This window comes from Nelumbo lutea, chromosome 1, assembly GCF_056320005.1.
Source record: "Nelumbo lutea isolate HS-2025 chromosome 1, American lotus-T2T, whole genome shotgun sequence".
NCBI lineage: Eukaryota > Viridiplantae > Streptophyta > Magnoliopsida > Proteales > Nelumbonaceae > Nelumbo > Nelumbo lutea.
In genome coordinates this window covers 160,776,339-160,895,578 of record NC_142684.1, presented here as the reverse complement: position 1 = coordinate 160,895,578, position 119,240 = coordinate 160,776,339, and the positions used below count along the sequence as shown (strand labels likewise).

The following is a 119,240-nucleotide window of genomic DNA, read 5'->3' as shown; positions in this document are numbered from 1 at the left end:
CAGCTAAATATTGTATAGGTCAAGCACAGGGCCCAGTGATGATATCATATGTTCTCTTACAATCTGAAACTTGAAAAGACAAAGCTGAGTGTTAATACTATTTTGAGTGTTGTGTTTTTTTGTTGAGGTTTTGGCATTGGTGTTGGAGGTAGGTTTGCCGATAGACCCACCAAAAAAGGTTTCAAATAGTTCTATGTGTTGGGTCAGTGGTGTGTCCCCATCTGTGATTAACAACACCACCACTGAAAATTACTAGATGGTCATTGCCTTTGCTTTATATTATTAGTCCTAAAAGACTGTTCATTTCAAATATGTTCCTCATTTAAAGATGTGGTCTCTCTCTCTCTCTCTCTCTCTTTCTCTCTCTCTCTCTCTCTCTTGATACACACGAAATGGCCACTCAGATTCAAACCACACTTGTCAGCGTGATAAGAGCCTTCATTCACCAGAAGTGAGGGCCAAATCCTCATTCTCCATCTGGTCCAGTCACCCCGTACCTTATATCTCTCTGATTTTTATTGAGCACGGTCTTTATATCTGGATGTTGACATTGAGTCTCCAAGGTATTGCCTGTTAAATGGCCTTCAGGCACTAGAAAACAGTTAGAAGAAAATTGGGTATTCGTGATTTGACCCAGTAATATACTAGTATCAGATGCTTTGGTAGTCTTTGTGCTGGATGTTGACACTGGGTCACTGTGGATGGTGCCTGCAAGAACTTTTGACTCGTCGAAATATTCTAAGGAACACATACTTGCGCATCTAAATTATGGTTGTAAATGAATGAAGTGTCAAGGTTGCATGGGTTCCAGACAAGGATTAGGTTGAGCAAAAATTGCTTCTGAGATACTCAGAACTTGACTAAATGATGGAACTATACAATAAGTCTGCTTATGAAATGGATCAGAGATCCCAATGGGGAGAATTCTGAGGAACATTATCAATGTCTGCTGAAGATAAGACTAGGACTTTTTCAAATGGGCCAGGCGGCTTAGCTCATCAAACTTGTTATTTTCTTTCCATACAGTATTTGAGGACACTCATTGTAATAGTAGCCCATGTCCAATGTGCCCATCAAGCACCATTGAAGGAAGGAGAATTTCAGGCAAATTTAATATGTAAGTGGCTTGTCTTCTTATGCAAGGGTGTGGGGGAAGGGGGGCCTTGGTGCTTCTTGAGCTCAGAGAACTGATAGAGCAGTGTAGAGAGTCTAGAAACTAGACATACTGATGCGTCCCTTTTTTTTTGGTAAGAAAAAGATGTTTAAAAGGTTTCTGGGTTTTTGTTAAGATGTTTGTTTATGTTTGATTTCCTCCCAATAACAGGTTGTGAAGGAAAATGAAAAGGGGAAAAAAGAAAGAATAGGGAGCAACAGTGATTCAAATATCAATTCTTCTCCTTGCATTTCCATGAATTCTCCTCCACAAGATGTTGCTTTAATAAATCAGACAATTTTAATGTGATAACCAGTGGTCTCTGTGGAGTTTCTGATGTATGAGAGTACATAGGTTTTTGGATTTTGGGTTTGGTATATACATATTACATAGCACACCAAAAAAAATACTTTGTAGAAATTAGGTAGTACTATAGCAGTTTTTTTTTTTCTGCTTGTTATGAAAGTACTGTAGCAGTACTTTATAGAAGTACTTTTGTGTTATTTTCCCCATTGTGATATTCAAATGATCATTTAGTCCTAAACCCTTGTCCTCAACAACCACTTTTGCAGAAGAAATCACTCTCATATATCAGAGTGCTGTTCAATTAACCTAATAGTTCTGGAACCATGAGGCAATTCACTAGTAAAATTGCTGGGTTTGGGATTCAAATGACCTCCTTACCTTCAGAATATCTACATCTACTAGTCTTAAGTCCTGCAGAGCCTTCGGATATCAAGGAGCTTAAAACCCATACCTGAGTTTGTATTGGCATGAACCACTTGGAAAATGCGTAGAACTGCATGAAAGTGTCTTTTTCCATGTACAGAACTTTGGACATGCTATCCATGAATATGTTTTCATCATACAAAACATTTTTAAGAGGGCCTGTTCATTGTTAGTGAATTTCAGAAAATTCTCATTATGTTTCAGCGAAATTGTGAACTATGCCTGTCACTAGGTTTTGATGGTAGCCCCAGGCTTAAAAAGGAAAAAAAAAGAAAAAAATTATATATATAATATATTTCCACATATATAATTATATTATATATATAAAATAATAATTTTTGTTATTAGACTCAAATTCTAATCCAATCAGATGGGGTTTAAATTCGCATCCCATCTAATTATCAATCGGAGGCGATTTTTAACATCCAAATTCAGGATCAGGTTCAGAGTCAAATTGGATATTGAACTTTGGGACTCTTATTGACAGACCTCTAGAATTCTATCTAATTTATACTTGGTTTGGTTTATTAATGAAGCAAGATATAGAGGGGATCGTTAACATGCAACTTGAAGAACTTTGAAGTCAGTTTAAGCGACTACTCAACAGCAAGGTTTCTCTCTGCGTGAGGGTTTCTCTTGGCGGGAGGGTTTCTCTCTCACATTTATGTAGACCTAGCAATTGGGTTGGGTGGATCAGGTTCGGGTTGGGTCAAGACACTTCTGGTTGATTTCGGGTTGGGTTGTCATCCCAAAAAATAACTGAAATTTAAAAAATAAAGAAAAATTACATGAAATTTCCAAAATTAAAGGAATTAACCTTAAAATAAAAAAACTTGAACATTTAATAATTTAAAGAGTAAAGACTAAATAGAAAAAATTAAAGAGTGGAAACTTCTAGCAGTGTATAAATAGTCCCAATTAGACTTGACAATCGGGTCAATGGGTTGACCCATGACCCAACCCAGTTTTTTCTGGATTGGGTTGGGTCGGGTCATTCACACATTCAAATAGCTAAATATGAGACCCTAACCTTGTTTTTCTGGGTTGGGTTGAGTAGGGTTCGCGAGTTGGGTCAACTTTTTGGCAGGTCTACAACTATGGATGTGAGTTTTCATTTATTTCTCTTCATATCGGTGTTTGTTGGAGAGGTTCTTTGGACAGATTTGAGAGACGATGATTTTGATCTAGGCCTATGGAGCAAACTTGGGATCTTTGGTTCTATTTATTCTAATCTTTGTTTTTCCTCTGCTCTTTTTCTTATTTTTGTTAGACCTTGGTCGAATTTGTGTGTGGTTTGCCATTGGGGTCTACCATGGGTATCCATTTGTTTTGTAATGATGTTATCGTTCCTAGCAAGCCTTTTTCCGACAATCTCTAGCGACGTTCATGCTTCAATTGTTTTGGTTTCTATAAATGACATGGATGGGTGGTTTTTTGCACATTTTACATCCCTATAATTACAAGTTACAACTTCTTTTTGTGCAATTTTGGCTTTCTGTCGGGCCCATTCCTTGAATGTTTGGATGGTGGAGCATTAGGGAGAGTTCTGTAACAGGAGGCGATCTTGGGCCTCTCCTGTTTTCACATTTTCAATATTGCCATGGATTGGGTGCCATGGTACATGTTTTCTTTATATCCCTTGAGGGTTTTGCATAGTTGATTCTGACTCATTTGATAGGGAGACACACTTGTTTAGTCGAAGGCATTTAACCGATCTTTTTGGCATTTCTTAAATTTGTGTCAATTGCAGAGATTTCTCAAATTAGTTTTTTTCGATGCTCATGTTTTTTTAGTTGCATTTTTCGTTACTGTTATTTTTTCTACTTTATAACCCGAGCATTTATGAATGAGCTTATCTTTAAGCATTAAAAAAAAAATCATTCTTGCAGATCTACTTGAAGATGGTTATTGGGTTTGATACCTTCAAGGATTTACGTTGGTAACCTTATCTTTTTATGGTTTTTTATGGGTACGTTGGGAACTTAATTTGAAAAAGATGGAAAGTCTGGAATCTGAATATAAACTGATGTATTTTCTTCCTTTCTAGTGGATGCTTATGTGTAACCTCAATAACCCCCCACTACTTGAAATTGGCCTTGGGTAGCAAACTTTCTATACTCTCTCTCCACATCCATTCAGATGTTAATGGATCACAGCTTGGCTTGATGGTCTCAATTTTAACTAACCATGGTTCCAAATACTTATCCAACTCAACTTTATTTCCTTGTTTTCATTTTCAACTTTATGATCATTCAACCTGAGTGGTACAACGTTGTGTCCATATAAATGTTAAACAAACAATTCTTTCTCTTTCTACACTCTATGTCACAGATATTGGAATTTGAACGGTATTGATTCTGTGGGAAACGCAATCTATTATGCCTACCTAATTACGTAAATCAATGATTTAAACCAGATTCTGAGTAAATTTCTTAAAAAGAAGTCAAAGGAAACCCTTTAGAAATCATGTCAACGCGTGAAAAAAAAGAATAAAAAGCAGCACCCATCTGGCTTTTGAGCGAAAAATCTGCAGAACTAACTATCGCATGATAAACGTCTATATAAACGCATTTGAATCCAAAGCTTTTTCTACTAAATAAAAGTGATAGACAAAAGCCAAAAAGCACAACCCAAACGGCGCCCTGATAATAGCAAGAATATGTTATATGTGAGAGAAAAGATGGATTGAGCACCAAATTATTATATTAACGGCTTGCTAGCTTGCTTTTCATGTTTCCAATACGTAACGTCTGGTGATTTGTTGACATTCAGGTTCAGGCATTATTGTGGCGAAAGAAGTTCTCCACTAAGTTCTAAGATCTAGCTAGTCTGTGAGAGCCCATTTACTTCCATCTAATTAAATTTAGTTATCTTGTTTTTATATTTATAACCGCTTGCTCATGCATTTGCTTTCATGCTTTGGGTTTCAAATGTGCCTCTGCCTGCCCCTCAGCCCCATGTGTCAATGGATCAGTTTTGGATTGGACTCACGGATTGGATGGACCAACAAGGGACCTATCTGGTCCAAAATATTTATTAGATTGAATTGGACATGGTCAGTTCATAACAAATTTATATTGGATTGGATTGGATTAAGTTAATATATATCTAATTCATTGATATAAGATAAGAATATATGTGTCAATGGATCGGATTTGGGTTAACTAATCTAAATCAAAATGAATTTGAACAGATTGGATGGTCCGGACATTGAATTAAACTGGTCCAAAACATTCATTGGATTGGATTGGACCTGGTCCATTGATAATGGACCCACATTGCACTGGACCGGATTCGACCAAATCCAGTCCAATTGGCACCCCTACATGCATGCACCTTTCTCCTTCGACTAGAAGTGGAATGGGTTGGACCGGACGGTCTAGTATAAGCCCAACCTGAACCCAAACAGAGGTGCTGATGATGGGTAGCCAGCTCGACCAGCCAGCCAGACTGACCCATTCCACTTGAATGGACCAATCAGGTAATCGGTACCGGGGGAGTCAAAACTGAACCTGTAAAAGGGGCTAGGGGGTGTCAATGGGTTTGGTTTGGTTCAGGGATCGGTTCCAGGGGTCTTATTGAGTTGGGGACCGGGTATGGTAGGTCGTCCAGACATGGGCATAATTCTTATGGGGTCTTAAATATGTGAACCCAAAATGAACCTATTTATGGTGGGTCCAAGGTTTGTGGACCCAGACACTGCTAATCAAGAGGCAAGTATATGGACACCCGGATATGTGATAGGCACCCATTGCCACCCTTACAGGGTCATTTTATATTTGATCAGCACCCTTACTGATGTATCCGGGGCCAGGTTGATGGGTCTATTGAGGATATGTGTTGTGGATTAATTGGCAATATTTTGGAAAGAAAATCAACTAGAACCTGGTCCAAAGTTCAAACGGGGTTTGAGGTTTGCCAACCCAAACCTGGCTCAGAGCGATGGCCGGTTGAGTCAAGAATGGCTGCTCAGTGCTCACCTACCTCCCAACCAAAGTGCATGTTGATAACATTGTTTATCTTGAGTTTCAACATGGGTCTTCTCTCTTCTGGGCATCAAATAAGACATTAAGGTCCAGAATGAGTTGCTGGCGAATTGACCCATTTTTTGAGTTGTTTAAACAGGTGTAATTTGCTTGAATTAGAACAATCCATCGATCCCTTAAGGGATTAACTCTTCACCCTCTCAAGGGATTGTGGGTTGTTGGTTGTTTCATCAGAAAGCAGGTTCTTCTAGTTCTGGTGGAGACTGTCCTGTCTCCTGATTGGGCTTGGCATGTGCATTATGCAATCGTTAGTGCATGCCTACGAGAGTCTTGATCATTTGATGCACTAAAGAATCAATGGAAGCCCATCAGCACAAAGAAGCCCATACTCGATAATATTCAGGTGGGTTAATTAATTAAGTAAAAAATCAGTAAGAACACCTCAAAGAGAGCTGTAAAGTAGAAATCCAAAGCATAACTGGTTTCATTTTTGGCAGATGAGATTACATGTATATACTCCTTAATTGTCGTGTTTAAGTTAAATACTATCATTACATTCAGAATACAGTCATTTGGATAAAAGGGATTATAAGACTTTTGATCCATTGAAACCCCAAGAAATGAACCAAGAACTTTTTTTATGTTTATTTTGTTTTATTTTCTCTGTTAAGTTATTAACAAAGTGGCCTTTTGTATCTGAGAAATATCTCCAAGTGAAACAATTAATTGACCACCTATGGTCTTATCTCGTGCCTTCCGACGTCACGTGCAGGATGTCTCTGATCAATCAGTGTGTATGAGTATGAGTATGAGAGAGAGAGAGAAAAAGGGGAAACTGATGAAATCCACTATAATCCAATATCCAATGCCATTGCAGTACTTAAAAGGATCCAACAACAATGGACTACTTACCACTAACTCATATTTTTTTATTTCTGAAAGAATCAAACACTGAGGACTAAAATAAACCCTAAAAAAGTAAGTTGGGAGAGAACAAAAATACTACTACTTCCCTCCAATTTGACAAAAAAAAAGTTTCAGTGGAACATGCATTAAACCCTTTATTTGTTTAAAAGGCAGATAATTAAATGGAGGGTGACCTAAAAAGGCTTCCATTGTTAGACAAACAGGTTTTATTTTAAATCCCCACTCTTTATGTATATAAAGTGGGCATTGTTAGGTCATTACTTAATTCATAGTGACCTACAACTTTGGTGGGGAGGGTCATAGACCAAGTTCAGATCCAGAGAAGGGCACCCTCATGCCCTAATAAGCTATATCCCTTAAACATGGTGCCCAAAAAGAGTCCTATTAGAGTTCAATTATATTTTTGTGTTGTGGGTTCTTTAGTGGAGGCACACCAGTAAGAGGGTGATGCAGACATCACACAAACACCCAAGAAATGGGCTACTAGCTTCCAGAGCCACCATCAGCAGATCCCACTAAGACCAGGTATTTTTGTCCTATCCACTGTTTGCACCAACCACCCAACAGTTGTAGATCCTCCAATCCCCATTTCCTCCTAGTTGACAATTCTATTCATAGTTAGCCAAGGACTCCATCCATGTGTCTGTCCCACCGAAAGTACTACACCACTCCTCATCAATGGCGATTTGGATGTAACATCAGCCACCAACTTGTAAATAAATGCTGTGGTGGAAATGGGTCGTCGGGTCGGATTGAGCCGGGTCCATTTTTGCCTCTTAGCATGCCAAATACAAAACATCGATGTTTTTTTTCTCTTTCTTTTTTTTTTTTCTTTGCCTCAATACATGAAAAAAAAAAAAAAAAACAGTTGAAACTTTGAACCATGGGCATAACTCGGATGAGAACCGGGCAAATGGGTCGCTCAGGGCAAAGATCTATGCCCTAATGAGGATAGAATTGACAAGAATGGGCCATACCTATATTTCAATTAAAATAGGCCATGGTCGACTCAGAATTGGAGTGTGCACGACGAGGGGGGATGGTGTCTTCAGACTTCAGCATAATAAACTGTGAATAAAGTATCAATATAGAAAATATTCCCAATAAAGATAATGTGTGATAATACAAAAACTTTGTGGTGGGACTTATTGCAAGAACACATATTATGATAATTTAAGATCAAATTAAACGTCATATTTTCTTCATTCTCCAGTCTTCAATATTATATACCTCCATCATTCACACGCCATAGTAGGCCATGGTATGCTTCATTGGATCTTTGAATTCTCAGTGAAAAGAGAATATTAATTAAGATACACAGAGAGAGCAAAGAGGTTGACGTAAGCTATGTAAGGTGTCATGTTGGTGATCTTGTGCATGCACATTCAATGGTCCTGCAACGGCAATGAAATCTCCTACAACCAAAAACTCTGCACACACTTTGAAGCATGGGCATTTAATCGCACATTGAGAACATCTCCTTCTAAATTTAATATATATACTAGCGGGGGGCCTACATTCAAGGGGCTTGTTCATAAACTATCAGGTTTGAGCTCGATTCAAATTAAAGACTTGAGCTCGAGCTCGATTCGAGTCAAAAGCTTGGATATTCGAGCTTGGCTACCTTTGATTGCAGGTTTCTCAAGTAGCCAAGGTTCCGATCCGAGGTCTCCCTCAATTTTTGAGGTACCAAACCAAGGTCTCCCTCAGTTGTTGAAATGTCGAGCTGAGGTTTCCCTACTAGGCGAGGTGTCGAGCTAAGGTCTCCCTTAGTTGACAAGGTGTCGAGCTAAGGTCTCCCTCAATTGTCGAAGTGTCAAGCCGAGATCTCTCTCAGTGATCGAAGTGTCAAGCCGAGGTCTCCCTCAGTGGTTGAGGTGTCATCTAGCTCGAGCTCGATTCGAATTAGAGACTTGAACTTGAGCTCAGAAATTCGAGCTCGGCTCGAACTCAACTACCTTTGATTGCAGGTCCCCTAGCAGTTGAGATGCCGAGCTAAGGTCTCCCTTAGTTAGAGAGAGAGTGGCATTCTTGTAATTTGTAAGAAAGAGAGAGAGAGAGAGAGAGAGGCATTCTTGTAATTTGTAAGAAAAAAAAAAGCAAGAGAGAGTTGGTATGAGAATGGCATTCTTGTAATTTGAAAATAAAAAAGCAAAAAAGAGAGAATTGATAGGGAGCGGCATTCTTGTAATTTCTATGAAAAAACAATGCACATTTCAGCTTAATATATTTATATAGATATGGAAGATATTCCCAATATAAAATTGGATACTATGTATACATCCATTGTATACAGCAGGAGTGCAATGCCCGAAGACAATCCCATTCCACTGTCTTGGTAATAAGTCAGATACTAATAGTGATCGTCTGATAGAGTTCAAAAAATCAGGAACAATCAACCATGCATGTGGTCTGCTAATAGAACTAAAGAAACTAGACCAACCCAAACCCAACCAGGAAAAATTGGATTTGGTTCAAGGACGGGCTGGATTAGGACTAGGATTAGGGTTGGGGTTCAATGCATCAGGTCACCGGGTGACCTAGGAGAGGATTCTCTCTCTCTCTCTCTCTCTCTCTCTCTCTCTCTCTCTCTCTCTCTCTCTATCTCTATCTATCTATCTATCTATCTATCTATCTATCTATCTCTCTATCTATCTATCTATCTCTATCTCTATCTCTATCTATCTATCTATCTATCTATCTTACTCTTATGTGCATGAACATCAATTAATAATGGTTTATATGGTGATTGATGACCTCAAAAACAGTTAATTAAATGGGTCTTAAAACGTGTTTTTGATTGGATCGAGCAGAATGTGAGACCAAAAATTAAACAGCACTGAAGTTGTGTTGCAATTCTTTAATTTCATGCTTATGTGCGTGGGTGTAAATAGATAATTTTGAGACAAAATGCCTATAAACAGATCAATTTGTTCCAGTAAGTCAAGAATGATATTCTTTCTTTCTGGTATCTTAGTCTTGTTCATATAGGTTAAAGTCTTCCAAAAGGCTGCAGGCCTTATTTCTCAATATCAAGTTCATGTAATATTTCTACTCAAAAAATCATTTCATACATGTTAATAAAATGTATTATTCATGATAAGTCTCAATCACCATTATGGAGGGAGAAAATTAATTGATCATGTAACACTCATTCTGGACCCCACTATATATTATTTTCAAATGGCATGCGAAATCTCCATCTCTCTACTTAGGTTGTGTTTAGTAATATTGTCACTTCTATTTGTAACATTTTAGGTTATTCAATATAAATTCTTGAGAAATTATCTTGTCACACCACACTATATAACCACTTCCATTATAAAAAAAGTAGCACACTAGATAATCACTTCCATTAAAAAAAATAGAAGGTATTGGACTGGGTATTGGTATTTATAGTAGAAAATTTAAATTTGACGTAAACAACAATTGTAAGAAATGTTATATTGATAACTCAAAGTATTTGTGGTAGAGAAAATATATTATCATAAAAAAATTGTATTAACCGACTGAAAATATTATAAATAGAAGTGGCAATGGTACCAAATACAACGTTAGTCTTAATAATAATTGATGAGGACAGGTTTGGCCCTTTGCTGACCAAGTGACACATGGAAATCCACCTTTGTCGCTTGACATCTCAGTGTCGCGCGGATAAACGTGTATGTTTCCCAGCGAAGGGAATGCACCCTGAAATCAGTCCAAGGCACCTCAAGCACCTTAGCATGGCGGCTAGCAACACCTCGTCCAGGGCCAACCTATAGTACCTCATCGTTATCCATCCAAGGGACCTCGACATGAGGAGAGACCTCCTCAAGGACTTGCCAACCTGTGGTACCTAGTTGGTACCGGTCGAAGTGACCTTGGTGTGGGCGGCGGCCTCCTCAAGGACTTTCTGACCTGACCAATGTCCAAGTGGTGACCTACAAGATGTGCTCGTCGACCTCTTCCTTAAGAAGGTTATTATTTTTGAATTCTTCGGGATCACGATGCTCAACCGTTACACCTGTCTTTCCATATTGTTCACATCGGAGTTGATTGAACAGACTTTATTCCTCTCCTCTAAACATGGCAAGTGCGGTTTCCTAGGAATCTGGACACGTTATAGAAAGCTCCCAGTTTCTTATGCCTATATAAATGCATCCTCTCCCTTAGAGAAGGTATGCATGATTCAACTTCACTCTTTAGCTCTCTAAAATCTCTAGCTCGCTGACTTAAGCATCGAGCGCCCACCCCGGGTAAAGCAGCCTAAGCACTCTGACACTTTATTTCTATAGGTCGATCCGACCAACTAGCCATCTCGGCATCCGAGTTGTCTTCCAGCAGGAAGCAACCAGATTGTGCATCATCAATTGGCGTTGTCTGTGGGAACCACTACTTAAAATCTAGGTTCTCAACTCATTTTAAATTCGCACTCAACTATTATCAGCCCGGGTGAGCCTCATCAGCTCTGTTCGCAAGGTCGCCTCTACAAATCAATCCCTTCGCAGCTCCCATGGGAGTCGGCGGTCAATGGACCGTGTAGTCGCCCTTGCGGGTCGAGCCTTTCAAGGCTCCCGTGCGAGTTGGCGACCTGTGGTTAGTAGAGCCGCCCCTATAGGTTGAGCTCCTTGTGGCTTATCAGAGAAGTAAACAATCTGTGTTTCTAAGGGTTGATGTAGTGTGGTTGCAGCACCAACCTGCTGTTCAAATGCAAACAGCAACGCACGTATCAATGATGCTATCACAAGGGGGGTAGAAACTAAATGTCTAGCCCGGGCAAGCTTCAACGGTCTGATCCAGATTATCTCCCATCCCAACTACAAAGCCTCACTACTGATCGAATCCTCCATGGCTCCCGTGAGAGTTGGCAGCTAGCTGAAGGTGGAGCCGGCCTCACATGTCGAACCTTTCATGGTTCCTGTGAGAATAGACGATCCACAAATAGTAGAGCCACCCCCTCAAGGTGAGCCCCCCATGGCTCTAGTAGGAGCGACAACCAACAGTTCCAGGAGCATGTGCAATACATGTGTGGCATTGACCTACGAACGCAGACCCAAGAGATTCAATCTCACATGATGGCATAGATGCAGCCGCATTTAAAGATACTACATAATGACCATCTGCTTTGACAACCTAGTCAAACCGAATTCTAAGAGAAAGCCAAACCGCTTTTAACTAAGGTCCCTACGCTGACCTTGGGATACATCAACTGTTCGATAGCTTGGCATCGTTTGGACATTGAGGCCCCCTAAGCCAACCTCGAAACGCATTGGCAATAGGTGCAGGTTGGTCCCCATCTATCTAGCTTAGAAGCATTTTGACTTTGCCACTACTACACTTAAATCGATCTCAAAGGACGTCAGTATCTCATCGACCCAATAAGAAAAAAAGAGAAACAAAGGAAAGGAAGACTTTTAAAATCCTATTCAAGAGAGTATTTCATACAACCAGTGAAATAGAGAATAGGTCGCAATAAATTCAAGTTTTATCGAGCTTGCAAGCGAAATTTTGTAGGACGCATGCACCATTTAAAAGTGTGCTCTGTTTCAAATTTTGAACAATGGCACTCAATTTCAAGTGCATGCCTTCATGCCAACAAATAGCCCAACAAGTTGGCCAACTAGTGCAGATTGACTTGACCGACGTCCAAAATAGGTCACCTCGTGCCTCATCTTTAGACAAGCTACACCTTTTGCTAAACTAGCCTCGGCTCGAGTATGGGGGGCAATTGATAAGAGCATATTTGGCCCTCTGTTGACCTAGTGACACATTACATCCACCTTCACCGCTTGACACCTTAGCGCAACGCGGATAGATGCGTATCTCACCCAGTCAAAGGAACGCACCCCAAAATTAGTCCAGGGCACCTCGGTAGAGTGGCCAGCAGCACCTTGTCCAGGGCCGACTTGTAGTACCTTGTCGTTACCAGTCCAAGTGACCTCAGCATGAAGAGCGGCCTCCTTAAGGACTTGCCAACCTGACTGAGGTCCAGGTGGCGACTTGTGAGACGTGCTCGCTGACCTCTTCCTTAAGCAAGTTATTATTTCTGACTTCTCCAGGATCACAATGCTCGACCGTTACACTCGTCTTTCCATATTGTCCGCATCGGAGTTGGTTGAACAAATTCTATCCCTCTCCTCCTAATATGGCGGGTGCAGTTTCCTAGGAATTTTGGATGCATTACAGGAAGCTCCCAATTTCTTACGCCTATATAAAGGCATCCTCTGTCTCAAAGAAAGTATGTGTGATTCAACTCTCGCTCTTTAGCTCTCCAAAATCTCTAACTCGTTGACATAAGCACCGAAGTGCCCACCCCGGGTAAAACAACCTGGGCACTCTAACATTGTATTTCTACAGGTCGACTTGAACAACTAGCCAACTCGACATTCGAGTTGTTCTCCGGTAGGGAATAGCTAGATCATGCAATAAAATTAAAATTGTAGGGCATAACATATGATAAGTCTTTTTTTGATTTTTTTAAATGTTTGGTCTCAATATATTTCTCTTTCTTCCTTTCTAAGAACACATCATTTGAATTAGGTGTAGGGGCAATTGCTTGGTCTAATGCTAATAAACATGAGAGCAATGGTTCCTGTGAGAACAGCCACTTTGTGTAAAAAAATGCCAAATGTTAGGTCCATATACACTCTACATAGTCTATTTTTCCCAAGACCCCAGATATCTAGGCCTAATATTGGATAAATGCCTTTTGTTTGGTATGAATCAAATGTAACTAGAATATAATATACTTATTAAATATGAGTTTTTCTTATAACATAAAATTATAATTAAAATGGAAATTAATTAATTAATTAATTATATTCCTCTAATATTATCTCCAAAGCGGTCAAATTTCCAAAAATTAAAAAAAATGAAAGAAACTATCTAGATATTTGATCCTTTATGAAGATGTCAGCCACTTGATCAACACTAAGAATATATAATCTTTAGTACCACATTTTCATGAACAAAGTGATAATAGATTGGTGGATACAATCTATTATCAAAGGTATTAGTGGTAATATTCTTAAACCTGATAATTAATAGAAAGTTACCCCCCTCCCCAAGGCCCAATTCTTACAACATTCGCATGAATAAATAATAGGCCCAGTTTTCTAGACTATATTGCAAGACAATGCAAGATTTTTCTCATAAAGCATGATTTAAAAATATGGGCAAACTGAAAACGATTTAAGCATGGAAAACTTTGACATGTTCTAACAAAAAACGATTTAAGCATGAATAACTGAAAATTTTGGCAAAACATTTGCATTGATACATATTTTAAAAAATATGGGTCAAAATAATGAAAATTTTTGTTTCTAATATATATCTTTCAAATTATAAATATATTCAAAATATTTTTAAAATATCAATTACAATAAAAAAAAAATTAAACAGTAAACCATATCTATAGCTAATTTGTTCCATATGGCATTCATTTATGAGGCAAATATGTACGGAATGTTTAATTAAACATAAGAGAAGACAATAAGTTCAATGGTGCGAAAGACTTAATTACTTGAAGTGAATGACATTGAAATGTAATAACTTCAATGCTGTGAAAGATTCACTTGAATACAACTACTTGATTGTTTTGTGACTCCTACATATTGTGGGGGTCACCACCATGACCATGGATAGGGAACCAAGTACAGACCCCTTTTCTTTTAGTTGGGGGAGGGGAGGGAGACAAACCTGGTGGCATGAGTGTTTGGATCACTGAAAAAGAGATTCATGGATCACTTGGTTTGAGTTAGGATAATGGTGAAAGGTGCAACCAGTGATCATGAGATGCCGCCCTTTAAATGGTGGTCAATTGCAAATTCATTCTTCAATAGCATTATCAATTGCATCTACTTGGCACATTGTATTGATACAGCTGAACTAAAAAGAGATTAAGGGGGGTGTTCTTTTTTTGATCCTTGAGAGGGGGGAAAGTTGGTCAATGGGATTTTGGTTTCCATTGGTCAAGAATCCCATGTTCATTTTTCTGATTAATGTGGGGACCAGGGAAAGTTTAATTTCCTGGGAAAGTGATATCTAGGTGGGTAAATAACTTTCCCATTTAGGAAGAGTTACTAACACTTGAATGAGACAAAAATACCCCTTTTAATAATGGATTTTTATGACTAAATTTGTCATTACCTTACAAACGTCCCCTTGTTGGTTCCTAAGTAACCATTATAAGTTCCTGATTTACTAGTGCGAATACTTGGGAAGAAATCCATGCCGTTATAAGTTCCTAAATAACCGAACCGAAGGGCATTAACAGTAAAACTTGCTTTACATAGGCCATCAACTATAGTGTTATATGTAGTTGGAGAGGGAGAAACATTGCTTAGGATCATATCGCAGAAGATTTTGTTAGCTTCTACCGATTGTCCAGATTCCCCGATAGTTTCTACATGACTTTTTTTTTTCATTTGTTTTCCTCATAGCTTTTTTCTAAGATCATATTTGGCCATGTCAACAAATGTGATGTTACCTCCGTAATTCCATTTTTGAAATGAAAGTTGGTTTAAGACTTTAGGTACTATAAGACTTGTTACTTTCGTAGTCATTCTTGTAGAAATAGAGGAAATATGGTATCGCCATGGAGGCTTCTCACCTATGGAGTGGGGTGAGTGTGTGAGACCACTTTTTCCTTGTGTGTAAAAGAGTCAAAATCACTTATCAGGTTTACTATGAACAAATCAGTGATACAACAATATAATATGATGGTATCTTTAATGATGTCATAGTATCTAATGCATGATAAGTATATTTTTAAAATGTGAATTAATAAAAAGTAAGTAGACCATATAATATGCTTAAATTTTGGTGTCACATGCAAATAAACATTTTCAAATACACTTTTAGTTGGATTGTGTAGTTTAGGGAGTTAAATGATATCCCTCAAACCAAGAGTTTACATCACCTTTAAAATCTATTTATTTTACTTTAATTTCCCAAGTCTCTATGCCCATCATCATAAACTTCCTATTTTAATTAGGCCTTATGCATTTGTTGGTATTTAGCAAGGGGTAAGTTGGTTAAATAGGCAATTGACCGCACATCTCTACATTCACATGTTACTATAGATAACGACCTATTACCTCAACAACTAATACCCTCTTGGAGGGTGGGTAAGCAACTTACTCGTGGGCTGATAATGCTCCTCCCACCTACCTCTCTTTTTACTTGAGTAAGTAGCTTATATCACACAAGAACATTGGAATTGAACTTACCCAGACAAGTTTTACTTAGGAAACATTCTCCTAAATAAACCCATTTACCTAAGTAAGTGAAAAGAAACGGAGTCAACTTGAGGTAAAAGACTTAAATATCCCTTGGCTTTTTCTCCAAAATATTAAAACTTCCACTCTCTTCTCAAATTGAACTAAGACCTCCCCTATCATATGACATTATTTGATAAAGCCCTCCCCTCCATTAACAATCCATCAACATATGACTAAATTTTGTTGATTTTTTTTTCAAAAATCCAATATTTTGCCTCTTTTCACACAATTATATGAAGGAATCCTTGAACTGTGATTTCTCCCATTTCAAAGGTTGAAAAAATGAGTAGGATGTAATCTCATGAACTACAAGAGGACACAACACTGTTCATCTAGTTACATGTGACCCTCTTCTACCCAACTGCATGACATCCAGTTAGGCTTCCTTCATTCTTGGAATTGAGATGTAGAAGCATGGCCTTGGATTTATTAATCTGTCCCCACCATGATGTCACCTTATCTCATTCAAGGTGGGGTTGTATTACGTTAATTGTGCAGATGTGTTCAGCCCCCCTCTCTTTTGACATGGTGCTTTCTATCGAGGGGTGGTTCTGCACTGTGTCGTTTGGTGAATTTTGTTTGCCAAAAGACAGCTACTGATTGGCATTTGAATTTCCAACCCCCCTGTTATCGATGTGATAGTCTTTGTCCGGCCAGTATGTAGCAATTTAATCTGAAAAATAGATGTAGTGAGGGAGGGAGAGGGACAGGCCCAAAGCATGGGCCATGGCATGTTAAATGTTAAAATTACCCAACAGAGTAAGATGAAGATGCACCATCACTACTTGTATGTCTTCAATTACATGTGGATTAAGATAAAATAAGAAAGAGTTGGTTTTGATAATCAAGTCAAGTCATTGGCAAATCACTACTCCCATTGACTTGGCTCCTTGTAAACGTTGTTTTAAGGCATCTAATTGTAAAAAATTCATATAAAATTTGAATGCAAGCATCCTTAATTAGTAAAAGAAACGATGCATATAGACAAGTAAGTTTGGCGTTTCCGTCAATGGGATGAAGCGAGACAAATCAAAAACTAGGGACAGTTACCTCTTTTCCTTGAAATCATCTAGATGGTTCTCGTCTTTGTCAGGACCTATGTTGGAGCCGGCCTGAGGTAGTCTTTTGTCACCATTGACCAGGTCAATTATGTCTTCTACTGAGCTGGTATTTACTAGAACTGAGCTCATGAGATATAAGTGTGGGGATAGCAAAACTTAATACTCTATCAACCTCAAGGACCATTAATTAATGCCAACATTAATTGTTAGAGAATTCCTTCATGCATGTATGGTTGTTTATTGCTTGAGGGTGGCTTCATTCACATCACTAACCCCAATTGATACATCAACAACTTATGTGGTTCAGATTTTCCATCAGTAACATCCTAAAATATCTCCTCTAGGCAAATAGAAATGTATTATCTTACCTCACTCCTCAATCAATTTCTAGAACCTTCTCTTTTCACAAAAAGAATACCTCCTAACACCTATATGTAGAATATCCAACCACTGAAACCTATAATTAAAATCATAATACCACTGCAACTCCCATATAATCCAAAGACGTGATATGTCAGCCATCTCCTAATTCTTTGACCACAATGCCCATACAAAATTCAGTGATTTGAACACCAGTTATGAAAAACTCTGAATCATGGTTTTTAAAAGCCAACTGGTGATTGAATTGGTTAGGGGTTCGATTATCGATTCGAATGGTCTGACCTTTCGACTCAAATGGTCGGTCTGTTCTAATAAAAAAAATAAAAAATTTTAAAAATTGGAAAACAGTCAAAACCATTCGAACCATTCGAATGGTTAACCGGCTGGTTCAGCGGTTTGCTGACCACAATCAACTGTTTTTGGGGAAAAAGCAGTTTTGGAGGAAAATGGAACCGGTCAGGTGATTGGTTCCCGGTTTTTCCAGTCCTACTGTCCGATCTAATCTGGTTTTGAAAACCATGCTCTAAATACAAAATTCAAAGGCCCACAACTTAGTTTTTTTTTTTTTTTTTTTTTTTGCTTGTAAATTATTTCTTTAGAACAACTCTTAAATTAAAGATGCACGTATGAACTAGTAAATTCCTGTTTAAGCTTTCCTGTTGCCAAAAGAAAATCCAGCATTTATTCAATGCTTAGATGAAGTAACCCAATAATTGGTGCTTTTGAGCACCGGTTATAATTCTCCAATCCATCTAAAAAGAATATTTTTTTCCAAAAAAAAAAAACAGAGAGAGAGGAATTAGATATCATAGCTCAAAGCATTTAATACATTTCGGCTGCCACCATCTGCCATCTACTAATATATATTACATGTTTTATATGCTAGTTCATGGGCAGCGGAGTTTAAATTTGTACGTGCATATTTGATAGATATCGATTCAAAATTAGGGATATAATTGGATTGAATTAGATCGGGTTCATCAAAATCTGAATTTGATTTGATTAATAAAATTATGTATTAGAATCCGATCTAATATCTGATCAGAATTTAAGACCTTGGATTCAATGGGAGGTGGTTCTATTGCCCATCTACTGCCCCCCCCCCCCCCCCTCCCCTTGGGACCACTTCTCGGAAATGGTAGAATCAATTGAAGGCCGCCCCAGGCAAGAAGATAACAAAAAATAAAGTACCAATAATTTTGTCATCATTACCAAAAACTATCTAAAAAATTACCAAAAATGCATTAACATGATTATCAATAAATATGATAAATGATCAAAAATTAAAAAATATAACAAAAACTGAATCCTTTTTCGGTTATCATATTAAAATATCAGCTTTTATCGCTGCGCTCGTACAGGCTAGAGCTATCTGGCTGTTCAAATCAACATAATCAAGCCATTAGCCATACTACCAGCCTCAACCACTAAGCATTAATAGGATCGACTTTTGCACGGAAAGATTTAAAAATAATAGAAAAAAAATAAAATACCCCCCCCCCCATTGACTTGGACTTGGAAATATTACATTAATGAAAAAGCAGTACAGGAAAAAACATGATAGCTAACAGACAAATCCATTTCTCACGTTTTGAAATAAAATGACAAATATGTCCGAATCCACGAATTAATTTCCACGTTCCAATGCCTTCAAAAGGCTAGGCAAGCCGTGTACCATGTGGTAACCATGCATGATAATTGATAGTCATAGCACCCATCCTTGCAAGCTCGCACAAGTCAATTGTATATGATAAACGAATTAATACAAGTATGTTTTGAAAATAATGTTATTATGGAATGATCCATGATTATCATATTTGATTTGTAATATTAATTTATATTTGTCCCCATGGTAGAAGAAAATTTATTTCATGTCATATTTTATTTGCAATATTAATTTTAAATATTTTAAAGGGTAAATTACAGATAATATATATATATATATATATATATATATATATATATATATAAGTCTTTCATTGTGAAAAAAATCATAGATCAAGAGAAAGTATTTGATAGTTTTGTTTATTGTAAAATGACGTGTGGAAAAAGACAGGATCTAAGCCTTCAATTGTGGGTCTCACCTGCAACCATGATGAAGATTTTGTCCCTTGTCGCCATATGCTAAACCTAAACCTATAAATTGCTAACCCTATTCTTCAATTAAATCATCCTGCTTGGTTGATGTTTTTATAAGTGTTTTTTTTTTTTCTTTTATGTGTTAAATCCATGAATAGTTATAAGTTATAAGCACGATGAAAAAAAAAACAATGTCTTAGGTTCTGAAGAGTCGTACATATACATCCTTAATCCTTGAAACACGCAAGCCGTTTGTCATACATATCCATCCTTAATCCTTGAAAAAAACAACGTCGTCATCATCCTATTCCCATTCAGGGTGAAAGTTCAACAATATCGGGAAAATTTATAATTTTTCTTTTTATTTTTCTCTTAAATTTTTTTATAAGATACAAAAGAAAAACAATGGAGTATAAAAATATAATGGAAAAGTATAGACAGGCATAATGTAGGTTTTTGAACTCCCATTTTATACACCAATGTTCGCCGGTGAATTGGCATCAATTCTGACCTGCCAACTTTTCCAACTGTACTTTGGGCCTAAAAATTTTGACCTGGGTTGAACTATTATTCTCTCAAAATATAATAAGTAGAAGCATATCAAAAGGCATAATGCACAATTTTTAGGTTTTCGGCCCTTGCCCAATTTCTGCTTCCAATGGGAGTGCTGAATTGAGCCTTCTTTATAGGGTGTTGGGACTTGGGAGCGGGCCCTCGACCCAAGTTCAATCTTTAGTATCAGCCAATTCAATATGGGAAACTAAAAAGAGAATTGGGCCCCTAAGGCCCATTGAACATTGCTATATAATTTAAAGGGTAAATTGTTGAAATTTCCCTTGAAGCTTTTTGATTGTTGTTGAACCTTCTTCTAAAGTTTGGTAATTGCAATCACGTTTGCTCAAATCTAGAATCTTCTAAAAAGAAGCATGAAAATGTCCAAGGTATCTATTTAATTACTTTTGGCCAAAATGTCCAGGTAATTGCATTTACCTGGGGTAAATAACTTAACAAAAAGCGAACGGAGCCCATAAAGAAAAAAGAAAAAAAAAGGTTGCATGCTGAAATAGGGGGAAAGGCAAGAAGAGGAGATAGTTGCTCCTCCTACAATTGAGATTTAAAGAGTGACTAATCAAACAGAATGATATAATTAATTCTCATTTCCTTTTTGGTGCTTTTCAAGTAGGTGTTTGGCATCAGTGCTAGGAACACAGCATCATGTTGGGATGCCTGGGTTGTAAAAGGGTGCTTATTTTTTGTTTGGAAGTGGTGCTATCACATAGATTGTTTTTTGGGAAAACAGCATTGGTTTTGCTTGGCACCAGTGCTAAAGAATCGTTTTCAGCATTGGTCATATTATCCAACATCCAAGATGATACCATATCATTGCACTGCTGGCAACAACGGATTGTTTTCTGAGAAAACATTGAATTTTCTATATTAGAAAATTTGTTTTTATTTTGAAAACCACTATTTTATTGGTTTCAAAAACATGTATTATTTTTTAAAACAAAACCAACTTGTTTTTTTACTTTGAAAACAATAACAGAATTTATGAACATAGTTTTTTTTTATTTTTTTATGATATGGCGATTCCAAAAACAAAACATTCATATTGTAGAACTCCTCGTAAGTTTTAAAACCTTCAAATTCTTTAAATTCTAAGAATTAGGAACTTCTATCGAGTTTAAATAGTAGTAGCAGGTGTGAAATAATGGTGAACAGATGGTGATCATCACCTGTAAGTGTTAATGCTTTTAATACTCTGAACCTCGGTATAAAGTAGTTCAGATTGTTAGCCATTGGGGTCAGAAAACCTGCTTTGTTGGATCCAAATATAAATATGCATGGATAGGTATTTCCTAGGGGTGCAATCCGGGTTGACCCGAATAAGCATTTTACAATTTACACTGATAAGCTCATTCAAATTGTGACAAAAAAAGCCCAACCCAATCCTGCTCAAGTTGCTCTCCCAGCATAGTTCTAAAAATCGGACTAGACATGAAACTATTTTGGACCAATTCTTGGATTGACCGGTCCGAAACGGAGAGTCCATTCTGATTTAAAAAGTAAAAATAATTAAAATAAAAAAAGCGGTCAAAAAAACATTGTTCAAGTCGATAGGGTGACGATTAAACCACTTGGATCAGCGAATTGACCGATTCTCGAGTCAACCGGTCCAGTTTTCAAAACCATACTCCCTAGTACATCCGTAATGGATTCAGGTTATGAACATGCATTATACGGGTCGAACCCGACCCGGATTGGTTTGACCTGAGTCCATCTTCATGGTAGAACCGTAGAATCCACAGTGGTCCATGTAATGTGCTTTCGCGGTGGACTTAATCATGTGCACCACAACAATGCCTCCACAAATGATGGGTTCAGATGGTCTCATTCAATGTAACCAATTCTTCTTCCTCTTTGGTCCCTTTTGAGTTTTAAACTGGACATATTATCACGTTAACAACGACAAAGATTGTGTACCTACCAGTATTTATCACAATCATTGATGGCTTTCGTGTCCAATAAAACAGTGTAGGCACCATTCTTCAATTGTTTTTTTCTTTTTGGCTTCTTAGGTAAATATCCATGAATCCAAGACTACAGCAATTTCATGTTTCCGTCTACATCATCCTTCCCTTTTCTCCATATATGGCATACACGTCCCCCCCACATGCTCACACATTGTGTCACGCGAGTTCATTACACGCGCTTACTTCTCATACTCAGTAATCTCTCCATGAACCGAAAGATAAAAATTTAAAAAGAATAAAGAAAAATAATTTTATCAGAAAAAAAACATTGAGAGAGAAATCTCTCTCTTCTCTGTCTTTTCTCTCTTCAATGTTCTATATATAAACCTCGTTAAACCCTCCAAGCTTCAATGCCCTTCTTCTCGTTTTTCTTCAGAAGAAACATAAAATGGTGAAGTTCTCCAAGGAGCTTGAAGCTCAGCTGATTCCCGAATGGAAGGATGCCTTTGTGAATTACTGGCAACTGAAGAAAAACGTGAAGAAGATTAAGCTTAAGCTTTCCAGAAAAGCAGAGGAAATCCAAGAGAAACATGAGTATGGGTTCTCCGTCTTGGATCCCATTCGCAGCATTGCGAAGAAAATCTCTACAAGATTTCCTAGCAGCGGTGTCCAAACCGAGATCATTCAGGTAGAAAACTACGTAAATATAGTACTAGACAGATGGATCTTGGATTTTACAAGGAGCTTTTCTATTCGTATTTCAGTTTTCGATATTTTTCTCCTTTAATTACATCTCACGGATATTTCGTCAGATTCCTTTTAGTGCTTTGTTCGGCTTCCAATAACGTGTTTTAAGTAATTTCCCTGAAGGGTCGATAGGTTTCATCAGATTTCAGTGTGTTTCGACTGTTTTGTTGGTTTTCTTGTAATGGTGTCAGGTTTTCCGGCAAGTTGAAAACAGAGAAATATCTGAAGCTTTCGGGCTTAATTAGATTTTCATTTGTCTGTTTTCTTCTTCCTTTCCAGCTTTTCCGTAAGAAAAAAGCAACCACATATATCATGTTGAGAGACAAATCGTAGCTCCCCTTCGTTCGTCCTCTTTTCCATATTTTCCACGTTTGAGTTACGTTTTTCGCTTTCTCCTTTCTGTCTGGTTTTTCTCTTCTGTTTCGATTATCTCGCTTTATCTTACTCGTGGGACATGCTTAGAGCCCAGAACGTTTGTCACTTCACCGATTACATATAACGATTCTTCCGGTCCTTTTCGCCGGAAAAGGAGAATCTCCGGTCACTTTCGGCGAGATTCATTAGTTTAGAATCTACTCCCAAAATGTTCAAGCCCAAAAGTCGCCCGGAAAGTCATAAACGTCGTCGAGCCCCGGCAAAGTTGTCACTTTTCAGCCTTGTTCTCTCTCTCTCTCTCTCTCTCTCTCTCTCTCTCTCTCTCTCTCTCTCTCTGCGTCAAAACGGACATGCATAGGAAAACCGTTGATAATCACGAAATCATCGTGAGTGAGAAGAAGAAATGAGACCCATTTAAAATCAAGTTTTTCACAAATATTAGGGAACTAATAAACTAATTAAAACATGGTAGTTTTTTAATTCTTCTATTTTTTTACTATAGGTGAGAAATAAAAATAGAGGAGGAGATGAAGAGGATATCTACCAAACGGAACTTGTTCAGTTATTCTCAGAGGAAGATGAGGTAAACTCTTTGCTTTATTGAAATTTGTATGATTTCTCGAGCTTTGCATTTGAATTTAAGCAAACCCATAAAATAGTTCTCAATGGAAATAAATGGTTTTATCTGGATTTATCTTCTGGCTATCTGAGTGTTTGTTTTTGTTTTCTCTTATGGGGTTGAATAGGTGAAGGAGTTCTTTAGCTGTTTGGATGAAGAACTCAACAAAGTGAACCAGTTCTACAGAACCAAAGAAAGTGAATTCATAGAGAGAGGAGAACTCCTCAACAAACAGCTACGTATTCTCCTTGAACTGAAGCAAATTCTTCATGACCGTCGCCGGAAGAATCTTCAGTCGAGATTGGAAGGCGGAACGCTTCCTCGCTCCAACTCCTCATCGGTTCGGAGCTCCAACCATTCAGGTCAATTTTCTTTTCTTTCTCTTCACGTTTTAAATCTAGTTTTCAAGAGCTAACCCGAGGAAAGAGAATGATACTGAATCCTTCTTACGCAGAGTTCTATACTGAATCCGATGAGACGCCGCCGGAGACCCCTGCACCGGACGAGATAATTGCGGCACTGGAGAGGAACGGCATTAACTTTATAGGGTCGCCGGCTAGAACAAAGACAAAGAAAGGGAAATCGAAGATGTCAATGAGGATCGATATTCCAGCAACAACTCCAACACGCGCAATCACATCAGTTACGTCGATGATTTGGGAGGATCTAGTGAACAATCCTAAGAAAGAAAGCGTAGGAGACTTCTTTAACAGAAAGAAGATCCAGTGTGCAGAAAAGATGATCAGAGGAGCATTTGTGGAGCTCTACAGAGGGCTGGGTCTACTGAAAACTTACAGGTGAAGACCACTCTGACCTCTGTGGGTAATAACTGATAATTTGGCACCATGAGAGCTGGTGAAGTTTCACGTTAAGGGTAAAATGGTCAATAAAAATCATGGCTGTTTCACGTAACCACGTAAAGCTCTCCATTCTTACTAATTGTCTAAATGGGTGAACGGAAGTTTTCCAGCTGACACAGAGTCACGGGTCTATTAGAAGGTTAAATCTGTCATTTTGCAATTCTCATCTGGTAAATGACTTTCTTGCCCGTGAAATAGGGTCATTATCAGGGAAGTTGGCCTTCGTTACAAGTTCCCATCACGCATTGGTTAAACGAGTTGTAAGACGGAAATTTTTGGGAATTAGTTGAAGTTTTTAATTAAGTTGTGTTTGTGACTTCGTGTGCACTTTTTTTGATATTCCATCTAAATTAATCAGAGACTGACTTATTACACTTTTGCTGTATTTGGCAGCTCACTGAATATGGTGGCTTTCACAAAGATACTTAAGAAGTTCGACAAGGTAAGGTCATCCACTAACACCCAACCAAACACAAATTAAATCAAGAATATCAAAGGGCAGTTTGGTCATTGAAAGGATGATATGATCTTATTTATACTGCCCAATTTCAAAAATAATAACAACAATAATAATAATAATATGATTTGCATATTACCATAAGTTGTAAAAATTTAAACCAGACCAAATTCGACTGATTGACCCAGGATCACAGATGAAAACCGGCTTTAGAAAAGATGAACCGGTTGGTTGAACTGGTTAAACCAAAAAAGGGATTAGGACTACTACGATTTGGGGTCAGTTACTTTTCTGGTTTTCTTTTCATCTAGAAGAATAATTAAGCCGGGAAAATCTATTGATTTCTGTGAGTCTGAAAAACTAAAGAACTAATATTAAGGAAAATAAGGAAAATATCTATAAGCTTTCACATGAAGAGTATGAAATTCTAACAAGCATCACTATCTATATATAGTTTGATGCAGAAGTAATTAAGGAAGAGTTTCGTTTCTTTCAGAAATGAATTAGTTGATGAATTGAGAAAGACAATTTTGTAACGGAATTACTTTTAACAGGTGGCCAACCAACAAGCTTCAGGGAGCTATTTGAGAGCAGTGAAGAGATCACATTTCATCAGCTCCGACAAGGTATGGTGTAGCATTAGATGCCTTCATCTCATACGCATATTCTAACGTACGCGTGGTGAGTAGACACGCACCACATGCCACATGTCTCCGACTTCCTTCACAGGAATTTGGAATTCATTTCACGAGCTCCAACTCAGACCAGTGCTTCCAAAAAGCAAATAAAGATGCGCATTGTACACCATACCAAAATACATAAATAAATAAATAAATATATCCCCATAAGCAAGGAGAAGGAATGAAGGACGGATTATAATCGTAATCTGTGTCCTTGTCATCGGCATAGATTCGACGACAATGCCCATCAATCTGAACCATCCATTAATTAATTCTGGATCATCCAATCATCCCCATCAATCTTAATAACCATCTTATGCCCTGGGGGTGCTTCTTCCAACTTTTATTATTTATATATATTATGTTATCTTTTTGTCATTGACAGAAAAAGAAAAATTAAAAGGTAAACATACTTTGAGCTAAAATTTATCATGTAAATAATATTTCTAATATTCTGAAAGTATCCTATATATCTATCTACTTCTTTTATCTTCCCTGTTTATATTCTTTTAGATAAGATAGTCATGATCCCTGTCATGTCTGTATATATAAAAGCACTCATCTTCTATTCCATGCAAAATTATATTTTCTTTTTTAAAAATTTTTACACCGATGTCACAGGCACATCTCATCATCATGGGAACATCTTCCATAAATAAATGTACAAATATGAGAGATGTTTCTAATGTACAGTAAGATGTATCTGTAAAGTCAATGTGAAGTGACTTATTTAAAGAGCTAACAGATTCCAAATCATACATTAGATTTGGAATCTGTTAGGGTACATGTGCTGCACCTGCAGCCTGCAGGCCCATTGACACTCACTAAACGAAGAACATGCACTTTAAAGGGTTTAAATCCATGCACGTTTTCATGAAAGGAGCCTTGCTAAGTGACTAATTGAACTATTGGGTCACCCGCAGTCAACTGGAAGCCCAATTCTCAAATTTATGACCAACTCATGGCAACTTGGTTGATAAGACCTCTCGCTGGTTGTAGAGGAGACTTGGGTATAGGTATGGGGTGGGTAGTAGGCCACGTCCATTTTATACACTTGAATTTATAATAAATGTGGATAATAATAATTTAATTTATAGGATAATTAGTCTTATTCTGACTGAATTATATATTGATGTGTATGGGTGAAGGTGGTAAGACTGGCGGATGAAGTGGAGTCCATATTCACAAAGCACTTCGCCAACAACGACAGGAAAAAAGCAATGAAGTTTCTGAGGCCCCAACAGCAGAAAGAATCTCACATGATTACCTTTTTTGTCGGTAACTCCCACTATTTTAACTAGCTACTCTCTCTCTGCACTAAACAAACAAACAACTTCAATATTCCGAATTAGATCCTTCCAACGCTTATTCACTGCAACTGCCCTCACTCGCATACTCTCTTCCATTCATTTTGTCTCGGTGAAGCCGATGATGATGCCCCTTTTAGGTATCGAGCTATGGGTAGATACCCAGACCCGAATAAGCGCACAACCAGGCGGGTTATTGGGTTCATATTTGCTTTTCACCAATCGCCATCACAGAGTGGAAATGGGCTTGGTGAGTTGGCAGTTGGGAAATCACTTACTGCTTTAGGAATTATGACCATAGGTCATAGTCCGCGTCAGCTTGATTAAAAGGGCTCACATCCACTCTGATCATGCGGGCCTAGTCACCCCTGACTATGACGGTATGGGAATCCATTATCCGTACATGCACTAACTGAATCCTTGCCATTCAATTTCAGTGGGCCACTACTGGGTATAGGATTGCCATTTGCTTAATAGGAGGGTGAATTTCTGTCGTCACTTTGGGATTTGGGAATTGATTCCTACCTACCTCGCAATTGGGTTGAGTTAGGTTTAGGTGAAGACTGAATACACTTAGGGTTGATTTCGGGTTGGGTCGGCAAATACTAAACTCCAACTCTAAATGTTTGGGTTAAGATTGACCCACGGGCCAATTTGGATCATTCAAAAAAAAAAAGTGAAATTTTAAAAAATAAAGAAAAAAATATATAATAAAATGCTAAAATTAAAAGAATTAATCTTAAAAAACCAAAAATAAAATATAAAACTTGAATATTTAATAATTCAAAAAATAAACAATAAAGAATAAATGATAAATAATAATAATTAAAGAATGAAATTTTCTAATAATATATAAAATCTCAATTAGACCTAACAATCGGGTTAGCAGATTGACCCATGACCCAATCCAATTTAACCCAGTTTTTTCCCGGACTGGGTCAGATCGGGTCATTCTTAAATTCAGATAGTTAAATATGAAACCCTAACCTATTTTTTCGGATTGGGTTGGATCAACTTTTTGCCAGGTCTATTCCTACCTGACACCAATCCACTAGTTAAATGCTGCCGTTCATCTGAGGGGCCCTTCCTTACCAATTAGAGAAATCCAAATCTATGATCCAGTGGTCAACATGTGAAATGGTTTTGATGCATGGATGAGTATCTGGGTGGGGGCCCAACGAAAATCAAGTAAGAAAAGAATGAGGGAATTCATGCTGATTGCTGATGCTTCTTATCTGCACCGTTGGTTGCAGGGCTGTTTACGGGTTGTTTTGTAACGCTGTTCGGTGTGTATGCAATCCTGGCTCACTTGTCTGGTATGTTCTCTGCTACATCGGAAGTTGGATATATAGAAACCGTCTACCCCGTTTTCAGGTATCGGGATTGATTCCAAATCTTCTATTTATACTTTTGTTTTATTATAATTTCACAAATATCATCCTTTTTTTTTACCTAACATGATCGTAGGGTTTATCGAACAATCCAAACCCGGCTGGCTCAGCCTAAATTGGGCTTGGATTTTTGCTGGGCCGGGCCTGGGCCTAAATCCCTGGGCTTTTTGCTTTTCAGGCTGTGCCCAGGCCTGGTCCTTAGATAGTCCGAGGCCAAACCGTCTTTAACCCAATTACTGCTTGTGCTAATAAATAATAAATAGGTTTAGGACATTGGGCGTTTATTTATTGTCGCACGAACCCAAGAGTGCAAAATTTTACTCTGGGCAGGGCCTAGGTTGGACACAAATCGGGCTTGACATCAAGCTCAGTCCGGGCTTAAGCTTTAGGCCCATGACTGATGGTTGGGATCAGTCCGACCTGAAGCCACTCCAACCCAAATGGGCCAAACATGGGATAGCAAACTGACCCACCCCATTGTGTGAGGGCCCACTTGGACTCTCACAGTGTTCCTGTTGTATATTGTTGATACAGAGAAGTTATTTTTTGTGCAGCATGATTGCTTTGCTCAGCTTGCACCTGTTCATGTATGGGTGCAACCTTTTCATGTGGAAGAGCACCCGGATCAACTACAACTTCATATTTGAATTCAATCCAAGCACAGCTCTCAAGTATAGAGATGCCTTCTTGATCTGCACCTCCTTTATGACAACGGTGGTGGGGGCCATGGTCATCCACCTCCTCTTAAGATCCAACGGTTTCTCACCAAGCCAAGTGGATACCATCCCTGGGGTTCTCCTTCTGGTGAGATGTTACTACTCCACTTTTATTAATGCTTGCTTTGGTTTTCACCATCAAGTGTTGGTTCTCCAGATACTTTGATTGTCATAGATTACAGACAGACTTTGAATCACAGAAGAAATTTCACTTAATTTGGTAGAGAAGAAAAGTCTGCAACTAAATTGTAGCTAGCCAGAGGATTTGTTTTGGTATGTGATGTCCCAACCCAAGAAACTCAGTTCTCTTTTGTTGCAAACTTTGAAGCCACAAGGTGAAATTTGAGGTTGCATTCTTTTTCTGAACACTGGAAAAGTTGTCTCTTTACTGACCCAATCATATCTTCCCCCAGTCATTTCTTTTTGGTGCCACCCCATTAAGACACGGTTGAAATCGGTATACTCTAGCCCAACAACCAGTTTCACTGAGAAAACAGAGTTCTCTAGACACCCTTCTTACTTGCTTTAATGCAGAACTTTTTGATTGTATGTTAAATTAATGCAGTAAGATATTTAAGGAGACATGGACTCATGACCTGGGACACATTGGATACAGAGATACCTATTAAAAACTACATCTTTTGTAATGCATTGGTGTATTAATCAGTGTTTGAACTTGTGGCTAACTCTTCAGTGTTCTATTTTCAGCTTTATACAGGCTTGCTTATATGCCCATTCAATATTTTCTACCGCTCAACTCGTTACAGTTTTCTTCGAGTTATGCGGAACATTATATTTTCTCCATTTTATAAGGTATGCTGCTTCTATTTTTCAAAAATTTTCATTGTTTATCATGGCCTGGTATCTGCATAAATGCTCAAATATGGTACTGAAAGAATCTTGTGATCTGGCATGTGACAATTTTCAGGTTTTGATGGTAGATTTCTTCATGGCTGACCAATTAACTAGCCAGGTAATGTCCCTCTACTATAAGCTCAGCTAATTTGAACATGCATATTTATCACTTATTTAGCCTAACAAATCAAAAATTTAGGACAGTATCAACAGAAATTATAATCATCACCTTCACCTAAGCCATTCCATTCTGCCCAGTGCCATATCTAGTGCTTCTCTAACAGTAAATGCTTCTTCAATTTTCATTCTCAGATTCCATTGCTAAGGCACATGGAGTCTACAGCCTGCTACATTATTGCCGGAAGCTTCAAAACTCACCAATATGAGACCTGCAATTCTAGCAAGCTATACAAGGAGCTTGCTTATGTTATCTCATTTTCACCATACTATTGGCGTGCCATGCAGGTATATGATCCAAGTTCTTTATGAAAGGTTCAATAAATGTCTGAAAATTTGCAATCTTGTTCTTCCACCAAAGAGAAATCTTGGCTCTAAATTCTATTGGAACTTTATGATTACTGAAATGTTGGCTAACATTTTGGTACACTGTTGTAACTTGTAAATACAAGTGTGCAAGAAGATGGTTTGATGAAGGTGATGTCAACCATTTGGCTAACTTGGGGAAGTACGTTTCTGCCATGCTGGCAGCTGGTGCCAGGCTAACATTTGCAATGCAGCCTACTCAACTATGGCTGGTCATGGTCATAATCACATCTTCCATAGCAACTGTTTATCAACTGTATTGGGATTTTGTTAAGGACTGGGGGCTTCTCAACCCAAAATCCAAAAATCCATGGCTTAGGGATGACCTGATCTTAAAGAAGAAGTGCATCTACTATGTCTCAATTGTGAGTTTTTCTTCATACATTGATGCTTTATTTTCTGTCTTCCCAAATTGCAAATATACAATTTCTGAACAGAGCAATTTCTCTTCAACTGTAGGCCATAAATTTGGTGCTAAGACTTGTCTGGGTGGAGACTGTAATGCGCTTCAACTTGAAGACAGTTGAGTCTCGACTGCTAGACTTTTTCTTGGCTTCCCTAGAAGTAATTCGACGTGGACACTGGAATTATTACAGGTACTTTAACTCACTCCTTTTGACTGTTGATAAGAAGAGAAGATATGGGAAACATCATTTCCACCGTTAGCATTTTCTTTTGGAATATATAGCATAAACTGTGTTTGAATGACTGACAATTGAATCAAATCAAATACATTCAAAAACATAAGGTTTACAAGTTTGGTTATCATTTCACCCTTTAAGGAAAAATAGCCTATCTAATACATCAATTTACTTGGACTAAACAGGCTGGAGAATGAGCACTTGAACAATGCTGGCAAATTCAGGGCAGTGAAGGCAGTACCATTACCATTTTGCGAGATGGACACAGATTGCTGAAATTGTTTCTGGGGGAACTTGTACAGTAAATCTGGGACAAGAAGCAATTAACTATGGTGGATATTACTAATTGGAGTGCATGTTTTGCTCCAAAACTGCATGAGTTCTGACTCATCTTTATCTAGAGACTAACTTAGTCTGAAATGCAAGGTTTCTTAATGCAGTGAAGAAGGGACAATCCAGATGAAGTTGTATCTCTTTTGTACATTTCGTTATTTGGGATTTGGTGCCAAATTGGATTTAGTGAGTGTATTATTTGTGTTCAGAAAAGTTTGATGGAAGTGTTTTACATAAAAGAACAGCAGAGCTTCCAAGGTACGAATTCAAAACTGAATATCCTCAAGGAAAAGGTAAAAAAAGAAGTAAGCGAATCTATGGGAAGTATCCTTATTAGGAATCAGTGAACCTAATAATGCCATTACTGATGAACAAGTAGAAAAGCTTAAGGAATTGATCTATAATAAATATTCATAGGTAAAAAGAAAAAATAAATAAAATATGAAAGCTGGTTAGGTCCTATACAAGGCTCAATTAAGAATATGTTATGACAGTAATATTGTTTTAGTGTTTCTATTTAGATATTAAGGGGGGCGTTCTACAACATGAATGTTTTTGTTTTCACTTGTTTTTGGAATCGCTACATCAGCAAAAAAACAAACAAACAAACAAACAAAAACAAAAGCATGTTCTTGAATTCTGTTGTTGTTTTCAAAGGGAAAAACAAGTTGGTTTTGTTTTAAAAATAAATACATATGTTTTTAGAACCAACAAAGTATTGGTTTTTAAAACAAAAACAAAACTTTTAGTATAGAAATTATATGATTTATGGAACATGATGTTGAATAATCAAACGAAAACATGATTTTGAAATCAGATTCTAGAACACGTTTTTGGTTTCAGTTTTGAAAACAAAAAATGCATAAACAACCAAGTTTCTGAGAATAAGTTATTGCCATGTTAGCAGAGCGAGGACCCATAACATCATAAGTAAATATAATTGGGTTTCCTATAAGGAAGAAAACATTGAGGTTATATAACATCATCTTCCCAATTCTACACACAAGTCAACAAGAACAAAAAGGCTAAAAATGACCAAAAAAAATCATATTTTTTACTCTCTTCTTCAACCTGGTTATAATGTGTCCATGAAGTTTATTTAATGGACCTCGCTAACCTGTTTCTTTGGTGCAATAGTATTGAACAGACCTTGAGGCCCCATTCGCTTTTCGGTAATTTACTTTGCACTTACTTGGGGTAAGTGTTTACTTACCCAGGTAAGTGCATTTACCCATGTTCTTTTATTTCCCAGGTAAATAAGGCAATGACCATTTTAGCCATACAAACTCATTATCAAAAGAGGCATTTTTGTTCCCATTCAAGGGCTAATGACTTTCCCCCAGGTGGGAAAGTTATTTATCCACCTAGGAGATGGGTATCACTTATCCAGGAAAATAAACTTTCCCTAGTCGCCACATAAAACTGGAAAAAGAACATGGGTTTCTTGGTCAGTGGGAATCAAAATCCCATTGACCAACTTTCCCCCTCTCAAACTCTAAAAAAAGAATGCCCCCTTAATGGTTCAACCCCATCATTCAATGCATTCAATTGTTATTTCTCTATCATACTTTTATCATCTCTCATACTATAAGATCCATTTCCAACTTTGAGGTGGAAATAATTATTTCTTATTTTTCTTTTGGTGGAACAAAAGCAACAATTCTAATGCATGCAATAAATAGAGAACCATAAAAACACAGGCAATTTATTGTTAAGTAGCTCTCAAGTCCAAACGACTGAACACTATTTGCAATAGAGATGTCAACTTTTGGAGCTTCCTTTAGCCACATTAAAGTATTGGTTTAATGTTTCACCATTTTGTAGCTTTTATTAGATGCTCCTAGATCATCAGAATTATGATTCATCAAAGCATGGTTTGTATCTTCTTTTATATGCTCTTGTGCCAACATCTATGTAGCTCAACCTGCTGATAACTAAGAAGGTAGGAAGGAGAACATTGTGCATACTTACCCCTTCCCATGGCCATTGACTTCTTATTCTTGGTGGCTTGGTTGTGACAAGAAAATGAACTGAGTTATCAACAAATTCATACAGGCATGGCATTTATGGTAGTCTACAATTGGAAGGGTTATTTTGTCATGATACAAGCAATTTAAGCTCAGTTAACACCTTTAGAATATCATGTCATATCCTTCAATAGTTCCTTCTTGTCCATAGGCCCAATAGTTCATTCATCTTAAGACAGTTAATGTAGGTGTTATCCAGCCAGGCCCCACTAATTGGCTTCTGTATTTTTGACTACTTCACCTGCACTAGGACAGGGGGAAAGCCCTCTCACAAAATGTGAGTAGAAAGAATAGTCTATTACTTCAAGTTCATAAAATCAAGAAATATTGTCATAGAATGGAAGATCAGGAGCTATCAAAATGGTAATACAAAGTAGATGCTAAATCAAACTCAATAATAAACCCCAATAAAAAGGTTAAAAATCAAACATCAAAGATAATAATCTATCTTGAAATTCCTAGACGGGTCTTTCATTGATTATTTGGTGTCAAGTGAGAATCAACTCCTAAATTTTGTTAACCAAGATCTCCTTCAACCTTAGGCCACACAATCTGGATAGCCAAGCTGCTCATGCCACATTACGCTTGAACAAGAGGTGGATACTATATTCATTATCCAAACCACAAACTGGACATATAGGAGTAGAGAGGATACACCCTAAATAATGAATGTCTATTTCCTAGCATTAGTTTTTAGTTTCACATACACCTTCCAAAGAATTTTATCCTAGGTAGTACCTTAGGGGTTGTTTGGTACAGTGGCATTGCACTGCCGTTGCATTTTGGGTTGATTAACACGAATTAGTGAGAAATATGTGTGGCCGAATCAAATGTGTCATTTCAACCAGAAAATGCATGTGCCTGAGAAACATTAAATTTGACATTTTAGGTAAAAATAATATTTTGTATTAATCAACTCAAAATGTTTTAGAAAAAAACAAAAAAAAAAATCTCTCTCACACAAATTTGTATTGATCAACCCAAAATGAAATGGCAACACAATGCCACTGTACCAAACACCTCCCTAGTTACCAATTGATCTTCCATAAATTTGGGTTGCTCTAGTTCTATTTCCCTTTGCTTCATTTGTTTCCTCTGGTTAGCCAAGTGTCAACACCAGATTTTTGCTCAGCCCGCCGCATGAACCCCCCCCCCCCAATTCACCCTAAATTCTCATCAGACCCTTCCAATCCTTTCAAAATACCTAAAAACCCAAGAAACCCGAATTTTACCCTAAGAGCCCTTAAATCCATTGTTAAATCTTCTCGTCACCAATCCAATGGCCCTGATCATCCCCAATCCGCACCTCAATCCTCAGACTAGACACTACCATTAAACCCTAGACAACCTATAATACCTAGCTAGCAAATTTGAATTCAAAATCCCTTCGCTTACCCTCTCATCAAATGAAGATTCCATTTCAACCCCCCTCGTTAAGCCTAGAACACCCACAACCCAGATTCCCTCAATTTTAACACATCCAAACCATTCTTACCACACCATTAAACTCTGAACATACCAAAACACATGCCTATAAAGTTTTAACCCAAGATTCCCCCATTCACCCTTTCATTAAACCAAGATTCCATTTCGAATCTTTTTGTTGACCTAAATTCCTATGATCTTGACCCTCCAAAACTAATATGACATAACCATCAGATCCGAGACACCTCCAAATATACACCTGTAAAATTTCAGCTCAAAACACCCTTCTTTTCCCCTTAACCACACATAGATTATGTTTCAAGACTCTATATTAACCAAATCGAGTCATTTCCAAATCTGCCCCATCCGGGCCCAGTTGGGCTAATTCAACCTTACCAATCAACTCAAAATGTCTAGAAAAACCGCCCTGTGAAATTTCAGTAAAAAATATCCCCGTTTACCCACCCATCTGGAAAAATTCCTTTTCAACCAATCTCATTGGCTCGCATACACAAAACCTTTCTTTGCACCTAAACCCATCTTAACCCTCCATTTTTTTACCTAAAAATCCCCACCTTTGAACTAGAACCCTTGGTTTAACCTCATGGACCAGTTTTGACCAATGTTTACAAAATTCTAAAAAATGTCCTTAAATTTCGTAAAACTTTACAAAAATACCCCTGGTGCTCTTTGAAAGGGGTTGGTTGATTCATTTCGCCCTAAGCTCAAGAGATCATTGTTAAGGAAATCTACTATTCATCTTCGTTTTCCTTAGACACATAATACAGGCGTCGGCGTTTTCTTCTCCTTCCTCTCTCTGGTTACTTCTCTGATTTCCCTACTTTATCCCTACCTGTGAGACCGAGATACAATGACAATGACGTGCAACTCCACCATTGATTCTAGTTTAAGCGTGACATCCCTTCTCAATGAAACCAAAGCTAGGGAGATTGTTTTATTCCAGAAAATCCTCTTAGACAAGATTCATCTCGTCATTTTTGTATGAAGAATATTGTTAGTTGAAACTGTAACAAGTTTGGACTCCCTTTGCATGTCGATTGAGTTTAGGCCATGACATAGAAGGTATAACCCTCACACAACTCTTTGTTAATTTGCTTTTCCTTTCTTTCGTTATTGTTTGGTTTATCGATTTATTTTCATTTTGTTATTGTGAAACAACTAAGATCTAAAAGGAAGGGTGAAGTTATCGAAGTTGGTGATGAAGCTCATGTCAAACCAGCTCTAATAGAGTAACTAGCAATAGCTCAACTCTATTACCCCCATCTGTTCATCACATCCTTATCGTTGTGAACCTTGAATCGATCATTTCTTGGCTTTTCGATTTGCTTTGTTTTTAGAAACAAATGATAATGATGATAAGTGTGTTGGTTCTCGTCCATATCTGCTTTGTTTTCTTTCCTTTCTTTTTTATTAAAGTCTAAGAATATTTTAGATGAAATGGTTAATTGCTTTTTGGCTTTGAATCTCGGTATATGTTCCAATGCTCTGTACCCATTATCAACTGGTTGTGCATTACTTTTTTGTCTCACTTAGTGGTTGTATGAGCACAATATACCCTATGTTTGTGTTCGTTTTGATTATATTGCTATTTTTCTAGGTAATGGATTTAATAACCACCGACTGTAACTCCTATTGAGACTGATTCGAGAATTGAGATGGTTTGCAGTTTAGCAACAATGACATATAGCTGGAGAAAGACGTTGATGAGAGCCTCTTATTGCAGGATCTCATTTTGTCATCAACAAAATGCCTATATGTAAAATGGAATCAATAGAAATCGGGGGGAAGGGAGGAGATGGCAGAAGAAGGGTGTTTTATCGGTCTGTAAGTTAGGATAAGTGCTAGCCAAAGGGAGCGGGGCAGAATGAAAGCAAAAGGATTAAATAAATAAGTAAATAAAATAATAGTAATAAAGATAATTGAAAAAAAAAAGAAAATAGGAAAGTATATGTGAATAACAGTGAGTTTGGTCCATAAATTTGTGAGGTTAGCTCAAGAAGTAGGATGTATTGGTTAGATAGGGAATGAAGGAAGAAAATAAGCCACCGAGAAGAAATAGTAACAAAAATGAAACACACACACACATACACACACACACACACACACACACACACACACACACACACACACACACACACACACACATATATATATATATATATATATATATATATATATATACCGAGAAGAAATAGTAACAAAAATGAAACACACACACACACACATATATATATATATATATATATAACAAAATAAAAAAATACAAAAAGATAAACATAAAAAAGTAAAAGATTCAAAAAGTTAGAAAATAGGAAATGGGGTTCCATGAGGAAACAACGGAAATAATTGATAAAACTACATAAAAAAACAAAAATAAAAAATGCATAAAATATTAATAAAATAAAATTAATAATAAAAATAATTTTGGGAATTATCTCATGTTGATATTCTTTCCATTTGTCTGCTACATTGAGTATGCTCTTAGTTAGTTGGAGATTATTTTATTTGTGTATTGCACTCATTGGAATCCCATGTAGGCCCCACCTATAGGACCCAAGAGAGGGGTGTCTAACCCCTTCCCTCTTCTATCCCAGTTTTACCTAGACTGGTTTAGTTGGTGCCTTGGGCTCTGGAGTCACTATTGAACAAAAATGAGTTTTGATGCAATTCTTGGAGGTCCCATCACTTCCATTTCCTTAACTAATGAGTGGCGATTCTATTTCTAGGCCGAGTGAGTCATTTTTTCAATGCTTACAGACTAGCGACTCCATTGGAAAGTTATTGGACCATAAGGTGGGGCCCACATGGGGTGCCCATGTTGTTTATTTCTTTTTGAATAAAATTATCCTTGTTTTGCTAGTACTTTGTTTGGATATTGCATTCCGATTGCTTTTATTTTTGTCTAGTTGAGAATAAGGTAGCTTTTTTATTGCTTTTTCTCTATTTTGCTAGTATGCCTGGCTTTTGATTAGGTCTTTTGGGTTGCTATTTAGTTTAGAAAATTTGCTTGCCTTTTTTTTCAATTTGAGCATGTTGTTTCTTCATTTGCATCCAATGGTTTGTTTAGAGTTGTGGGTTTTTAAGAGTATTGCTATAATGTATTTATGTTTATTTCTTTTATTCAATAGTTGTTATTTTAGTTTCTTTTCCTTTCTCCTTTGCCAATAAGATGTATTTGCCTCTTTATTTCTAATAATGGTTTCTTGGAGGGGATCTTAGTAGAATAAGTTGTAAGATCAAAATAAAGGATTGACACATTTCTAATTCAAGCATTTCTGTTATGGATATTCTTGGAGTTCATTATGTAATGCTTGTTGGGACTATCAAAGAGGTACATTTCTTCATCACATTTCGTTTCTTTGAATGCTACAAAATGATAACATGTCGAGATTCTCCCAAATTTTGATTTGGCATGAGTTGGTGTAAGATTTTGGGTGAATTCACATTCTTGAAGGCATGACATGATGGAATGATAATGGGGTACTTGTTTACATGCTTAAATTTCAAGTTGTTTATTGTTTTTGAATCTAATATTGAATGAGTTTGAATGGTTATATAACATGATTCATGCTGAAATTCACTTGTTTTATGTGGTTGTCAACTCAACGTGATGAATTTGATATTTTTTGTAAGAACATTGCTGAAATTTTTGAATTTAGATTTTCTTTGGTCCTCAATATGTGAAAAAGGTCGATTATAAAAGCATTCTTATTGCTGAAATTCTTAGGTTTTGGGATTTCTTTAGTCCTTAACATGTGAAAAATGTTGATTCCAAAAACATTCTTAGGGGGCATTCTTTTTTTGGGTTTTGAGAGGGGGAAAGTTGGTCAATAGGATTTTGGTTCCCATTGACCAAGAATCCCATGTTCTTTTTTTAGATTTATGTGGGGACCAGAGAAAGTTTATTTTCTTGAGTATCACTTACCACCCACCTCCTAGGTGGGTAAATAACTTTCCCACCTAGGGGGAAAGTTGTCAATACTTGAATGGGACAAAAATGTCCTTTTTAATAATGGATTTTTATGGCCAAAATGGTGATTGCCTTATTTACATGAGAAATAAAAGAACATGGATAAATGCACTTACCCGGGTAAGTGTTTCCCAAGAAGAACTTACCCAGGTAACTACTGCTTTTACCCGGGTAAATAACTTACCGAAAAGTGAACAGGGCCTTAGTTCTAAAATTCTTAGGTTTTGGGATTTCTTTGGTCCTTAACATGTGAAAAATGTTGTCTTTTGAAGCATTCTCATTGCTGAATTTGGGACTTCTTTGGTCCCCAACATGTGAAAAATGTTGATTTTAAAAGCTTTCCTATTGCTGAAATTTCTAGGTTTTGGGTCCTCTTTGACCCCAATGTGTGAAAAATGCAAGTTTTGTGATTATGTTCATTGATAAAAGTTTTGGGTTTTAGTTTCTTTTTGTTCCAAGAGTGTGAAGGGTGATGATTTTAAAAACCTTTTATTAGTGAAATTTCTGGGTTCTTTTTTATCCAAATGTGTGAAGGAGGTTTGATTTAAAAACATGTTCATTGCTGAAATTTCTAGGTTGGGAGTCCTCTTTGACTAGTATTTGAAAGATACAAGTTTTTGGAAACATATCTATGCTGGAGTAGGAAAGTTCTATGTGGCTTTTCTTGAATTCATTTGTGATAAATATTTTGTGGTCTAAAGACTTGTTCTAAATGTGCTGCTGAAATGTTGTATGCTTTATGTGGAACTTTAGAAGATTGATGTTATGATAAACATGATGGTTTTTTATTAAACGCTTGCAATGAAATATTAATGTTCATGATGATAAATGACAGAAGATTTGTCTTATGAATTTCAATTATGCTGAAATGCGGATTCTCATATGCTCTTTTGGAATTAATGCTTCAATGAAATAGGTCTTTGGGATGGGGTTTAAAGATGAAATAAACTATACATGCTTTGTCCAAGAATAACACAATCAAAGAGGTTAAGTGTTTGAATTGAAATAAAAGAGCCATGTTGATCATTTAGGCTAATAGGAAACATGTCACATAGTGGAAAAATCCAAGATTTAAATATTGAAACTCAAATAAAGTATGTAAATTAGGGGGATGGTGAGAGCTTTGAAATATTTTGGTTCTAGGTTAGTGGGTAAATGATGTAATTGGTTGTTTCTAGGATAAGCATGAATAAAATGCAAGCAAATTGGGTATCATGTGTGGTGAGGTAGAATAAATTAGCTTTAGGATTCATAGTTTAATTCTTGTTTTTTCATTTGTGGGCAATAAAATAAAGACTTAGTCTAATTTTAGTTTTAGTGAATGGTTTCATTAAAATCCTTGATTCTTGAACTCATCTATTCTGGAGACATTGGAAGAGGTTTCGGCATTATTCTTTTAATTTGATGTTTATTGACTTGGAATGCTGAAATGAGAGTGAGTTTCTAGCTTCTTGGGTAGGTTTGCTTCTCTTGATCTTGATTGAATTATTGATCTTCTTATTGTGGAGATGTTTGGGAGAATTTACAACATTAGTCTTTGAGGATAAACATGATCAAATGCTGAAAATAGAGAGAGTCTTTAAAATCATTCACGAAAAGTAATCTTACAAACCCTGAAGAAGCCTTGGAAGTTCACTTAGATTAAATAATTTAGGCCTTGTTGGAAGTTGAATAAAAGGTTTCCTAAGCTTAAATGTGTTCAAAATTCAAGACAAAGGACCAAAAAAAAATTAAAATAAAACAAAAAATAAATAAATATAAATAAAATGAAGAAAGAACAAATGCTAATATTTATGGTAGTAAAGAAGAAAGGGGGCTGCATTTAATAATTTCACATTCCAAATAAGTATACTCTCCTAGATTGAAAGTTAAGTGTATGTGAATTTTTCTCTTATGTAACTTGTTTTTAGTAAGTATGTTCTTTTACTTGATGTTTGGTTTTGTTAATCATGTTATTTACATTGTATATGGTGATGCTATTCAGCTATGATTTTATCCGCTTTACTTTTTAGCATGTTTGATGTCACTAACTATTTGGTGCATTGGGCTCTGGAGTCACTATTAAACAAAAAAGAGTTTTGATGCAATTCTCGAAAATCCCATCACTTCCATTTCCTTAACTGGTGGGTGGTCAACTCAAGTGAGTTGTTTTTTCGATGCTCACACCAAGCAAAGTGATAATTGGACTTTGTGAATTTTATGTAAATTGTAGAATTTCAAACATACAACTACCTTTCATTCTAACTGTGATTGACTAGAGACAAAATCATGCATAGCCAATTGGGCAATTTAACACAGAGTGAACAATGCCAAATGTTTCCTCCATATAATGGCTAGGTCCCATGTAAGCCCCATGTATATGCAACCTTTGAATTCACATTTGTGTTCCACAACACATCCCAACCGTGTATTGGGAATATCTCCCATACTTATCACTGGGGGATATTTCTAATGCACACCGAGATATGCATGTGGGGCGTTTATGGGGCACAGGTGTGAACTTCAACCTTTCATTCTCCCTTTTCAATGATGGCTAATCTTAGGTTGTCATTTTTAAAGGGTAAATTACTTAAACCTCTCTTGCATGTTTTGAAAATAAAGCTTTAACCTCTCCAAAGTCCTCTATTGACATTTTAGATAAATTATAAAAACAAACCCTTTCTAGTTTGATGTTAAAAAACCTGATTATCGTGCTTTTAAACACTGAGAGGTACAAAGAGTTAAAATGTTCATGTTTAGGGGGCCCGGCCCATGAACAGGTAGGCGCTACAGTTAGTCAACAACTGTTAACCGTGCAAGTGGTTGAATCTGCCATAGACCAACAACCAGACAATATGCCAATGAAAATTACAACATTGGCAAGATAACCATGAAAAGCTTGACCCATTTAACTCGATCAACAACTTTTGCAATATGACCTTGAAAGCTTGGGCACTGATTAAGGTGGTGTTTGGTGCATCATTTAAGTGTATATTTGGTTTGTAAAATGTTCAAAAGACCAAAAATGGCCCTTTTCTATTTGATATCACATAAATCGAAAGACTAAAAGCTGAACATGCAGAAAGATAAAAAAAGTTGAAAATCGAGAAACATCAAATGAAGCTTTGAATCATTTATACATTAAAATAGCTTTTTTCAATTATTTTTAACAGCTTAATAGACTACAACACAAATTCAAAGTTTAGACTATGTTTGGTTGCACTGCAAATTCATTTGCACTAATGCAAGACTATGGTAGTGCAACTGATTTGGCTGCAAGTTTTGATTTATTTTTATTTCAAAATTTATCTTAATTTGTTTGGTTGCATTAAAAATGAAGCAAAATAAGACTTATAGTAGAATAAAGTAAATACCAAATTTTACATTTTCTTTTTCATTTGTACTCCCATGCATTTGTATTAGTACAAATAAAATTGCACTGCAATCAAACACAACATTAAGGACATGATGAGTATCCCTTAGTTTGAAAATGAAACAATGGTTTGACTCATCAGGGTCATGGGTAAATCAAGTTATAATCAAATTGGCTAGGTTGCCAGAGAAAGTCATTAATTCCTTAGGCTCAGTTTGGAAGGAGTACACAACATATTTGTATTTGTACTCCTTCCAAATTAAGTTAGGCTCAGTTTGGAAGGAGTACAAACACAAATATCTAGCATAGAAAACCTTGTATTTTGTATTATTTTTTATGCATATTTGTATTTGTATTCATTTTAAATAAGCCCGGGGCTCAGTACGGTGCAAATACATACAAAATGCAAGGTTTTGTATTCTATATATTTATATTTGTACTCCTTCCAAACTGAGCCTAATAAATTAAAATTGGATCTGATTCGATTTGAGCCTAATAAATTATATTTGTACTCCTTACAAACCATCGGCTTTTATGTTATTTGTATATTTTAAAAATATCATAAAATTATAATATTTTTATAAATTTTATTTATTAAAAATATTTATCAAAGTTTACTTTAAATTAACATATCAGAAATCAAAAAGATATGATACAATGAATACGCCGAATATACTTCGAACCTTAATTTGATCGATTCCATTTGATGTTAGACGGAACTGTACTCGTCAGTCGTCACCCATGGTTAAAACGGTCCAACCGGCAACAACGGCTTAAACGTTGTTTCAAAGCATTACTTTTGGGCCTACAAAAGAAAAGTTGCCGCTCTCCATAAAGACAATAACTCCATAAGGGATGCTTTCTAAATTCTAATCATGAAAATTATTTAGAAAAATGTTTAATTAAATATAATTAACATAAAAATAGAAAGGAGAATTAGGTTTTGCCCTCTCTCTCTCTCTCTCTCTCTCTCCGAATCATTTCTTCTGAACTGCCTTCATCGGTTTTAGTATTTTGCGTCCGAGCTTTTTCGATAACATCCCTTCCTTTAGAGTATAGAAGAGGAGCCAAGGAATGGCGAGAGGGTTGCTTGGCAAGCTCGTCTGTCGGTCTCTCTCTGTCGCCGGGAAATGGCAGCAACAGCAGCTCCGGCGTCTCAACATCCACGAATATCAGGTCATTCCTTTCTTTATTCTTCCAATATGATCAGTTATTTCTCCTTTGGATCTGTTTTAGGCTCTTTTTAATCTTTTGTTGTATATATTTTTATTTTGATGGCAATTCTTCGATGACTTTGAAAGAAGTTCCAACATTGCTATCGTCTTTGATTAATTTGATTAACTCTTCGTGAAAACTGCTATTGTTTGCTCTAATTCGTACGCGTTTGGGTTGTTCCTCTGGTGCCTCGATGATTATTTCTAAGCGGGCAACGTGCAACAGGGGGCCGAGTTGATGAGCAAATATGGGATCAATGTACCAAGAGGAGTTGCTGTTTCTTCTGTTGAAGAAATTAAGAAGGCAATTCAGAATGCATTCCCCAAGGAGAATGAGGTAAATAATGGTCCATACATCTTGGGTATTTAAGGTGGAATCGGATCTATTTCCCTTAGTTTTAGTTGTTTAATTTAATTGCAATGCAACCATTATCTCCGTTTTATGGAGCATAAGTTTGTTTTATATTCTTGCATTTTCGTGTGGGTCAATATGGTTGAGTGAGACTAGTATCGAGTGAATAAATATCACAAAGTGTATATTCTGCTTGTGGATTGGTGTAGCTGGTGGTTAAGAGCCAAATTCTTGCTGGTGGACGAGGCTTGGGAACCTTCAAGAGTGGTCTTAAGGGTGGAGTTCATATTGTCAAGGCTGATCAAGCTGAAGAAATTGGCGGTATCAACTTATACTTCTGCTTATGTTTATATTGTTGGATTGGTTATTTCACAATTCCAGCTTTAGCTTCAAAGTAAAATGAAATATAGTATTTTTTAGTGTCCATCTTCTCGGTAGTAGGATTAGTTTTACACACTCTTCAATTATAAATTAGTGTTATGTTCTCTGGTTTTCTATATTATTAAAATAGTGTGAAGGTCCCTAACCTGGTTTACATGCATAATTGGTTTACCTTTCTTTCATGGTCGACCATACAAGACACCATACTTTATAATCCAAAAACTTAGTATCTGATAGACTGTAACATAGCTTTGGATTATGGATTACCTAGTGCAAATCAAGGAATATATTAAAGGTTTGTGTAAATTGTATCTTATGGCACATCCCTTTTATAAGTTTGTATTGTATTAGTAGAAAAGCTTTGATAGCTGTTTTGATATAAACTTTATGAAAAGAAGAAAGAAGGAAGAGGGGAAAAGTTTCTGCTAGAAAAGAAAAGAAGAAGAAATAGAAGAGAATGAGAGGAAGCAAAAAGAATTAGTTCTGGCCGCCCCTTCCTTTTAATTATATACTCATAAAAAGAATGTTCAAGTACAAGTATGCCCTTAGTAGGTCAGCTACTTGTAAGAAGCTAAAAAGAATCATTTAACTTAACATAAACTAATGGGCATAAGGCCCAATAACTTAACAATAACTTCCTAACTGAATTATGTAAATAAAAAATAAATAAATTTGGCCCAATAACTCAACATCGGCTCATAACTCAACAGTATTAATGACAAAAAATGAATTATAGGCAACTCCCTTAGTCCCTTTCCAACTAGATACACATATAGTTTTTTTTATTTTTTTTGATGATGATCTAGCCAAGAAAATGCAAGAAAGGGTGTAAATCTGGTGGACACCCACTGTTCCCATAAATAATATGGATGTGCTTCGGGGCTGTAGCTTTTCAGATGTACTTGCTAGCCACTATTTGGGATCCGCTACATGGTTGGAAGGTTGATGATATGAGCAGAAGGGAAGATATTTATGGTCTATCCCTCTGGCAGCTATGCGGATGGTGTGGATGGAGAGGAATTCAAGGATATTTGAACAGAAAAGTAATCCTGTGGCGAGAGTGACCAATGGCATTTGTTGAGGCTCTGAGGCAATGACTATCAACTACAATTTATTTCAAGGATAATGAACCATCTTCCTCTTTTTTGGCTGTAAACTTTTTTGGGGATATTTGAATACTTGTGTAGTTAAATAGAATCTCATTAAGTCATTATACAGAGACATGTTTCTTTCATATACGTATCAATACAAGAATACATTGTCCTTTTCAAAAAAAAAAAAAAAAACTAACACCCCATTTAAGAACCAGAAATCATGTTCCCTTTCATCATTATAAAAATCATAAAATGATGTTTTCAGATTTATGGATGAAAACAAAGTATACCTAATTCTAATAACCAAACATAATAATAATCCAACAGTAGGCCTCATGAGTTCCTATAAAACAGTATTCCTAATTCTAATTTCCAAATTTTGCCTATGGATGAGAATATTATTAATGAGGAAGAGGAAAAGCAACCTGCATTGTGGGAATCCTTGATCCACAATATATGCAGTTGCTATGGCCATTTTTCACAGAAGAATCTTCATTAATATTGGTTGAATGTGTCAAACAAGAGATATAGGTTCAAAAGGGGACCACATAATGAGAAGCCAGGTGCCAGGGAAGCAGTCCCAAAAATTGGGCCAACTTATGACATTTTTATTGTTTATTAAAAGATGATGCAGGGGAGTAGTACATCTTCAGAATTCCTTTTTACCTCCCCTGTGATTGTGTTAAACAAGAGATATAGGTTCAGAGGGGATCCGCATCATGAGAACCCAGGTGCCATGGAAGCAGTCCCAATAATTGGGCCAACTTATGACATTTTTATCATTTATTAAAAGATGATGCATGGGAGAAGTAGATCTTTAGAATTCCTTTTTACCTCCTCTGTGATTGTAGAAAAAATAAGTATTATATTATAAAATAAATGAAGCAATGTGGAGAATCCCTAATAACAAAAAGTGAGTAATAACCCAAGAGGAGGCCTCACAGGCTCCTATAAAACAAGATGATAGAAGCATTACTGGAGAGGACAATCTCCTATAAATATTGGATTGGGCAAATGACACTTCTTGTTAACTCATCCAAGAGTGATTTTTTTTCCCTTCACAAGTATAAGCTAGGACTGACATGTTCATGATATGTCTAATTGCCTATCTGGAAGGATTCTTAACAAGGTTTTCCCCCATATAATTGAATTTATCAGCATTCAGCATATAGCATAGAAGTTGCTGTTTTCAGACCCATGTTCCCATTGCTTGCAGGGAAGATGCTTGGGCAGATACTAGTCACCAAACAAACTGGACCCCAAGGGAAAATTGTGAGCAAGGTTAGACATTAATACCTTTCCTATTTTCTTATCTACTAGAACTACTTCATCAACTAGCTCTCCGCTAATGTTTTTGCATTAATCATCTTTCCTACATCTCTTATAACTCTGACTAATCCTCTAAATTAGAAAAATCTATATCTTCATGATTTTTGAATGTGTTATTAGTGTAGTGTGGCAATGACTAATTGCTTTGGCCTCCCTATTCAATATGATGAATAGTTGGTTCATTAGTACTGATTTTTTGATAAGTACATTAGCACTGTTAGTGAATCACAAAAAGATATGTCCTAAATAGAAGATATTTTTTTTTATCAGCAAAGAAAGAAAATCTTTAGTAATTAATTCGGAAAATTAGTACAACTGATGGGAACTCTACCAGCCTTAGAAACTCTAGATTATAATTTTGCCCAAAACAAGGTGGGTCTGTCAGTGTCAACTCCCTGCTTTGCTAACACATCTTCCATCCCATTTGCAGTTCCTCACCCAGCTAACCGAAGAATTAAACCTCTTTGCTAGGAGGTCTATTTCCATGAAAGCATGTCTATAGAGCCAAGGTGCGGCATTGACTTGCTTGGTCCATGAAATGACTACTTCTGAATCACCCTCAACTTCCAAGTCTCTAACACCCAGCTGATCTGCCAGTCTCAAGCCTTGTAATAAAGCCAATGTTCCAACCTTTACTGAGTTTCCAATATCAATTGGACTTGGACCTGAATACAAAACCACCACTGTACCTTGGTGGTTTGTAAAGACTCCTATACCTTGGTCCTAAATAGAAAATATGATTCCATCTATATTAGCCAATATAGACTACAGATCCACAATAAAAGAATGATATATAATTAATTTAATTTCAGTTATTGGTAAAAATATATAGAACCTTTAATTTATAATCTTTGTTTAGAAAAATATATGGAAGGAAGGCTGGATAAGCTAACACAGGGAGTTAAGCCTTTGATTTTGAAAGAAAGAGTGCAGTTTCAAGTATTCGGTTGCCCCTTTGTCTATTGCAACTCCATACCAGCATACTGCCGATTGGAAGAAAACTTAAAAGAACTCCATCTTATTTCTATTTATATACCAGCAATCCATCATCTTTCAAAAAAGAAAAAAATCCATCATGTATGATCACAAATCCTTAAAGCAACTAGCATGAATGTACAAGTAAAAATCAAAACCATATATGATAATATTTTAAATAATTATAGATAAGTACAAACAAATAAAAGTTTTAAAATAACTGTATGTTTGGCTAGATCAAATTAATTGTTGTTGATGCTGTCATCACAAGCAACACACCATGAGCATCAACCATGGCCTCAATTGACTAATCATTCTTAATAGAATTACTTGTTTTTGTATCTTTATAGTTCTGCTGTTGACTTATAATTTTTTTCACGAATCAAGTTTTTTAGAAGCAATTGTATAGCATTATCATTGAACTAGAGTACTGCAGTAAAAAAATTTCATGGCAATTGGTAGTGTGGAAAGTGAAGAAACCAATGTTTTAAAAAACTTGGAAATGGAACTAACTTTTTCCTCTGGGTAGCTGGTTAGCAGTTCAACCATCCAGGTCAAATGGTTCAATCTATTAAATCATACATCAAACAATAAAAATAAAATGCAGAAAAATACAGAAAACTTGTAGAAAATAAGTGTGATATAGGAGAGTTGTTATTAATGATGGAGATGGCTAAAAAACAGAAAAAAGGAAAGAGAAAAGCGGGTTAATGTCTAACCCATGACCCATTGACTGGGTCAAATTGTTCAGTAGTTCAACCAGATGAGTCATCAGGTTGTTGACCAAGTCAATGTTTTTCTTTTCGCAAGTAAACAGTTTAGGGCTAAACAGACCCACAAATGCGACAAGATGACAGGTTGACCAGAAAAAAACACGGGAAGGGAAAACAAGGAGAAAGAGTTGCAAACTATGACAGGAGGGCGCCTTGTTGCCTAGCCATATAGGTGATGAAATTTTTTTAATAAAACCCTAAATCTTAGAGTAATTTGCTTAGGTGATGGTATTTTTTAATAAAACCCTAAATCCTAGGGAAATTCCTTGGGTTGCCTAGCAACCAGCAATCTTATCTTTCACTAATAACCAGTGTTTAGAAAATCGTGTTGGACCTGCCGGTCGGAGCAGTTGAACCGTGACCTGGGACCTTGGCCAATTCGATCTTACCCCAATAACTGCTTTTGCTGAAAAACCGGTGAAAACTGGCTGACTGGCTGCTTTAACCGGAAAACCGGTGAATCGGTTCCGGTTTCATGAAACCGCCCGGGTCTTTAACCAATTGAAATTTTAAAATGTATTTAACAAGATGTGAACCCATGACCTCTTATTTTCATATATTGCTTAATTACCATTAGTCCACCTCTTAACTTGTATTAACTAATGACTCTTTATTGTACATACTACTTTATTACGCATGTATTTTAAAGAAAATGTAAATTAAGAGACTTGAACCTTGGTTATTTTCTTTAAAAGTGAAGGAACTTGCCATCCATACACCATATTTAAGTATATTAAATTATATATGCCACATCATCATGGTTTTACCTTTGGCTCGACCACGGTTGAACCTTTGACCCGTGAACGTCTCCCTTCTCCGGTTCTATGTCTGGTCTGGTTCTCTGAACACTGCTAATAACTATCAATAATCTTCATCAAATAAGTATAAGCCCCATATCAAAACATAGAAAATCAACATATTCATGAGAAGAAAAACACAAAATAAAAGACAATTGAGAAAATATAGGGGGGCTAAGACGGTGAGACCCTATTATTGTCCTAGGAAAAAATAAGGGTGGATAAAATTTTAAGTTCCAATGAGCAAGAGGGAAAGTAGTCCAGAGGGTTAAGTAAAAGAGTAGGCTTGTAATTTTGCCAAGCCGTTCTAGGCTCCAGTGCATCCTCTCATGTACTTCTTGGAATAGCTTTTAATAAAAGTTGTTTTTGTTCCAGAAAAAAACACTTTTTGATGGACACACCATATTTTACCTTTAAAAAAAGTAAAGTTCTTCCTTGATTATTGGTTTAATTTTGAAGTCTTCAAGGGTTCAAGACAGCATAAAACAACATATGTGTTGATTGAACCCTAACAAATAAGAAATTAATAAAATAAAACTAATATATAAACCCGCAAAATGAATAATTTAGTGTATTAATGTCTTTCATTAATATCAGCAAATAAAAATATAAAAGTATTTTATAGTGCCCTTGTACAGAAAAGTTGGATGCTTAGGTGAGGCAACCCTCCTCCATAAGGCATAGGCACCTTGCTGCCTAGGCATCGTCTTGACAACTATGATTTTTGCATAGTAGTGTTTTTTTTTATAGGAAACGGTAACTTTCATTAAGAAGACTAAAAAAGTACAGCTGTCACCACTCAAAGGATGGCTAAAGAGACAAAAATCATAAACAGTCTACAAGAAAGCCCAAAATAAAGCCCCCCTATTTACTCCTTGCTTTGCTAGAACATTGGCCATTCCATTTGCTGATCTTCTTACCCACTTAAACTGCACCCTTAACTCTCTTGCTAAGTACAAAATTTCCCTTAATGGTTGCCTGTAAGGCCATGCACCTAACTTTCTTGCTTGCATCCAGCCGATTACCAGTTTGGAGTCACCTTCTACTTCTAGCTGTTGCATACCCCATTGCTTTGCTAGTCTAAGACCTTGTAGTAAGGCCTTTATTTCTGCCCGAAGTGAGTCTCCCGTCCCAATTGGACCCGAGAAGAGGGCCAGCACTTTTCCTTCCTCATCTCTGAAAACTCCCCCAATGCCTGAAGGACTCAAGGACCTGGAGAACTTCCATCAAAATTTAGCTTCACTCTAGCCTGTAGAGAAGGGGGTCAACTCTCCTGCACTATATGAGAAGGAGGAAGTAGCTATTAGTACTCCAACCTCTAATTAAATCATCACGAGAGAAGTTCTTGAAGAGTTTCAGAATTTTCAGCCAATGTAAAATAAGGATGGTGATGCCCTCAACAATTGCTTCCTTTGATTTTACTTGCCCTTGGAAGATCCTGTTGTTTGTTTCTTCCCAAACCGACCAAATGACAGCTGCTCTTGTTATTCTCCACATCACCATACCCCTTTTCTTTGGTTGAAGGAAAAAAAGCTAGGGTAAAAAAGGCTTAGCACATATGATTGGGGTTCCAGCATTCCTTAGGCAAAGGAATGCCTGTATTTCCCAAAAGAGGAACCCTAATAAGTGACCTTTACGTGCCCTCCCCCCAAATAAAATAAAACAAAAATGGAGAGTTATCCTTGTACATTCCCATTTAAGTTAAGACTTTTACATCCTCACCCTTGTTTACATGTAATTTCAACCTTATGAAAACAAGCAACCTGATGCCTGCTCAGATATTGGGCAAGATAATATAAAGATGCATGCTGCATGGAAATTTGCAATATAGATTCCTCTCCATAATTTATTTGTTGGTTACAAGAGGCAATATCTAGAGGTGCCATTTTGACTGTGATTTGTCAATGGGAATTCATTGGTTGTTCTAATCAATGCCAGATTTGTAAAAATACCTGTTTGAGTCCCTATCCCATGGTATCATCATTAAGCTTTTCTTTATTGGTTGTTCTCTTGGCAATTCTAGGCCTTCAGGGGCAAGGAAATCTTCAAAAAGAGCAGAGGAGATGTGATCCTGGTCTATTTTGGGTCCGTGAGTGACTGAAATTGGTTAAGATAGATTTTTCTTTCCTCTTTCAGAGCTTTAGTTTATCTTTTAATGCGGGCTTTCAGCTTTGATATGGGATCATAGTTATCACGATGACTAGGTGAAAGAAGTCATCTCATCTTATAAATACTAAAGACCCACTAATTAGGGTTGATATTGGATTATAATTAACAAGGCAACTAGGTTAGACAAGACACTGACTTTTCTAAAAAATCTAAGTTTTCTTGGTTGTGTAAATTGAATTGATGTGTATTTAAATATTGATTTTTTCTATCTAATTCAATCTATTTGTGTACCTTCTAGTAAATTAGTACTATAAAATTCTTTTTTATATGGTTATCTTGACATTTTTTTTATGCCCAGAAGCTAGTTTAGATTCCTTCACATTCAGTCATTACCTTCTTCCTGCAGGTTTATTTGTGTGAAAAGTTGTCACTTGTCAATGAGATGTATTTTGCCATCACTCTGGACCGTACGAGTGCTGGGCCAGTATGTTCTCAAATCCATATTACATTCTGTTTGTGTTCATTGGATGCCTTTTTTATTAGCCATTATGACATGTAAATTGCTTAATTTTTTTACCACCAAATCCATGTTCTCATCTTCATATGAGAATTTGGTAGTGATGATACTTGACTTTTTGCAAGTTTGCCTTGTAGGAATACGGTGTAGGCCTGAATCTAGTTTACATGTATTTTATATCTATGGATAGACATGAGCTACATTAATTTTTGTTAGCAGAAATTTTAACCCAATTCCCTTCCTTTCCCTACCTTTTCTTAGCACATTAATAGTGGGAATCCTTCCTTTAATTGCAACCCAAACAAAGAAAACCACTTTTGATGGTCTCCTAATCTTCCATATCCAGGCCCAAGAAGGGGATTGACCCTCCTCAGCCGACAAAAGATTCAGCAAAGAATTGATTGTGAACTTACCGGATTTCTCAGCAACCCAACACATGGCATTACTTCTAAATGGGCTGAGGTTTCACCTGTTCCAGAGATTGAAGAAGAGAAGCCATCTAACCAAGGTCCCAATCATTGACATTCCTTCTGAGGCGTGGAGTCCATACACGTTGATCATTTATTACTTCAAAACAGTCAGACACCTGAGCCTCCTTGTCCTGGACTAGAGCAAAAGTTGCAGGATAGGCCACACAAAGTGGTCTATCACCACACCACCTGTCCTTCCTGAACGAGATTCTATCACCAAGACCCAGCTTGAAGAAAATATCATTGAAAAAAATGTCCTTAGTTCTCAAGATCTTCTTCCACAGACTTTTTCCATAAGAACCAGTGGGGGAACCTGATTTCCAACCGAAACCTACTTCCCCATATTTAAATTTAATTGAGTTCCTCCATAGCATATTCTCTTCATTAAGAAACCTCCAACACCACTTTGCAAGAGAATGAAAGTTTTTTGCAGTTTACCTATTTTTTAGCTTGGAAAATCAGTTGCCAAATATCCCTCCAAAAACTAATCCTGTTAGCAACATGCCATCCAATAATTTCTGTCCATTGAAATTTTGTAAAGGCAGATGTCAAACTTCGAATTACATGCCAACATCTAATTGGTCCCAAATTCTACAGATGGCACATTTAGAGGGTGAGGAATATGTGTTCATTGCTGTTTATTCTTGAAACATTATGGATTGATCAATACAAATTGGTGAGGAATATGTGTTCATTGCATGAGAGTCACTTCAACCAAAAAAATGCATGTGCGGGGCTGATCATTGGTGTGTATGGTTAAAGAGCCAAATTTGGCATTTCAGGTAGGAACAGCAATTTGCATTGATCAAACCAAATCATTTCAGGTAGGAAAAAAATCTCTTTTACAAATTTGTATTGATAAATCGAAAATGTTTCAGGTAGAAATAGCAATGGTGCCAAACATAACCTAAATTGGCCATGCCAAAAAACAGATGACTCACCCACAAGTAGGGCATTTTTGTCATTAGATTCTAACATTTTGTCCATGATTGAAGTGGCAGGGTGCATATTAACGTGCCTCTTTTCTTAGTAAACATGAACCATAAACATGGCAAAGGAACTCTAGTTTTGGTGACATAGACTGTAAGCCTTGGATTGGGCTTGGCCTTAAGAAATCATGCCCTACTCGTGAGAAACTTCAGCAAATGATGGGAAATTGTAACCCATCAAAATAATTGTGGAAAATTGTTTCCCCCGATTTTGCCATCCAAAGAAATGCTTCCATCCTGATACATGTTGAAAAGAATGTGCATATAGAGTGAACTCCAGATTAACAAAATAAACAACTCAGTGCTTACTTTTTTTTGTATTTCATAGGACTGGACCACTAATTCCTGGATTTCTTGCTTTCTCACCTTATATTATCATGAATTCATAATTTTCTGCAGTTGTCTGATGTTGATAGTTATCCCATTAATGTTGGTGTTTATCACTTCAATTTCTTAATAATGGCCTCCGTTTTAGGATGTTTTATCATATATATTGGAAATGAATTGTCTATAATATCAATTCAACATGGTTTTCCATGACAATGAGATCCTTATTTTCATGTTCAATTCTCCAGCTTATAATTGCCTGTAGGAAGGGAGGTACTAGTATTGAAGACCTTGCAGAGAAATTTCCGGACATGATTGTTAAGGTTATGTATCTCGACCTCTTTTGCAATTGACATTTTATCCTGGTTTTCTTATTATGATGTTGCTTTACTCATTTTATCTTATGTTTTTTCTTGACCAGGTTCCTATTGATGTTTTTAAAGGAATCACAGATGAAGACGCTGCTAAAGTTGTTGATGGTTTGGCTCCCAAAGTGGCAGATGGAAATGCTTCAATAGAACAAGTGAAAAAGCTATATCAACTTTTCTGTGAGTGTGATTGCACATTGTTGGAGGTGAGTGTAAAAACATTTTGCTTCCATCTTATTCTTTCTGGATTCCTTCTTGCAACTCAGCTTTACTTATGCTTTTTTTGTTAATTGATTCATTTCCTTGTGATTTTTGCTTGAATAGATCAACCCCATTGCAGAAACATCTGATAACCAGTTGGTGGCTGCTGATGCGAAGTTGAACTTTGATGATAATGCTGCCTTCCGTCAGAAGGAGATATTTGCTCTCCGTGATTCGTCCCAAGAAGATCCTCGGGAGGTTCTTACATTTCTTTTTTTTCTTTTTTATCATCAACAGTAAAGAGACTTGTTCATATGGGAAAGCAATCCACACAAAAAATAATGAGAAGGGTACAAAGAGAATAGCATTCAGCTATTCACCTCCATGAACTAAAGAAACCAGAAACGGTGACGAATTAACATTACAGCACCTGACCCTGGATATCCCCATACAATATTTTTCCTTGCAAGTTGTAACCTCAATTTTGCTAATGAATCTGCTGGGAAATTAGCACTTCTTGGAACCCATTCGAATGGGCAGTTCAAATTTATAACCAAGACCTTTGCTCTAACCAGAAATTTTAGCACCCGTGGTGTTTCTTCCCTGATCTATGATGCCCAGATATGGATACAGACACATACACGGATTAGCTACATGAATTCCGTCCACCATTTTGCTCTGTTTAGTGTCATATCCACTGTTAAATTATGGGCTCCTTAAATCAGTTCTAATTACTTAGATGCCCTTTTTGGTCTGCCTTTAGCTCTTCTGGTCCCTCAACTTGTAACTGATCATATTTTTTTTCACTGGTGATGTAGATGGTCTTCTTTACACGTGACAAAATTTTTAGTCTACCTTCATTCATTTAATCACTTGCTGGAGTTACCCTTAGCTTCCTTAAAATAAGTTTATTTCTGATCATATCCATTTTAGTTTTCCCACTCATCCATTTCCAGATTCATTTTTCTACTCCATTTATTTTTTGGGTATGTTGTTTCTTGATTGCTTAAAAGTCTTGCTCCACACAACATTGTTGGCATTGTAACCATTTTATAAAAAGTTTCCTTTTAGCTAATTATAAAAAAAATCCTTTTAGCTTAAATTCTCCAATCATAGGGGGCTCTGCTCTGGATGCACCCCTTCCATTTTGCCCATCCTGTTCTAATTCTATGGGCGAAATCCCTCCTTAATCTCACATTTGTGATGTATCCATCCATCCATACATGTATACATTCAGACACATATGTGTGTGTTTAAGACAACTTTTCTGATAATTTTCATATTAAAATCAACATATTAAATAGCAAATATTAGTTATAACTGATATGAATTGTGTGATTAAACATGTTGCCAATCCAGTGGATCTCCTATATGATAAACAGTCTGCATCAGCCACAAGTTCCCTCCATGTGGCAGAAATAGGTGGCGTGTAGGGAAACTCCCTATATGAGCTGACTAGTGAACCTCTTTCCCATACCTAACTGGGCCAAGTAGGTAGCTTCCCTAGACTACATATTACTGTCACATGGAATGATGATGTAGCCTATCCAGGATGTTTTCTGGTTAAAAAATCCAGGATGTTAGGGGACCCTCTGGACTGTCCATCCAATTCCAATCCCCATTCAACTTTAACCTTTCCATCTTTTATTAGTTTTTCCTACCAGTAATTTCAGGTGTTGAAGTTTTCTATATTTTAATATTAAACTTATCCAAAGGGGGTTTATTCTGTCCATGTTGCAAGGTTCTCAAAATTTGAACATTCTATGTATAATATGATCAACTACATTTCTACAAAACAGCAAGACATTTAAAACCTATGTTGCCAGATACAAGGATAGAGATGGGTATGGCGTCAGATACAGAATTTATACTAAAAAAATTAAGTATTCGGTACAGTACAACATCCTGGTATGGGTATCAAGATTTCATAGTTTAAAATTATGAAATTTCATATAGCAAGAATCTAAACAAATAAGAAAAGCAACAATTCAATAGCATAATGAATCCAAGCAAATAAGTCTCTTAACACATTGAATCCAAGTATATAGGCAAAGTGATTTCATATTAAATCCAATCAATAAATGATGAACAAAATACCTAGCAAAAGAATAATAAACAGTAGAGTAATATGTATGATGCAATTTTTTGTATTGTAGGGCAAAAATAAAATAACACATGATAAGGTTCCTACCTTATCCTTTTTTCTTGTTTAAGAAGGTACCAAACCTGTATGCAAAAATGGCATGATAAAAAGGCACCTTCTAGAGAACATCTTGTCTCGTACAGCCCTGTTTAACCATCACCTTGATAATTCCTTTCAGTTCTGTTTAGTATATAATGTTTAATGGGTCTTGAACTTTATATCCTATTCGTACATTGATGGAAGAGACACTATTATTTTGACTCCTAAAGAAAAACTTTAGGATGAGAACAAATCTAGATTATCATACTTTTCTCTCTTTTCAATATCTTACTTGTGACAATTCTTGTTTTTGGCAGGTTGCTGCTAGCAAAGCAGATTTGAATTATATTGGCTTAGATGGGGAAATTGGTTGTATGGTGAATGGTGCTGGATTGGCAATGGCTACAATGGATATAATTAAATTGCATGGTGGAACACCTGCCAATTTTTTAGATGTTGGTGGGAATGCCTCAGAGAGCCAGGTAGAAAGCTGCTCTCTTTCTAGATAAGAGTAACACCATCCATAAAAAAAAAGGAAAGAAGAAAGAAAGATGACTTTCGGAATTTGTTCTGTCAAAGAATAAGTATACCTTGAGGCTCTAGATTAGGGTGGCAAGTAATCAGATTGAATTGGGAAAATGCCCACCCTAGGCAGTGCCTTAATCTAAACCAGGTTGGATCTCAAACCTGTAAAACCGGGTTGCAATGTTTTTCAAAATTTATACTGTCACTTGAGCAAATGATCTTGGCTGGTTGCTTGCTTACCTGTGCTGTGATCTATGCAGCTTGGCTCGGAAGAAGTAGAGTTCCTGCCATGAAATTTGATATAATCTCTTAGTCTGTTGATGTTAGACTCATACTACCTAATAATCTGCATATAATCTGCATCTCATGATCTATAAGTCAAAAATAGTGGTAAAGAAAATAACTAAAAAGCAATGAGGAAATGCACTATCACACTTAACATTGAAATAAAAAATGACTAGCATGCTATTCTTTTACTTTGTTGTGGATGCTTTTATTGGAAAGAAGTACAGCAGCAGTAATGGGCGTTAAATTCAGTATTCCTATCTTATCTCTTAGCTAAATTTTAAGATTTCCAATTTAAATATTTTTCTATTAATTAGGCAGTAGCATTATTATTTCCTATTTAAAGATAAATGTTTGTTAGGTAGTTTTCCTAAAGAAGGACTCTTACCTTCTTGTAATTCCTATTTAAAGGAGCATATGATATTCAATAAAATCATCGATATTTTCAGTCAAGAAAGAGTAGAGGAGAGTTGGTGATCTCTTTAACAAATCACCATTAAGGCTCTAAAGATAGGTTCCTCGAGAAAAGGGAGAAACAAGGGAAATCAATAAGTTTTTCCCGTTAACCGACCTGTGACGAGATCCTATTCGCGGGCCCTTAACAATTTGGTATCAGAGCAAGGCGTCATGGGTGACTTTGAGCAATTGAAGACTAGGGTTCATGATTTGGAGCACAAACTCGTGGAAAATAGCAAGGAGGTGCGCGAGATCAAGGACGATGTCCGGGAAGTGAGGCGCTTGATGGAGTTACATTTTTCCAACAAGGAACAAAGTTAAGAAGGGGCTACAACCACAGACGACCGTCGACCAGACCTGGCAGAATCGTCTGGCGAGCAACAGGTCATTGCCCAGGGAGCCGCGGTTGTTCCCAAATATAGCAAGCTGGAATTTCCTTCCTATAATGGAGTTGGAGATCCTTTGGGATGGCTGTACAGATGTGAACAGAGGACAGGGACAAGGTAGGATTAGTCGCATTCCACATGACAGAGGAGGCGCAACTCTAGTTTTATAAATTGGAGCAGGAGGAACCTGGGCTCAATTGGACCCAATTCAAATCCTACTGCCTTCTTAGATTTGGGCCCCCATTAACAAGCAATCCATTAGGCGAACTAATCAACCTCAAACAGACTGGAACTGTGGATGAGTATCAGCGCCAATTTCAGACCGTCCTTGCAAGAGCAACTTCGGTACGACCAGATTAACAGGTTGACATGTTCACCGTGGGATTAGTGGAAACTTTTGAGGGTGGATGTGGAGATGCAAAATCCCCCCAATCTGGTTATTGCTATGAATTTGGCTCGAGCTTTTGAACGAAAATTGCAACTCAACCGTGGAAGTATCAATATACGGCGGCCTCAAACAACATGGGCAGCCTCGAGACCACTCGGAACGACTCCATCTTCAGCAACCAGCCGAGAACAGAAACCACCGACGAGCAGCAATTCCAGATCGACATTCAGTGTGGGAAGCAACATTGTTGTACCCACTATTAAGCGCTTGTCCAGGGCTGAGATGGCAGAACGTAGGACGAGGGGACAGTGTTTTAATTGTGATGAACTTTACTCAGCAGGGCATAAGTGCAAGAGACTTTTCTGCCTCTTGGTGGATGAACAAGAGGAAGATGAGGATGAACCCTCTTCATTGGAACCTGAGATTTCTCTCCACGCAATTACTGGAATAAAAACCTCTCAAACTATGCAATTGCAAGCGCGGGTAGCAGGGAAACCAATACTAATCCTTGTTGATTCAGGAAGCACACACAATTTTGTAAGTGAACAAGCTACCTTCCAATTGGAACTGCCAATGGAAATCAAACCGAGACTGCAGGTAGCCGTAGCAAACGGTGAAAGAGTACACAGCCCGGGCATTTGTAAGGGAATCCAAATACAGGTCAATTCTGAATCCTTCTTTGCTTATTTGTTCGTGCTATCCTTGTATGGATTTGATGTAGTTCTTGGGGTGAAATGGCTGAGCACTCTAGGTCCAATCCTATGGGATTTCAACGCCCTAACGATGACCTTCCACTTGAACGGGAAGCAAGTCACTTGGCAGGGTAAAGTGGTGAAGGAAAAATACCCACAGGTTCATGTGCTCCAAGATGAAATGACACACACAACAACCATGGAAAGGCTCCTCGCTGATTTTTCAGATGTATTCCAAGAACCCAAAGGACTTCCTCCTTCCCGAGCTTGCGATCACCGGATCACTTTGATGACGGGTTCAAAACCGGTAGTAGTAAGGCCGTATTGCTACCCACACCTGCAGAAAGATGAGATAGAAAGGCAATGTGCTGAAATGCTGGAGCAGGGGATCATCCGCCTTAGCCGTTCCCCTTTTTCTTCCCCGGTCCTATTGGCGGCAAAGCAGGACGATACTTGGAGATTTTGTGTTGACTACAGGGAGCTTAATAACCGGACTGTCAAGGATAAATTTCCTATTCCCATTGTGGACGAGTTGTTGGATGAACTTCATGGTGCCCAGTATTTCACAAAATTAGATCTAAGATCGAGGTACTTTCAGGTTCGAATGGCTTCCGAAGACGTTGAGAAGACAACTTTCCGAACTCATCATGGCCACTTTGAGTTTTTAGTTATGTCGTTCGGTCTCACAAACGCCCCATCCACATTTCAGTCCTTAATGAGTGAGGTATTTCAGTTCCACCTTCGCAAATTTGTTTGAGTATTCTTTGACGACATTTTGGTTGACAGTAAAACATGGATAGAACACGTGCATCATCTGAGGATTATTTTTGAGCTACTATGCCAACACAAGCTCTTCCTTAAACGATCCAAGTGCTCCTTTGGAGAGCACTAGGTCCTTTACTTGGGTCATGTCATTAACGACAAGGGTGTAACAATGGACAATTCCAAAATTCAAGCGATCAAGGAATGGCCCACGCCCAAATCCACCAAAGTTCTATGTGAGTTCTTCGGTTTGACAGGATATTACCGCAAATTTGTACATAATTATGGTGTGATGGCTGCCCCATTAACCAATCTGCTGAGGAAGAATGCCTTTCATTGGGACAATGCAGCTGACACGACTTTTGAAAATTTAAAGAATGCCCTCTCCACCACTCCAGTTTTGCAATTACCGAACTTTGATCTTGAGTTTATAGTTGAATGTGATGCATCCGGAATGGGGATTGGCGTCGTTTTACAGCAATAAGGGCACTCGATTTCTTTCTTCAGTCGTAAACTAGCTGATCGACATTTGAAATTGCCAGCCTATGAACGCAAATTGATTGGGTTAGCTAGAGTAGTCCAACACTGGAGACCATACTTGTGGGGAAGATCATTTGTTGTCAAAATTGATCACTATAGCCTCAAGTACTTGTTGGAGCAGCGACTTGTTACTTCTCCCCAACAACATTGGGTTAGCAAGTTGCTTGGGTTTGATTTCTGGGTGGATTACAAGGCGGGATCTTTAAACCGCGCAGTAGATGCATTGTCTAGGCGCGAAGAGGACACTATGCTCCTTTGTGGAATTCCACGTCCTCGAGTCACCTTATTGGATGGCATCAAGAAAGAGATGCCACAATCAACAGAGTGGACGACACTTGTTCAGGAAACTCAGTTTGGAGCTGTAGACTCCAATTGGGCTTTTACAGATGGGCTTGTGATGTATAAGGGTTGGATATATCTCCCGGCTGATTCCTCTTTGATTTCCTCCATCATCTCCAGTATTCATAACTCCACCCATGAAGGTATTCAGAAAACACTGTATTGCATCCAAGCTGATTTCTATTGGCAAGGTATGAAGGCCTCTATTAGGGTCTTTATACAAAATTGCTCTATTTGTCAACAACACAAAGGGGAAAATCTGCATCCAGCTGGTCTTCTTCAGCCCCTTTCGATTCCAACGCAAATATGGGCTGATATTTCCATGGATTTCATAGAGGGACTGCCCAAGGTTGGGGGAAAATCAATTCTTTATGTAGTGGTGGATCGCTTCTCTAAGTACGCTCATTTCATCCCTCTTTCTCATTCGTACAATGCTACTTCTGTCGCCCATGTCTTTTTCACTCACATTTTTCGTTTACATGGGTTACCAGAATTTATTGTCAGCGACAGGGACCCAATTTTTACTAGTACCTTTTGGAGGGAATTGTTTCGGTTAAATGGTACCACCTTAGCCTTTTCTTCTGCTTATCATCCTCAATCGGATGGTCAAACTGAGGTGGTGAATCGAACGATTGAGATGTATCTTCGTTGCTTTGTTGGGGATCAACTGAGACGGTGGGTTGATTGGCTTCCTTGGGCCGAGTATTGTTATAACACTGCCAATCATTCTTCTTTAGGAATGACACTCTTCCGAGTTGTCTATGGCCGTGAACCTCCTCTTTTGTTGTCCTATGAATCTAATTCTACTCGCTTGGAGGAGATTGATCGTTCCTTACAAGAGCGAGATGCTCTTTTGGCTGAAATTTCTCTTTGTTTACAACAGGCACAACTCTGCATGAAGCAAGATTTTGCAGCGAATTGGTGAGGTTGCATATAAGCTGGAACTTCTAGAGCACAGTGGGATTCATGATGCTTTCCACATTTCCTTGATCAAGGAGTTTAAGGGTGTTCCTCCTACCAGTGTTCCCTCCTTACCACCTTTGAAGGAGGGCAAAATCATTCCCCAACCTCAGTCTATTGTTCGTTCCAGAATTAATCGAGATGTTGTTGAAGTTCTGGTGGAATGGGCCAGCTTACCATTGGCTGAATCTACCTGGATTCCTTTGACTGTGTTTCAGGACACCTATCCTGAATTCGAGCTTGAGGACAAGCTCTTAGTCCAGGAGGGGAGTAATGTTATGGATGTTTTTATTCGAAAGAAGTGCAGCCGCAAACAGCAACAGTAATGGGCGTTAAATTCAGTATTCCTATCTTATCTCTTAGCTAAATTTTAAGATTTCCAATTTAAATATTTTTCTATTAATTAGGCAGTAGCATTATTATTTCCTATTTAAAGATAAATGTTTGTTAGGTAGTTTTCCTAAAGGACTCTTACCTTCTTGTAATTCCTATTTGAAGGAGCAGATGATATTCAATAAAATCGTCGATATTTTCAGTCAAGAAAGAGCAGAGGAGAGTTGGTGATCTCTTTAACAAATCACCATTAAGGTTCTAAATATAGGTTCCTCGAGAAAAGGGAGAAACAAGGGAAATCAAGAAGTTTTTCCCGTTAACCACCTGTGACGAGATCCTATTTGCGGGCCCTTAATATACTTACAAATGATTGGAGTACAAAGCTATATGCATGTGAAAGCTTACAATCAAAATTGGTGGTTGGGAGGGGGCAGCCATGTGGCTTCTTGCATTCCACTAACTGTATAGGTTGAATGTAGCTTAAATACACCTCTAGTATCTCTATATCCCGATGGACCCTATAATTTTCAAACTATGGCTTGTTAATGAAAATGGACAAAAAAAAAAACAGGAAAAAAAATAATAATTGGGTTGTCATCTAAATAGCACTTCGGGATTATACAGAGGATAGCTTGAGGAGTATTCATATAGGGCCTGTGGTGTGAGGATACTTTATCATAGTCAGATCTCTTCATAGAAACTTCGAAGCTACAGCTTCCAGTCTCTGGATGAAGGCCCTGTTTGGAGGGCTTAAGCTTTGGTTGAGTTGCTTTAGATGAGCTGCTTTGAAGAGGCCACTAAAAGAAATTAAGTGGCTGGATAACTCTGGATTTTTCACCAAACATTGCTTCTAGGCTTTCTGGGACCCCGCCTTGTAAAGCCAAGAGCAGCAATGTGAAAGCCCTCCCAAACTGTCATGAAATTTAACTTCGTGGTTGTTCACTTGGAAATCTAGGTCTACCCACCATAGGGGCAGATTATCTTAGGGTTGTGATATCTACTTGTACTTGGACAGTTGGACCTGTTGATAGATGAAATTCTGTTAAATCAGATTCCTTAGCCATGCTTTGGATCTCGATTTTTTTATTGTTTCTGGCTTTTGGAGTTTGGTTAGTTGTTACCCTATGAGCTTTGTAGGGAGAGTGGTGCCCCATCACAGTTGTCACATTGTGTCAGTGTCACTAGAGAGGTTCAGGCAATCATATCTAGGTTGAAATCTTATTTTAAAGGATGTCAAAATCATCCAATCATATTGCAAATGAATTAGCCAGGAAGTTTTTCCAGAGAAGAGTTTTAGTGTGGGACTATTCTCAATTTAACTTTCTCCTTGTATCTGTTTGTGTGCTTCAATCACTTGTATTTGGGTAAAGGCTGTAGTTATTCTTTCATTTGTTTGTTTTTTAGCCTGTGTTTGGTTGCAGTGCAATTTTATTTGAACTAGTACAAATGCATGGGAGTGCAAATGAAAAAAACGCAAATTCTCGTTTAATTTTGTTTTGGGTTTTACTTTATTCTCCTTCATGTCTTAATTTACTTCATTTGTAATGCAATCAAACAAAATAAGCTAAAATTTGAAACAAAAATAGGTCAGAATTTGCACTGTCATAGTTTTGCATCAGAACAAATTTATTTGCATTGCAACCAAACACAGCCTAATGATTTCATAATTGCTGATGAAGAAAATAATGGATCATTGCCTTGATCAATTGAGAGCAGGAACTTAAATAAATGGAATGCATATCTAGTTATTTTTTGTACAAAGATTAGCAAAAGACAATTAGTTGCATCCTGATTTGTCATGGGCCATTTTTCCCATCCAAATTAGTAGTATAATTATCCATTCTCCTCAAGATTTTTTCCCTTCTGAATATTTATACATTATTAGGTAAATAGCCCAAGTATTTTCTGGGCATACTTGTAAACGGTGTAGTGATGGATATGGGAATCTGCCAACAGTTGTATTAAGTTTAAATCTTTAATTATTAATGAAATCCTTTTGCTGATAAAAACATGTCACATTTATTAGCATATTAATGGATGGATTCTCCTTGTAAGTTTGTTTCGTAGTTTTTTTCTCTCAATAAATATATATATTGAATGCTATATTCAATGCAATATCCAAAAAGAAAAGAACGTGAATCTTTCTTTATTGATTATTAGTTACCATCTTTCTTATTGAGCTGTAATGTGCTGAGCAGGTGGTGGAAGCATTTAAAATATTGACATCTGATGAGAAGGTGAAAGGAATCTTGGTCAATATCTTTGGAGGAATCATGAAGTGCGATGTTATAGCAAGTGGGATTGTCAATGCTGCCAAACAGGTTATTTACTGCACTTGCATTATGTTTACTTGGGTTGTCCTCATGACAAGCGTGACTCCTATTAATTTGATTACTATCTTCAAATTATTATCTATTTGAGTGGATACTCAACTTTGCTAGTATGCTGTCATTCTCCCTAGTAATTAACCTAAAGTTATGACCATATTTAGCTACTCCTCTTCATTTACATTGGGGGGGGAGGGGGGGGGGGGCGGGTTCATTTATACAATATGAGCAGCAGTAGGAAAATTTAGAAGAATTTGGTTTAAATTGTTATAAGAAGCCAAAATGCAAATAAGAAAAAAACTCATAGCAGTTGAACCTTGGTCATATTAAACATCTTGGCATCATCCTTTGGTGTGACCTAAAATTGAGCCAACCATTCAGTAAATGGTCAGTTGTTCACTTGCCATGAATGTAATAACATTTATGTGGTTTTTTTTGTAAGGTTCAACTGAAAGTACCAGTGGTTGTTCGTCTTGAAGGAACCAATGTGGACCAAGGGAAAAGAATCCTGAAGGTAAATGTGATGCATTGGATCACTTTATACCCAATTGATTTGTCTGATTATACATTCCAAACGTAGGCATTATAACCAAATAGTTAGAAATGAGGAAGAAGCATCACCTGAATGGTTCTATTCTTGTTGTTGACCATAAATGGGTATTACAGGAGAGTGGGATGACGTTAATTACTGCAGAAGATCTGGATGATGCGGCCGAGAAAGCAGTTAAAGCAGCGGCAAGTTAAGGGGATGACTTTCAATCCCCATGCTGTAACCTAAACTTAATTCTTTTATGGCAAAGTAAATCTCATGTTCTCCAAGGGGTATTATTGGAGCACGTGCATATTTTGTTTTAGGCAAATGGAAAAAGGGTATTAAAGAGACTCGAGATTCAAGAGGAGATACGAGCAAGAAATTCTCAATAATGCTTTGCAGTAAACAAGGAAAAAAATTTAATTGAACGAATTCATTGAGTTTCAATCTCTCTCTCTCTCTCATGTGTGCCAAAGCAATCAATCCTTTTTAACGCATTTCCTTTTCTTAGATCATATTTGACTAGTTCGAGGATATCGTCATCATCATCCAAGCCTTGTCACAATAACAATTAACGGGTTGGTTACATAGAATCTTGTTTTGCCATTTTAATTTTAATATTTACACATTGCCTATTTTACTATATCCGTGGTCCTTCAAGTCCCCATCGACTCATTTCTTCTTAATTCTTATGGGTACTATTGATAGTTTTCTATGCTCTTTTAGTCCACTTTCTTTCTATTTTATCACCTATTATTGTATTAGTATCTTTTCTAGCTCAAGAAGATATGCATATATGGAAAATCAATTCAATCTGAAATCCATAATGAAGGTTAACAAAAATATAGAATGCGTAGACAAAGGAAAAAGAACGGTAAAAATGGTCGATGTTGAATTGTTATGGCTGTCAAGGGCTTTACTGAAGTGAGCAAGTAATAAGTTAGACCAGTGTTTTGTACAGACTAGAGTACTAAAATGAAGATGACATTGAATGTAGGAAGTCCTCGCTTCACAAGTCACGACAGAGTAATTAAATATCTCATTGATAAAAAAAAAAGTAATTAAATCTCTTCCAATGCCAATCTCATGTTGCATTGTATCGTGCATAGTGTATTGGCATCGTGGTTCAGCGAGACAATAAATATTGGGAGTTGGGGGATTTTAATAACTTAAAATGTTAGTAGCCATCCATCCTAACTGTGAATGCTTTGATCTTGGAATAGAGGTTATGGGCCTTGATTCTTGGTAGGTGAGATTTTAATATTTTGTATCCTACTAGAAATGTAAGAGTTCTTTAAAAATGATAAATTGACTCTTGGTAGCCGATGTTCCAAATGCAGGGAGGTATTCCCAATGCATGGCTGGGATGTGCTGTGGAGCGTGTATGGGGCCTCAAAGCCAGATTCATCCGGGTCCCATGTCTTGTCATGTGGGCTTTCTAAACTAAATAGCTTCCATTTCTACAGTCCACTTAAGAATTTATCCATCTCTTGATATTTTCTTTTTTCTTTTTTATTAGTGTGAATGTGCATGTATAATTAAAGGTAAAGTAAACAATATTTGAACTTTTATAACCTGCACCAAAACCAAGGCAAATATCCACTTTTATAATAGTATAGATGTTAAAGGTAGAACAACTTCATTACTTTAAGAGTATTGCAGAATACAACGAGGATCCTAGCAATGGACAGCCAGCCAATATAGTTTACTGTAAATTATAATGGAAGCAAGCAATGCGCCATTGGGGTGTCCCTGCTGAGTGCTAACAGGTTTGCCATTGATAAATGATATGCTTCTCTATGGGGCAAAAGCTTCTGACACACCCACGATTTACAGTAAATCATCCCTTCCAGTATTGGTGTTACCCAGTCTTCTCTACAGTTGCCTCATCCTGTTGTTCCTGTTTCTCCTGGTTGGCATTCTCTACACTTAATCTCTTGCAGTTTGTCAATCTCTTCTCTCTTTGATTTGATTTGATGAAAAGATATTGCCAAACTCCAATCTGTTCCATCTCTTGACTTCTTACTGTTAGCATTCTTCTTCAGTCCATCTTCAGTTGTGCCGCTGCACCCTTTGTGCCCAACCACAGCAAATTTAAAATAACTTCTTTTGACGAGTTCTGATAGTAGATTCACCTCTATGAAGTAACAGTGAATACTTTTTACTTGAAATTATACCTTCAATACTGAGCTGAGCTAAAAGTTTCTTGAGCTAACCGGGAGACAGCTAATCCTTACTCATTTGTCTAAGAAACAAACGGCATTCAATTGAGATAATCCTTTGTTGAAGGGACATCGACTTCTGTTCACGTTTCTTTGTCTGGATGAACTAGAATTCATTTAAGTATGCCGGTCTAGACCAGATGTCAGAACAATAACCAGAAGCTTAATTTATTTTAGGGGCTCTTTCGATAGTCATCTATCCGTGATTTTCCCTTTCCTCTATGTTTACAGGTAATGTTAGCCCTTGAAAACCTCGGTTTACTATAGTTTGAAGTTTGAATGGATACCCGGAAAAAAGAAGTTAGGTTGGCCAAATTCTAGAGTAAATTGCAGGTCTAATACTGTGGAAATGATCCAGAGATAGAAATAAGAAGTTTGAGCCTTCCAAGTTCAACATCTAACATGTTAGTTGTGACAAAAGCACCAAACGTAAGTGATCCAACCATTCTACTTTAGGTACTCTACAACTAAAATTAAAAACAAGAGAGAATTGAAAATAGCTATAACTTTCCCTGCACCAAGTTTTTGGATCTCCTACGCTTTTCTTGCATTTCCATTCAGTGATTTTTTTTTTCAGATAAAAGCTGCTTCTATCTACAGATCTCCCACAGCTGAAATCTACCAATAGTTGTGCAAAAAATGAGGTAATTTCATTCCATTTCCCTTGTTAAATATAAACAAAAAATGGGTAGAAACAGAAATTGCTGGCCGCCCAATTCCTACTCTGAAGTCCAATTCTACTATGATACGAACACAGGCTTAAGAATGTTTCTTAAAAGCTGCAGAATTGAGTACTTGAAGTTTCGAACTTCAATTTACAAAAACTAAGATGGAAAAGAAAAGAAATGCTTGTGTATTTACATTTTACAATTAGAGGAATGAAAACCAGTCAGATATCAGTCTCTGAAAGTGGAATTTGGTTCCACGTCTGGGGTACAAAGTCCCTGAGACATCACCAGCAACTTCGTATTGTTATAGCTATTGAATTAGTTCAAGTTGCAGAACATCACAGACACGCCACGTGAACTGATTAAAATAAATAAGATAACCTCTTAATTATTCAATAACATGCATTCTAACAAAGCTTAAGAGCTTAAACAGAAGAATGATACCTAAAGATTATGAAGACAGAATTTATTTGTCATTAGACGATTTGCCCTTCTCTGAAAGTTCAGCATTCTTTGAGAAGCAAGCAATGGACTGGATGGTGATCATGGAATTATCCCCAATTTCATTTGGCAAAACACTTCCCTCAGACAATACTGGGATTAACCCCAACTGCATCTGGAAATATACTTTCACCAGACATGTATAAGCCTTCCGCTTCCGACTCTCCCATGTAAATTATTTATTCTTGGTGGATTTATCCTTCTCCAATGATTCAGCAATCTTCTTTGACAAACAGTAAGCAATGGACTGAATGGTGATCATGGGATTAACTCCAAGTGCATTTGGAAAAACACTTCCATCACAGACATATAAGCCTTCTGCTTCCCAACTCTCCCCGTTCTCATCAACTGCACCATCTTTCTCCTTAGCGCTCATCCTACAGCTCCCCATCTGATGGGCAGAAGCATAGATGGTCCAGTGCTCTTCCCTCGACATTGGACCTTCCACTGCAGAAACTGTATCCAAGAATTCCTCCAAATCCTCTTCCTTAATCCCTCTGCATTTAATTCTCTGCCCATCACTCCGATGGGTGCCCACCTCAACAGCTCCTGCTGCAATCAAAATCCTCAATGCCCTTCGCAATCCTGCCTTAAGGTTCTCTTTGTCTAATTCACTGAGCCTATATGTTATCCTTCCCTGGACTTTCACCTCACCTGAACCCTGATCCCTGACCAGTGCAAAAAGGTGAGCAGTCCTTGCATACTTTACCATGCACTCCTTCATGTCAAGTCCAGAAACCCAAGGAAACAATGCAGCAAATGAACCTGGCCCAAGTGCAGGAGTTTCAATGATAGTACAAACATCATCAGATTTCTCTGTGACCACCTTATGTAATGACGTGATTATACCTCCCTCGTATGTTTTCCCTTTAAACTCTTTCATCGAATCAGGAAAATACCCCCATGCCATCATTACAGGATGAAGATGTAGATTCTTACCAATGTTTGGATTCCTCAACCCGCTAGATATCATTAAAGGGGGTGTCAAGAGAGAACCACATGCTGAGATTGTTACCTTAGCCTCAATTTGCAGTTTGTTTCTGATATTCCTACTGAAAGTTCTTGCAATTACTCCCACGCATTTCATAGTTTTAGCACTACCAAACTTGTTTCTTTTCAATATGAACCTCTTGGCTTTGCATCCTGTTAGGATCACAGCACCATGATTTACAGCATCAACCAACCAAGTAGAATCAGTCCCTTGTTTATCACCTCTTCTACAACCAAAACCACAAGACCCGCAATAATGATTCTCTGAGGAATTCCGTGGCACAGGATCAATTTTCAGACCAAGATTTTCACACCCTCTTCGAAGGACTTGATTCTGGAATCCTTCCTCTAAGCAAGTATCCGTAACACCATTCCTCTCACACACAGTGTCCATGGCAAAGAGATAGTCAGAACTACCAAAGAGTGGAATCTGGTGATCCATATGCCACTCCCTGAGCACAGAACTTGGTGTTTTGATGCATGCGGACCAGTTCACAGCAGAGCCACCACCCACTGTTGATCCTGCCATCATCATAATCTTCCCATCAAGACTCGGTAGGATCCCTCCTGATTCATATAGTTGACTGAAGGAAGGACCCTCCAGAGAGGAATAATCTTCAGGCACAAAGTAATTCCCTTTCTCCAGGACGATTACCTTCTGTCCAGAGCTTGCAAGAACTGCAGCTGCAACTCCCCCACCACAACCAGAACCAACAATAATAACATCACATTCAATTTTGTGGAGGTTCCACCTTGGACCTCGAGTGACTTTGAAGCCTTTTATGGTGAGGGATTGAACAAGGGTTGAATCAGATTCACTCACGGTTTCTATGATTCCCTTCTCGAGGGGTCTCTTCCTCTCTGTTTTGTATGATCTCTGTTCGGTGTCTACATGATACCCAATTGCATCCCATGCAGGGTTTTCTGAGTTTTCATTGGTCTGCAACAGAAAGAGATGAAATTCAATTTTAAGAACTTGAACTTCATTCTTCTGCAGTTTCATAAAAAAACCAAAGGATTTACCAATTGAATAATCATTTACAGTGCTCCAATTCATAATTTTCAAACACTAGCTTTTGAGAATCGGGGAACAATTCCCTTCAAGGCCTTGAGAAGGCTAATCAGTTTCCAGAAAAATTAAACCCAAGGGTTAGCTATAAAGGCCACAGAGTATGGTCTATATGTCAAGTAAATAAAATCCTTTGTTCAATGCAAGAAAAACAAAGTCCTTCAAGGGCATTGAAAAAACCTATCTGGGAAAAGGATATAAATTGCCCAAGGATGGGGTTGGGGAGTGAAGCAGAGAGAGAAAGAAAAACTAAAAGGAAAAATGGAACTATGTATTTGTAAACAGTAATAAGGTCTTTCAAACAATGTCCTGTTCCCTTGTGGACTTGAACAAATTAGCTAGTTCTGGGAAGGAGAAAATGCTACCCTTGAGACCAGATTACTTTTTGCAATTACCAAATAAAGAGAAAACTGTTTAAAGCAGAAGTTCAGCAAAAGAAACTTAACCAATAATTTTACTTTCACCCTTCATGTTTTCCTCAGAACTAAACTCGGAAAATTGAAGGAGCATAATAAGATAGAGAAATATCAGAGAAATTTCAAACAGATAAGAAAATTTACTGGTCAGAGTCTTTACCATGCTGAAAAAGGTTAACATACAGAAGACTTTGAGCAGCATGAAGAACATTCTTAAATGTCTATGATACCTCGCCCCCGACCATTTCTGGAGAACCTGTTCCCTTTTCTCCAAGGGTAATTCTGAGAACTTGTAAAGAAACGGCCATCCGCAACCAAAAGTGAGAACCCCACAAAGTAAGGATGTCCCTAATCTGGTTGACAGCATCCATAGAAGAAATTTCACCATGAAAACAGCATGCCATAAACTTCTGCTGACCAAAAGCTCTGCAACCTACAATCACCATGTGATAATTGAGAACCAAAATATTGAAAAAATCAATATAAGAAAAAATATATTAATAAAAGACATAATGGATAACATTAAAAATAGATTCATATATAACTCTGTCTGAAAATAAAATATAATTTATCATTAATCAATTAAAGAGGTACAAACAACTAAAATTTAACCCATTAAAAGAAACACCCACGATCCAGATCCACCCAACGAAGAATCAACCACTCTTTAATAATCAAACATCAATTTTTACCCGAAAAGGGAAAAAAAGAAAAAGAAAAAAGATCATGGAGATCATAAAACAAAATCATTAAGAATTCAATCAACAAGACCTCGTCAGGAATGGGCTTCTGAGACCCGGAAACAAGGTAGAAGGACTGGACACTCTTGCTGGGGGATCCTTCACCGCCGGTGGCTCGGAGAGGATCAAATGGTATAGAAGGTATGAAAGCTTCACAAATGGCACTGAGAGCTTCCATCTGATAATAAGAAAACCCATGACTGTAGTTGCCCTTTTTCCTTCCCCCTCTCAGCAGAGGATGACACTGTCTTGTCATTGTAAGCTTCTCCGCTATTGCTTTTTTTTTTTTTTCCTGATGAAATTCTCTATGATTGGATTGATTGGATTTGGTTATGAATCAATGGATGTTTATATACTGGGATGGCAGGACTCGTGGAATTGAAGACGATTACTGATGTGAATTGTGCTGTAGCAATTTTACGTATCAATTTTAATTAACACCACGTGACAACTGACAAGCTTTTTAAGTTGTCCACGGACCGGTTTTGGACTGAACCCGTCCAAATCAAAATCAATTTGGACGAATTGTAAGAACCAATAAGAGATATTGAATTCGATCAATCTAAACCTAATGGTTAAATGTATTAAGGCATTTTCACCACCTCAGAATAGGGAAATTTCTCTAATGTATTTAGGGCGTGTTTGGCATGTCTTTTTAAAATCTTCTTGTAGTTCTGACGGTTAAAGGATGCATTGAGCTTTTGATATAAGATCTGGGTAGCTTGAAGACAGTTTGATAGATGTGTGTCTTTTTGTATGTTTGTCCATGTCTTTCCGGATTAGATTAAAACGTGAAAGATGTGGGAAACTTCAACCGTCTTTCGGTGGTTAGATCTTCTATGAGCCAAATGAGAATAAATAAAAAATCGGTCTTCCCGACTTGTAAACAACCAAAAAATTGCATGGAAAAATGCACCAAACAGGCCCTTACTTATGTATTTATCCCAGTTCCCCCTATCCTGTGAATTAATAATCTTCCCCCTTACACTAACTCGAACTGTACGATATCATTATGACTTCTATGGTGGATTGAACTCAAATTACCCCAAGTATTTATTTTGAATTGGATTGGACCTTATCTGGTTTAATCAATATCTAATCTATTGATAGAAGATAAAACTATAGGTGTTAATGGATCAGGTTTGAATTATAACCAATTTAAATTAAAATTAATTTGAACATATTGGATGATCCAAACATTGAATTGACCGATTCAAAATAGTCCAAAATATTCATTAAATGGATTGGACCTGTTCTAGGCTCATATTGGACTGAATTTGTTTAAACTAAATCTAGTCCAATTGACACCCCTAACCGAACCCATAGGCAATACCAAACCCAACCCCTATCCGTCCCTAACAGTTCCTATCACTAAGGCCATACTCTACCATCAGTGTCATCTTGAAGATGGTAAGTATGTTTAGTGTCTAATGATGATAGAACATATTGAGGAAGTATGTTTTGATAACAATTCAACTATCACTATAATACGCATATCCACCACAATTATTGTTAGCCAACAAAACACACTCTCAGTCATGGAGACCAGGGCTATGTTTGGTTCTATGGGTGACTATTGGAAAAACACCACCACATCAATGTCATTTAGGCGTTGGCATTTATTGTGCACGAAACCACTCTTTACTTTCAATATTTATCAAGTAAACATTGAAATCAGAAACACTTGGATTTATGTGCACGAGGCATTGGGAGAAACTTCAAATTTTGGTTTCTCCCAATGCCCCAATGTTTATTGAAATGAAATGCTTACCTAGAGTATGAGAAACACCCATCTTGGATTTAAAGTAACGTTCTTCAATTAAACGTTCATATGAGAAACACCCATCTATAAATGCCCACAGGACCAAACACATATCAGATTTGTTCCTTATAGAGTGTTCCTCACACCAACCTCACAACATGTTTAGCTATGTATTGAGAATATCTCTCGTACATGTAGAGCTGTAAATTAGGTTGTGCTGCCTGTGGCCTAGCGCAAAATTAGGCCAACCTGGCCTGACCCGACCCGGCCTGACACGACACGATGGGATGGGTCGTGTTGGGCTCAAGGTTCTAGGTCCATGGGTTGGACGATACGACACGAACGAGTGGGTTGGGCAGCCCACAGCCCACATGTTGGCACAACCCATGGTCCAAATACAACCCGCTCGAGGAAACTAGCTGCCGATACCCCCCAACAACTAGTTTTTGCTTTTTTTGGAGGGCTTTTTTTATATAAATACCCCCCTCCCAACAGCTATAAATAGCTATATAGGGAGGTATTTATGCATTTTGGCTTTGGAGGGGAGAAAAAATGACAACAATGCCCCCAACAGCTATATAATAGCTAGTTTGAGGGGCATCTGAGTAAAGGGATAAATAGGTTTATAATGACCAAAATACGCTTCTTAACAACTAAAAAACAACTACTTTTTTAGGCATTTTAGGTTCAATTCCTATAAATACCCCTATCCTCCACCATTCTCATCATACCAATTCTCATACTCTCTTGTACACTTTCATACTCTCTCTACTCTCAAATTCTCAACTTTATTCAAGTTTCAACAAGAAGTCTTGCTCAAGTATCTCAAGTTAGCAATTTGGGAGGCTTAGAGACTTTAACCATTAAAATCAAGTTAAGATTTCGAACCAATAATTCGGGCAAGTACAATTAAATTACTTTTTATTTTTTCAAATTAAAAAAAATGGTCCGCTCTTCCTCTTGAAACCAATTCCCCAACATGTTCAATGTTGATGATGTCAATCGTAGTATGACAGTGTCATCACCAATATAGATGCTATTGATGTTGAAGTTCCCACCCCTAGTATTGCTATTAGGGGAAAGAAAGAGGAGCACTGAGTTGACTAGCTCGGTTTGGAAAATATTTAAAATATAAGAGGTTAATGGGAAGGAAAAAATAATCATTTGCAAAAAATGTAAGAGTGACTTTAGTTATAGTAGCAAGGGTGGTACTGGCCACTTGGGCATGCATGCTCTCCCATGAGAAACAAGAAGAAGAAGGGAAGGAAACATCAGAAATACAAATTGGGCGTGGGTTTTTTTGGTACTTTTAAATATTCTCAAGAAAAAAAAAATAAGGCAAGAGTTATCAAAATATATTGTAAATATTGGACAACTATTTTTATCAGCTAAAGATACTAAACTTCAAAGATTTTTATGATATTCTATAAATCCACAATTTAAAAAGTTTCTATAAATACTATTAGATTAAATGATTTTAAATTTTTTTATTCATATAAACAAAATGTAATTTCTATTTTATCAAATGTTAATTATAAAGTTGCAATTACTTTTAATATTTGGAACCCTAAATATAATATAAGTTATATTTATGTTATTGGTTATTTTATTGATGAAAATTGACTTTTACAAAAAAAAAAATTACTAGGCTTGAATGGCCACATAGTGGCCCAGTTGTTGTAACTATTTTAAATACTTTACATAATTATGGTATTGAAAATAAACTTTTTTTTCTATTAGTTTTGATAATGCTAGTAATAATAATTCAATAATAAATATTTTAAAATCTCAATTAAAACCATGTTTAAATGGTAAATTATTTCATATTAAATGTGCATGTCACATCTTAAACTTATGTCCTCAGGATGCTTTAAATATTATTTCTCCTCATATTTCTAAAATTAGAAGTCGTATTTTGTACATTTGAAGTTCTGGAACAAGAAAAAAAGAATTTAAATATTTATCAAAATTATGATTTAAAATATAGAATTTTTGTTTTAGATGTTCAACATTGATGAAATTCTATCTATTATATGTTAGAAAGTTGTATTTCTTACAAACAAATTCTTATTGATTTTTATAATGCAAAAAAATGCCATATGATATTGTATTTGAGGAAGACTGCAAAATGAGTGTTTGTATAAAAGATTTTTTACAAAATTTTTATGATACAACTAATGAATTTTTTTGTGTTTATTACCCAACTAGTTGTATTTTTAGTTAATCATTTATTGATGATTTGTGAATATTTTGCAAAATATAGAAAACATTTACAATTTAAAAGTATTGTTGAAATAATGAAATAAATTTAAAAAATATTGATTGCTCAGCTACAATATTAGATCCTAGGATTAGGAAAGATGGTTTAGATGCTTCACTTGATTTATATTGAGAAGATATGAACATTGAAATTGAAAATAAAATAGAATAAATTAATAGTTTATGATTTGAAATATATAATTTATATGAATCTCAAATGATAGGGCATAGGAAAATTGCAATTTGTACATGTGCAACTTGCACTTCTGAAACAACTAGTTCTAGTAGTGGAAAAGAAAATTTTTAGCCTCTGATAAGTAAGAGGCAGAAACCTACTACCACTTCATCAACAAGTTCATTTATTGGACTTAATTTTTATTTACAAGCTAAATTTTATAATTTAGGTGATTTATTCGACATAGACAAAATGAATAATTTTGATATTTTAGCTTAATGGAATGAACATTAAAAAAAATTATCCAGTTCTTGCCGCCATGGAACGTGATTTACTAACCCCTTTGGTGTTTACAATTCTATTGGAGTATTGTTTTAGTGCATGTACTAGGGTGTTGGATGACAATAGAAGCTACATGAATGATGAAAGTCTAGAATGTGCATATGCTTGAAATTAAGATTGGTTGGCTGTTGAGGATAGATTACAAAATAAAAGAGGGCATAACACTTCACCTGATGTTTCACTAGAAGCAAATGATGATTAGGGTCAAGGAGATGCAGGTGGAACTCAAACAAAAATGATGAAATCAATATTTTTTTTGTTTTTCAATTTTATTTAAATTATTTATTATTTTTTTCAACAATGTGGTTTTTTATTTTCAATTTATAATATTATTATATTTTTTATATTTTATTCTATTTTCAATATTTCATTCATCCATTGACCATTGTATTGTTCAAATTCAATGAAATAAAATTCCTATTTTTTCCAATTTGTTGTCTATTTTATATTTTGTTAAGTATTTTTCATTTTTTGTTAACTTTTTTATTTTTTCAATTTGTTCCCAAAGTTAAGTAGTTTACTTAGAAAAAAATCAAATTGTAAAAGAAAAAAAAAAAAAAAAACTGATTAGCCTAGTATGGCCCATGCCCAAGGCTCAAACCATACCTCAGCCCGACATGGCTTGCAGCACCTCCAACCTATGCTGTGACACGACACAGGCTCACATGGGCTTGAGTTGCGGAGTAAATCTGAATTCCCAAACATGATCGGAGTCGTCTAACATCACATATTTGAAAGGACTAATGATTTATATATTAGTTAGCATATATGACCAAGGATCAAAATATATATTAAGCATATCATATCCATATCAATGCACCCAAAACACATGAATATGCGAGTAAGAATAGTTTTCATGGTTTTATAGCTTTGGGGGCTTTAATAGCATCCCTCTAATACCAATAAAAAATAAAAATAAGCTAGTGAATATTACCTACATCAATATGCACCAATGCCCATTTCTAGGTATTAGGTGTATGAAATTTTAATCGTTGTATGTGACATTACACAATCAATCTTATGAAGAAATAAAAGATAAACTGATAAAAACTAAAAGGAAGTAAAAACATTTAGATTTTGATATTTTAATCATTGCATGTGACATTACACAAGCAATCTTATGAAGAAATAAAGATAAATTGATAAAAACTAAAAAGAAGTAAAAACGTTTAGATTTTGAAAATTTTTATTCCATTTCTTGTCTTAGTCTTAAAGTATTGAGTGAATTGAAAGATTAAAATATTTTTTGTCATTTCTCAATTATATCTCAAGTAAACTTATAATTGTATTATATACATATTTAGTCAATGTTTTTAAAAACGACCCGGAAACAGAACTGGTCAGGGGACCATTTTCTGGTTTGGCGGTTCAACCGTCCGGGTCAAACGGTTCAACCTGTGATGTCATAAATCAATTAAAAATAACAGAAAATTAAATAAAATACAGAAAATAAAACTATCTAAATACAAAAATAATAATGTGCATAACACATAGAAAATACAAAAATCACAAATAAAAAATTCTAAAAAATACAGAAAAAACACCAAAAAATAAAAAATACAGAAAAAATAAACATAAATTAGTATGTGTTGAGTCATACTCAAACATGTGCAGGAAATACAAAAAAAAATCCAATGAACTACAGAAAAACACCAAAATTTGTGAAAAAAATAGAAAAAACACAGAAAATTGCAAACAAATACAGAAAAATACTGAAAAAAAAACATAAAAAAGAAAGTAAAATGTTTTAGTGATATGTGTTCAGTCATATGTTTGCAGAAAATACAAACAAAAAATCCAAAAAAAAAAGGATTTCATCATTCTTTGACATCACAATTATCATTCTTAGACATAGCAAATAAGAAAAGAATTGAAAAAAAAAAATTAATAAAGCAAATGTGAGTATGTGAATCTCTTTAACTAATTAAGCAAAGAATTCAGCAAAAAAATAATAATTAAGAAAGATTAATTAAACAAAGAATTAAGCAAAAAATTCAGAGAAGTAAGCATTTTATATCTTCAGGTCCTTCACAGTTTCACTGTCGGTAATGGTGGTGTGACAGTGTTAAACTCACAAAAATCGCTGCTGGTGGGCTTGGGATTGGTCGCAGGTGATTGTCGTTGCAACTATTACTGCCGTTGCAAGTCATTGATAAATAGAGTAGACTAAGATTTTAGAGGTTACTACTTCACTTGTTGCAAAATCTACGCTGGCCGCCGTAGATGAAGCTCACTGCCATCGCCGGTCGCCGTCAGTCGCTGTGTGTCGCTGTCGGACGTCGTAGGTCATGGTCGTCGCAGGTGGTCGGTTGTGCGAGGGCTGAGAGGAGGGAAGGGTTAGAACGAAAATGGGAGTCATTATAACCCTAAACTTTCGTAAGAGGTGGGGTCGGGGATATGGGGGTCATTTTATTTTTGTTTTTATTATTTTTTTAAACCAACGAAAATAAAATTGGTAGCCCATGAACCACTGCCTGGGTCAAACGGTTTAGTAGTTCAACTACCCAAGTTAGCAGTTTTTTGACTTTTTCAACGTGTTTTAAGGATTTACCGGTTATAGTATAATCGGACTCAGGGGGCTGAATGATTATCGGTTTTTCCGGTCTTACGATCTGGTTCGACCCAGTTTTGAAAACCATGTATTTAGTAACTATGGTACTAGACTTTGGCCCTGTTTGATGATTAAGTACTTGTTAAAAGTACTTGTTTCACAAGTACTTAGAAGTACTTGTTTTAACAACCCTTTAGGCTGTTTGGTAACCCGCTTTTTCAAATCACTTATTATGTTTTTAAGTACTTATTGGGGTGGAAATGTTTGGTAAGATACTTTCCCCATAAGTGCTTATATTTATACAAATGACAATTTTAGCCCTCAATTCTCTTATACATATATACAATACTTTTCAATAATAATAATAATAATAATAATAATAATAATAATAATAATAATAATAAGACGATGAACAGGGGAGAGGTTGTCGCCACTACAACTCCCCTATTCTCCCTTCGAGCGATAGAGAGTGTCGACAACCTCTCCTTAGTCTTTCTCTCCCCCTCTCTCTCTCTATCTCTCCTTTTCTTCTTCTTCTTCTTCTCCTTTGTTTTTGTTCTTCTATAACCACTGAACCACGAACAAGACATTGTTCATCTTCCTCTCCAAAAGAGAACCAGCGGCAGCTAAATGTCTCTCTTTCAATTCTTCAACACCCGATTTGTTAGGGACTGGTTCCTGTTTCAGAGACGTTGTTCATCGTTTGGTTCCTCTCCACGAGCAAGACACTATTCATCTGTTTCAGAGATCTGAGATCGAGGTACGAGCTATGTTTCATAGATTTGACTTCAAAACATAGAGGAAAGAGGCCAAACGACAGGTCCGTCGGCCACGGTTCCTCACTGCCGATCATCGCTAATGGACCTGCAACTGGTGCACCGCTGTTGCTAGGGTTTGAGGATCGAATGAGTGGAGAAGGGGGAGGTATAACCTTGTGGGGGTATTTTAGTCATTATACAAATTTGTCAGGGAATGGTTCGTCCTAATATTTTGGAGAAGTACTACAAGAAGTAGAAGTACTTAAAAAAAGCCAACTTGAAGTCACTTTTTCAAAGAAGTACTTCTTTAGAAAAAGTACTTTTTCCCCACTTTTTTACCAAACACCCATAAGTACTTAAAAATCACTTAATGTGTCGTCCTGTGTCTTAAAAGAAGTACTTATTAAAAATGTTCTCAAATAGGGCCTTTATTTAGCTTTGGTGGTTGGAAATTGGAATGGCTTAGAAATGGGCAGCTTAAAGTGAAGAAAGTGCAATAATTGGATCTTTTTAAGGACAATACTTTAAGTATATTAATTAAATAATCAATATACTTATTTAATTAATCAATATATATGACTGACAACTCTGGAGGAGGCCATGTGAAGCCACGGGAACAGAATATATATGACTGACAATTTTGGAGGAGGCCATGTGAACTAGACCATGTTCACCGTACTTCGTTTTGCTCACATCATTTGCTTAAGTAAATATCACAGCTCCATGGTAAAATTTTGTTCGTATAAAACAAAATTGAGTGCAATTCTTTTCGTATTTGAATTGAATAATGTGGATAGTCCATCTAATTCAGAAGTCGGTAATTGGAAACATGTAGAGTGTAAATACAAATATGTATTTTATATTATTTTGAACACATTTGGAAAGAGTATAAATACAAATATATAAAGTGCAAAACCTTATATTTTTTATTATTTTATACACATTTGTAATGTATATACAAATATGAAGAATACAAAATCTTGTATTTTTTATTATTTTGCATATATTTGCACTTTATATACTTGTATTTTTAACCTTCTCAAACTGAATCAAATCATTTTTAGAGAGAGAAAAAGATAAAATTGTTAGAATTCACTATGCAAGAAAGAGACTTTGTGTAATAGGATCACTGAAATATAGGGACAATAATTTACAAGGTTCTTTTGTGACAATCAATGACCAAGTACATCACCATTCCATAACCATAATGTTAGATACTCAAAAATTAAATATCAAGTGTGTAATTAATACGGTATTTTTTATTTTATTTTTTGAGTCTAACACTTTATAAAGTTGTACCTTCACATGGTTACTATTATTTAAGCCTATTAATTAGATCCAATTATCCAATTCAAAGTATTCAATATATCTATACTATTATAAAAAGTGCGAATGAGGTCTAGATTCTAGAAACTCTTGACTTTTTGAATTTGGTCTCCCTATAGTTATGACTTATGAGAGCCAAAACATAATTTGAATTACTATTTTTATTAAATTCATTATATTCCTCATCATTAAGTCCTATATTTAAGGTATTAAATCCCATTTTATTTCATTAAATCTTATGTTTTAGACACATTAAATGAATAAAGTTTGTGAACTTTTCTTGACTAAAACACTTCTATTTATGAATTTAATCCCTCTTTAACTTTGTAGGCAAAAAAATGTTATTTAAAGTACTATTACTTTGCACTTCATTAAATTTCCTCTCATTCTTTCTCCTTAGGTATTTTATTTGAAGTATTTTTGTTTTTCACCAATAAGTTCTTTAAAGTAAATATATATCTAATATTATTAATAATGTAAAACCTATGTTCAAAACTAACATGAAAAATAATTAAATAAACCATCCTTTTGATTGAGTTGAAACTGACAAGTAAATAGTTCAACCATCGACACTAAATGGGTCAATAAATGTTCTCATAGTTAAATAATAAAAATATAAATATAAATGTTACAAAAATTATAAAAAAAAATATTACAAAATTTAGGCACATCTCTAATATTATCTATCTATCATATCAAACAACATTAAGTATGCTAAATAAAAGTATTTTTATCTGATGGAAATGAAATGCAAGATTTAAAACTAACCCAAAATGAAACTATTTTCCTATTCAAGTGGTGGGTCAATGATTCGACCTTTTAGGTAAAATGTATCGACCCATGATATCATAAATAAATAATAAGAATTTAAAAAATATGGAGACACAAATTATTAAAAACATAGAAATTTTGTAAAAAAAACATAGAAATTTTGTAAAAAAAACATTTAGGTGCATCTTTAATATTATGTTTTCATCATATTAAAAAAAATAAATGTGATAAATAAGAGTTATTTTTATTAATGATAGAAATAAAATTATAAACTAAACTAACTTAGAAAAAATATTGTTTTTTCAATGGGCTTAACTTGAGCTCGAATTAACCTAGCTCGTAATTTTTGGTCCTTAACTTGGGCCTAGGCCTAGGATCAAAAGTTTGGGCTTTTTTTAAATTTCAAGTTGGACCCAAGCCTATCCCTTAGTTAGTTAAAGTCAAGCCTGATTATATGCATACAATCATAAATACATATATAACACATATTTGAATACATGCATGTATATTCAATTATATACATACATTTTATGAAAAAAATTTGTCATGAGACTAATTGATAGAACCAAGTCCAAGACTAAACCATGTACATCAAATTTCAATGCAAGTTGGAGGTTGGGCCCAAGATGAATAGATTAGGCTTGACTTTGGTCTGAATCTTTAGGTCCAATCCATAGGGTTAGGATTGGGTTAAGCTTAAATTTGGCCTAACCTACTTGATTTGCACCATAATGGTCCAATCGTTTGGGTAAGTGAGTTAACCAATGATGTCATAATGAAAATAATAAAAATTAAAAAAAAAGATAGAAACACAAAAAATACAAATACAAAAAAATTATAGAAAATTTTGAGATATCTAAGATATTATAAACTTATCATATCAAACAAAAAATAAGTGTGATAAAAAAGAATTATTTTTAGAATTAATTATGCAAATAGAATAAAAAATTTAAAGTTGCCCAAAAATGATATTGCTTTTTTTTTTCAAGTCAAATAGGCTAGCACATGGTTTCATAATTATATGATAAAAACTCAAAAAATAGATAGAAATAAAAATATAGAAAGCACAAAAATTTGTGCACATTTCTAATATATATATATCATATCAAATAAAAATAATTATGATAAATAAGAAGTACTTTTATTAGCTATGAAAATGAAATATAAAATCTAAATACATTATCACATCATGCTTTTATAACTTATCATTTTTAAATAGTTCTAATAAGGATATTGAAATTATTAATGTTATTTGAAATTAACACATGCAAAGCATGTGCATATTTACTAGTTAATCTAAAAACTGATATGGTATGATATGCAGTGATACATTGTGATATTTTGAATCTTGTATAGAATGGCTTCGCTCATTACACACTTGATTAACAAAGGGTTTTGGAGGGAGTAATACAACATATTAACCAAATTCTTAATCCCGTCCAACTTGGAACTTCTGAAGGGAACAATAGTAAAATGAGAAACAGAGGTGATGAATGAGGAAATTTGACAAGAATTAAATCATATATATCTCAGACTGAATTCCCCATTCCTTGGGTTAGCTTCAGGCGGTATTATTTTTTAAAACTTATAACATTAGATTAAATGTTATTTTTTCTTCATTTTGGCAAAATTACCAAATACATATATAAAATTTTCTTTATGCTTATCGCAAAGGAAATCGATACTATATTTTAAAATGCAATTGTGTGCATTAGCTTACTCTCTTTTACTTACCAACCCCCTTATAATTTTGTACTTTTTTATTTCAAGTAAAAGAAATCAAATTGGGACTACTTATAATTGATCCAAATAACTCCCCTTTAACATGGGCATCTTTTAACACCAGCCCATGCATCACATCACATTGGTCTCCACTCGTACCCATGAAAATTTAAGATATCATATGCCTATCAAGCTATGTAACATATTTTGGTAAATAAAATGAAACACCTCCTCCGAAGCCTAAAGGCTGATCTTCACACATTAAACTCCTTGGTGTAGAAACCATGAACACTATTTTAATAACTTAAAACATCATATGCCTTAAATTAGATATGAAAAAAAACTTATAATAGATTAAGATGGGCATTTATGAAAACAAGGAGGTTGTTTAGTTTTGTGCCATTAATTTAATAAATGTTTTGTATGTAATATTCATCTTGAAAAATGAGAAAAATTGCTGATAAACGTTTTTTAATGTTGTTTGATAGTTAGGCACCATTAGATTAGACACCATCCGGTGCCACATAAGTTTTTTTTCTTAAGGTGCTACATAAGCTGAATAAGAAGAAAAACACCTTGGTGTTGGGGGAAATGTTAAGGGCCCATTTTGTTTGTGGGAGTAGGATCTGGACTTGGAATCGAAATGGGTCATTCCAATTCCAATTGTTTGGTTGGATGAGATTGGAATCCCATTCTTATTCCTAGTGGAATGACATTCTCCCATTTAAGGGAAGGGCCATTCCCTCCCCTCCCTTGGGAATGAGATTTCATTCTCGCCAGCCGATTCCAATTCCAATTCCCATCTGAACCAAACAGCCAATGGAATTTCAATTTTGACCTATTTCGATTCCAAAAACAAACCAAATAGATGCTAAAAGAAGCTTCCCCTAACAATTGGTTCTCATAAAAACCAATACAAACATTTATTTGGTAAACAATTTACCAAATATTTTAAAATAAATTCCTATGTGACAAAGAATTAGCACTGTTTTTTAGATAAATGACAATGAAACCAACGGCAGTATTGCAACCTTAAGAGTTTAATTACTATATAACCCTACATTGAATTAGACGAAATGACATCTTAGTGGAGCCACTCCAATACATCAAAGGCTTGATTCTCGGTTTTAACCCTACACTACCTGTCCTAAGAAAAGTGAACTCTTATAAAAAAACAAAAAACTTTAACCTAAATTGGATTTCGTAAACATCTTTTCATCCAACTTTATGAATTGGCTTCAGGCATTTAACCTTCAGCATTCAACCGGCCATCCCTATTTACTCTCACAGATTTTTATCCTATGCACAATGGCTTTAACTGTCAATTCATTGTTAATTTGCAGACAATTGTACTATGTTGTTTTCCAAAGCTAAGCACTTGGCTTGCAAGCAGCTGAGAGAAATCTTCCAGAGCTATGCCAAAGATTCAATGCAGTTAACGAGAGCTTCAAAAATCAGAACTTCGCAACGAAATCTGATTTGCAGTCGGAATTGTGAGAACCCATAAACTATATACATCATGAAAAATACAGATAGTGTCAGTTTGATTTGCAGTCGGAATTGAAATCTGAATCCGAATAAATTGTCATAGTCTTTTTGATTCATACAGAAATTAAAGTAAGAATTGAATTCAGTTAGAATGAGATTTTATTTTCAAGAAATGGGACCATTCCTTCAAATGAAAAAATGCCATTCCACCAGAGGATTTTAATTCCGCCCAATCAATCAAATAGTTGAATCGAAATGATCCATACAGATTTTGTTTAATCCAAATCTGACATGAAGTTACGCCAACCCAAACCCGACTTGATTAAATGGGGCAATAGACCAGGTTTAACGCATGTTACCTCAACCCAAACCAAACCTGAATTGCGAGTAAGGCTGATCCAACCTTAACTTGATAAGGTTGGAGCAGTGCGGGTTTAATTCGTATCTTGACCCATTAGTCCATTACATTAAATATCCTTATATGGAGAGTTAAATAACTTAAATTGGCTGTCGATCAATCTAATTCAACCTCTTTGAATAACTTATGTCGAGTGGCTTGTCAAGATTATCTAACTTCTTTCTTAAGCGATTAAAGTAGTTGTCAACTACGATAGCTTATATTATATGTTTATGCAGTTAAAGATTCAATACCAAATGTTGATTTATAGTGACAGGCACTTAAATGTCTATCACAAAAAAAAAAAAAAACAATTTTTTTGATATACAGTCAGTGACAAACAACTTAAGTCATAAAAAAAATTGATTTAGAGTGACAAACAATTAAACCATTGTCGCAAAATATTGATTTATAGTAATGAACAATTGATTGGCTGTCACAAAATCATAAAATCTTAGACAATTAGCATTTGTAACAGAAAAATAATGAATAATAATGAATAATTAAACATTGTCACAATATGTTAATTTATAGTGACGAACAATTAAATGTTTTAAGAAATTACAAATTTTGATTTATAAGCTTAGTTTGGAAGGAGTACAAATACAAATATATATGATACAAATACATATAAAATAATACAGATTAGAAGGTTTTGCACTCTACATATTTGTATTTGTACTCCTCCCAATTTGAGCCATAGCGATGGATAATTGAATATCCATCACAAAATTTTTATTTATAGTGACGAACATTAGGTATTTGTTACAAAATCATGGTATGATAATAGACAATTAAATGCTTATTGTAAGTTAAAATCACAATATCTTCATTTGGGACATGTCAAATCCAGACGTTTAGACGTTTGAGCTATTGACTTGCAGCCCAAAGGTAAACAAGGTTTAGCATCTAGGCCAATTTTTAAATCATTGTACATATATAGGCTGTTTTGGGCTGAGTTTTCTTGGCTTAAATTAGGGGAAAATTACCATCCCGAGTCGTATATCTTTGTATACCCAATCCTTCAACTATTTTTTTTTTTTTTATATTTCATTTTATTTAGGGGTTTAGCATATTAGTAGAACAGTAGTGAAAACAGTAAGAAGTGAGAATTTCAACCACTTCATGCTGAATAGATCATGGGGTCATTGACTTTAGTAGTCTAATCTCTACCAGCAAGTTTAGGATATAAAGATATTAGTTGAACAGATAACTAGAGAATTTACAACTCCCAACTTCACTAGATTTGGTGAAAAAGGATATTAACACGGACAAAGAAAGTCATAGTTATATAATTAGTAAAAAATATTAAATAATTAAAATTTTAAGAAACATAATTAAATAATTCATCAAATAATAAAATATTCAGTGGAATTGTTAAATAATTAAACAATAGAATGACAAAATAATTAAATAATTAACTATTACTAAAATAATTCAATAATTATGAAAAATGATTAAATAATTAATAAAATATTTATATAATTAAATAACTAAAAACATTTATGCAATTTCTAGCAACATTAAAAAAAATCGTTGCTATGCAACTCCTTTTAATCCAATCCAACATTCGATTCAATTATCTTGAAATTTGATGATCAAATTTGAATTTTAATTTCTGCATCCAATTAATAATTAGATTGGATGTGGATTTAACTCCATTCAATTCAATTAAAATCTAAATCTGATTATACTTTAATATATATATATAACTTATATAAATATATGAATATATAATTTTATATATTATAGTATATATAAAATTATTTATATATATATGATAAATTTAATATGTCATATTTATATGAAATCCCAATTGGAACATGGGTTTTCAACGATAAACTATCCTAAGTTCAATGAATTTGGATGAACCCAATCTGTTTACAACTCTATTTGGTATTTACTTTTAAGTTTTAAGTGGCACTTTTTTACAAGATTTTCAAAACTGACCCGGAAACAGAACCAATGTGGCCACTAGTTTCTGGGTCAGCGGTTTGATTGTTTAGGTCGAACGGTTCGGGACTGGTTACATTATTAGGGAAAATGTAGTTGTTTAGACTTTTAGGTAACTAGCTTTTTCTGAGAGGTTGTGGTTATCGACTAAGAAAGAAAGAATGAAGAGAAAAGAAAAGGAAAGAAATGAAAGAAAGAAAGGAAGGAGGGAAGGAGGAGGAAGAAGGAAGAGGTGGAGGAGGATTTGACCTTCACCGGTGATGATGATGGTGACGGTGACGATGGCAGTGGACAGAGGCAACCATAGAAACATAGATCTAATTTCTCTCCGGTCTCCAACCTCTGCAATCTTCTTCTTCTTCTCTCTAATATATCTAGGATCTAGTGATCTCAGATCTGAGGTCGTTCTTGTTTTAGATCTGAGATGTTCTCTATCTCTCTCTTTCCACTGCAAAAATATAGTTTTGGATTGAATATAACAAATGGTAAAATGGTAATCTATTAGTAGCCGATAGTTTGTTTAACGCTGAATTACTTACATATTCCCTAGACATTTTAAAAAGTTATGGTGAGTTTTAGACAAGATGGGCACTTACAACTAAATGTTTTCCTTCAGAACAGGCTTGATGCTAGTATAACCTTATAACAAAAACTGTCCCAATATTACAACATGATGTGTCATGCATGCCACATCAGCAATTACTTTTATGAGATGTCACACTATTGTCATGATAAATATATGGCATCAATGTTTCTTGATGTGTCATGGTGTGTCCTTCAGCATAGTCTTGAAACATCAAATTGGCGTTTCTTGAATTGCCTTGGTGATCCTAAATCACCCTAGTGACATGCACATTGAAATTTGAAAAAAACTTACTACTTTTATGAGATGTCACATTATTGTCATTATAAATATATTTTAATATTAAGCCAAATCATAAATGCTTAGTCAACTTGCAGAAGGGGTTTGGCGCCTAGATCAGGTCAATGGTTTTCTTGAGAAGGAGATCATCCACAGTATTCAGGGGTCCGATTTGAGACTCTTTAACAACCAAGATAAAATAGTTTGGCTCCCTAAGGTGAAGGGGGATTTTTTTGTAAAATCAGCTTGGTCATTTTATAGAACTGCTCATCCCACAGGGAACTGGACCAAGATGGTTTGGAATGCTCTAATTCCAACCAAGATAAGTTTCTTTGTTTGGAAACTTATGGTTGGGAAGGTTGGAGTGGATGCTGATATAAAGGGGTTGGGAGTTCCTTTAGTCTCCATATGTATGAGATGTCGGGATCCCTTAGAAGAAGATATCAACCATTTGTTGATGCATAGCTGCTTAGCGTAGAAAGTGTGGATTTTCTTTAGCAAAATGCTAGAGCTACCTTTCAGGGGAAATGAGATTATTAAGGAGCTTCTCTCCACTTGGTTTTTAACAGCTTCCGCTAAAAATTAATGGGCTATTGTGGTAGGGCTGATAGTTTGCTTTGCAGTTTGGGAGATTTGGAAATAAGTTCTGATGCTCCAAGTTGGTGATTTGGGTGATAGTGTGGTGGCTTCATGAGGTTTCTTATTCTTTAACTCTAACCCACAAGTTGAGTTTTAATCAACAAGTCTCCTTATAGGGATTGGGATTGCGGATCCAACCAATTAAAGGAATGAACATCAAAGCAGTGCATTTATTGGCGGTTCCGGAGATTTATATAAAACTAAATGTAGATTTTGCTTCCAGAGGAAACCCGAGCCCCTGTGGTGGAGGGGATATTATCAAAGATGAAATGAATAGTTTTATTTGTTCTTTCTCTAACACTTATGGAACTGAAACAAACTTAGTTGCAGAAGCTATGGCCTTGCTGGATAGCTTGCACTTTGTTGTTGCTCTTGACCTAAACAAGATTATGGTGGAGTCTGACTCCAAAATTTTGATTGACATCCTTAATGGTGATTGTACAGCCTCGTGGAAGCTTTGGTTTTGGTTGCGTTGAGTACAAGAGCTTAGGAATATATCGGAATTCTTCTGTGTTCATATTTACCGATAAGCTAACCAACTGACGGATGCTTTTGCAAAGTTCGGTTGCTTAACTCAAAAATTTGTTTATGATTGCATAGAAACTCTTTCTTCACACGTACAAAAATTGGTTACAGCAGATGGTCTAGGTCTTTCTTTTTTGCGAATTCGTTGATTCAAGGGGTAAGGCTTCACGTCCCCCCCCCCCTCCAAGGTTTTTTTACAAATGAATAAAGCTACATGTAGATGGTGCTTGCTCTTGCAAAGTTCAGTTGCTTAACTCAGAAATTTGTTTATGATTGCATAGAAACTCTTTCTTCACACGTACAAAAATTGGTTACAGCAGATGGTCTAGGTCTTTCTTTTTTGTGAATTCGTTGATTCAAGGGGTAAGGCTTCACGTCCCCCCCCCCCCTCCAAGGTTTTTTTTACATATGAATAAAGCTACAGTGGCCACCCCTCCACCGGGAGTAAATTTGGGTCTAAAAAAACCCTAGTTAACTTACATCTCAATTTTTTTTTTCATTTTTCAAAAAAAAAAAAAGAAAGGTAAAACGGAACTTCTGGATCAAGGCCCACTTATCAATTGGAACGTTTGTGAAATACTCTGGTGCTAAACACCAACTATATATAAGGTGAGATGTGTGGACACATCATGTTGGAGCAGTTTTATTTTACCCCCTTTTTTAATAAATTTAACTACAACAAACAAATTTCGATCAACTACCAACTCATGAATCCAACAACATTCCAACCAGCCATTGCAACTCATACATTGGAGAAGATCTCCTCATGAAAGATGGATGATTTCTCTGCACCTGGATCAATTACAGCTTTTTCCGCTTTCTTCATTCTCGGGGAAAATAATGGTATTAATTGATTTATAGATCGCCAATAAATTGGTGGTGTTTCAGATAATGGTTGCGGTGGCATACAGGAAGTATCTCTTCTTCCTTTCTCCCTTGATCAAAACCCCAAGGACTCCTATATTTACAATACATCACAAAGTAATATCGTTTGCAGAGATTTGGAACTCGAAGCTCATCACTGAATGCATCAACTCAAATTATAAAACCCTGTGGAAATCAAGTGTCAGACTCCCAAAGTATGAGACGCCGGCCCTCGGATTTACCCTTTTCTCTTTCTGTTTTTGCAAAATTCCTTTTGACAATTCGCAGAAGTGAATGCTTGGTAATCAAAATGTTTCATCCAATTTTTTAAGATATTTATGTTTTTCAATTTGGTAATACCGAAATGAGATAAATCAGAAGATTGATGCAAAAAGTTATGTATCGCAAGAACATCAGCGTTTTTTAGTAACTAAATAATGAACATTCATTGCCGGAGATGAGAGTATTCCAAAAAAAGAAAGGAAGTAGTGGAATGGTGATGTAGTACGATCCGGTTACTTCTACTTGGCACTCACTTGGTTCTTGAAAGGTACCTGAGAGAAGAATAAGAAGAATCCCCGGGGAATTTACCCGATGGGGATACTCCGATGCTTAAGTTAGTAATCTATAGGAGAAGCAAAAAGGAGACGAAGGCTAAGAGTGCAGATAGCGCGTTTTCACTATACTCGAGAGGTTAGATGTATCAAGAAGAAGTTTCTCTTCTACCCTGAGGGCTTTTATAGGGGCACTCACGTCAGGTCGGGCATAACCGCCACTGGGCTCCTGCCACAGTCGTTACCTGTCAAGGCTATGCAGGTGGCCGTTGTGGCGTACGTCTTGCCCGAGTGAGTGACACGTCTCCGAAGTGGCAATCACGTCTTTGCCAATTGAGAGACGTGGACGAAGACTGCCAAAAGGACTAGGACTGTGCCGTTAATAAGGGATATGGCGCAGTCTGACCAGTACGGCCTGTTAGTCAGAAGCTTTCTGAAGGGCGCTCATGCAGCTCATTCGCGAGCTATTTTGTAGTGAGCTTGGAACACTCCAGGATTATCCTTAATAGAATTGGTCCTTGAGATGGCTTATCTGCTTAGGAGCTTGGACGAGCTAACAACTTTAGCTCCTCGGAGTATCTCTTCAAAGGTAACTCCGGGAACCCGGAGCTCACGTTGTGGCGAGTTCCTCCTTTTGTGAATTACAATGTAATGAGCTGCTTTATGGGCCCGTCACTTGGTCGCACCAGGCTACAATGCTGAACCGTCGCCCATGCTGAGTGAGTGTCCATATGTCATCGTTTCATAGGTTGGGTAAAATCTTCATCCATCAAATGGTATTCCACAAGAAATGGGAACGAGTTTCCGGTTCAGCCCAATCAAACAATTGGAATCGAAATGGACATTCTAATTCTTTTCCAGAACCCCTGTTCCCGTGAACGAAATGGACAATTTGTTTCGCCCAAAATCCTGTAAATACTGAAAAAACCAGGCTACTTGCCGGAAGTCGTAGTGAAGGCGAGCCACGCTAATATTGCCAAGGCTGCGGCCACTGAAACACTAGACAAACTCCTGAAAGTTCGAGCCGACTTGGTGTAGACCTGGCGAAGCAATATTGCACAGAGCGAGCCGGTTAAAGCAAATGTAAGTGATGTGAGGAAAGCGTGAAAGGTAAAGGGCCGGCCGGTGAAGAGAACCGAGGAACTGGGTTTCCGTCGATGTACTCGCTAGGAAGCTGGGTGGAAATGACTACCGCCACCGAAGATAGCACAAAGATCACTTTGTCGGACAGGAACAATCGGAAAAGGGTATGATGATGAAGGTGTTTATCTGGTTCACCGAGTTTGCGATCCATCGCACTGAACTTGGAACTCATTAGCCAAGGCGGAGGAGAATGAAGAAGAGTTTTAATTCGAGGTTGCTTCAATCTTCCGGAAGGTTGTGTATGCTGGGTAGGATGAATAACTGCAAGTTTTTCATCACCGGCGGTGCTGTAACCTGTCATTCATTGACTCCTGAATTGGCTATGAAGTTTTCATATAGCCGGCCCCCTCAATTGACTCTCGCTCCTTCCATTAGCCTTTTTGAAAGTTTCCTACCGCGTTCCGACAGGCGACAGGGTAGGGTAGGTAGGCTTTTCGTGGGTTCCTAGCCGCCTCAGTCGAATACTTTGTGCTCCTTCTGTTAGTTAGCTTCTCTGGAAGTTCCGTGATTTGCCCGGCCTCCCTTGGGACTTTACAGCGATCGAGACTGAAGTAAAAGTTGTGGATCGAGTTCTATCTGGAGAAAGAAAACGGGATTTGAAGCGTCGTGAAAGACGATAAGGATTAGCTTCTTCAAGAGATCTCTGACATGGATGACCATGGTGAGGATCGTGACCTTAACGTCGATCAAGAAGACTCCCGACTCTTCTCCGATCGCTGGGATGATTTGATGCGTCGGCCAGATCTTATAGCATACAGTGGGTCGTGGTTGTTTGACGTGGTAGCCCAGATCGGCAGGGGAAGAATATAGATCTGGAAGAATTTCCTCAATTCCGCGATATAACTAGCCATTATGATGAGAATACCAGCAAGATAAAGCTACTTCAGGCTCTACATCGATACGAATTATTCCATTATGACACTTACGCAGAGATTTGGAAGAGATTCGACGAGACAGGTAGCCATTATGATCAGAATACCAGCAAGAAGATAAAACCGCAGATGCAGCAGATGCAGGATCTGGAAGCATTTCGTCAACACCGATTCCATTACGATAAAGATTACAGAGATATTTGGGAGGGATTCGGGAAGACATATAGCCATTGTTATGAGAATAGCAGCAGGGCTAGCCACATAAAGCCGCTGCTGCTGCTGCTGCTGCCGGATCCAGTAGAATTTTGTGAGCGGCAAGGCCCAGCAAGAAGACAAGGGCGTAGCCTATAAACCCACCAAGTTTAGGGATTTGGTGGTGGTATTCTTGAGCAAGATATGTAGCCACTACGTGAACATCAACACTGCCAACATCATCCCGGAAGTGAATGCCGGAATCCTGTGCTCCCGTGTTTTCAATTCTTTCCAGTCTGAAGTGGGAATTTTCTTTGCACTCATTCCCACGTTGACAGTTGCTTTTGTCCTCCATATCTATCAAAGAATTGGGAAGAAGAAGGTGATCATGGGGTGGTTGCAGATGGTGGCGGATATTTTAACGGTGGGGGTGCTGTTTTTTTCTGATAGGCCACGTCATGCCCAATTCTAAGTGGCTGTCCATGCCCAGCATCGGTTTTATTCTCTATATTTTCGCGCTGGCTATGCCAGGCGTAGCATGATTTAGCCTCTCCGTGTTCTTACTTCTTACTGTGTAGCATTTTTTTTATTATTATTATTTTGTATAGCTAGATGCCCTCAAAATCTCGAATAAAGAGTATCTGAATGTAATTCATTGAGTCTGGTGTATCGAGTTCTCATGGCGCGTAAGACAGTCGAAGGACAGCTGTGAACTACAGGCAGTCATGGCGACGCTAAAATCTTCCGGAACAGTAATCCGATTTAATTCTAGTGGCATGATTTGACGTTCATCATATTTCTTCTCGGAGTAGAGATTTAATGCGACAGTTTCACTTTCACTCGTCTAGTACGCGTTGTTGCACTTATTTCACATGCAAAATCAACAGAAATGAGGATCAGGAAGTATTTCGAAATCCTTCGAAATAAGGATCAGAAAGTATTTCGTAATTATTTGTTATTGTTACTTGAACTAATTACATGCTTCAAATAGTTGACTGTTTACTTTTTTTTTCTTATCTTTTCTTCTCTTCGTTCATTACTCTCCTTTACTCTTTCCTTTCCTGTTCTCTTGTCGTCCATGGGCTGTTGAAATTATTAATATCCAACCTTTGGTCCCTCCTAGTGTTCATGAAGCCTAGAACCTCACCTGTGGAACCTCAATCCTGATAGATTACTCTTAGCACCTTTCCACCGAGGTTATCTTGGATTGCTGGTAGACCACCCTATTCTTGAAATATTCAATAGATAGAAATTTGGGCCCAGTTACATGATCTATTTTGAAACCCTCTTAGTGGAGGTTGGTCGTCCTTTGTTCGAACGTATAGGACCCATTAGGTTTATCTTTATAGTTCAAAATTATATTCGTACAAAAGTTGCCATCTCAGTAGATAGACCTCTCAAATCTGGCATACACCAATGGGTTATTTACCGCTATGAAGATCTTCCATGGATCTCTTACATTTGTAAAAAGATTGGTCATCAATTTCGACACTGTTCATGGCCTATACCCCAAACGAACAATCTGTCCTATGACAGATACTTCAATAGGAGAACCATGAATCACCCAGGCCCTTGGTTAAAAGCTAAACAAACCCTGCAGCGGACATGGAAAATGTCGCTTTTTAGTGACTTTGTTGAGTTGCCACCTTCCACCCCTCCCCACAATACAAACCTTCTCCATGAAGATTACTCCACATCGCCAACCGATTTTGTGACTCTTGCTCCAAATCTTGTGTCTCCAACTACCCAGTCACCTAATCTTTTGGTGGTGGCCTCTTCATCCAATCCTTCTCATGTCAGAGTTTCTATTGCTACTTTTCATTTGGCTAAAAATGCCCAATCTCTCCTGAATCGTATTCTAAATGATCAACCTGGGCCTTCTTCTGGTATCCAAGGTAAAAGACCTCGTGTAGATCTTCCCTCAGGTCTTTAGATTGATTCTGACCCAAATCTTATCCCTACCTTTGATCGTCTTAATATGTCAGATCCTACTTTCTCCTCTGATTGAATCATTAACATGGACAATTCGTCACCTTGAGATGTGGACTCAAGGTGGGTAATCTTTAATTTCTACCTCTTTTTCCTTTTTTTATCTCTATGGGTGGAGGTGGCTGGCCTAATTCAGCCCCACCCATATCCATGTTGATCATAAGTTGGAATTGCTGTGGGGCCTCTCATCCCAAGGCTATTCAAGGACTAATGAATTTTGTCTCCCGTTTCAATCCAGATATTATTTTTTTATATGAGACCAAAATCCATAAATCTAAATTAAATTCATTAATTAATACTCTGCATTATCCTAACTCCTTTATAATTAATCCTAAAGGCCGAGCAAGCAAATTAGTAGTTATTTGGAAAGCTGCTTTAAATGCTTATGTTTTTTGCTCCAATACCAGGTATGTCTTCCTAAAAATTCAATCTTCTTTTGAAAATTGGTTATTAGGATTTCTTCATGGCCCTTCAGTTAAACATAAAAGGAATTCGTTTTGGAAGGATATGAATAGCTTGTTACAAATAGTTAATCTCCCTTTCCTTTTAATTGGTATCTTAATGAAGTTGCACCCACAGATACCTCTGATCCTTCTTCTTCCACTTCTAATTAATCATCTCACATCATCTCAATATAGAAACTTAAAATCATAATCTTCTAGAACTTAACCTCCAAGGTGGAGGTTCTTCTTGGACAAATAAAAGAACAATAGGCCACATCCATAGAACCCTAGATAGAGCTATCTTATCCCCAAACTAGCTCTAATTATTCCTTGATACCTCTCTTACCTTAGGATCAAAATGGGGTTCTCATCATCATCCTTTAATTTTAAGTTTACATCCCCAACATCAGAAATTACCTAAACCACTCAGATTTTTTGAGATGTGGCTCTCAGATAAATCTTGCAAACATGTTTTAGAGGAAGGTTGGCAAATTCAAGTTAATTGATATGTAGCTTTTTGTTTCACCAGGAAGATGTATGAAATTAAGAAAAATTTTATTGAATGGAGAAAAGTTCATTTTATTGACCCAAAATAAAAAATAAATACTTTGGAGAAACGAATTATTCAGGCTAAACAATCAGAAAACCACTTGTTGATCCAAAGCCTGTACAAACAGTTAGAAGAGGCTAATTGATAGTTAAAGAGCTTTTGGAGGCAAAAATCTCACCACACATGGCTTCATTTGGTATATAGAAATACCAATTTTTTTCATTAGGAGATAGCAAACATTTTTGTGGATTACTTTTTGGATCTTTTCTCTTCCCAAGAAACCTAGGAGATTGAAGACCTACAATCCCTTTTACCACCAATAACTCAAGAGGATAACTCTATGTTATTGAACATCCCCTCTGAAGAAGAAATCAGATCAACTCTTTTCAGTATTGGAAGTTTAAAATCCCCTGGCCCAAATGGGATGCCAGCTTTGGTATTTAAGGAATGTTAGAATTTTATGGGAACAGAAATTGCTTAGGTGGTTCAAGAATTATTTAGGAATAAGAAATTACTCAGGAGACTTAATCACACGTTTATTTGTCTTATTCCTAAAAAAATTGATTGTGCAAAAGTCCAGGACTATAGGCCTATTAGCTTATGTAATGTCACCTATAAGATCATAGCTAAACGGACAACTTCTAGGCTTTGTATTGTTCTCGACAAATGTATAGCTCCTAATCAGGTAGTTTTTGTCCCTGGACGTCACATGTCTGATAATACCATTCTGACTCAGGAAGCCTTTCACTACCTGAAACATAAAAAGCATGGTACAGGCTATATTGCTATTAAACTTTATATGTCAAAAGCCCATGACCGCCTAGTATGGAGATTTCTTTTAAATATTTTGTCTTCACTAGGCTTCTTTGAGGATTATTGTCACCTCATTAAAGATTGCATCTCCTCAATTTCTTACTCTATCCTGATTAATGGTATTTTGGAAGGTCACTTCTGTCCCACTAGAGGCTTAAGAAAAGGAATCATTTATCTCCCTATCTTTTTATTCTAGCCATGAAAGGGCTGAGTTGTCTTTTAATTCAAGTTGAGGCTGAAAATAAACTTAAAGGAATGACATTATCTTCACACTCTCCAACCTTTTCGCATCTTTTCTTTGCAGATGATGTTATGCTTTTCTTAAGATCCCATAGAGAAGATTTAGATAATTTGAATCTAATTCTTTCTAAATTTCAGAAAGCTTCTAGGCAACTAATAAACTTTGAAAAATAAGGACTCTTTTTTAGCAAAAATATTCATCATTATCATCAAAGAATGATCAAAAGACACCTCCATATAGGCTTCCTCAACCAGAACTCAAAATACCTTGGCATTCCTCTCCTTTGGTCCCGAAATAGAAATAACCAACTTAGTTATGTTCTGGAAAATCTGAAAGCTAAGTTAAATAGTTGGAGAGCATCGGCCATAAGTTAAGCTGGTAAAAAGGTTTTGATCCAATCTGTCTTTCAAGTTGTTCCTATCCACTCAATGAGTCTAATCCAATTCCCCTACAAAACCATTCATCAAATAACTAAAAGTAAAAAATTTCAAGTGGAATACTTTAGAATATCACAAACATTGTTATCGTTGGTGTTCTTGGAATACCATATCTTTGCCAAAGACATTTGGTGGTCTTGGTTTCAAAAATCTCACTCTTGTAAATCATGCCCTCTTCAAGAAAATTGCTTGGAAATTTTTGAATGAACAACACAAACTCTGGGCACAACTTTAGAACTTGAAATACCTAAAACCAGAGAATATCTTTCATTACACCACTTCTTCTAATGCTTCTGCTTGCTGGAAATCAGTTTGTCCAAAACTTCAAGAATTAGCTTCTAAGGTAGGATATCTAGTTAATGAAAAGTCTGACTTCCTAATCTCTCAATATCCCTGGGTCCAAACAAATCAAAATTTCCATTGGATTCCCTCTCCCATTTCTCCTTAACTAAAAAATCTTCATATCTCTTCCCTTTTTCTGAAGGTCATTGGAATCCTTAACTAATTCATCAACACTTCACTAGGGAAGAAGCTATGAAAGTTTTACAAACTCCCATCTTCCCCTCTATTAATGATCTTAACTGGATTTGGTTACAACATAAATCCGAGAACTATACAGTAAAGGAGGAATATAAAATTAAACAGAAAACTTCTATTCCTCAAATTCCAGGTAATGTTAAATTCTAGCTATCTAAAATCTAGAAGCTATTGGTTCCTCTAAGGTATCAACTTTTCTTGTGGTGAATTCTCAACAACTTTATCCCTGTCAAAAGTTCTCTTTTTTTTTCCTCGAGACAAAATTTGCATCCTTTGTAACCAATTTGAAGAAACTATTGATCATCTTTTTATTCACTACTCTTTTACTCATGCAGTCCTATTTGGCAATCCTTGGAATCTTGACCTAAGCATCACTCCACATCATTCTTGGGCAACATATTTTAATCATCTCTTTAATCAAATTCAAGATAATCAATTTTTCCTCCAAATTTTAAATTGGTCTGCAATTGCCTGTTATTAGATTTGAAATGCAAGAAATAGAAAGAGTTTTGAAAATAAACAAATCCTTCCTGTGCACATCCTATCTATAGTCAAAAAAACTTTTCAAAAATCTTCTCAGAATCCTACTTTGGAAAATTCATTGTCATCTACCTCTCACAATAATATGTTAAATTTTTCTTTCAATTGTACTACTGAATTAATCATTTTCACTGATACAGGCAAAATTTCTAATTCTTCTTTCACATTCAGTATTGTGATTTTAAATACAAATCTTCAATGCTTAAAAATTATTGGAAGAAGAACATTTCAGCCTACTGCCATTGATCAAGCTGAACTTTTTGCAATCTTGCAGGTTTTTTTGGAATTACAAGAGTGGCATGCATTTGCTCGGATAATCTTCAAGTGATCCAGGCTCTCTAAAAGAACTCTTTCTTACCTTGGTTCTGCCGTTGGCTTTTGCAAATAACCAAGTATTTAATTTCCAATCTAAATTTTAATGTTTTGTTCAAACATGTAAACCGCACTTTTAATATTCCTGCTCATAAAGTTTCCCTACAAGCAAAAACTCATCATTTGCCATATTTTGAATATAATGACTATCCTAAAGGGATCCCAAGAGTAGAATAGTTTGTACATATTTCTTTGGTTTAATATATGTTGTGTTTATCTTCTAAAAAATAAAAAATAATTCATCAAGTCTAAATATCATGCACATGTCTTCTAAAATTACACAATACACATTTTGTTGCACATTTAATAAGGACAAATTCACATGTCTTGTACCTTCGGCCTAGAGCCACTTTAGTCCCCAAACTTTAAAATGCAATATCCGAATTTTTGAAACATGTCAATTCAGTCCCCGACTTTCTTGAATAAACAAGGCAAGAATTTGAAATTTTTTCATTTTTTGTCATTATTTAGATGGTTGATAAAGAAAATTAGATGACACCTAAAATGCATTTGTGTCTTTTCAAATGCCACTTAATGTTGATTATATTGGATTGGTACATTTTAAAAGTTTAGGTACTGAATTGTCGTGTTTAATAGTTCGAGGACCAAAGTGGCACTAGGCCCAAAGTAGACAAGATATAATATGGAATAAAAGCTGAAATGTGTACGAAGAAAAGCATGAGGATATAAGAAATAAAATCTAGATGTAATTTTTGCCTTCGTTTCCTTAGAAACTACATGAATGCCACATAAACACAATCATTCTTATGTAATTAACTTGTAATTGCCTCTATTGCATTCGAAAATTACAAAACAAACATATACAATAAACCTTCCAACTTATAGTTATTTCTATGATATTCGACAATTACAAGACAATCATATATAAGACAAACCCTCCAATTGCCTCTATGGTATTCGAAAATTAAAAAACTACAACATATAAGACAAACCTTTCAATTTAATTGACTCTATGATATTCAAAAATTATAGAAATGTCATATATAATTATATAGATTATGCCAACCTATAAAATAAAATGTCATCATTCTTCTCTATCATCGAATTCCCTCTCTCTTATTCTTTACCTCAACTTTTATTTATTTATTTAGTCATTTTTATTATTATCTAAGCATTTATTTGCTTAATAAAATTAAATAAACTATTTATAAATTAAGAAAATAGTATATAAATATATATATATATTAAATAGAAATGTGTACGAAGGAAAGCATGATGATGCAATAAATAGAATCTAATAGTAATTTTTGCCTTTTTTTTCCTTTGAAACTACAACAGTGCCACGTAAAGACAAACTTTCATAAGTAATTGATTTGTAATTGCCTCTATTGTATTCGAAAATTACAAAATAACAATATATAAGACAAACATTCCAACTTGTAATTGTCTCTATTGTAATCGAAAATTATAAAATTAACGCATATAAGACAAACCTTCCAATTTAATTGACTTTAAGGCATATAAAATTATAGAAATGCCACATAACTGACTTATAATTGCATTTATAGTATTCAAATTTTACAAGATTACCATATATAAAACAAACCTTTTAATTTAATTGAATATATATGATATTCAAAAATTATATGAGTGCTATATATAATTATTTATGATTATGTCAACCTATAAAATAAAATGTCATCCCTCTTCTCTCTCATAGAATTTTCTCATTCCTGATATTCTTTATCTCAACTTTTATTTATTCATTTATTTATGTATTAATTTATTTATTAAAATTAAATAATTATTTATAAATCAATAAAATCATATATTAAGTAGAAATGTGCATGAAAGAAAGTATAAGGATGTAAGAAATAAAATCTAAAAGTAACTTTTGCATTTTTTACCTTTGAAACTACAGGAATTCCAATTAAAAATAAACATTCTTATATAATTGACTCGTAATTTTCTCTATTATATTCAAAAATTATAAGACAATAACATATAAGACAAACCTTCAAACTTGTAATTACATATATTGTATTCAAAAATTATAAAACAATCACATATAAAACAAAATTTTCAAATTGTAATTACCTCTATTGTATTTGAAAATTACAAGACAACTACATATAAAACAAACCTTCCAACTTGTAATTGCCAGTATGATATTAAAAAATAACAAAATTGTTACATATAAGACAAACATTCCAATATACTTGGCACTAAAACATTAAAAATTATAAGAGTGCCACATAATAGACTTGTAGTTGCCTCTATAGTATTCAAAAATTACAAGACTACTACATATAAGATAAAACATTCAAATTTAATGGAATTTATAATATTCAAAAATTATAAAAGTGTCATATATAATTATTTACGATAATGTTATTCCATAAAATAAAATGTCATACAACTTTTCTCTCACTGAACTCTCTCTCCTCTTATTCATTATCTCAACTTTTATTTATTCATTTATTTTTTTTATTATTATCTAACCATTTAGTTATTTAATCAAATTAAATGAATTATTTATAAATAAATAGAATCACGTATATGTATAATAAAATAAACTATGTATGAAGATAAACATTAACATGTAAGAAATTAAATCTTATAGTAATTTTTGCCTTTTTTTTCCTTTGAAACTATACGAATGCCACGTAAAAACAAACCTCTTATATAATTAACTTTATTGTATTCAAAAATTATAAAACAATAACATATAAAGGCAAATCTTTCAACTTGTAATTGCATCTATTATATTCGAAAATAACAAAACAACCACATACAAGACAAATCTTCTAACTTGCTATTGCCTCTATTCTATTTAAAAAATTATAAAATTACCACATATAAGACAAGCATTCTAATTTAATCAATTTTAAGGCATTCAAAAATTATAGGTGTGCTACATAATTGACTTGTAATTGCCTTTACAATATTTAAAAATTACAGGACTACTATATATAAGACAAACCTTCCAATTTAATTGAATATATTATATTTAAAAATTATAGGAGTGTCATATACAATTATTTATGGTTATGCCATCCTAATAAATAAAATGCCATCCATCTTCTCTCTCCTCCTATTCTTTATCCCAATTTTTATTTATTTATTCATTGATTTATTTTTTATTATAATCTAAACATTTATTTATTTAATAAAATTAAATAAATTATTTATAGATAAATAAAATCATATATATGTATATTAAGATAAAATATGTACGAAGAAAGCATTATGATGCAAGAAACGGAATCTTACAATAACTTTTGCCTTTTTTCCTTTAAAATTATAAGAATGCTACATAAAGATAACCATTCTTATATAATTGACTTGTAATTGCCTTTATTGTATTCAAAAATTATAAGATAACTACATATAAGACAAACATTTCAACTTATAATTGCATATATGTTATTTGAAAATTACAAGACTATCACATATAATACAAATCTTCCAATATAATTGACTCTAAGACATTCAAAAATTATAGGAGTGCCACATAACTAACTTGTAATTGCTTCTATAATATTCAAAAATTACAAAACTACCACATATAAGACAAACCTTCAAATTTAATTAAATCTATAATGTTCAAAAATCATAGGAGTGTCATATATAATTATTTATAATAATGACATCCTATAAAATAAAATGCCATTCCACTTTTCTATCACTGAATTTTCTCTCCACTTAATCTTTATATCAATATTTATTTATTTAATATAATTAAATAAACTATTTATATATTAATAAATATATATATATATAATTGAAATATGTACGAATGAAAACATGTGGATGCAAGAAATGGAATCTAATAATAACTTATCATTTTTTTTTCCTTTGAACTATAGTAATGCCACGTAATAACAAGCTCTCTTATATAATTGAATTGTAATTGCCTATATTATATTCAAAAATAATATAGCAACAATATATAAGACAAATCTTCCAACTTGTAATTACGTTTATCGTGTTAAAAAATTGCAAGACAATCACATATAAGACAAACCTTCCAAATTATAATTGCATCTATTGTATTCAAATATTAAAAGACAGTCACATATAAGACAAACCTTGAAATTTATAATTACCTCTGTTGTATTAAAAAACTTAGTAGGCAATCATATATAAGATAAACTTTTAAACTTGTAATTGTCTCTGTGGTATTCAAAAACATCAAGACTATCCCATATAAGATAAACCTTCCAATATAATTGACTCTAAGGCATTAAAAAATTATAAGAGTACCACATAGTAGACTTATAATTGCCTCTATAGTATTCGAAAATTACAAGACTATTACATATTAGATAAAACATTCGAATGTTTGAAAATTACAGGAGTGCCATATATAATTATTTGCGATAATGTCATCTTATAAAATAAAATGTCATCCAACTTTTTTCTCATTGAATTCTCCCTCCTCTTATTCTTTATCTCAACTTTATTTATTTATTTATTATTATTATCTAATCATTTATTTATGTAATCAAATTAAATGAACTATTTATGAATAAATAAAAATATATATCTATATAATAAAATGAAATATATATGAAGGAAAGCATTAAGTTACAAGAAATTGAATTTTATAGTAATTTGTCATTTTTCCCTTGAAATTATAGGAATGTCACATAAAGACAAACCTCTTATGTAATTGACTTGTAATTGTCTTTATTGTATTCAAAAATTATAAGACAACGACATATAAGACAAACCTTCTAACTTGTAATTGCATCTATTATATTCGAAATTACAAGACAAGAACATATAAGACAAACCTTCCAACATATACTTGTCTCTATGGTATTCAAAAATAACAATGTTACCACATATAAGACAACCCTTCCAATATAAACAAATAAAATTTAAAAGTAACTTTTGCCTTTTTTCTTTAAATCTACAGGAATGCTATGTAAAGATAAACATTCTATTGTAGTTAACTATAAATTATCTCAATTGTATTAAAAAATTATAAGACAACCACATATAAGACAAACTTTTCCACTTGTAATTGTCTCTATTGTATATGAAAATTACAAGACTAACACATACAAGACAAATATTCTAATTTAATTGCCTCTAAGAATTCAAAAATTACAGGAGTGCCACATAACTGACTTTTAATTGCCTCTATGGTATTCAAAAATTAGAATACTACCACATATATATAAAAAAAAAAAAAAACTTCCAATTTAATTGAGTATATGATATTTAAAAATTACATGAGTGTCATATATAATTATTGATGATTATATCATCCTATAAAATAAAATGTCATTCTTCTTCTCTCACCGAGTTCTCTCTCTCCTCCTATTCTTTTTCTCAACTTTTATTTATTCATTTATTTAATTTTTATCTTTATGCAAGTATTTATTTTTAAATAAAATTAATAAATTATATATATATATATATATAATTAGTATGAAAAAAGTTTGAGGATGCAAAAAATTGAATCAAGCAGTAACTTTTACCTTTATTCCTTTGAAACGATAGGAATTCCATGTAAAGAAAAACATTCTTATGTAATTGACTTATAATTGCCTTGATTGTATTCAAAAATTACAAGACAGTCACAAATAAAATAAACCTTCTAACTTGTAATTGCTTCTATTGTATTCAAAAATTATAAGACAACCACTTATAAGACAACTTTCAAACTTATAATTCTTTATCTCAACTTTTATTTATTCATTTCCTTATTTTTTATTATTTGTCGGGTTGTCCTCCTCGTGAGGTGGAACCTTAAAATAAAAAAGACAAAATGAAGTAAAAGTGAATAGGGCAAAAAGGGAAAATCAAAGAAAATGGTCATTATGTATTCATTGGCTTGTCTTGCAAACCAATACGTCTTTTGGTTATCCAACGAATTGGAGAGAGCTCACTTTTCACTCTCTCAACTCTAATAACTCTCTAGCAAATATTAGAAAACAGAAAAGAGGTTTTGAGAAGAGGGTTTGAAAAAAAGGAGATTTACAAGGGTTAAAATGAAGAAGACAAATCCGTTTTCAATATCTCTTCTTACTTGCATTGTTGCGCTTCCACCTTTTGTAAGAAATTTCTTTTTTGCTATCTATTTTATTTATGTTTTATATTGTGAGAATGCAAGAGCCTTCTTGATGTTCATCATCTAGTTGTGACTAGATAGAAAAAATATTATATCCCATTTTCATTATTGATAGTGGATGATTTGGCTTTCGGTATCGTGGTTTTTAGCCTCACATTAAGGGGTTTTCCACGTAAATCTTAGTGTCTACTATTGTTGGTTATTTTGTTTTTGACTGTTTGTTTCATTGCTACATATATGTTATTTATTGTTAAAATCTCTTTGATTTGCACAAGGAAAAACACAGGGATCATTCCCAACAAAATGGTATCAGAGTTTGGTTCTTATGCAAATCATTGAAGAAAATTTAGTTATGATGATTCCATTGAATAGAAGCAATTGGTCTCTTTGAAAATCAAAGATGATAGATTTGTTGCTCTCCAAAGACTTGTATGCACCATTGAAAGGTGAACAACACAAACCCAAGGATATACCAAGTGACCAATGGAAAATTCTTGCCTTGAAAGTCATTGCATGCATTCAACAATGGTTGGATGATAGTATTTATCATCTTGTGGCAAATGAAACTTCAACCGTTCCTCTTTGGAACAAGTTGGAGGAGTTATATGATAAGAAAACCGCAGACAATAAGGCTTCCTTAATAAGAAAGCTATAAATTTGAAGTACAATGTAGGTTCATCCATTACCGAACACTTGAACCATATTCAAGATATTATAAATCAGTTGGCTTCAATGAAAAGGGTGTTGGATGATGAGCTCCAAGCTTTAATATTACTAAGTTCATTGTCAAAAAGCTGGGAGACACTTGTGGTCTCTATTAGCAACTCTACACCCGAAGGAAAAGTCACAATGAATATGGTAAGAAGCAATTTGCTCAACAAGGAAATTAGTAAGAAGTCATTGGATACTTGTAAATCAAATGCACTTCTTACAGAAAGTCGAGGTAGAAGTCAAAGCCAAGGTCCATACAACCATGACAAGTCTAGAGGTAAATCCAAGTCAACAAAATATATCACTTTCCATTATGGTCAAAACTATAGTTCGGGTTGAACAGGTCGACGATTTGACCACTCGAGTCAGCGGATTAGAACAAAATTAAATCTATCATTATTCCTTCAAAGAGTAAGGAATATTCAATGGTATATAGTATCCTAACCCGAAATGGGAAGATAAAATAAAATCGACACAAAATTTGATAGCAAAATAAAACCTCTCAAATGCAAATATCAGTGGAAGCAGTGCATCAAAAATTTGGGCATTGAACTACCCCCTAAAGGTCAAATACTTCTTGTTCTTACTGATAGACAATAGGCTATCTACTAAGGCCTTGTTCATTTACAAAGAGGCCATTTACCTAGGTAAGTGCACTTACCCATGTTCTTTTTTGTTAAATTTACCCGTGTAAATGAGGCCTCCCAACTTTCCCATGTTCTTTTGCCACTTTCCCAAGTGGGTGGTTAATTTTCCTTTCTTTTGTCATTTTTACCCTTAGATCTAAATCCATGTTCTTCGGATTATATTCCTTTAATGGTTTTTTTTTACATATTGTATTTTGAGCATTTACTCTCCACTTGGTGGGAGAAGGATAACACTTTTCCAGGTAAGCAATATACGAGGAAAAGGTATTTACTGTGGATCCCACCTAAATCATGAAAATGAACATAGGAGAATTGGTCAATGGGAACCACAATCCCATTGACCCACATTCCCCTTACTAGAGTCCACGAAATGAATGAGGCCTAAAGGTTTCCTAACAAGATGAATGGATATGAGGGAGTGTAGCCTATGTAAGGAAATAGAAGATTGTAACCACATCTTCCTAAACTATGATTATTCTTGATAAGTTTGGAATCTTCTTAAGTGAGTAGAGTTAAGATCCACGAAAGGGAAAAGAGCGTAAGAGCCTGGTGGAAAAGAATGAGTCTAAACTCCAAGTGTAAGAATGAGGACATAATGGATCTCCTGCCTTTCATTGTATGGAGATAGTAGAAAAATAGGAATTGCAAAATATTTAATAATAATATCATTCCCCCAGCCCCCTGTTCAACAAAGTGAAGGCAGATAGGGAAGAGTTTAGTTGTCTTTTCAATCTTGAAGAAAAAGAGAATCTATTAAATACCTCATGGATTCAGTGGGCCTGTCCAACTGGCTTGATGATTAAAATAAATCTTCATGCCTCAAGATAAAATGATGGAGGGGTTGTGCCTGGTTGTATAGTGAGAAATGATAAGGGGATATCATATAAAGAAGATGTAAACAAGTGGGTAATTGTTTCATTTATACTACAGAGGCATGGGCAGCCTTAAAAGCCCATGAAAGGTTCAAATATTTTCATCGAAGGAGATTTTAAACTGGTTGTTGATTGTGTAAGGGGTCGAAATGTTGCTCCATAAAGCTTGAAGAACATTATTGAAAAATCTATCTATCTATCTATCTATCTATCTATATATATATATATATATATATATATACTAGGAATTAAACACATGCGTTGCACGTGAAAAGTTTTCTTCATATTAATTACTTAAATTTTGGATATATCATAGTTAAGATAGAAATTGCAAGTTAACAAAAGTAACAATATGATTAAAGATAAACTTAAATGCTTGTACCAAATAACAATTATTATTATTATTATTTTATTATTGTTGTTGTTGTTGTTCTTATCATTGTCTCTACATGAATAGGCCCAAGGATATGCTCACCTCCACTTCAATATTCACCACTATCTCTACATGAATCGATCTTTCAATTTCACGAGTTTAATCTATAAGAACATCTTCTTCATTTTCATTTTCATGTATTGATAAAAAATCATTTTCATGGCCGGAAGAGGTAGTGTTCTAGCCGGAGAGTTGGTCAAAAAGTTAGTCGGAGATTTTTGACTTTTCTTGGTGGTGGTTTGGAGGAAGCTTGTTGGTCCTAATGTTTCGTAAATCCCATTCCAAGAAATCTTCTGGAGGGCAGACGAGATGGGAAGTGAATAACTGGTATCGAAGAGAAGGGGAGGATGCAAGGGCGAGAGCTAATTTTTCTTACATCAAAGCAGTGTCTATAGGAGCATGGCCTGGTTTTGGCTCTTCGGAGTTGAAAAAGATGGAAGATAGAGTGATAGTAGTGACAGAGACCCAAGCAGTTGAAATATGGCCTGAGTGATAGTACTGTTTGTAAGTCGATGGAAGTGGGGAGATTGGGGAAGAGATAAGTCCCAAAGAGAAAGAGAAATGAAGTTGGAGATATCAAAAACCCTAGTCTTGGAGGATGTTGGAGAAAACCTGCAACAGCAAACGAATTATAGTGGTCGTCTTCTAGGCTTCCAATCACCGACGACTTCCCCAACTGTTGGCAAAGGTGGGGAAGGAGATAGAATTATATCTAATCCTAGCCATCTAATCTTGGAGGATTTGGAGGGTTAGGATGGGCGAGCCAGGGAGAAGCTTGAAGGTAGCGTTCCATATTCTTCTCGGTGGAGCTTGGGAATTGTTGAATTAAAGGAGATAATTAAACAGCGCTTAGTGGAGATGCACGTAGCACCCATGAAGCAAAGTGCGCAAGAATGTCACAAGGCAAATAGACAGTCCCAAGGTCTTGAGCAGTGTTTGGGCCAGGAAAAGTTAATGGAGTTTCAGAAGCACAGCCTGGATCATCCAACCCCAGATAGGGGAAACTCGCAAGGGTGGGCATAGAGAAAATAGTGAGCCCAGGACCCTCCTCCATAGGGAAGACCTAAGTTACCCGAACCAAAACAGACCCGATTAGTTCAGTAAGCCTCCAAAGAGAACCAAAATCAGTTGGGACAACCATGTTCTATGCAGGTTCCCTCGCCATTGGAGTTGAATGGTGGTGCTAGTGTACGATTCATCTAGCGTCAACCTTCTAGCCCTCAATGAATGGGGGAATCCAGAAGTGTCTCATCTTGCATTGGTGAGGATGGAAGATACATTGGTTGAAGTTGATCCAATTGCGATGGTGGAATCCAACAAGTAGTTTAAAGAAAGGAGGGAGAATCCTCATACCTTTTTCAATAGGAGGGGGAAGTGAGTTCGACTTTAGAAAAGTGGATGGTAGTCCAGTGCAATTGGGTAATACCAAAGGGAAGAATCTTGATTCACTGTTCAGGGAGGTACGCCATCCAGTCTTTCTGGTTCCTCTTCTTGGGTTTGGTCGAAGATCTTGGGGTTAGGAAAATTTTTAGGAGTTTCAATAGAGGGGATGGAGGAGGAGACAACTAAATACTTGGAGGGGATTACACAACAAATTATTTTGGAGAGAGGGAAATTGGCGGAAAAGGAAGGAAGTAAGAACTCAAAGAGGAGTAGAGAGATGATGAGGCTGACTTAGGGATTAAATGATAAGGCTGGTAGCATTAAGGGATCGATGGGGGGGGGGGGGGGGGGGGGAACTTAAGTTTAAGGGGGTTGTTGTTCTACTTTGTTTTTTCCTCATGGATTTAAAATTTCTATCTTGGAATGTAAGAGGGCTGGGGTCAAAAAGGAGGATATTTGTGGTGTGTGCTTCTCTAAAGAGGTCAGGTTCAAAGATTATCATGCTTTAAGAAACTAAATTGGACTTCGTAGATGCTGCAATTCTAAGAAGTATCTGGGGGGAGGGAGAGGTCAGAAGGAAAGCTAAATTGGCAGTGGGTAGTGCAAGGGGGTTGATGATCCTTTAGGATCCTTCTATCTATACTTTAATTTCTTCTCATATTGGGAGCTTCTCAGTCTCATTAAATCTGAAATTTTTCGAATGTAATATTTGTCAAGTCACAAATGTTTATGGCCCAATAGATGGAAATCTTTAGGAGGATTTTCGGAAAAAAATGGTTGAAGTGAGGGATAATCAGTCTTATCCATGGGTCATTGGTGGAGACTTCAATGTTACTCTGGCTACTACAAAAAAAAATAGAGAAATAAGGTCAAGAGGGATGCTTCAATTTGTTGACTTCATTAACAGATTTGAATTGATTGACTTTCCTCTTCAAGGTAGTTGATTTACTTGGACTAATAATCAAGACACTCCCACCCTTATGAGATTGGACAGGTTCTTGGTGTCCTTAAACTGGGAAGAGCTTATTCTTGACTTTAGGCAGATTGCCCTTCCTAGGCCAGTCTCAGACCATTGCCTAATTCAACTGGTTTGTGGCTTTAGAGGGAAATTTAGTGCACCCTTCAAAGTTGAGAATTCCTGGTTTAAAGATGAGAAGGTTATCCCTTTGTTGAATACTGTGTGGAATGGTTTACAAATGGTGGGTACTAGCTCCTTCGTTTTGGCAAGCAAACTTGGTGCCATTAAAAAGAGGTTGAAAATCTAGAAAGTGGAGAATAACTTGAATTCTGAAATTGAAAAAGAGAGCTTTGTTGAGTCTCATTAAGGAAATTGATTCAGTAGAAGTAGGTCATTTAATTGAGGAAAGAAGAATGAAGAGGTCTCAAGCAAAAATCAAATATGATAAGTTGGCAGTAAATGAAGAAATCAAGTGGAGGCAAAGAGCTAAAGTGGCCTGATTAAAAGAGGGGGATAGAAACATTCATTTTTTTCATAGAATGGAAAATGCTAGAGCAAAAGTTTCTTCAATTAGTAAGCTAGAGTGGGAGGGCAGATTGGGGGAATCTGATGCAGAATTGAAGGTAGTGGCAACTAACTTCTATAAAAACCCTTATAAAGAGATCTGGCCTATCAAACCCTTTCCAAGAGACCTTCCTTTTAAATAGTTGAGTGAAGGCCAGTCTTTCTTTCATTGAGAGACCCTTTACGAAGGAGGAAATTAAAGCTACCATAACTATGTTGGCGATTGATAAGTCACTAGGGTCGGATGGTATTACCAACCTATTTTATGTCAAATGCTGGGATTTTGTGAAGCAAGATATTTTGAATGTATTTCAGGCATTTTATGATAATGCTTCCCTTTAAAGAAGTTCAAATTTATCACCCTTATCCCAAAAATTGAAGGGGCGGTTAATATTAAAGATTTCAGGCCATTTAGTCTCTTGCGCAGTTTTTACAAGATCTTAGCTAAAGTACTAGCCGAGAGAATGAAAGGAGTGTTAAGGAATGTTATTTCATATAATCAAAGTGCTTTTGTTTCAAGAAAGCAGATGCTTGATTCTATTCTTATTGCAAATGAGTTGATTCACTCAAGAAGAAGAGAGGGTACCCCTGGTTTGATTTGCTAACTGGACATTGAGAAAGCCTATGATCATGTCAACTGGAGGTGTATTGATTTGGTGTTGTAGCATATGAAGTTTGGGCAGAAATGGAGAAACTAGATAAAAGTTTATGTATCCACTCCCAAATTCTCAGTTTTGGTTAATGGTCAGTCAGCAAGGTTTTTTGATAGCTCTAGGGGTTTAAGACAAGGTGATCCCATGTCCCCCTTGCTTTTTATTTGTGTTATGGATATTCTCACTTTGCTTTGTAGAAAGGCTGTTGAATCTTGTGGCGGGAAGATTTTGCATTCTCTCTTGAAGGGGAAAAGATCAATATTCTCAAATTTGTAGATGATACTTTATGCTTTGTAGATGCTTTTCCTTCCCAGTTAGATACTATCCATGGAATACTATCATGGTTTAAGGTGATCTCCGAACTAAAAGTCAACTGGAACAAAAGTCAAATCATTCCAGTGGGCCATGTATCAAACTTAGTTGATTGTGCGGAGGTTTTGGCATGTTAGACTGAATTTGAAATATTTAGGATTGCCTTTGGGTGGAAATTGTCTTGCCTCCTCGATTTGAGATCCAGATATTGAAAGAATGGAAAGGAAATTGGATGCCTAGAATGCTAGATATCTCTCATTTGGAGTAGTTCTAGAGATGTTTTCTTTGGAGGGGTTGGGATGAGGAGAGAAAAGTACACCTTGTAAGTTGGGATCAAGTTTGTCTTTCTAAGGCTGAAGGTGGTTTAGGCATTAGGAAATTGAAGAGTTTCAATTCCGCCCTACTTAGTAAGTGGATTTGGAGGTTCTCAGCCAAAAGGGAGGCCTGGTGGAGATATCACATAAGTATGGGGTGGAGTGAGGTAATTGGAGATCTAGGGATCCCCCCCCCTAAATTGGGGTAGTTCCCCTTGGAAATCTACCATGAAAAATTTCTCTTTGTTCATGAAAGGGATCTCTGTTAAGATTGGTAAAGGGGATATAACAAAATTCTGGAAGGACCCTTGGTGTTTGGATGTGACTCTAGCTGAGTCTTTTCCTCTACTTTTTCAGTGTGCTTCTAACCAAGAAGCTTTTGTGGCTGAGTATTGTTGTTTGACTAGTGGGTCTCTAACTTGGACTTCCATTTTTAGGAGGGATCTATTTGATTGGTATTTAGTAGGGGTGATCATTTCAGCCTAGCCCAGGCCCACAAATTTTAGGGTCGAGATTGGGCTTAATACTTCAAGCTCGGCCTGTGCCCAACCCAGTCTGCATATATTTAAAACTTACACATTTTGTGTATAATGTATACATATGTATACAAGTTATTTTACATTATATTATATATTTTATATATAAATATTATAGCATGACATGTATAATTTATATTATATTTAATATTTTATATTATATAATGTATAAAATAAGTTTATATGCATATTATGCCATTTAATATAAAATATTATAAATATGTAATGTTTTATATATATGAAAGACATTGGCCCAGAATTAGGCCCAGCCCGGCCCGAGCCCATGTAGACTTGGGCTAGGGCTTATGTTTTAGGCCCGAAACCCCGGGTTGGGTCGGGCTCAGGCCTAAGCTATAGCCCTTATCATAAGTGCAAAGCCTGGCCTGACCCATGATCACCCCTAGGAATTAGAAGAGATTGTGGGTCTGATGACACTTCTTCAAAATTAGAAGATTGATCAACAGTCAAAAGACAAATTGAGTTGGAAATTGAATTTGAATGGTGAATTTACTATCAAGTCCATTGCCTCTAAAATGTGCAATTTAGGTCTCACTGATTTTCCTGCTACACAGATCTGGAATCCCATAAGTCCTCCAAAAGCTAACTTTCTGATGTGGACAATGGCCCTTGACAAATGTCTTTCCAGAGCTAATCTGGTGAGGAGGGGCATCCAGGTTATGGATCTTTCATGTAGTCTTTGCAGGCACCATGCTAAATCGGCAGATCATTTTAAGTATTCATTGCCCATTTTCCTCTCAAATTTGGGGACACTTTCTCAAAGCCTTGGGTTTCAGTTGGGTAATGCCTAAATCGATTAAGGATCTTCTCTGTTGTTGGAATGTGAGAGACCTAAACAAGAAAGGGAGCTTGGTGTAGAGGACTATTCCTAATGCTATCTTAATGTCCATTTGGGTTGAGAGGAACAATAGAATTTTCTGTAATAAAGCTAAAAGTCCTAAAGATGTCATTCAAAGAGCTGTGGGCAAGCTAATTTCTTGGGTATCTGTATCTGAGGAATTCAAGAGTCTAAATTTGTCTTCTTTCCCTTGCTCTAATTCCTGGTGGAGAGTGTAATTGTTGCGGTTTTCAAGCTACCCTTCTAGGCTTGAACCCAGCTTGTATGTTTTTTGAGTTCAATAAAATTACATTACATTTTCCAAATAATAATAACAACAACAACAACAATAATAATAATAATAATAGTTGTAATAATATTATTATTATTATTACTATTATTATTATTACTATTATTATTATTATTATTATTATTATTATTATATTTTGTGTTCAATTTTTTATAATAAATAAAAATAAATTTTATTTTAACAATTATTTTTATTTAATATGATGAATATATAGCATTAGAAATGTTCTCATATATTTTTGGCAAAATTTTGTACATTTTCATTTTTGGTGTTCTATCTTTTTTTAAATAATTATTATTCAATTATGACATCATGGGTTTCTTAGAAAAGTTGTATCATTTACCCACCATCTAGATAAGAAAATAGCTTTGCTTTTGAATTAGTTTTAAATTAGGGAAAGTTATAAGTCAGAACCGGCTATACATTTAAAAATAGGCTACAAGTTGGTCTAGAAATCAACAAAACTCTGACAATGGACTTTACTCTTCAAATTATTAAAAACCCTGGCATGTCATTGAAGGATTATGTGGCAATTACCAACATGGGATTATTAATCCATGTCGGACACAACAAAAAGCTTATATTGAAATTGCCCTTTAATACTGGGTGATTGGAAAATAAGAAGATGGTTTTTAGTTTCTCTCTCTCTCTCTCCCTCCCTCCTAGTCCTTCTCTTGTTTTTTTTTTTTTCTTACACACTTATATATTATTAATCAGACCATATAAAAGAACACAAATCCAACTTGGTATAATTCAAAAATAATTACACCAATTTGATAAAAGTTCACAAGAAACTCTTGGCTATGAAATTTAAACAACTTGATAAAAATTTATAACTTGATTGCATAAATGGTTGGTCCCTTTAGTTCTTTTATACTGTCTGATTAATATTATAAAAGTTTGTAAGAAAAATTAAAAAAAAAATGAGAGAGGTAGCGGGAGAAAGACTGAGGAAGAAGGAGATATTTACCGAGAGGGAGAGTGAGGAAGAAGAATGAGAGAGAGAGAGAGAGAAGAATGTGAGAGAAACCGAGGTTCTGATTTGGCTACATACCAAAGCTGAGAGAGTGAGAGATCGAGATGACTGCGAGAGTGAGAGAGAAGGGAAAGAGATCGAGAGACAAAGGGAACATGAGAGAAATTGAAAACCTATTTTTGGTATAGGCTTTTTTTTTTTGTGTCCAACATGGATTAAGAGCCTCATATTTTCAACAACCACATAAAACTCTAATGACATGGTTGAGTCAGATTACAAAATTCTAGTTGATATTCTCAACGGAGTTTGTACAACACCCTAGAAGCTTTGGTTTTGGTTTTTTCAAGTACAGGAGCTTAGGAGTAGTTTGGATTTCTTTTATGTACATATCTATAGAAAAGCTAATTAACCAGTGGATGCTCTTGCAAAGCTTGGTTGTTTAGCTTCATAGAAAATTGTTTATGATTGCATAGAGAATCTTCCTTCCCACATCCAAAATTTGGTTAATGCAGATTGTCTTGGGCTTCCATTTCTAAGAATTCGTTGACTTTAGATTTCTTGGGCATCTGATGTTATATATGAGTCGGGTTTCCATTATATAGAATTGAGGGGTAAGGCCTTACGTCCCCCCCCCCCTCCAAGGTTTTTCTTGCATATTAATAAATTTGTGATGGCCACCCCTCCACTGGGAGTAAATTTTAGGGTTAAAAAGAAAATCCTCTCTGGGCCAACCTACAACCTAATTTTAAATGTATAACTGGCTTTGACTATAATTTCCCTTTAAATTTTATATTTCATTTACATTATATAAATAATTTTTACTTGTCACACTTAAGTTTTATTTATCTATGATATCATTTGACCCAAACCACTAACCCACCACCCAAAAAGAAAAATAGTTTGATTTCTAGGTTGACTAAAATTTGGTATTACATTTCTATCATTGAAAAAAAAAATTATTATGTATAATACTTATTTTTGTTCAATATAGTGAATGCATAATATTAGAGATGTACCCAATGTTTTATTTTTTATAAATATATAACATTAGATATGTACCCAAAATTTTCTCTATCTTTTTTTTTTTGTGTCTTTGTATTTTCTATTTTTTAAAATTTTATTATTTGACTATGACATCATTTCATTTTTAGGTAGATTTTAAATTTGGCATTCCATTTTCATCATTAATAAAAATACTTCTTGCATTTCATACTTATTTATTTTAAATTTTTTATTATTTAATTATGGGATTATTTATTAATCCACTTGATTCCAAATGATTGAATTGCTTGCCCACCACCGGGAGGGAAGAATATGGTTTTGTTTTTAAATTATTTTTCAAAATATTTATTTTTATACTATTAAAATTAATATTGTGGATTTTATTACAAGAATTTAATGATGAGAAAAATATATCTTAAATATAGGATTTAATGAGTGAGAATAGGAAAATATTTTTATTTCCAATTGGTTTTAAATTTTACATTCAATTTTCATCATTAATATAAACATTTCTTATTTATTATACTTATTGTTGTTTAATATGTGTGTTAAAAATGTTCCTAGTTTTTTTAATTTCTAATTTTTTATTTTGTCTATTTTTTTATTTTATTATTTAATTGTGGCAACATGGATAAACCCATTTGACCCAAAATGGTTTAATTTCTTACCACCACCTAGATGAGAACTTTATTTTTTCTAGGTAGATTTTAAAAGTATAAGCTTTTATGTTATTGGAATTATTAATTTATTAAGTATGGATTTAATTAATAGAACTTAATGATGAGAAGAAACAAAAATAACTTACATATAAGATTCATTGAACGTGAATGCAAGTTAATAAATTAAATATTGGATTTATTGAGAGGGAATTGAATGCATTGGATATCATAAAATTCTCTCTTTTCAACTCATTCAATATCAATAACCGATTATCCTATTTGCCCTCACTTTTTTATCAATAAATTTAAATGTAGGGGGTAAATTTTGTCCTCAAAAAATTTCAGAAATATTCTTGAGGCCATTTGTGCTTTTTAAATATAGTATAGATATACTAAAAGGCAATGTTCCAAGTTGGCACTTTCCTACTTCCTAGTTTTGTCTTGGCATTTATCTACTTTCTCCATTTTTTCTATTTTATTTTATTTTAAAAATATAAAAAGTAATTCTTGTGTATATTTTCATTAGATCAATAAAGTTGTACACTATTATATATATATATATATATATATATATATATATATATAGAGAGAGAGAGAGAGAGAGAGAGAGAGAGAGAGAGAGAGAGAGAGTGCTTTGGGTTTTCCAATGTCTCTTATTTTAATGAATGTTATTATTACATTTAAGAGAGAGAAGGAGAGAGAATAGAAATACAACATAATAAAGTAAAATATTAATAAGTAAATAATATAAATAGGTTAGGTTTAAACAGTCAAACATAAAACAACAAAAATAAAAATATTAATTTAAAAATCCATTAAACTTCCACTTAAAATGGTTCCATTAAGACCTATATGCTATATGGGTAATAATAATAATAATAATAATAATAATAATAATAATAATAATAATAATAATAATAATAATAATAATAATAATAATAGTAATAATAATAATAATAATAATATAATTATATTAATAATAAAAATTTAATTTATGTAATAATATTCATGTATTTTAAGTAATAAATTGTTAAATTATTAAATTAAGGAAAAATTCCCCATGGCTCGCTTGCCAATTTAGTACCTAAACTTTAAAATGCAAAAATCTAATATCCAAACTTTCGAAACGTGTCAAAATTACCCTTGAAAATAAAACAGTTCATCGTTTCTTTCTCAAGAAAATAAACGGAACTCGAGCTCTTAACAGTCCAAACCATCGTTTCATAATGAAAACTCAAGCGCGGTAACATCACAAGCCCTCTCCTCACTCGTCAGACTCGGTGACGCGGTGAGAACGATGTTATCGGACTTCGAATCGGCAATTCAGAAGGATCCGTCGAAATCCTCTGTTCCTAGTGGTGGACTGCACCCTCTTACTCGATACGTGATGAACTGCTTGGTCGATTACAGTGGAAATCTTTCCGATATCATTGCCAATGGACCTGTGCCGATGCAATCTCCACTTCCAAAGTCTTACTACTCGAGCCCAAGCTGGGTGGATAACCAGTCATCGGCGATTTCCGTCCGATTGGTATGGATCATACTGGTCGTCCTTTGAAAACTCGATGGTAAGGCCGAGTTGTATAAGGATGTCACTCTATCATATCTCTTCCTGGCCAACAACCTCCAATACATCGTGTCAAAGGTTAGCACGTCGAATCTTCGGTACCTCCTGGGGGAGGTTAGGAGATTACATTACTCAATCCGAATGTGTTCCGCATCTATTCTTCTCCATTCGAAATTCGAACCAGTTTCTTCATCAAAATCATATCAGAATCATTAGATAACGCCAAGAGCTCACCGCCTGAAATGCTGCAACCACATCATCGATCCATGAGTTGAGGTGGAGTTTCACCATTCCTGTATTCACCATTGAGAACGTCGAATTCCGATCAGGCCCATCTCCAGTTCTCCCCTCTACAGTAGTGTGGAGCCCCTGATTTCTCTAAACCTCTCCGAATTTGTAATGCAATTTACAAACTGAGGATCACGATACGAAGGAGAGCACATTCAGCTGCGAGTCGCTAGCGTGAACTGATTCTTACGAAGGAGAGCACAAACCGAGGAACTGATTTCTCTAGACCTCTCCGAATTTGTAAACACCTTTCAATGACTGTGGTGAAGTCACCCGTTAGCTATTCTTTTCCACCACAAATCTACCGAGACAGGAACAAAGAACAGATGAAAAATCGTAGCTTTTCCCTCATCTTCTCTCCAGAAGAGAGAATCCAAACCAAATACGTCATTTGCTCAGTTTCTCTTAATAACCGATTGAAACAGAGGAACCCAAATCGAGAATAGAAAGGATACCCGCATCACATTACTTAACAAAATATAAAAATAAAACCCATATCATAATAAAGTACTCTAATTTTATTCCTTCCCTTGAAAGTTAAAATTTAGATCGGAAAAAAAATAGTATGAAATTTAAAAGGTCTTCATAGTCACAGGTTGATCATCGAGTTTTGCTAAGCTCTTCAGCTTGCTTAATTGGAAAGGTGAAGTTGTGAATAAAGAGGAGGATGACTAGATGGTTGCGTCTGTATCTGAACAGGAAACTTCTTTCCACCGCTCCACGATAACAAATAAAACAGCGGAGATCCGTCAATCAGTCTAATCTAAAATCGTCACGGCAATAGGAGTCGTCTTCTTCGGCAACGGCACTGGATTCTTCGACTTAATTTTTTCGGCAATGGGTCTTTTTGTCTTCTAGCTGAGGGTGTGTTAACGCCGATTATTAAATTGTTGCAAAATGAAAATTGCGGGTAATAGATTGTCGTACAGGTTATCTATTGGAAATTTTCCCTTAAATTAATAAAATAAGTATAAATTATTAAATAATTTAAATAACTATTGTTATTAAATAATAATAAATATTAGGAATAAACTATTTAAATAATAATAATAATAGTAATCATAAACCAAATATAATAAAAATATATAATTAATAATAAATCATAAATCAAAGTAATAATAGTAATAACAATACATAATAATAAATAATGATAATAATAGTTACTAAATTATTAATAATAATAATATATTAATTTAAGTAATAATAATAATTTATTTTAAATAATAAATTGACTTTATTTTATCTATTCTTATTATAATTTATTTTAATATTTAGTAATTGGATTATACCATTGTTTTGATTCTTTCAATTTGCTTAAGAGTCTTTGATTGTTTTTTTTCCTAATCAACAAAACCTGTACATCACACGGTTTCCACTAATACTACTGTATGTGTGAGGAATGGAGTCCAAGTGTTCAATACAAGCCACGTTTTCCGGGAGGCCAATAAAGCTGCTGATTGCTTGGCAAATGCTGGTCATTTGGCATCCATCCAATTAAAGAGGCGTCCTTTCTACC

The 119,240-nt window shown here is 35.6% G+C and overlaps 3 protein-coding genes across 3 annotated transcripts; 2 read left to right on the top strand and 1 right to left on the bottom strand.

Moving 5' to 3' along the window:
- The first annotated feature begins 22,259 nt into the window (after positions 1-22,259).
- Positions 22,260-31,816, top strand: PHO1 (phosphate 1). Its single transcript, XM_088959710.1, has 15 exons — positions 22,260-22,741; positions 23,678-23,758; positions 23,922-24,156; positions 24,249-24,591; positions 25,048-25,096; positions 25,666-25,737; positions 26,940-27,069; positions 28,352-28,472; positions 29,044-29,293; positions 29,914-30,018; positions 30,134-30,178; positions 30,373-30,525; positions 30,690-30,968; positions 31,063-31,199; positions 31,430-31,816. Exons 1-15 carry the CDS (start codon positions 22,502-22,504, stop codon positions 31,518-31,520), a joined length of 2,331 nt encoding a protein of 776 aa, XP_088815836.1. The 5' UTR covers positions 22,260-22,501; the 3' UTR covers positions 31,521-31,816.
- Positions 31,817-43,182: 11,366 nt separating this feature from the next.
- Positions 43,183-65,422, top strand: LOC148878755 (succinate--CoA ligase [ADP-forming] subunit beta, mitochondrial-like). Its single transcript, XM_088959702.1, has 12 exons — positions 43,183-43,548; positions 43,813-43,923; positions 44,148-44,259; positions 46,630-46,694; positions 51,803-51,880; positions 53,948-54,022; positions 54,121-54,273; positions 54,392-54,526; positions 56,768-56,932; positions 64,315-64,437; positions 64,886-64,957; positions 65,110-65,422. The coding sequence occupies exons 1-12, from the start codon at positions 43,447-43,449 to the stop codon at positions 65,185-65,187; spliced, it is 1,269 nt and encodes a 422-aa protein (XP_088815828.1). The 5' UTR covers positions 43,183-43,446; the 3' UTR covers positions 65,188-65,422.
- Positions 65,423-68,029: 2,607 nt separating this feature from the next.
- LOC148878754 (long-chain-alcohol oxidase FAO2-like) lies at positions 68,030-72,017 on the bottom strand. The gene is made up of 3 exons (XM_088959689.1): positions 71,613-72,017; positions 71,002-71,274; positions 68,030-70,296 (listed from the first exon to the last, which is right to left on the bottom strand). Exons 1-3 carry the CDS (start codon positions 71,835-71,837, stop codon positions 68,542-68,544), a joined length of 2,253 nt encoding a protein of 750 aa, XP_088815815.1. The 5' UTR covers positions 71,838-72,017; the 3' UTR covers positions 68,030-68,541.
- Positions 72,018-119,240: the final 47,223 nt, after the last annotated feature.

Coding starts and splice junctions, on each gene's coding strand:
- PHO1 (XM_088959710.1), top strand. CDS start 22,502: ATGGTGAAGTTCTCCAAGGAGCTTGAAGCTCAGCTGATTCCCGAATGG. Junction 24,592..25,047: donor GGTCTACTGAAAACTTACAG/GTGAAGACCACT, acceptor TGTATTTGGCAG/CTCACTGAATATGGTGGCTT. Junction 30,019..30,133: donor TATTTTCTCCATTTTATAAG/GTATGCTGCTTC, acceptor GACAATTTTCAG/GTTTTGATGGTAGATTTCTT.
- LOC148878755 (XM_088959702.1), top strand. CDS start 43,447: ATGGCGAGAGGGTTGCTTGGCAAGCTCGTCTGTCGGTCTCTCTCTGTC. Junction 43,549..43,812: donor TCAACATCCACGAATATCAG/GTCATTCCTTTC, acceptor AACGTGCAACAG/GGGGCCGAGTTGATGAGCAA. Junction 54,527..56,767: donor CCCAAGAAGATCCTCGGGAG/GTTCTTACATTT, acceptor TGTTTTTGGCAG/GTTGCTGCTAGCAAAGCAGA.
- LOC148878754 (XM_088959689.1), bottom strand. CDS start 71,837: ATGACAAGACAGTGTCATCCTCTGCTGAGAGGGGGAAGGAAAAAGGGC. Junction 71,275..71,612: donor AGAAGCCCATTCCTGACGAG/GTCTTGTTGATT, acceptor TGGTGATTGTAG/GTTGCAGAGCTTTTGGTCAG. Junction 70,297..71,001: donor TGTTAACCTTTTTCAGCATG/GTAAAGACTCTG, acceptor TTTCTGTTGCAG/ACCAATGAAAACTCAGAAAA.